Consider the following 144,179-nt stretch of genomic DNA (forward strand, 5'->3'; position numbering starts at 1 on the left):
ATGAAACCATGAGAGTCTGGAAAATAGTATCAACAAACCAATATTCTTTTTAGTTTTTATTATCTTGAGTGAGAGTGCATATAACTTTCAACACCTGACGTCACGACTTGGTGAAACAATGATGACTTTGTTTTTAATCGCCTCTTTACCTAATGCGTTAGTAATGGCAATCACCTTTGTTATGCTGAAAGTTTTACTATTGTTCATACCTTAAAAACAGCAGATGTTTTGGTTTGGTTGATTTTTGGTTTATCAGGAACAAAACATGTTGCGTTCAAATACAACGTCACATGGTGCAGGAAGGCGGACATAGAAAGGATAAAAACTGGTTTTCTTTATGTTTTGAAAGATTGATGAGAAAACCTCAGCAGTCCACATAAAATGAGATTTATTACACAATATAGTATTTAAAATGACATATGTTTGCAATAAAAAAAGAAAACAATATGATGTTGATGTTAGTAAACCATAATGTAAATTAACTTATGTTATCTTAATGTGTTTTATTTTATACTCGTTTTCTGTTGAACAAGTTATGTAATGTATTAATTTGTGGAGGACATGATAAAAGAGACAATTATTCTCAGGACTTTGAGACCAAAGCAGTGATTGAAGGAAAACCTGTCTATCCATCCAGCTTCTTTTCTGAGTGGAGTCTGTATGCAGAGGGGGGAGGGGAAGGGGGGACACAGAAGACAGAACCATTTACAAGAGGAAAACTAATGTCAAATTTTACTTCTCTGTGTCATGTTTTCACTTCTGTTCATACTCTGTATCATGTTGTAGCAGTAGCATCAGAGGACAGGCAGAGAGGGATGAAAAGTGATAACCCCCCCACCCCCAACACACACACACACACACACACGCACGCACGCACGCACGCACGCACGCACGCACGCACGCACGCACGCACGCACACACACACACACACACACACACACACACACACACACACACACATGTTTGTGTTGCTATCTTTGTGGGGACTTTCCATTGACTTCCATTCATTTCTACAGCCTAAACCTTACCTTTACCCTTTTCCTAACCCTAACCATCACATACCTAACCCTAACCAACCAAAACTCAATTCATACCTTAGCCCTAACTCTGACCCCTGACCCAAAAATAGGGTTTCCCCTTGTGGGGACCAGGCTCCGGTCCCCACAAGGAGCAATTGGTCCCCACAACGTAGTATATGTCAGGAAAATCGTCCCCACAAGGTATTACAAACAAACGCACGCACACACACACATGCGCACACACACCCACACACACACACACAGATCTCTATTTTTGTACAGATGACTGTAGCAATCGTGGTCAGAGCGCAGGCAGCGCCATGCTAACAGCAGGAACTCTCTCTGCTGATCATGTTGGGAACAAACATCACACTCCATCACCTGACTCAGTAAAATTGATCAAACATAAAGTATATCCTAAAAGTCAATAATGTTCTTGTACAATTCAAAGAAAAAAAGTGTAAAGATGTTTATGTATATATATGTATGTAGACACATTACTGCTGTCTATTTTCCTAAGACTGTGCACTGTGTGACTGTTCCTTCTGGTGGAAACTGTTTTTGCTTTCCTCACGTCAGTTCATGTTGATCAGATAAAATCACTCAGATATGTTTCATACTTTGGTTGGGTGAATATTGATAGTCATATTTAGTGAGAACTTTTACTGAATATTATTCTATTCCTGTTAATCTGCTTGATCAATGGATTTTATTGACTTGGTTTCTACTATTTCCCACAGTCCTCGAACTGTATAAGATATGTAATATATAAAATATTTATTTTCTTTTGTCACAGGTGTGGCTGCTCCTTTGCTGACATTTAATTGTATGTTTCCATTTCATTTTCTTATTTCTCTGTGTTCAGTTTAAATTGTGATCTTTTACACTGCAGAAAAGTGTCAATCAGAAACTTTGAATAAAAAAATATTTAAATCCTCCAAAACTTGTCCGGTGTCACTTTTTAAAGAGAACACTAACATATTATCTATATTTATATCTATACATGACATGTAACACACATGCTAAATAGAAATGATTTCAATTCAGTCCAGCCAATTTATTTATCATCAGTTCAGGAAATCCAGATTGAGTTACATACAGTCAGTTCTAATTAGAAAACAGTGCAGTCAAATTCAATGTATTAAATGATAAAAATTTCTTTAAATAAAGAGACTGTTGCACCGAGTAAGAGATCTGCCATCCAGCCCGTCTCCAGCTGTCACCATGTTCACTGTCTGGATCCTCCAGCAGTAAAACTAACTATGATTCAGACTAAGTTAACCATGTTAGTTATTACATCAACAACCAGAATATTTGGCACTATACACTAAAACATTTGAAGGTGGTTTAACTTGAAAATGAAAGTCCATCTTCTGGTTTGAAAATTCAATTTAAGTCAACAAGAAAATTATATTGTTTTAACACACAAGTTGATTTAACAAGTTGTCTAAACATTGTTTTTAAGTTCATTAATCTTGAATTGGGTTTTAATTTAATGCTGCAATTTAAACCAAATAATTATTTCACAATATGCAAGAAAAAACTTCCCTCACCTAGTTAAAGAGCACACACTTTATTATTTCTACTCACAATATCAACTTAAAATATCTACATATTTTACTTTAGAACAACTTAAATTCTTGTTTCAAATTGCATTAACTACATTTCAGATCTGATAACTTTAAACATTACATTGAATTCCACTTAATAACATTCAGTGTAAATAGAATATTATCCTCAAGCCTTAGTATCACACGTCCATCTCACTCACGGTACAACACAGGATACGAAAACATGCTGCTAAGCACTCTGGGAAATAATTCACACTCCTATCTTTGTTGTCTTTAAGATTTTTTTAAGTACTAACCTAAAAACTTTAGTTTATTCAACTCTTGGAGGTTTGACCAAATTAATAAAAAAGTTAACACAATTGTTGCGCAGATCTGCTCATTAGTTCAGATGTGGGTCCATGAATAGACATTTGTGTGTACACGCGCGCACACACACGCACACACGCACACACACGCATTAGTGTGCCACTCTGCAGCACTTTTCAGCAGGTGAAAGAAATCTGGCCCAATCAGCAGCACCCTCAACTCAGGTAATATAAGGAATTCACCAACCACTTTGCTGGTTTTGCAACAGAGCTGAGGAAGGCAAACACAGCCTCCAAAGCAGCATTTCATGGGAAAATACTTAGATTGAACAAGGACTACCAGTAAGCCATTAACTGGGCTCAACTTTTTGAAAGTAATTTTGCATTTGAGAAAAGAAATGCAGAATTTATTGAAGGAACAGTTTGCACTGCTAGTTTTTACAGTTTGGTTCCATTAAATGTATGTTAAGATATTTATTGTAAAAACTTATGTCCTAAGAAAAAGAAAAAAATAATAATTCTAAAATGTTTGGATTTGTTTGATTCAACCAAACATGGAATTTAATAATTTAATACTTGAATTTATGGTTAAAATTGTGAAAGAAATGTATGTGTAAGGTTAAAAATGGAATTAGTCATTAAGATAAATTATTAACTTTGAACCAAATGTCTAAAATGTATGTTAAGATATTTTGTATGTGTTTTGTAGGTTTTTCACCTGTTTGTTGATTCTCACTCATTGGTGAAAATAAAAAAAAAAGACTTGGTGAAATCCTGAAGTCTCTTCAAGTCCTCCTTTTCAAGTATGGGAAGCCATGAAATTATGGAACACTTAACAATGTACTACTGTAAGTTTATCTTCCACCATCTCACACATTTAGGTTCAAAATCTAAAACTTGCTAAATTTATTTGACTTAAGGAGCAGAAGATAGACGCAACTAATTGTGACTCAAATGTTTTACAGTGTTACTCTCATCATCTCATCTTAAATGTAAACAAAACAAAGGAGATGATTGTTGATTTTAAAAGAAATATGATCAAATGTCACTATTTCTATCACGGAGGAAGACATGGTTGGTTAAGGAGTTAGTCTGGACAACAGACTGGATTGGAGATGAAACAGTGAAGTATCTAAACCAGTGTTTCTCAACCCTGGTCCTCTCCGCCCCCCTGCTCTGCATGTTTTAGATATGCCTCTATTCCAGAACAGCTGATTCAAATGATTGCATGACCATCAAATACTGCAGAAGTCTGTTAATCACCCGGAGATACAATTCAGGTGTGTAGCAGAAGGGAAACACCCAAAACATGCAGGACAGGGAGGAGGGGCGGTGAGGACCAGGGTTGAGAAACACTGGGCTAGAAGAAGAAATAGAGCAGACTGAAGCTAAGATCTTTCAAGGTTTGCAGCAAGATGCTGCAGATCAGTCTGTTGTTGAAAGCATCGTCTCTGTTGCCATCATCTGTTGGACTTAACCTGATGAAGAAGGTTGGCTTTGTTCTGGTTTTCTTCTGGTTCTGTTCTGGGGTAACTGTGGAACCTCTAGAGATGACAAAGAAGAATTGATATAATCAATAAAATCATGGTCAGTATACTATTGGAGATCCTTCCTGCCCAACAACTCTGAGCATTTCTCCTCGGGATGAATAAGGTATTTTTGAATTTGAATACTGAATATTTAATCTGTTACAAAATTTACATTTAAACCTTTGAGATCATCTATCTTTAAAGGAGACTGGCCTTGTTGCAGAGTGAATAAGTGAACACTTCCTTAGGCTCCACTTACTTGGCTTCTGTCTAACATAAATACAACACATAACCTGCTTTCACTGATTCTGCCTTCAGTCTGGCAGAATCACGATTACTCCATCGTGTTATGGAGTAATGATTATTCCATATCACGATGAGAAAACATATTTCTGAAGCAATGACTTAAGAGACCAGATGCTACACTGCAGTCCTAATTTGTGGAACAGATTAACGCTTTTCTGATTAAATTCTGATCCGTCAGATAAGGCTTCTGCATGTTGGTGTTCCCGCTAAATCCTTAATATACCCAATTTGGGTTGTCTTGGCCCTTTTATTGCAACCTGTGGGGTTTTCCCTGACTGGGAACGAGAATACAACCTGTTGAATGAGACAGGTAGCCAATCAGAAAGCGCGGTGACGTAAGAACAGAGAGGAATCCTAAACAGCTGGCATATCGCGCAACTGAGAGTCAGGTGGATATCGGAGATGATATGTGGAAATGTTTTTTATTATATGCAAAGGTCATTATTATATATGTTTATTCAGTTAAAAATGTTAACTATGAAAAAACAGTCGCCTCCAAATCATAGTGCAGCAAATAGAGCGGCTGCTCCTGTCGTCTTTTATCCACCGCCTTTCCTTTATGTTACGTCTTTTATCTCTTAAAATGACTCCACAAACTGTCACTATTGTTTCTACATCGTCATCCATGTTTGGTTATTCTAAATTCCCGTTTGCTATGTTGGGGGTTTTACTGGATTATCCTCTGGAATCGGGATGTTTGTGACTGGAATCAGTTCGTGTGGTTTGTTGCTCCTGCCTTGTAGCTGAACACGAACCGATTGAACCTGTTGTACTTTTATCAGCTCTGTGGTCACAGAGGTTTGGAGAATCGGCCAACAATCCTTAAATCTTGCCGTCAAAACCAGACTTAAGACTCACAAGCTCTACTCATCTCCTCTCGACCACTGCCCAAACGCTCTCTGACTCTGGTCGCTATGGTAACATTTACATATCCCTTCAAAATAAGATACAGATGCTCCACAAAAATGAAAATTTTACTTTTGTGAAAATGTTAACTCACGATAATGACTAACGGGAGCCCTGAGTTTGTTTCTCTGCAACAAGACGGTTCCATCTGGGAGTGATGGGAGACAATCTCTACATGGCGAAGCAGTTTGAAGCTTCATTGCCTCATTAGCAGCCGGTCGCCGCATGTTACACAGAGCGGGTTATAATGTGGGACTCACCTACCGATCCGGGATAAATCCATTCTCCTGTCTCTTCTCTGGGCCTTTTCCCCTTTGCAAAGAAACTTTCCAAAGACATCTGATCTGTTTCTTACACATTTTGCTGCTTGTGGGCTCAATGTTGGCGCGCAAGTAACAGAGAATACGGTAAAAAAAATAAATAAATAAATAAAAGATCTAATAAATAATACATAAAACGGAAATATTTAATTATTTCCTGCGCGGCCCGGTACCAATTGGTCCACAGACCGGGAGTTGGGGACCACTGCTCTACAGGACACACTGTGCCAGCCGGGGCTCCGGAGGATAAGCAGCTCAAGTCATGCAAATTCAATTAAACTTTGAAAAGATGCTACTTCACTGCAGGCCATCTGAAATAAACAAAATGGAAAATTTTTGCTTTCATTTCTGATCTTTCTAAGCCACAGAACACGGCTTAAAACATCCTGTCATTTTCTTGCAGAAAGTGATGGCCTGCCCTGCTCTGTTTCTGACGTCATGTGAGGACTGCATCCCACGCAGAAAGCCTTCAGGCTAACACAGAGTCAGCCTGATAGAACACACGACATAATAGGACTTAATGACTGTGGCCCAGTCTGATGCTGCACTTTCACCATGTTATCTCCTCATTTTGGTTTTGTTTGCCTTCTCTGACCCTGGTTATAATGAATACGGTTCACGTCTCACTGCTGTTTGTGCAGTTTGTCCATTCAGAAGGACAAATGTAGGAAGATTCAAGTAAACGTGACGTCTATGAGGCAGAAAGTCTTTCTGTTGGACTCAAGAACATTTAGTGGCTCATTCAGGGAGTGAACAGTCAAGAGCTTCTCCACTGCTACAAATCTGAATAGACAATAAAAATGCTTTGCCTCTTCAAAGGAAAAAAGAACTACATTTAGTCATTTTAGAGCACTTCATGGAATAAAAGATCCAGGTTTGCTTTTCAGTGTTTGGGTATTTGCACTTAAATCAGTGTTTCTCAACCTATTTTGGGCCAGCGCCCCCCTAGCCATTATCCAGGTCCCTCACCGCCCCCCACCAAATAATTTGCAGGCTACTTTACACTGACTATTATTTTATTATTAATATTACTATCACTATTGTAGATGTTTTGATTTTCATGCGTGTTTCTGTATTTATCATCAGAAATAATTTCCCAGAGAACAAAAAAGCCATGGGAATAGAAATTATTTTCACAGGCGTCTATGAAAAATGCAATGAACATTCAAGTTAAAATTGGTAGGCCTAACAGCAGCCAATCAATGGAAAAAATATTCTTATTTTGTGCCATTTTCTAGTTGTTAAATATTCCACAAAATGACCAGATAAAAGATGAACAACATGCCAGTTTAAACTTTGAACTATTTGCAAAATGACTGAGCTCTGCAACATTAAAACATGGATAGAACTGTAACTACATTAATCATAGCTCTTCATGTAGGTTTCTGGTGGCGCAGCTCTGTGCTGCCTTCAGGAGAATGAGACATCAGAGTATCATCCATAAAATTTCACCCACATGGCTTTTATTGTTCAAACCAGAGCTGTCAGTGGAAAAACAAAAGTTCATTTTAATGCCATACAAATATGAGACAGAAACATGGATTATATCTTTATATAGACCTGTCTATTGATTATAGATTAATAGTTTTACTGGACAGAAATTACAAAGAACAAATCTGATTCTTCATCAAATCCTAATGAGTCAAATTGAAAGTGTCATGGAGTCATCAGCCTCATGACATTAACACTGACATGAAAAATAATATTGAAGAAATAAATATATCAAATCTAATTAAAAACATAAATAAGTGATAAGTTCTTTACTGTTATGGTCTGTAAGATATATTTATTCTCTGTAGTAGATGTGGTCTCAACAAACCCATGGCACTTCAACAATATTATTTTACCTTTTATCTGGAAATAGTGTCTGTTTATTCTTGCCATACAGTCTCTGTATTAATTATTGATCGAAAGGTCTTGCCATACCAGTTTATTCCTCTGTATTTACTTTACTTTCTTAGTTTATTCTTGCATTTTGTTCTTCATTCATTTTCATTTAGATTCCTTTGATTAGTATTATCCTCTCTTGGTTTATTGCTATGTCCACGTTAGTTTCTTTCCTGTTGCTAGATTTATTTTATCGTTTATTGACCATCATTAATCTTCACTCATCACCTGCTGCGCCGCCTAATCATCATGTTTCACATCATGTGTTGATTTTTCACTGTTCAACGTCGGATTCTCTGTTTTTATGCCATAATTCACATCTAGTTCGTAGGTCCGTTTTATGTCCCGCTTCTCCTGTTTCAGAGTGTTGCGTGATGTGCGCGTCTTTATTATTTTAACCCCCTAAAGTGCAGGGCGGTCGGGAAGCGTATCGATGGGGAAAAGGCAGACTGACATAAACCTTTTAAAACAACGGAAATAATTTCTGCAGTCTGATTATTGAAATTTAAAAGTGCTGTGTTGTTCTATCACCCCCGTTTCATACCAGACCTTACAGCACCGATGTTAATGCTATAAAATGAACGCTCTCTATCGTGGTGTCACCATGGAGGGATTTCTTTATTTAAATGAGTTAATTTTTCAGAGGGATACACAGTGAGGTGATTTTAGCTACCAGTAGCAGGAGAACAGAGCTGCGCCAAGAAGCTAACAGAAGCTAACAAACACTGAATAGAAGAAGAACTGCCATTGATACCGTTGCAGCCAAGCATGGTTTAATGTTAAACAATACAGTTTTACCAAGTTGCTCAGAGTCTAAACTGGCATTGTTGTGCATTTAAGGTGTAAAATTTACCTTGACTTAACACCCCCCTTTTGTAAAAACTTCCGCCAGCGCCCCCTGCCGTCTTCTGAACGCCCCCTGGGGGGCGGTACCGCCCACGTTGAGAACCGCTAGATTAATAGTTTTACTGGACAGTGATTACAAAAAACAAATATGGTTCTTGATCAAGTCCTAATGAGTCAAATTGAAAGTGTCATGGAGTCATCAGCCTCATGACATTAACACTGACATGAAAAATAATATTGAAGAAATAAATATATCAAATCTAATTAAAAACATAAATAAGTGACAAGTTCTTTACTGTTATGGTCTGTAAGATATATTTATTCTCTGTATTAGATGTGGTCTCAACAAACCCATGGCACTTCAACAATATTATTTTACCTTTTATCTGGAAATAGTGTCTGTTTATTCTTGCCATACAGTCTCTGTATTAATTATTGCTCGAAAGGTCTTGCCATACCAGTTTATTCCTCTGTATAGTTTCTTAGTTTATTCTTGCATTTTGTTCTTCATTCATTTCCATTTAGTTTCCTTTCATTAGTATTATCCTCTCTTGGTTTATTGCTATGTCCACGTTAGTTTCTTTCTTGTTGCTAGATTTATTTTATCGTTTACCATCGCTCAGCATCTTCACTCATCACCTGCTGCTCCGTCTAATTGTCATGATGTGTTTCACATCATGTGTTGAATTTTTCTCTGTTCAACGTCGGATTCTTTGTTTTTATGCCATAATTCACATCTAGTTCGTCGCTCCGTTTTATGTACAGGTGTTACGTCAATCCGCGTTTCCCCATCAGATACGGTTCCCCCTTCGTCTTCTTGCCGCTCCGCCCCGCCCACGCGGCAAAATAGGCGCGTGCTCGTGACGAGCACTGAGAAAGCACGCGCGTAGCAAGCACGCGCTTGTTCGGCGCGCTTGTCTGAGGAACTACGGACACCGTGAAAGCTCAAACAACATGTTTCGGCAAAGTTGTCACACTTTCTTCACGTTTTTGCGCGAAACTAATAGTAATAATACTAATAATTATAATAAATATATATGTTATACATATTATAATTATAATAAATAATATATATTTTATACATATATTATAATTATAATACATAATATATGTTATAGTTATAATTATAATATATATATGTTGTATATATTATAATTATAATATGTTGTATATATTATAATTATATGTTGTATATATTATAATTATAATATATATGTTGTATATATTATAATTATAATAGATAGATAGATAGCATAGTGCTATATGAATTAAAAACAGGGCAATGCAATTTAATGCTCAATATTACCCATCAGATACCGTTTCCCCTGTTTTAAAGTGGGGGAACGCTATCTGATGGCCATAAATCTCCCATCAGATACTGTTTCCCCTGTTTTACAGTGGGGGAACGCTATCTGATGGCCATCTTTCACCCATCAGATACCGTTTCCCCTGTTTTAAAGTGGGGGAACGCTATCTGATGGCCATAAATCTCCCATCAGATACCGTTTCCCCTGTTTTAAAGTGGGGGAAACGGTATGTGATGGGTGAAAGATGGCCATCAGATAGTGTTCCCCCACTGTAAAACAGGGGGAACGGTATCTGATGGGTGAAATATGGCCATCACATAGGGGAAACGGTATGTGATGGGAGATTTATGGCCATCAGATAGCGTTCCCCCACTTTAAAACAGGGGAAATGGTATCTGATGGGAGATTTATGGCCATCAGATAGCGTTCCCCCACTTTAAAACAGGGGAAACGGTATCTGATGGAGACATTTCACCCATCGGATAGTGTTCCCCCTGTTTTACAGTGGGGAAACGCTATCTGATGGGTGATTTTAACATAGGGGGAACGCTATCTGATGGGTGAAATGTGGCCATCAGATAGTGTTCCCCACTGTAAAACAAGGGGAACGTTATCTGATGGGTAATATTGAGCATCAAAATGCATTGCCCTGTTTTTATTATATATAAATGCTCAACATATATTTAAATTTAAAATAATTATAATATATACGTTTTGTATTATTATTATTACTCTTCTTCTTCTTATATTATTATTATTATTATTATTATTATTATTATTATTATTAGTTTCCCGCAAAACGTGAAAAAAGTGTGACAACTTTGCCGAAACATGTTGTTTGAGCTTTCACGGTGTCCGTAGTTCCTCAGACAAGCGCGCCGAACAAGCGCGTGCTTGCCACGCGCGTGCTTTCTCAGTGTTCGTCACGAGCACGCGCGTATTTTGCCGCCTGGGCGGTGCGGAGCGGCAAGAAAACTCAGGGGGAACCGTATCTGATGGGGAAACGCGGATTGACGTAACACCTGTTGTAACACCTGTTCTCCTGTTTCAGAGATGCGCGTCTTTTTTTTTTTTTTTTTTTTTTAACCCCCTAAAGTGCAGGGCGGTCGGGAAACGTGTCCATGGGGAAAGGGCAGACTGACATAAACCTTTTAAAACAACGGAAACAATTTCTGCAGTCTGATTATTGAAATTTAAAAGTGCTGTGTTGTTCTATCACCCCCGTTTCATACCAGACCTTACAGCACCGATGTTAATGCTATAAAATGAACGCTCTCTATCGTGGTGTCACCATGGAGGGATTTCTTTATTTCAACGGGTTCATTTTTCAGAGGGATACACAGTGAGGTGATTTTAGCTACCAGTAGCAGAAGAACAGAGCTGCGCCAAGAAGCTAACAGAAGCTAACAAACACTGAATAGAAGAAGAACTGCCATTGATACCGTTGCAGCCAAGCATGGTTTAATGTTAAACAATACAGTTTTACCAAGTTGCTCAAAGTCTAAACTGGCATTGTTGTGACTGTAAGGTGTAAAGCAGTGTTTCTCAACCTTATTTGGGCCAGCGCCCCCCTAGCCTTTATCCAGGTCCCTCACCGCCCCCCACCAAAAAATTTCAGGCTACTTTGCACTGACCATTATTTTATTATTAATATAACTATCACTATTGTAGATGTTTTGATTTTTATGCTTGTTTCTGTATTTATCATCAAAAATAATTTCCCAGAGAACAAAAAAGCCATGGGAATAGAAATTATTTTCACAGGCGTCTATGAAAAATGCAATGAACATTCAAGTTAAAATTAGTAGGCCTATACACTCAAAAAAAAATGAACTTAGGGGGTTATTACATTAATAAAAGAATATCATGTACTTATAACACAATAATTTCATGTTTTAAACAAAAACGTGATAAAATCATGTTGAACAAACAAGAAATTGAATCATGTTGAGATAACACGATTCATTATAGTCAGACTGATCTTGTGCTGGAGGCGACGAGCGAGATCACGGCAGATCCCGCGAGATCATGGGAAATCACACGAGGCCCCGCGAGATGATTGTTTTTTGTGCCAGGAAAACGCCAGCTGCAGTTTAGAGAATACTAAATTTTCCTGGCAGAATTGTGCACATATCAGTGTTGCTATGTTTGGTTACGTTTCTATGTAATTGATGTACTCATGTCAGTGGCTAACATGTGTTAACATCACATGAAGTGATGGTTAGCTGGTAATTAATCAACGTTTTTCTAACATTTGCACCATTTCCTGCTTGCTCCATGCTTAGGTCATTGCATTTATAAAAAATAACATGTTTAACAGAATTATTTTATGTTTCAAAGGCAAATATGACAAAATCACGTCAAATAAACATAAAATTCAACAACCTAGCGTTAATAAAATGTATTCAAGTTGAGACAACGTGATTCAATTTAGTCAGACTAATCTCCCGCCGAAGAGGGTCTAGCGAGACCCGGAGATCACGCGAGACACTGGCGAGATTACGGCAGATCACGCGAGATGCTAGCGAGGTCACGCGAGATCTTTTGTCTGGGAAAACTTCAAACGGTTCTTTCAAGTGAAGCAGGAAGATTAGTTGGTTCTGAAGTGATAAAAGAAGAGGAAGGACAGATTCCAAGATGGAAGTTAAGTAACGCTAATTGGGAGTTATTTAAAAATTTAGTTGATAGTCAATTTAATAAACTGGATGAGAATTTGTTTTGTGATGTGGAGATGTGTTATTCAAAGATTAAGTCTGTTATTATTAATGCAGCTGAAAGTTCAATTCCTAAATCAAAGGGAAGAGGAAATAAAAAGTCTACTCCATGGTGGAATGAGCAATGTAGTATTGCTATAAGGGGAAGAAATAAAGCTTTTAAATTGGTAAGAAGATGTCATACCTTTGAGGCATTAATTCAATATAAGAAAGCACAAGCTATAGTTAGGAAGACTATTAGAGAAGCTAAGAAGGCTTGTTGGAGGCAGTACTGTAATTCCATTGGAAGAGAGACCAAACTGTCAGAGGTATGGAGAGTTATTAAGAAAATGAATGGTGTTAAAAAGAGGTTTTCCTTACCTGTTTTAGAATTAAATGGGAAAATGGCGGTTAGTAATAAAGAAAAAGCTGACTTATTAGCAGTAACGTTAATTAAGGTGAATAGTTCAGAAAATTTATCTGAAGAAATGAAAAGTAATAAATTAGATTTATTGGATGGAAATCCAGGAGTTACTACTAGGAGAGAAGTCTCAAACCAGGATTTAGATATGCCTTTTTCTATGTATGAGTTAGAAAAAGCTATTAATAATGTTAAGCAATCAACTCCGGGGAAGGATGGAGTGTGTTATGTAATGCTCAAACATTTTAAATATTCATCTCTTACTGTTATATTAAAATTGTTTAATCTGATTTGGATGACTGGGAGAATTCCGGCAGAATGGAAACAGTCAGTTATAATTCCCATCTTAAAACCTGGTAAAAATGCAAAAGACCCATCAAATTATAGACCTATAGCTCTTACATCTCAATTAGGGAAAATAATGGAGAGGATTGTTACAGATAGGCTTTATTATTTTATTGAGAGTAAAAATAAATTTTGTCCATTCCAGAGTGGTTTTCGTAAAGGGAGAAATACGATGGATGCAGTTCTGTGTCTAGAGTCAGAAGTAAGAAAAGCTCAAGCGAATAGAGAGTTAGTGATAGCTGTGTTCTTTGACATTGAGAAGGCATATGATATGTTATGGAAAGAAGGATTATTGATTAAATTAGGGAAAATTGGTATAGGAGGTAAGATTTATAATTGGATTTTGGATTTTTTGTTTGGTAGAGAAATAGAAGTTCGGGTAGGAGCGAATTTCTCTTCTAGATATGCTGTTGAGAATGGTACTCCACAAGGTAGTGTGTGTAGCCCAATTCTCTTTAATATTATGATTAATGACATTTTTGATGAGATAGATAGTAGTATAGGTAAATCTTTATTTGCAGATGATGGTGCTCTATGGATTCGGGGACATAATCTGGTTTATTTACAGAAAAAGATGCAGGCTGCCATTTTGAAAGTGGAAGGTTGGGCTAATAAATGGGGTTTTAGGATGTCAATTGCAAAGACTCAAGTAATTTGCTTTTATAGAAGACATAAGGAAGTTACGTTGAATCTTTATAAACATAAACTTGAACAAGTGAAAACAGTGAAGTTTTTAGGTGTCATCTTTGATGAAAGCTTAACTTGGAAACATCAAATAGAATCAGTTCAAAATAAATGTAAAAAAGTGAATAATTTGTTAAGATGTCTCTCAGGACAGGAATGGGGAGCTTCAAGAAGTGCACTGTTGGGAGTTTATCAGGCGCTCATGAGATCTATTATGGATTATGGGAGTATAGCATATATGGCAGCTGCTGACAGTCATTTGAGAAAACTTGATAGTGAGCAAACACAAGCATTGAGGATTTGTTGTGGAGCTTTCAGAACATCGTCTTTAGCTGCTTTACAAGTAGAAACTGGTGAGCTTCCGTTAAGATTAAGAAGGTTGAAATTAATGTACATGTACTGGGTGAACCTACAAGGACATAAGGGTGATCATCCAACTAAGATGGTGCTGAAGGAATGTTGGGAACATCATAAATTAAATTGTAATAGTTTTGGATGGATTGGGGAAATAAAGGCAAAACAGCTTGGTTTAACTATGCTCCAGTATAGTGCTACAGTTCCTCAATCTGAAATTCCTCCATGGTTATTTTTAACTCCAGAAGTTGATCTTCAATTAAATGAAATTCTTAAAAAGGGAAAGACTCCAGAATGGGTTGTAGTTAATAGATATTTTGAAAGATATAAAGACAACATAATTATATATACAGATGGATCTAAAGATCCAAATAGTGGTAGAACTGGAGCAGCAGTGAATATCCCACACCATAAAGTCTTGATTAAGAGGAGAACAGCTGACCATTTAGCTGTTTTTACAGTTGAATTATCAGCCATCATATTGGCCTTAGAATGGTTGCTTGATAATGATACTAGGGAAGTAAGTACATTTATCATAGCATCAGATAGTCAAGCAGCATTATTAAGTATTAAATCTGGTAAATCTAGCAGATTAGATTTGATATTAAGAATATATCAATTATTACTTTATCTTCATAACAATAAATGCTTGGTTCAATTTGTCTGGATTCCTGCTCATGTAGGTATAGAAGGAAATGAGGAAGTAGATATTTTAGCTAAGCAGGCCTTGAGATCAGATATTGTTCATCTGAATATCCCTTTGAGTAAAAATGAGGGTAAATCTATTATTCAAAAAGAAATTATTAAGATTTGGCAGGAGATATGGGATAACCATGATAATGGGAGACAACTATATACAATTCAAAAGAGTGTGGGAGATAGTAATTATCTGAGTGGAAGGCGGAAAGAGGAAGTAGTTATGTCTCGACTTAGAATTGGACATTCTGGACTTAATAGTTCGCTCTTTAAAATAGGAAAGCATGAAAATGGGGCTTGTAATTATTGCAATCAGGTGGAAACAGTGGAGCATGTCTTGTTAGAATGTGATAAATACTCAGAGGAACGTCAGATTTTAAAGTCGTTACTAAGCAGAAAGAATATAGGATTGTCTATGATTAGTCTATTAGATAATAAATCAAGTTATGTTAGAAATCTCTTATTTAGGTTCTTAAATAACACTGGGTTAATGAGTCGTATTTAGGATATGAACAAGTATTTGTGTGTATGCCAGTGCATGCTCATGCATTAATTCAGGTATTAATGAGTGTGTTAGGATGTGAATTTGCACATCCTACACATCATTGAGGTGGATGTAATTCCCTCTGAGATCTCTGATGACCACACTCCAGTCTGGTAGGTGGCGGTAAATGCACCTTAAGTTGGATGCCAGCCGCCAATAAAAAACAAAAGAAGAAGAAGAAGCAGGAAGATTCCTGATTTGGATCTGCTTAATTTGAAAAAGGTAAGATTCAGTCTGTTTTCATCCGTCTAAATCAAAATAAAAATCGAAATAAAAAGATGCAAATTAAAATCATCAGACCTTTTGAAAAAACATTTTTTTCTATGTTTGGTCACGTTTCTATGTAATTGATGTACTCAAATCATGCTAACATCACATGAAGCAGTGTAAGGGTCACAAAGCTGCTGTCAAGACAAAAAACGGACCCCATAAATGTCAGTTTTGCTCCTCCTCAGGTTGTTAAAACTCCCTGGAAAAAAGTTGCACTGATGTAAATTCAGCATCTGGTGCCATACAAACTCTGAAGTCTGAGGTTTAGTGGATTTTAAACACTGGGGCCAAACATAAGTCTATTTAAATGTTTTTTTTATTATTATTTTATTTCAGTACTGTTATTATGTAGGTAAATGCAGAGTGGACATTGGATACACACACACTTTTGTGGCTTTCTATCGTAATACAGATTCTTAATTTATTAATAATAAAAAGTATTAAATTTGAGTCAGAGGAACCTGCGGAGACCTTTGCTGTTAGAGCTTTAAATGTGCTTGCAATGTCCACATAAATGTCCACCTTCTAACTATGGATTTCTAGTATTGTTTTCTGGCTGAAACACTCAGAGGATTGTCCATTATTCCTATTAGTCCATGAACAGGCTTTCTTTTTTTTAAATGCATATATTCCTCTGCTCTAAAGATGTATTTTGTTATTGTACTTGTTTTTCCCCAAATAATTGTAGTTCAAAAACAATTTTTAAGTTTATCGGTTTAATTTTGAAATGTTGAGGTTTTTGTTTAGATTTTTATGTTTTATATTTTTATTGCTTTCTACCATGTTCAAGTCACCACTGTTCTGCAATACATGCTTGCATGTGCCCAGTGGTTATATTCAGTTTCAGAACAGCTGAAACACTGGGTGCCTTTAAATCTCAACTTAAAACCCACCTGTTTAGAGTTGCTTATAGCTAAATTAGGCTTAGTGCGGTTTTAATGTCTTCAATGTTTTTAATGTTTTTGACTTTACTTTTTATCTGTTTCACTGTATATTAAATGTTGCATGACTCTGTGTTTCTGTTTTTAATTATGTAAAGCCCTTTGAAATGCCTTTCTGCTGAAATGTGCTGTACAAATAAAATTTGATTGATTCATGATGCATTCAAGAGACTTGTACTAAAAGTTTGAATGTTCAGATACAACTCTGCTCAGGGTGAATTACATATTTTAATGTTTGAAAATCTGATCTCTTTCAGAACATCACCTGTCTGTTATCCACCTACATAAGCACTGGTGAAGGGGGTCATCGGCCATCAAGTTTTAGATTGCAGTGGCTAATGGTAAGTTTTGCCAGATCTAAAATGACTGAATCAAGTGTTAGAGCGATCATAAGGGTTCAGCTGAACTTGTATTTGGCAAGTCTGTTTTATTTGTCTTTATTTGCGTGGGGATGTGGAACTGTAAGGAGTGTTGTCTCTCTCTGTCTATGAGCTGCTATCAGCCCTATGCTAGCTACAGAATAGTACAGAGCAAGGGGGAAGAAGGATGAGCAGCAACATGAGATTGTGATTGACAGCACTAAAACTCTCCTGCCACTGACTGGTTGTTTCTAGCACTGGGAGAAGGCAGAGGAAATAGATTTTTCACAGTATATCCCCCTATACTGTACCCTTGTTTCAGACATAAATATTTCTTAGGTGACAGCTTCAGTTAGAAGTTTAAATAAAATGTTAAACTTAATTTTAGTCATGGCATAATGAAAGGAGAATAACAATTTTAAAGATCTTTCAAATAGACTGCAAGCCACTGATCACTTTCGTTGTGACTTCCTTTGAATGTAGCTAAGTTTTCAAGTATGTGACCTTATAGTATACTGCTGGATTTTTGCGGTTCTCATTGTTTTCTGATCTGCATATTTAGGAAAACACTGCTGAAGTCAGACGAGGGTGGATCCTAAAAGGCCTGTGTGCGTACCTGGATGAAGATCCAGAGAAGCTGGAGAAAGAGTACATGGTATATTAATTTATCTTTGTGTCCACAAAAGAGGTGATGATAGTTGGAGTTAATTGGACTTCCTGTGAATTACCAACAAATTTAAAATAAGAGATGATCATTAAAACTCTTCTTTTTTTTCACTTGGGTACATTCAATTTTAATTTGACTTTTGAGATGCTTTTAGATTTCTCCAACAGAAAAGGATAATCATTAGTAAGATTGACATAATTACAGTTATTGTTAAGTGGGTTTAAAATGAGGATTTTTAGGTGAGTTAAACTCCACAAAAAGATCTTTGGCCTGTTTTATTTAGCCTTTTTTTCTAACAGCATTGTTTCATACGCAGACAAAAATATGAACTAACTTTACCTAAGATGTTAGTACTGATCTATTTGGAAATAACTACCACACATAGTCATGACATTTCCTCCATCCAGGAAATAAGACAGGTTCTTCATGTATAAGATGTTTGGTTTGTGTACAGAGTCAGGGCTTTGTTTGCACATAAGTAGGACTGGTTTAGAATGACAGTCTGTGTGGTGGATCCTCAGACTGTCATTTCAATTGAGGAGAACAGGCCATGGAATATGGGGCCTATTTGGGATTCATCCCTTCTCTTCATGTTTTTCCATATGAGACAATATACCGTATTTTCCGCACCACAAGGTGCACCGGATTATAAGACGATTTTTGTGAAAATGTAGAAAATATGGTACCTTTTCTAAATGGGAAATCTTACCACTGGACTCACAATTAACACAGACAGGTCTTTGATGGACCTTAGCTGTTGTTGAGTCAGCCAAACAAGTGTAAAGTTATTTTTTTATTTAATGAGATGTGAAATCTCTCCCCCCCAAAACCCCGTCCTTGTTCCCATCATCAAGGTGCACAAATGGCCGAGACCGTCTGTGGAATCTGTTATCCGACCGGAGAGTGCAGAGCCTGGCGATGCCATTGAGGATGTTGGGATTCTCCTGGAGGCGGTGGAAGTGATGAACAACTTGGGCAATCTATCTTTACATGTTTTTCCAAAGACCGCAATCGAAAACTAAATTTTAATTGTTACAGTTTGCAAAGTTGAGCGAATTTACTGACACTTTTTATGTTGTTAAGAATTTGATCTATGCTAAACACAGCCCAGTTTTTTTCTGGAAAAACAAAACTGACCTTTTGTTGTTTATTTCAACTTTCAACTCAGCTGTTTTTTGTGCTGTGTAAAAAGAAAATGGATAACAATTTTGAAAATACAGTTCATGTTGTACTTTTTCTCATTGTTGAGTGTTCTTTCTTTCAGTGTGGTCTTAAAACACTTCATTTAATAGCACTTAAGAAAATGTCTGAATTAACATAATTCAATCATGGAAAGATTTTCCACACGATTATGTAGCTTTCTTTCAGCATAAAGCATGTTTGTTCAGCTAACTTAATTTTCATCAACTTAAGTGGTGTGAAGTTATCACTGTTAAATAAGTTGGTTTCAACTAAATTTGCATTCATCTTAATCAAGTAAAGTCAATTATTTGGTCCAAAACATTGCAAATTAGTTGGTCTGGTTCTATTAAATTACATTGGGTCCAACTAAAGTAAATAAGTTGAATCAACCACAAAAGTTAAGTTGAGCCAACACATTTGCTTTAAATTGGAGTAACAGAATTACATAGTGCTGAAATAAAGCAAAGTAATCAGGTGGAAAATCTTTCCATGATTTTTTTATGTTAATCCAAAGAGTTATTTCTTTCAGTGTAACAGCAGCCAATCAGAGTGGAAAATATATTCTTATTTTGTGCCATTTTCTATTTGTTAAATATTCCACAAAATGACCAGATAAAAGATGAACAACATGCCAGTTTAAACTTTGAACTATTTGCAAAATGACTGAGCTCTGCAACATTAAAACATGGATAGAACTGTAACTACATTAATCATAGCTCTTCTTCTCTTCAGTGTTTGTCAGTTTCTGGTGGCGCAGCTCTGTGCTGCCTTCAGGAGAATGGGACATCAGAGTATCATCCATAAAATTTCACCCACATGGCATTTATTGTTCAAACCAGAGCTGTCAGTGGAAAACCAAAAGTTCCAGGTCCTTTTAATGCCATACAAATATGAGACAGAAACATGGATTATATCTTTATATAGATGTGTCTATTGATTTATAGATTAATAGTTTTACTGGACAGAAATTAGAAAGAACAAATTGGTTCTTAATCAAATCTAATTAAAAACATAAATAAGTGATAAGTTATTTACTGTTATGGTCTGTAATATATTTATTCTCAGTACTAGATGTGGTCTCAACAAACCCATGACATTTCAACAATATTATTTTACTTTTTATCTGGAAATAGTGTCTGTTTATTCTTGCCATACAGTCTCTGTATTAATTATTGATCGAAAGGTCTTGCCATACAAGTTTATTTCTCTGTTTTTACTTTAGTTTCTTAGTTTATTCTTGCATTTTGTTCTTCATTCATTCCCATTTAGTTTCCTTTGATTAGTATTATCCTCTCTTGGTTTATTGCTATGTCCACTTTAGTTTCTTTCCTGTTGCTAGATTTGTCATTTATTGACCATCATTAATCTTCACTCATCACCTGCTGCGCCGCCTAATCGTCATGTGTTTCACATCATGTGTTGATTTTTCACTGTTCAACGTCGGATTCTCAGTTTTTATGCCATAATTCACATCTAGTTCGTTGCTCCGTTTTATGCCCCGCTTCTCCTGTTTCAGAGTTTTGCGCAATGTGCGCGTCTTTTTTTTTTTTTTTTTAACCCCCTAAAGTGCAGGCCGGTCGGGAAACGTGTCGATGGGGAAAAGGCAGACTGACATAAACCTTTTAAAACAACGGAAACAATTTCTGCAGTCTGATTATTGAAATTTAAAAGTGCTGTGTTGTTCAATCACACCCGTTTCATACCAGATCTTACAGCACCGATGTTAACGCTATAAAATGAACGCTCTCTATCGTGGTGTCACCATGGAGGGATTTCTTTATTTCTTTATTTAAATGAGTTAATTTTTCAGAGGGATACACAGTGAGGTGATTTTAGCTACCAGTAGCAGGAGAACAGAGCTGCGCCAAGAAGCTAACAGAAGCTAACAAACACTGAATAGAAGAAGAACTGCCATTGATACCGTTGCAGCCAAGCATGGTTTAATGTTAAACAATACAGTTTTACCAAGTTGCTCAAAGTCTAAACTGGTATTGTTGTGCATTTAAGGTGTAAAGTTTACCTTCGACCAAATGCCCCCCAAAGGAATCCCAGCGCCCCCCTTTTGTAAAACTGTCCGCCAGCGCCCCCTGAACGCCCCCTGGGGGGCGGTACCCCCCACGTTGAGAACCGCTAATCTAGAACGTTGTCAGGTTGTTACATGAGGACTTCAAACCAGCCTCAAACTTAACAGGGATTTTTTTAGCCATGTTGAGAGCTGTGGATAATCCCTCTGACTGAACTACCATAATGTTTACATCCTCTGAGAGAAAGATAGCTTTTAATGAAAATACTACATTTGCTTATTTCCCTGCAACTCTTGCAGACTTCATCTGATAAAAAAGTCAACATTTGCCTCATTTAAGAGATCCCACAACGGCCTCATTGTCAGTCATATCCACCTGTTCCATCAGCCTCAACCCCTGCAGATGGCACTTTCATTGTAATTGACAGAGCAATGGAAAAAGGCTGTGGAAGTGGGGATTCACACTTCTAAACCTCCAATTTCCTATTTCCCCTACCAACCAACTCCAACAACTTGACTTTGTTTTTCTCCTTGTTATTCTCTCCGAGGGATGAAAGCAGCACACCCGGTAAGAGGCTGGCAGCCTCAGGAGGCAGATTACTGACATGGCAGCAAGTAATCAGTCTCCTATTCACCCTAACAGCTAGTGATGGGTCCAGCAACACCGACGCACCGGCGCATGTATCAAGCCCACAGACCAACACCCGTGTCGGTGTGCGTATTGGTTTCAGCAAGTCACGTGACCAATACAGGAACTGTTTCGAAATGACCCTGGATGCCAAACTGTGTATATAAGGAAGCCAATCTGTCAAAAGCATTTGCCAAACAAATTCTTGATCTTTTACATTGTCATCTATGGAGCAGTTTCAAACAAAATGTTTCCTCAGTGTGGGACTATTTTGATCTTATGTTGGAAAATAAATTTGTTTTCATTTTTGTTGTTTCATCCGATTCTTGTCAGTTTCTACTTGATCTAGCTGAACCCAAATTCAGCTGAAACTGACTTTTAGTTTACTTTCATATCATGTTCTGCAGGTTAAGTGTCGCATATGTTTGACTAAACTGTCTTATTTAAATAAATCCACATTTTCAATGCTGAGGCATTATGAGGCCAGGCATGAGAATGAAGTCCCAGATAAATTCAGATATGCAGCCATTCTACAAATTACTCAGTTGCTTTTTATAAATTATTTCATATACAGTGAACCCTTGCTGTAATGCGGTTCACTTTTCACGGTATTGCTGCTTCGCAGATTTTTTTCCTACAGTGTTCTTCGCCCTGATTGACCGCTGGTTGATTGACCATATGATTGGTAAAAACAATCTCCGCTCTACCTGAGTGCCAATAACGTTACGGTGTTTAATACAGATTGGCCACTCAGGAGATGGAAACTGAAACTTTCAATGTCTGCTGAAAAACAACAACAAAAAAAACTGTGGCCAGAGGCAGCGCAAAACCCGACCGGAGGCTCGTTTGATGAGATCCATCGTTCTGCCACAGATCCAGCTGTGAATCTCGCAGAGCAGCTTGGAGGAGACGCTTTAATGACATGACTACGGATCACATTAAGGCCCGATTGATGCACTCGCACATCTGCTGACCTGAAAACAGGTTTTGTTCTTTGGTTTCAATGTAGAGTATTTATGTATGCTGTGTAATAACTGTAAAAAAGGATTTCGCCTATCACGGGTTATTTTCGGAACGCAACCCCTAAGAAAAACAAGGGTTCGCTGTAAATGTAGTGTTTAATTTTTTTCTACAGAAGAAGTTTGGTCAAAAAAGCGTAACAGGCTTCATTTCATAAGGTTGTAAAAACTTTTTTTTTAATAAAAATGTGTGGGAAAAAACAGTCCATGCATCCTCATTCCAAACACATTCACTTAAATCTTCACTTTATGGTACATGTTCACATTCTTTGACTGTATATCAAATATATTTTAAATGTAACTGAAGATATGACATAATACAACGTATAATATTCAATAAAACAGAAAGACTTAAATCTTATTGTATAGACTAGGTCATCAAATCACTACGTTGCCTGTAGGAATTTTTAATGTCCAGCAGGTGTCAGTATTGAGTGACACAGTATCGACACAGTATCAATACAGTGTTGCTATGAGTCGAAACGCCTTATGACGCCTCATTTACCCATCACTACTAACAGCCTTTCATTTCTCCTCACTGTGGAAGGGATTCATGGGAGCAGCTATGGAGCGAAGAAACACAAGTCTGCTGATAGCTGCAGGAAGGAGACTGAAACAAGAATCACATGCAATCAATGTAAAGACGATCACAGGTACTACATTACTGTGAGACATAGCACAGTCAGATATAAATAAATGTGATGTAAGAATTGTGCTAAAGTCTGTAAGATCCCGTTCCTTTTTAAACAGCAGATACTCTGGCCTTATCGTCATTTGTCCTGAATGTGGGTGGTAAACTCCATCTAAGGCTAAATACCTCTTAACACTTGAAATAGTATCAGGTCAGCTGGTATGTTGGTACAAACAGCAGCTACAAGCAGAAAAATACCTGACATTCCCATAACTGGAATCTCAGTACTGGTAGTCACCCACTGAGAAACCAACCCACCTGCACAATATAGAATGAATCCAACTAAGGGAGTAAATTATGAAAACATCATACAAAATAGAGAGCAGAAAAATAAAATAATTAAATATGGTTTAAAATGTCTCTTTGCTGGTTAATGACTTGCTACATGTAATAACTAATTGCATTAGTAACAACTAACTAATTAGCAAGTTATTACTAATAAGTCAGAACATAACCTTATGAGCCATAAGATTATGTTGCGATTCAACATAACCCTTCTGGCTGCAGCAAGAAGATTATGTTAAGTCAATTCCTAATTATTTAGAAACAACGACCTTTCAGTCAGACATTGTTCTGACATTTTGTTCTACTGAGTGTGTGTGTGCATGAGAGTTGTCAGTGTTTAACCCTCAGTGTTTAAAGCTGCAATATGTATCTTTTATAACAAATGTTTTATAGATATTTGTTAAATCTACGCCGTCAAAGTTTGATATAAAACAGATGATATGTGACAAGATCCATCTCCTGCCTGAGCTACTGCTCCTGTCTGGAGAAATGTATCACTTCTAACCAAAAACAAGCAATCAGAGCCACGAGGAGGAGCTTATCGCTGTTATTGCTCTTCATGTACTCACTGCTGAATGTGCTAATGGTGAAGAAACTACTTACTGTTAAAGAAAAACTGGTTACCTGCTGTCACTGGTGGCTATGCTAACTAGCCTGAGCATTCTCTGCAGAATCTGCTCATGGGAAAAGCTGTAGCGGTAAAGGAGAGCAAGGGGGTACAGGGAGTAAGCAGCACCACAGAGGATTGTGATTGACAGCATTAAGACCCACCTCCTGGCTCTGATCAGATGATTCTAGTAAGAACTGGGAGAAGGCAGAGGAGCTCAACGTTTTCACAGATTATCTGTTTCAAAATAGTGACAGTTTCAACAAAAACTTATTTTTTAAAATAAAAGTTACATACTGCAGCTTTAACAGTGAGTTAACAGTAAAGGTTATTTTAGATCAGGACATTTCTTAGCCTACTTCCTGTTGTGAAGCAGGTTCATACTGGCCTAGTAATACCTGGACCAGTATGAAATGAACAATGATAAAAGTCAACTAAAAATTGGTTTATTAATGCTACTTTGAAAATTAATAAGAACTTTTTAACAAAGGACCAGGTTGGTTTTCAAAGCTTTCTTCCCCTAATGAACGGAATCATAATTTAAAACACTTTGTTTGTATTATCAAAACATGACAAAGACCTTCATTCATAGATACATTCAATGTTTCCAAAGCAGCCAAGTATTTACTCTCCTGTTTTCATGACTTCTGAAATTGATCCTGGCATGATGCAAATGAACTTCAAGTCCTGAGTAACAATGATTCATTCCTGTCTTATTAGAAATGTATTCAGTCCACCAAGCAGCAGATAGACTTGATTAAGTGGCACTGAAGTATAATTGTTGCCTTAAGCTCCATGCTTGTAAACTAGTTTAGTATTAAACCTTTAAACTGTTGAGACATGATCAATGAACTGTGTTCTTTAAGAATGTTGCATTTCACAAAAAGGTTTCCTCTGTTGAGACACAAAGCTGGTTCTTGTTATACCTGACAGCACATGAACCATTACTTTGATGGTGCAGCTTCAAGTTGGAAAATGGGCAGAAACAGCCATGAGAGCTACATCCTGTCCTGCCTCCTGCAACCTTTATGTGTTGTTGCTGTTGGAAGCAGCTGAGGAACAGTAGGATCACGGGAATGGAAACAAAACAACCTGAGAAGATATGCTGTACAGGGATCCACCATTAGTTGAACATATTGGGATAAATATGTTGTAATTTTCCTGTTGACTATAAAATGCTGTTTACATGTTTACTGTGACATATTAATGTAATAATTAGTTTGAAAATGTTTTATCTTTTGTAAAATTTTTCATTCATGAAGGTCACCATTTTTTCACCTGCACAATGCATGCTGGGTTGATGACATGTCTGGGTCCATTCTGTACTATAATCTACAGAGTAAACACAGAAGGCCAACTTCACCTGAGTTGCTTGAATCATATTGCATTTGACTGGTGTAAATTTAGACAATGCCACACTGCATTGCAGCTGTAATTAAAAGAAATAATGAGATGAATCTGCACCGCTAATTTGTGCTCTCAACATTTTCCTCCAGAAGACTTGAAGTCATTTGTTCAGCAAAATTGAAGAAGGATCGAAGAGATGGTTGTTACCCTCGCTACTGCCGCCAGTACTGAAAACACGGACCCAACACCAGACCAAAGATCCGACCTCAAAGAGGTGTTAGCAGACCAAAGACCAGACCTGACACAGAGCTACAGAATTAACTACCGGATCACACAGTCCAACCAGAGGTACGCATCATTCACTGTTTCATTTACGAAGCTGAAGGCAGCAGCAGCAGCACAAACACCAGCTTCTTCTGCCAGCTGACCTCTTCCTCTGTGTGATCCTCCTCATCCTCATGACCTCTGAGGTGATTTCTACATTTCCATCGATTTCAAATTGAAAAGACTTAATGTTACTGGTTGCCGTTTTGTCTGGACAGAGCTAGCACAATGGGACCTAGCATATGTCATCTACCCAGAATGCACTGCAGCATTCTGGGTAAATGGATGCCGCAACAACATGGTGACATCCGTGTGACAATATTTTATTTAAATTTATAAAATCAAAACAGCCTACAGTATTATTCCTGTGTTGTTTTTACATCGTAAACATTTCTCAAATATAGTCTATTGTTACAACTAATCATTGATCATGTTAAGTCGGGAAATAAATGATTTGACATCTTGGAGAAAAAGGTACTGCTGGGCAGACATGAAAGTCATGTTTTAAAAGTATCCTGAAGACAAAGCAAGGCAACTTCTCATCTTTGGTTTCTTTTTGCTGCAGGAATTTGCAAACAGAAGCCAAAACAGTTTTAATGTCAATCTTTATTATCATGGTAAAACAGCACTTTTTCATTCATTTCTCTTTAATAGTAAAATTTTCATAAGTAAAAAAAACATAAAGCTTTTTAATTAGAAATAGATTACTAATAGGTTATCTTGCTTGCAAATTTTAAATTGCAACCAGCAAAATATGGCAGACATTAGAAACCCATGGTGACAGAAGACACTGATTGATGAGAATTCCAGAAGTAATGTTTCTCAAAGTTCCAGTCTTTAAAATTACAATCTGTAGTGTTACACTCTCTTTAGGTATTGATCTAGAAAAAGAAATGCGTATACAAGAATTTAATTTTCCAGTTATTTTTAGTCAAACAAGAGCACACATTTCCATTCAGCTGATCTGGCTTTAGTGAGGCGATTAAAAAAACAGAGCAGGCCTGTGGATGACTGTCTGCTGCTACGCAGGAAGTATTGCTGCATAATTAGGAAGAATGAGTGTTTAATGTCACAACTGGACTTTTTCACTCCATTTTAATCAGAATGAAAATGATTAAAATGGGATCCCACAAAGCACTCTGGTTTGCTTTAGCTGCACATTTAGGAAAACATAAGACAGGTCATTATAGAGCAGCTGTAGGAAATGTGTCTGCACTTCATTCACAAACATCATATTACATCATGGAAAGTGATTCAACATGAAAATGCAAAGTGTTGCCTGTAGAGTGTTTAATTCTGGCTGTCTATATGTGTGGAATTAGTGTTTGGTTCTGTGGAAACATTGCTGGAATAAAGAGGAGGATGAGTTGTGTTTTTTCAAAGAGAAAGAAAATATTTCACATGAAAAGTTTGCTTGTGTAAATAACCCCTGTCTCCACCAGTGGTTCGGTCCTCAGCTTTAGGAGGCGTCCGCTCCGTTTCTCTGCTCCATTGACTCGCCTCTCTGAGAGATGAGGAAGGACTCCCAAACAGCCAGACACTGAAAGAAACAGGATCAGCACTTTAAACATGAGGCCAGTCTCATCATGGGCCCGTCCACATGATACTAACATGGAGGCACATCAGCAATGACCTCAACAGCCTGGGGACGATCGGACAAACTCATTTTCATTTTGGGCCAAACAGAGCATACCCCCCACGTGCCCCCATCAATATCATGAGTATCCTCAAAGGACTGGTTGTGTCAGAATATATTGATAAAAACAGCCTATTAAACTGTTAAAATATTAATAATTAATATTAGTGGCTGTCTCTGTGTTTTATAAGTACTTCTTAAAATACAATTGCTTGCAAAAGTATTCACAGCCCTTGAACTTTTATATATTTTGTCACATAACCACAAAGATGAATATATTGCATTGGAATTTAATGTATAAGAGAAACACAAAGTGGAATACAATTGTCAAGTAGAAAAAATGATACATAATTCAAAATAAGCTTTTCAATTTGTTTTTACAAATAAACTGAAAAGGGTGGTGTTCAAAAGTGGAACTACTTTTTGCTGCAATTCTAATTCTACTTCACCATTGTACAATTGTTAATGGACAAGGCAAACAAAAAATGTGTAGCTTCGCTTGAATTTTCATGCAATAAAGCTTTCTTCATTTCATCATTAGCAGTTTAATCAGACATGAGCTGATGTGTTTCCATTGGTGAGCAAAAGGGACAAACAGGGCAGGAAATCGCTCAAGGTCCATCTCAACACTTCTCTCACTTTTTAATTTATTCTGTTCTTACAGAACTTCTTTGCCATTTCATAAACATGGCTGCAGAGCTTTCCTTTATGTGAATGTGTGCGTGTTTGTCAAGCTTTTCACCACACACACATGCGCAAAGCAAATCACACCTTTATGACATAGAGGTAGTTATCTAGGAGGCAGGAAGCCATCCAGCCCTGGAGTGAAAATGACAAACACACACCAATAAACACAGATGGATCCAGGGCCCTTCTGAGTGGACCGGGTGCCACTGTGTCACAGCACATCAATAAAACAACCCGGTTTTTTTTTTCCAAGGTAATAGCAGTTTACCTTGTTTAGAGAGAGCAATAAGTCAGCACCGTGGCCCGCCAACTCTCCATTTAAAAGCCAATTTCTGTGCAGCAGCCAGAGGAAGAGCTCTGAAGCTGAAATCCTGAAGCGAAACAAAAAAAAACTGGCTTAAATTCTATCTGTCCAACAGAACCTTTGGTGTGTCCATAAGAAACTATGGACACACCATTTTAGATTTATTCATTTTAATTTAAAATGAATAAAATTATCTGCAGAGTTCACCAATGTTCTATCCTTGGTCCTCTCCTCTTCGATACGTTTATGTTTCCACTCATTCAAATTGTACAACAAGATAGAGTATCACAATTATGCTGATGGCACACAGCTGTACATTAGTTTATCATCCAGAGATTGCAAACAGGTTCAAATACTCCATAAATATATTGAGAATGTGCCAAAATTTTCTTCAGCTAAATAAACAAAAAACAAAAACAGCATAGGTTAAAAATCAGCACCCACCTTCAACCTGCTGGTTTAAAATGCTCTGACTAAGCCAGGAGTCTGGCAGCGATCAGGGATCATGATCTGATCCACAACAACCACATCAAAGGCACAATATTATCATCTAAAAAATATTGCCAAATTTGTTCATGTCTTTGTTTTTAGCAGTTTATTTCAGCACTATTTTCACTGTAATCCCAAAAAATCCACAAGGCAGTTTCAGCTTCTTCAGAATGCTTTACAAAAACAAAAAGAGGTCAGCATGTCAGTCCACTTCTGAGGTCCTTGCACTGATTTCCTGTTACTCAAAGAATAACATTTAAAATCTCATTAATGGCTTATAAAGCACCTACTAATAAAAGCCCAGATTACATCGCTGATCTTCTCTAAAGCTTAAAAACCATGAAGGCCTTTAAGATGATCTGAATCAAACCTACTCATTCTGAGAATGAAATGAAGCATCTTTCAGTTTTTATGCACCAAAAATCTTTAATAAGCTCCTTTAACCTCTTTGTATAAGCATTTTAAATATTCTCTGGCTGCAGGTGCTATCTAAATAAAGTTGCCTTGCCTTCACCTGGACATGGAGAGAGGATGCACCTGTAGACAGCAGCCGGATTCATTTTTGAAGTGGGGGGAGGGGGGACAAGAGGTGTTTCGTCACCTCTGTTTCACACTTTGAATGTCAGATGCATGCACTTGTTCAGTTGACACAATGGCAATCAACTCATTGGGTTGGTAGCAATTTGCCCCGAAGTAAGCTTTTACTTGGAGGTAAAAGCTGTCGGGTTCATCATGCGAAGTGGTCTAGCTACAGATTTACTGATTGCTGGCTATTAAATGTGCTGTAGTGATACAGATTTGGTGAAAAATAATCAGAAAAAAATTATTAAAAGTTGTGGGGGAACATGCACAAAGCATGCTTTACCCAGAGCATTTAGAGGAAGGAATAAAGTTTATTCCATTTTCAAAACTGGTGTCTGGAAAAATGTAAAAGGCGGATAAATGCCTGCAGCCAACCCAAGGACAGCTGAATACAGAGATCCACTGTATTAAAACACCATGTTCGTATGAAGGTTTTGTTATCATTTCATTATATTCTTTATGGTTAAATATCAATGAGTGAAGCTTGGTCAAAGTAATAACTATGTGCTGTGTCTACAAATGGGTACAGTTTGCGTACAGTTGCGGCGCGTCTCGAGCGCTTAGCGCGGGGCCATTTGAACTGTTTTGAGCATTTAAAGCTTCGAGTGCGTTCAACACGTCTGACGCTTCACAAAGACTTTGAATGTAAACCAGACGCGCGTGACGATCAAAGCGCGTTTGGTGTGAACGCACCAAAAGTGCAATGCGCCGAACTTGAAGCGTCAGAGGGGTTTTTTAACGTGTTTAGTGCAAACGCACCATTAATGGGTTAAACGGTTGTCCAAGCGGGTGACCCGTCAGGTCTTCAGTTCGCCAAACCACACACACACACACACACACGCACGCACGCACGCACGCACACACACACACACACACACACACACACACACACACACACGCACACACACACACACACACACACACAAAAACCCCCCCAAAAACTCATAAATCGGCGACCTGCCAGAACCGCACACCCGGTAAAAAGCTCAGGCGGGATCCAAACGACCTCTTAGATCTATGGGAGGGATCAAACTCCGCTCATTCAATTTTAGCTTACAGAAAAAGTGTCAAGCCGCCAAATAAACAAAAGTAAATTGACCAATAACATTTAGGCTTATGCGTGCCCACCCCCACAAACTCACACAGATGTACGCTACAAGATGTTTGACACAAAAGATATTTTTTTCTCCTCAGTATTGTTAATAGTCAAGAGAGTTAGATAATAAAGTAATCCAAAAATTACTGTTTTCTTTTTTAACTTAATGGAAAATCTCAAGGTATGCACAGTGCCTACAGCCGTACAACTGCGGGAGGCCCTGTCCTCAGCTAAATACGCACGATATAATTATGCCGAGGATGGACAAAATCACGACTGGTCAAATATTTGGAACATTGAAAAAATAATAAAATAGATGTCAAATATCCTCCAGCAATGCCAATTCAGAGAAGCGGGACAACCTAATGGTTCCAGTGCATCTTCACGTTACGGCGCAGCAGTACTATCTGGATACTGTTGGTCTGAAGCCAAAAGGCGCAGATTATATTTGCTGCATGTTCCACAAATTTTGCAGTAAAGAGATTTCTGAGTGGGACAGATAACAGCCAGACTACTAGCAATATTTTTTTCATTGAAAACAAAATTAAAAACTCCACGATTAAACTTGAATATGCTGCTTTATTTTACAAACAAAAATGAATTTCAACAGCCAGAGACCTGAAAACCATCAGTGGCCATCGATAATGATGGCTGATTGGCTTTTGGAAGAAAAAAAATAATATTCACGCAATTATTTTTCAACTTGAGCAAAAATGATCTGCTCTGGGCAAAGTGTGGGTGAGCATTTGGACCAGACCGATAACAGACTGTATCAGAGCCAGAATCTCTTTTCAGGTGTCAGACCAGTTCCTGATCCCAACCCGACCCGGAGCTGCCGCATGTGCGTAAACCTTTGGGTGACTGCTATGATCTGGAGCCTTAGATTTGGTCCAGATCTCAGTGTTGTAGGTTTTATCTGTGCTTCTGTCTGTATATAAACATAGAGAGATGTCAGTCACAGTTTGTCAGAGTTGCGCGCAGTCTGTGTAAATGTCTGGTGGGACCAGCTGAAGGGCAGAGGAGGGCTGTAAAGTGGGGGGCCAATGGTCCCCTGGCCCTCCCTATTCCAGCACCTATGCCTGTAGACCCACCAAGACCTGGACAGGAGAGAAACAGCCAAGAGGCCCATGGTGACTCTGGAGGAGCTGCAGAGATCGTTCCCCAGGCACTTCACAAATCTGGCCTTTATAAAAGAGTGGCAAGAAAAAAGGCACTGCTGAAAAAAAGGCTAAAGAAGTCCACATTTCTGATTTCTGATTGAGACAAGCCATGAAAGAGACATGAGGGGGAGGGCGCATTGGTCAGATGGCAGTCAGCATGAACTTTTAGACCTACAAGCAAAACACTAGTCAAACAGAGTGATGGCAGTATAATGCTGGAGAAGCAAAAAGCTCAAGCGGCTTTTCAGCTGATAAAAAAGCAAACAAATGCTTTTTTTGCATTTGTTTGCAAAACAAATGCAAACAAATGCATTGTTTGTTCAGCATGTTGAACACTGGTTCAACATGCTGAACCAGTGTTCAGCATGTTGATGCTGAACACTGGTACAAAGCAAATTCAAAAGTGTTAGATTTCCAGTGTAAGTGTTGTATGTTAAAAATACAGTGTTAATTCAACAACATGAGTGTTAGTGAGTGTTAGTTTCCCTAACTCTTTAGTGAGTGTTAGTTTCCCTAACACTCACTAAAGAGTTACAAAAAGTTAAACAAAAAGCAATCCAGTCCAGTGTTGATTTCTAAATTAAATCCAACAGTCTAAACCAACACTCAGTCTGGTGTTGATTTAGAAATCAACATCAGACAGTTCCTCAAACAATTGTAACATATTTGTGACATCACATCAAGGAAGAAGCAACAGATACAGGTAGGAGTTGCAACAGGCCCCCAGCCTGGACCTAGAGAGGCCCACATGGGAGGGAGAACATGCCTTCAGGAATGCTTTTTTTTCATCACATTTCATGAGACAGTAAATGAGAGCCCTCTCCTATTTAAAACTGAGTACGATACCCCAGTAGTTTATATAGTAGGGTGCCATGACTGTTGACTCATGACTCATGGTTGCTAAAAACCTTACCAGACTGACTGATTTTAGTGACATAATCGGTGTAAAATATTGAATAAAATGTTGTGCCATATGACTGGCTTTATTTTCACGCTTATATTTAACTTTATGACACACAAAACTACAAATGAATCGTCCTTATTGTCTCCAGGTGCATTCTGGGTAAAGCTCGTCACCAACGTCATCATCAGTCACTTGGCAACAAATGGCAAACTAGCTAGAGCATTTCTACGGACTACGTTAACATGTTTTGATTTTGTGTTGCATCGTTAGTGACCAGTAGCCTGATGTTTATGTTCTTCTCTTGGTTTGTTGTACTTCATGTCAGATGGACTTTAAAATGACATAGTCGCTCTCTCTGGTGATGAAACTTGCTAGCTCCGATGTTGTGGGCATGTCCATGTTGTCGAGAAAAGTCGAGCTCATCCTACTTCCCCATGCTGGAGATTTTAGTTTAATAATAACAATAAATAAAGTTATCTTTAAAACTAATTACACAGGTGACATCAAGACCCAACAGTAGAGTCAGACGGTAATAAAATTAATCTGGCTGTGTGTGTTGTTATTGTGTCCTGCAAACTTTGCTTTAATTCTACTTTTTTCTATTTAATCATAAAAAATCATAGTCAGGCAGAAAGAGAGTCATGGAACAGGAAGAGCAGGTTTCCTGAAGAAAGGGGAAGTTTCCAGTCTGGCATGTGGATAAAAAATAGTTCAGAGTGCTCATTTCAAGGCATTAAAGTTTTAAAGAATAAAATCTAAACATTTTGAGTAATTGGATAAAATCCAGAGTAAAATACTTAAATGAATAATAATAACTTATGATTAAACCAATAATTAATATTGGTTTAACCAATGGTTGATATTGGTTTGATTATAAGAATATTTACACTTACTCTTATACTTATGGAAGTACATACAGGTGAAACAAATAATTGTAACATGGTATCAAATAATTAGATTTCCATTAATGTCTGTAATAACTCACATTATGATTATAATAGGAGTAACTAATAAGTTATGGTTATAATAAAATTATAAATGAATGCTAAATCAGAGAAACTAAAAGGTTATAAATGTGATTTTAACATTGAACTTGAAATGGTGTAAAATGTGTAACTGTAATTAAAGGTCACTGATGTTGTGTTGGAGGTAGATGGTAGGTGAAAGATCAGGGGGAAAGAGGAACTGATAGGAGAGCGGAGGTGACCAAGGCCTTATTGCTGAACTGTAACTTTCCTAAGAAAAGGTTAGATGCAAGAGGACTGTTGAGCAACCCTGGGACATTAGAACAGACATCATGTCTCCAAAACGGTGATGGATATGAGATCATCGGTCCAAGTAGTCGGCCAATGAGACAGGCACAGCAACAAAGCTAGCCAATGCAAATGCACCAAAAGGGTGGATAAACCCTTTATAAGGTAGGTGCAAAAGAGGAATCTTTGGTTGGATCCTTCAAGCAGCTTCGAGCCAAGATCGAGATGGACAAAGAACTCTGCAGCTGAAGAAGAGCCGGAGCCACAGAGCCGAAGACTGTTGTGAACATGGGGACCAACCGGTTAGCCCCGCAACATGTGGCTTCAAATTGCATTTCTCTCACCAGCTGGGTTCAAGACCCCAAAGACAAAGACAACGACCAAGGCAAAACTGAAGATAAAGATGAAGATAAAGACAAAGGCAAAGAACAAAGGCAAAGATGAAGAACTAGTGTATTCCTTCCATGAGACCAGCTCGTCTACATCTCGATGGACCAGAAAGATCATGAGACAAGGAGAAAGGAGCTACAGAGCTGCAAGACAAGCGTCTTGTGTGGAGCTTATTATAACAAGGTAAGTTCCATGTTAAAATGATCATGTTTTTGACTATTTTTTTATGGAGGCATTATTTTTCCGTTCACGCAAGAGTATCGATTCATATGCATAGTTCGCTCAACGTACGCTTATTTATTTGGATATCACGGTATATACGACTGTTATCGTAACCGAACATTGAAACTGTCAGGAAAATCTGGAGGCCATTTGAGTTAACATTATTTAACTGCGGGGTTGTTTTCTTTAAGTGTTTGGCTGTAGACTACAAAATTGGGGTGTGGCTGTGCTGGACCATTGGCTTGATCTATGCCACAGGTGTCAAACTCCAGTCCTGGAGGGCCACTGCCCTGCAACATTTAGATGCGCCGCTGCTGCACAACACCTGAATACAATAATTAGGTGATTAGCAGAATTCTGGAGTATCTACACAATGAGGAGGCAATTGAGCCATTTGACTCTGGTGTTTTGTACCTGTGGCACATCTAAAAACTGCCAAAATGTTTTTTCTTTGTTAGTGTGTCATGTTGGTGACTGAAGCCTGTTATGATGACTTCAACACATTTCTTCAGACAGGTTGGCACGACTTTTAATGCTGACCAAAATTTTTTCTAAGCTGACTAATTTTTTTTAGTTATTATTTCTGACTTTTTTATGCTTTATCTTGTAAACCAGGTGGGCAAAGTAATTTGAATGAATGTGCCAGTGACACACACAGATGAGTCTGATTAATTTTGTTCACACTTCTTTTTAAAATATTTATTTATTATCCTAATGTTTCTGCTATATTTCCTGTTTTTCCATCCAGGCTGGAAGTCTTCCTCCTTCATGTTGGCGAAAACAAGAGCAGCACCAAAGACACTTCACCATCAGTGATCACAAGACCATCCATGACAGCTTCCAATGAACTTTCAAAGCACACTTCACCTTCAGTGCAAAGTACCATGAATGTATGACCTTTGTTGTATATTCCTGTCAGTGCTGTTTGATGTTTTGAAATAAAAGTAGATTACATACTGCAACTGGTGCTGGTGTTTTTGTAGCATCTAATGTCTTTTAAAATGAATTTGGGGATTATTGATGGCCAATAGTTTCTGGGGCAAAAAAAAGGTTTTAAATGCTCTAGTGGCTTTTATTTGGTAGTAAATTGACAAAAAAAAGTGAGCAATGAGAGAAGGGGAAGAAAGGGAAGCGAACCCACAACAGCCCGATTGAAAACGAGAGCCTCCCATATGGAGGCTCCCCCCCATATGTGCTTAACCCCTGCACCACCACAGCACACTCTGCCAGTAGTATTTCAAAACTCAAATTTCTATGTTAATATATACTTTACACCGTTCTGTGTTAGATTAACACATTTATAGTGTTAACTTTTGACAAAATACACTAGTGTTGAGTAAATCAATACTGATGTGTGTTTAATTTCAACTACTGTGAGTGTTGATTCAACTATATCACAAATAATACTTTCAAAAGTGTAATTTCTGAGACTTCCGGGTGGCGCCATGTTGTAGAAGGCAGGAGAAAAGACTGCTCTGTTGGACACGATTAAAACTAGCGTTTAAACAAGGTAAAAACGATAGAATATAAAGAAAACTCGCTCTTAAAGTTATATAGAACACCCATGGAAAATATGGTTAAGAAAGGGAAGAATACGGAAGAGAAAAGCGCAAAAGAAAAGAGTACCGGAATGGCGAAAGCACAGAGCCATGAAGTGGAATACTCAGATCCGCCGAACGAGGACCGTGACTCGGCCATACTTCTCGAGCTACGAGGGCTGCGGAAAGAACACGCGGAAGCGGTATCAGACAATAAGAGAGCACTAGCGAGGCTCGAAACGAGCATTGGGGAGCTCATGGTCAGGACAACGTCCCTGGAACAGAAGGTAATTGATATGGAGGAGAGATTGGGAAATAACGAAGACAAGACGACGCGGATGGAGCGGGTGGCGACATTTCTGCTTCGGGAAACGACTAAATTATCAGAGAAATGCAATGACTTGGAGTCGAGGATGAGGCGCAATAACATAAGAATCCATGGCATTCCCGAGGGAGCAGAGAAAAACGACACCGTCAGCTTCATAACACAATTTATTAAATCTCAGATTCAAATCGCAGCCGGGAGGGACTTGTGTATTGAAAGAGCTCACCGCTCACTGGTGAATAAGCCAAAGGACAGTACGGCCCCCCCGAGAGCGATCATTGTACGCTTCTTGGACTATAAAATAAAGGAACAAGTGATAAAGCAGGCCTGGAGTCAGAAGATTTGCTATGAAGGTCGGATTATTTATTTCAACCAAGACTACACAACGGAGGTCCAGAAGAAAAGGAAGCAGGCGAGAGAAGTCATCAAACAGCTGAAGGAGAGGAATGTGAAGGCGCAGTCCCCCTATCCGGCCCAAGTCAAAGTGTTTCTGGACACGGGAACAAAGATATTCAGCACAGTGGAAGAAGCGGCGCCTGTGCTGAAGGAGATGGGCATCAAGGTGAAGGAGGACAGAATGGAGAGAATCCACCACGTGATGGCGCAGACGGCAAAAGGGACCAGACACGGGGGAAAAAAGGGACAGTCCGAAATCACAGAGGCGGATCTGAGGGCACTCCTGGAGTGAAAAATCATCTGTAGCGGCATTGTGACAATGGTTAACATATGTAAGTAGATATATAAGTTTATATAAAGAGAGTAACTGTCATAATTTGCAAAGAAAGGAGTGTGATACTCATTTTAGTAAACAAACAAACAAAAACAAAACAAAAAAAAAAACTAAAGAAAACAACAACAACAAAAAAAAAAAAAATGTTAGTTGTAAAACGACGTACTAGATTACAAGATAAGCGTGTCCACTAGAGAGTAAGATTGAGGAGTTTTAGTCTTTAGGGCTTTAGACAACTACTAGAAAGTTGTTGATGCTCAAAGTGCTTGTTCATCGGAGAGAAGGCCACAGCTCTCTGATGTTGAGACTCTTGGAAGACGTTTGTTCATGTTCCAGTCATTGTTTGGGGGTTCTTGTCCCAATAAGTGTGTTTACATTATGTTTCCGTTCTTCATTTTCGGTTAAGGTTTTGTCCTGTGTAGTATTTATTTATTTATTTTTTTGTCAAAGAGGTGTCAGGTACAGTGCAGCTTCAGATATGGTTGTAATATGAATGGGCTAAATATAGTATCTTACAATGTTCATGGTCTGAACCACCCTATTAAACGGAAGAAGATTCTGACTCAATTAAAAAATCTACAGTGCTCAATAGCTTTGTTACAGAAGACACACCTAACTGAGAATGAACACAAAAAGCTGAAAAGGGAGTGGGTTGGTCAGGCATTTTATGCTTCATTTGGTAAAAGGAGGGGGGTAGCAATTTTAATCAAAAAAGGGATATTATTTGAAGTTGAGAAAGAGATCAAGGATAAAGAAGGAAGATATGTAATGATAGTAGGACGAATCGGTGATATGACAATTTCAGTAATAAATGTATACTTCCCAAATGAGGAGAAAGACAGTTTCTTGAAAGAAATAGTCGATATAATGACTAATGATGCAAATGGAATGTTATTGATGGGAGGAGACTTTAATACGGTTCAAAATAATATTCTAGATAGATATCCTTCTGATTACGGGCCACCGACAACAAAATCTAGAATGCTGAATAATATTACTAAAGAGCTTGGTCTTGTTGATGTTTGGAGAAATGCCAACCCCCAAAAAAGAGACTACACTTTTTACTCAAACCCACACAAAAGCTACTCTCGAATAGATTATCTATACATATCTCAGCCACATATACATAAGGTATCAAAATGTAACATAGAGAATATAACTATAAGTGACCATGCACCTATAAGGCTAACTTTAAATATAAATAAGGAATCCTGTTTCAGATATTGGAGAATGAATGTTTCAATCATGTCTAATGAAAATATGGTCAAAGAGATCAAGGAGTCACTTATGGAATACTTTGAAATAAATGATAATGGGGAAGTTTCACCAACAATACTATGGGAAGGAGGGAAAGCAGTGATAAGAGGGAAAATAATAGAAATATCATCCAGAATGAAAAAAGCCAGAATGAAAGAACAAAAGGAGTTGGAAAATAAGATCAAAGAATTGGAAAGGGAGCACAAACTAGGGAATAAAAACATAATGGGAGAGCTTAAAAATGCAAAAGATAAGCTAGAGGAGATACTAACTGTTAAAGCAGAAGGTTCTCTACGCTTTACAAATCAAAGATATTACGAGATGGGCAACAGGGCGAGTCGCCTCTTGGCATTTCAACTTAGGAAAGCTCAAGTAAATAGGCACGTCCCCAAAATAAAACACCCATCAACTATGCAGACTAAAACACAACCCAAAGAAATAGCTGAAGCATTTGCAGACTATTATAAGAAACTATATGATGACTCAGATAGAGATACTCAGGATGATGAAACATCCTCTTTTCTCAAAAAAATTAATCTCCCAACTTTATCAGAAGAAGAGTCGATAGAAATGACCCGACCTATAACTCCACAGGAAATTCTGAATGTTATTAAAAAACTCAAAAACAATAAATCCCCGGGGACAGACGGACTGCCAGGGGAGTTTTACAAAACATTTAAAGAAGAACTAACGCCAGTATTATGTAGGGTGTTTAACTATGCACTAAGGACAGGTGACCCCCCTAAAACATGGTCTGAAGCCATTATATCTGTAATCTATAAAGAGGGTAAAGACCCAACTATGTGCGAAGGATATAGACCCGTGAGTTTATTATGCAATGACTTAAAAATACTAACAAGTATAATGGCAGAAAGAATGCAAAAACATATAGCGAAATTGATCAACCCAGACCAAACGGGATTTATTCCAGGCAGGCAGGGAGCAAACAACATTAGAAGGACACTAAACGTGATGTCTTATACAAAATATAAATTACAACCCTCCCTCTTGATTGGTTTGGATGCCCAAAAGGCTTTTGACAGGGTAAAATTGAGTTTTCTATACCAGACATTACTAAAACTTGGATTTTCACAACAATTTGTTGAATGGGTGAAAATAATTTATAAAAATCCAAAATCCCGAATTCGAATTAATGGATATTGTTCAGAATTTTTTGATCTTAAGAAAGGAGTCAGACAGGGGGACTGCCTGAGTCCTCTATTATTTGCGGTTAATATTGAACCAATGGCAGAAGCAATAAGACAGAATAAACAAATTCAGGGAATAAAAGATGAAGGAGGGGTGGAACATAAAATATCACTGTTTGCCGATGATCTATTAGTATTCTTAACAGAACCACTCCAATCAGTGCCAGCTCTATTAGAATACCTTAAAGAGTATGGGAATATTTCTGGATATAAGATTAATGAAAGTAAGTCGGTAGCAATGATGCTATCAGGTGAATGCCCAACGCAGCTAAAAGAAAAAGTAAAGTTCAAATGGACCAATAAAGGATTTAGATACTTGGGTATAATTATTACACCTCAAACTTCACAATTATTCAAAGCAAATTATGAGAAGCTGAAGAAGGAAATTATAAAAGACCTGGAAAGATGGGAGATCCTACCACTAACCCTCGGGGGGAGAGTGGAAACAATAAGAATGAATATCTTACCAAGACTATTGTTTGTATTCCAATCACTTCCAGTTTCCATTCCCAACTCCTTTTTCAAAGAGATGGATAAAAGAATATCAAGGTTTGTATGGCAAAATAAAAAAGTAAGAATTAAACTTAAAATACTTCAGTCCTCAAAGAGTAAGGGAGGGTTGGGTTTGCCTGAATTAAAAAACTATTATTGGGCTGCTCATTTGAGAGCCATAGCTCTATGGTTAGCAAAGGATCATGAGGCAATATGGGTAGATATGGAGCAGAGAGCCTGCCCAAACCTGTCCCTAGATACACTGCCCTTTACAACAAAGATGATTCAAAGAAATCTCAAAATTAAAAACCATTGGGTTAAGGAAACAATTAATATTTGGTCAAGAATAAAAAAGAAATTTAACTTTCCTGACTCTATATCAAAAATTTTAAAAATAGCCAAGATTCCAGATTTTATCCCAGCTTCTATGGATACAGGGTTTGAGAGATGGACAAAAGGAGGACTGGTATTTATAGCACAGCTCTTTAAAGGGCCAACAATGAAATCTTTTGAACAAATTCAAAAGGAATTTAATCTACAAAAAAATGATTTTTATAGATTTCTACAACTTAGACATTATATCCAGAATCATAGTGACTGGCAGAAATTCTCAGCAGACATGACTAAAACGGAAGAAATCCTATTATCAACAGCAAAAGGTGAATCAAAAAAAGGACTCATCTCAAAAATATACAAAAGCCTGCAATATGAATCCAATGTTAACAATAAAGAAATTAAGGAGAAATGGGAATTGGAGGCTAATATAATAATAGCAGATGAGGATTGGGAAGAAACATTTAGCTCTGGACACAAACTAACTAACAGTCCGACATGGAGGGAGTTTGATTGGAGGGTTAAGATGCGTTTCTTTAACTCTCCAATCATCACATCTAAATACTGTAAAACATCCCAGCTTTGTTGGAGAAATTGTGGAAATGTGGGGGATTTTACTCATATATTTTGGGATTGCCCGAAGATGGTCGAGTTTTGGAAAAATGTCCAAACAGATATAAAGAGTATTTTGGGCATTCAATTAGATCTGGATATATCCGTCTATATTCTAGGAATAATACCCTCTGACATGATCAACAAAGATAATAAATACCTGATCAGAGTTCTGCTTCTGATTGCAAAAAAGTGCATAACATATAGTTGGTTAAGGCCACAACCTCCCAATATTGCACAGTGGCGAGATAGGATTAAAAAAGTCTATATAATGGAAAAAATAACATCAAGACTACAACTTAAGATGGGGACCTTTGAAACAAGATGGAGACCTATAACTAAATACATAATGTAACCTTGACACCTCTATTTTATTTTATTTATTTATTTATTTTTTTTTCTTTTTCTTTTTTGTTCGTGTACTTTTCAAATTTAGTTTGTATTATTCATCACTACTATGTACTCTCATCACTTGAGTTGGTATTCTCTGTATGTCTATTGTGTGTATATGTTGATGTAAAACAGTTATTGAAAATAAAAAGTTCAACAAAAAAAAAAGTGTAATTTCTACACCATCCAGAGTGGACCAATATAGACACTTTCAAAGTGTTGAATTCAACTCTGTAGGAGCTGATGGAACACTTCCAAATTTGCTGTGTAGAGATGTACAAAATATAAAAAAATAATGTATCATCTTCTTTTCACTTTAAAATTCTGTACGATTTTATATTGGCCTGTCCCATAAAACCACGATAAAATGCCTTGATGTTTGAGGTGGGAACATGAAAAAATGTGAAGAGGTTTAAGGGATCAGAGCATCTGCTTGTTACTGGAACATAAAGAAAAATGGAGCAGAGATGAGCTTTTAGAAATTCTTCCAGATCCAATGAGGTAAAATGGGACATGCAGGAGAATTTTCTTCAAAAATCATGGAAGAAACAACAAAGCAATATGGTTGGGTCAATTAAGTCCTCACTGGGAGCAGATGTCCAAGTATGTTAGCAACTCTGTCACTCAGCAGTGTGATGAGGAATTTAACCGCCAACTACATTTCATAGCTGAAGCCATGACTGGCTGATTTTGAACTGCTAGAATAAATTCAAAAACTGTAAAAAAAAACAACAACAAAAAAAACTCTATATCAGTTTCACAGTCTTTGTTAAACAAATACATTTCTATAATATTTTCTCAAGTCATTTTTGGCAACTAAGTTTCAGCCAATGCAAATTCCTCCTCTTACTAATAGAGGAGGAATTTGGAGAATTCATAGAATTAGTGGAAAGGCCTGTTCAATGTTTCATGCTACAGCATCTCAATCACATTTAAGTCCAGAGTTTGATTAGACCACTCCAAAATCTTCATTTTAGTTTTAATGAGCCATTCAGGGATAGAGACTTGCAGGTTCTCAGTGTTGTTCTTTGTAACCCTTTCCAGACTGATGGATGTCAGAGACTTTCTTTTTCATGTGATTTTCTACAGATTGGGGATTGACATGCTGGTTTCTGAGATCTTTTAGTCCATTTCATGCAGTCAGGAAAGTACTGTTGAAGGGACTCTTTGATTCTTGATCTTGACATGGAAAGCCTGGGTGGTTTGGATATATGACATCATCATTTGAAAACAGATTTTTGGATTTACTCATGTTATCTTTGATGGTTATCAATATTTGTTTGACAACCAGAAACACTGAAGTTTTTTTTTTCTTTTTCACTCACTCCAACATTCTGAACCCTTTTCTCTGTGGCTCTTATGTTGCCTCCTTGCCTAGACGGAATAAAAACCCTTCCAGATGCCAGTCTCTTAATAGATACTTCACGGTCATATCTCTCAGGTCCACAACATTAAATCATTCACAGACCACACATTAAAGCTATATTTTGACAGTGAGAGGCAGACTATCAAAAAGGAAATCTAGAAAATTAAGTAACATTTAAATTAAAATAATATTATTTCCTCCACTGTATATTTATTTACATGTTTACTGACTGTAAAACAGTGATCATCTGGTTTTTACAACAGTGCTGCAGGAACACATGGCAGATGAATGGCTCCAGAGTTACTTAAAAGTATTCTTACTCTGCTTTGGTCTCAGCTCCTTTCTGACTGGCCAGCCTCATGTAAGATATTCACTGGTCAATCCTCAAACATCAAGTCTTTTCAGTCAAGTCATATTTTGATTTTCCTATTCAGTCAGCACAAACAATATTTCAGGCTATTATTCTGCTTGACCAAACTTCACCCAAGTCCTTCCTTTATGCCTGGATTAGTTGACCCTTCACTTGTGATCATGGAGTTGTCCTCTCTACTCATTATCTCTTTCTGAAGAGGTCTTGGTGACATTAGCTCAGTGCTTCTCAATTCCAGTCCTCAGGCCCTCCTGCTCTGCATGTTTTAGATGTGCCTCTATTCCAGAACAACTGATTCAGATGATTGCATGCCCATCAAGTACTGCAGAAGCCTGTTAATCACCCACAGATTCAATCCAGATGTGTAGCAGAAGGGAAACACCTAAAATATGCAGGGCAGGGGGGCCTGAGGACCGGAATTGAGAAACACTGCATTAGCTGTTGAACAACAAGGCAGAGTTTAATCCATGTAAAATAAAGAAGTGGAACTAAGTGGTAAATCCAAAAGTGGGATTAGAGATTGGGCTTTAGTTCCAACCTTCCCCCATCCTTCTAAGTGCCATCACTTAACTCTGTTAAACACACTAAAAGTGTTGTGTTCAAGACCACCTAATCCGAGACCAAGACAAGACCAAGACCAGAGCGTATCGAGACTGAGACAAGACCAAGACTTTTAGGGTCCGAGACCGAGTCAAGACCAAGACCAGCGCCCCACGCTACATGACACTATAAAATGTGAAATATGATCAAAATTACTTCTCAAATTGATCTGAAAGATCCATATTCACATAAAAACACCTAGATATTAAATACTTAATAAAATTAATCAGTATTAATTTTGCTTCCATCTCTGTGCTACAATCCGCGGTGGTCTCGTGCCATCCTTAAAAAGATAACGCCCTGGGTGTTTGTCCATGTTGCTCATGTCAAAAACCACCACTGTCTGCACCATTAAACATAGCAATTGAGGCAATGCCCTGATGGTAAATAACGCTCCACTATGAACACTGACCAAGGAGCAACAAGCAAGAAGTAACCAACCACAAGACGCTCACCGTGACTGTTCTCACCCTCTCTCCCACCACATGAAACCAGATAGTCTGACACCATGGCAGACTACCATTACAGCTGCCACTTTGACCGAAAACAATCAAAGAGCAATGTGCATGCTCTATGTGCTCTTTCGTTCTTGTTTTATTTATTTGTTAATTAAAAAATATCAATGTGCATAAATAAAATAATGATAGCTGCTGCAGTGTACGCAGGGGATTACAATAACAAAGAAGAGTGTTCTGTCAGGTCAGCATATGCTGTCAGATCGTCATACGCTTAGCACAAACCCACGGCTATATCTGTCAGACACTTCTTTACTATACAATTTTATTTAATTAGCAACATAGAATCATGACGTAGATTATTATACACTTTATTAACAGTTGTATGGCATCTTGACTTAGCGGTTAAGTAGGTTAATGAGTTTTACACGGGCGTGTGTTGTAGCTGACTCCAGCTGCAGCCAGACCCTGCTTTAAATACAATTTGAAAAAACAATGCATACATCTACATAGTTATCATGGAAAACAATTTAATTACTTATTTTCATCATAACTTGTTGTGTATGGTGAGCTGACAACTCCTCTGACTGTCTGACTTCTTAATGCGCAGGCATGGTACTCACTGCATGTATGGTATTCTGACAGCGTATGGTAATCTAATGGGCTCTTTGCACCTATGGCGTTGACGTTACATCTCCAGGAGCTAATGCGGCTCGCTTGTTTCCGCTTTGAGTTACCATGACTGGTAGAAAAGACTAAGTTGGATTTCAGATGCAAAAAACGCAATACTATGAACGTTGTTGTCTTCCTAATATAATGAGCTTTTAAGTTTTCATTAATTTCCAAGCAATCCTGAATTAAGAAGATGGTGGCTTGTAAATATTTGTCACTACCAGTTAAAGCTAACGCTGCACAACACAAAGTTTGCAGCCGTCACTTCACTCCGGATCAGCCTAAAAATACCAGGAATACGGATGATAAATAAAGGAGCCTCCCTGAGTTATTTCCATGGAATCACTTCTGTATTCAGCCTGAAAGAGTATATGGGAACGAGAGAGCAGACCAGAGCCAGACAGCCAAGCAACTGATCCGCCTGTACATACTGCTGTAAACACCGTCCTGAGCTCTTCACAAGAAACATGCAAAAGGTAATAAAACAAAATAACACGGAGACATGAAGCAACACGGTCATATTTTTCTAAAAGCAGCAACTTTGAACCTGAACAGCTAAACCAGATCTCTGACACCAGAGCTGCGCTACTGTTAAGCTATGAGGCTTGTTGTGCTTCGGAAGTAAAAAGCCCAAACCGTAACCAAACCTCTTTAGTCTGACACTAACGACAATAAACACACAATATACTTGAAAATTAGGTAAAAACATTGTCCGTTAGAATGTTTAGATACTTAAATAGCACATTTTTACAAGAACAATGTCCGAGAATATTGCCTACTAGCATAAGCTAAGGTTAATGTTAGCCACAAAGTTTAAGTAAAACTCACATTCGTATCACTAAATGTATAACGAGACATACATCTTAAAACCTTTCTCCAGCTTACTTGTTGGGGCTTCGGATCGATGTACAAACCTTGGCCAAGCCCTGAAAGCACCTATTGTAAAAGGCCATTTTCAATAGATCGGAAACAATCGAGCCGCTTTTCCCCAAACGCGGAAGCTGAGGTTCAAAGAGTCCATAGAACGACTCTCAGTGACACTCCAGTCCTATCTAATAAGTACAGAGAGGAGCAGATGAATCGTACTGTTCCTGAATGTCACATCACTATATTGCAGACTTTTGGACACAGCGTTGTCCCATATATGCGACAAGTCAGTCAACACCTCCGCACAATAATTCAACGCAGTGAGTGACAACTTTTTTCATCACAAATGCAAATGTGTCTCTGTACAGCTAGCTTTGCTAACATCACGTCAACGGAGCTTACCTTCTTTGAGCTACTTTTCTAAGTGACGACAAAAGTAAGACGTTGTCCCCACCGTCTGTGAAACTGCCTGGATGTTGAGTTAGCTGTGGCCATCGGATTTCTTATTATTTATGCAGCGCTATTATATTACTGACGATTAAACATCTTATGCCGCCGAGAGAAAACCACTGCGCCTGTCTCAGAGCGCCGCGTGCTAGTGAAAGGTGGGGAGGGGGAGGGGAGAGAAACAGAAACACGTATTTGGCAAGTCACGTTATTGCTTGGATTTTAATCGGTGCGTTTTGCTTCCACTGAAAACAAAGATGTTAACAAATAAACTAGATAGTGTGCTGTATGTTTAGTGATATTTTAACAGTTGCGGTCTCGACTGGTCTTGAAATAAAATGCCGAGTCCTCAGTGTCCGAGACCGAGACAAGACCGAGACCAAATGCGGTCGAGTCCAAGACGAGACCGAGACCATCAATAAATGGTCTCGAGACCGGTATCGAGACCAAGACCGATCTCGAGTACTACAACACTGCACACTAATGAAGAACTTCAACGTGGTGTCTTTATGGATATTAGAATCTTAAAGGGTGAGAAAGGAACAAACAGCAAGCTATTGCTGCTGATGTTTGGAATATTGAAGGTATTAATAAAATGTGTGTTTTTGAACAGCTGTACTCTTCCTAATGACAGCTGGAATCAAGCCTGTCATTCAGGTCTGAAACCTTGTAGTTATACATTTTCATAAAAAGTACATAACACAGTCCTCTACCTTAGCTTGCACTTAGCAATATTTTATCTTTCAAAGGATTTCTCTGGAATCTTTAACTCAGCTGCTCAGAGTGACAGTCACCTCTGATCACATTTAGTGTTTTTTTAGCAGAGAGGAACTGAACCTGAGGGGGAAGCATTAAAGTGAGCTGCTGCCCTCTGCTGGCAGAGATGGAGAATCCAGGACTAAAATACACTGCAGCAGTTTTTGTCACTGAAAACATAGCAAGAAATGATCAGTACTGCATCTAATTTATTGCTGTATATTTTTGCATGCTGTACAGTTGACCGCTGTGTCTGGCATACTGTTGTTTAGTTCCTCCCTGTCCGATCTGGGAAAAGGTGTTGCCAAATTCACACACACACACACACACGTTTGTGTTGCTATCTTTGTGGGGACTTTCCATTGACTTCCATTCATTTCTACAGCCTAAACCTTACCTTTACCCTTTTCCTAACCCTAACCATCACATACCTAACCCTAACCAAAACTCAATTCATACCTTAGTCCTAACTTTGACCCCTGACCCAAAAACAGGGTTTCCCCTTGTGGGGACCAGGCTCCGGTCCCCACGAGGAGCAATTGGTCCCCACAACGTAGTATATGTCAGGAAAATCGTCCCCACAAGGTATTACAAACAAACGCACACACACACACACACACGTTTGTTTTGCTATCTTTGTGGGGACTTTCCATTGACTTCCATTCATTTCTACTAATTTCTACAGCCTAAACCTTACCTTTACCCTTTTCCTAACCCTAACCATCACATACCTAACCCTAACCCTAACCAAAACTCAATTCATACCTTAGCCCTAACTCTGACCCCTGACCCAAAAACAGGGTTTCCCCTCGTGGGGACCTGAGCCTGGTCCCCACGAGGAGCGATTGGTCCCCACAACGTAGCATATGTCAGGAAAATCGTCCCCACAAGGTATTACAAACAAACAAACGCACACACACACACACACACACAATGTATCCAACACACACACGCAAACAACGGCTGAAGATTATACGAACACAAACCTGGACTATATTTATTCCGCCATTTCAAATCTTTTCTCTGCAGCAGACTACTTCCAGGAGAAATGCCTGTTTACCTAGAGAAGATGAATGCTAAACAGCTTGTTTTACCAATCAACATGTGCACATCATTTTAACAATTACTTCCTTTAAAAACCACTGATTCTTCTTCAACACCTGTGAGGTAAAAGAGCTGCTCTAAAGAACCAACTAGCCAAAGTTCTTGAGGTCTGAAGACAAACAGCATAAAGCGATGAAGGGCAGTAAGTCAAACTCACCTTCTCATAATAATCGACGTTCTTGGCAGCAGTGGAGATGAAAGCAGATTTGAGGTCAGCTCTCATGCTGGTCCTCCAGCGGGACCAGTCTCCCCGTAAAGCATTGTTGGCCTGTTCCACTCGGTCTGCCAGGTCATCTACCTCCTCCTGAAGCTGCCATACACAGAAAAACCTCATCACTGATGAGTTTGAGGAACCCAAGCTGAATCTGGATTACGCTTATCTGCCCAAGAGTTCAGAGAAATCTGGCTCTTCACACTGATCTGGTACACTTTAAACCAGAGGTCCCCAAACTTTTTCCTGTGAGGGCCACATAACTTTTCCCTTCTCTGGTGGGGGCTGGAGTCAGTTTGTAACAGAAAAAGTGTGACAATTCCAGGAGTGCCTAAATGTAAAAATTTATTGTTTTCCAGAAAGCACAATCAAATAACCCTCTCTGGGTTCTTCACAGAAAAATTCCAGGAAATAACACTATTTATGAAATAAATACCGTATTTTCCGGACTATAAGCCGCAGATATCTCTGCCACTCCAGGTCCTCCAGAGGGGGACGGACACCCAACATTTGAGTCATAACAGGTCAATTGAATATCACATTTATTAGGGTTGAAAAAGAAAAAGTTGCCAAGTTTAGATTTAACTGAACTGATTACGGTAGTTTTCGAACGGTAACTGTAACAGTAAAAGTGCTGATCCTTCGTGTCTGCTATTAGCATGTGCTAAATGAAAATGGGCACTTTCTTTTCCTTTTGTTCTTTAGATTTCAACGGCAGCTTGCATCCATTATTGTTGCACTACTGCCATCTATTGGATTCTAATATCTTATACCTCAAATTCTCATAAAGATCCCAGTATTATTTAAAAAATAAATAAATAAATCTTCTTTTTCCCCTCAATGTGATTTAACTGATCAACAACATTCTCAAATTTCAATTCCTTATTAAAACCTAATTTCATTTTAATGGGCGATTTCTTTTTATTTCCAATTTTGACTTCCAATGATTGACTTCCTGCTAAAGAGCCCCCTGGTGGTTGAAGAAAATTCCACGCAAGGTTCAAAGCTTAGGAAAAAAGTAGCGGCTTATAGTCCGGAAAATGCGGTATATGAAAAAAAATCTAAACACTGTCTGGCATTGTTCAGGGGGCCGGACCAAATGTGGAGGCGGGCCGGATTCGGCCCGCGGGCCGTAGTTTTGGGACCACTGCTTTAAATGGACCGAAGTTGGTTTCCTCCCAGGGGTGAAAACACTCAAGTGAATCCCAGTGCAGACCAAATACCCAGACCCACTTCTTGGCCAACTTCTAAACCAACTCTGGTGCGTTTCACCTTTGGTGAGAATAAAGACAGGCCTTGATCCAAACCAACTACAGGAAATATACATCTTTTTGGACTTCATGAGCCAACTTTGCAGGCCATTAGGATAAAGATGAGTCCTTCAGTGTTGCCACCATTACCACTGCATTTACTGGTTGGACTGAACTTATACCCGATGTTCTTTTGCCGTTCATTCAGCTGCAGTAGCATTTACAGACACCATTCAGGGTTTCCCCCAGAAATCTTGCTAAGCCCAGTGGTTGGGGTGCCAAGTCAGTCCACTGGCGGTTCACCGTGTTTTTGTATTAAAAGATGTTAAGTTAACAGGAAATGTAAAAATATTACTGGGTAATTATATGTTACAGGAAAACATCACTAGTGAAATGCTATTTAAACCCACAACTAGTCTTAAATACAACAAATAAAAAAATACAATTAAAATGAATATCAATTATCTGCACTTCTGTTTAATCCAAATTAAGTCAGCAGCTCCTGATGTGTCCCTGAAGCCTTTATCGGGTTGCAGGGGCCCCATAAAGGCTAATATTTTAACACAGACCACAGATACGTAAATGTAATATTTGTTTATTGAGATCATCAATGCTGCTAAATTGGATTTAATGGTTTCAGCATACATAAATTAAAAGATTTTAAATTGTTGGCAAGTTAACTTTGTAAAAGTTCAAAGAACAATATTCATAGTTAGATTGTTTTGTTACCACAGCAGCAATCTGATGCTGTGAGTTTAATCTTTGAGTTTGAGCTCTAGTAGTGCCCCTTTTTCACCGCCTCGGCTCGGCCCGTCTCGGCTCGCTTTCTGAGCGTTTCCACCAGCTTTTTTTCGGGACTGCCAATCATCGAACAGCAGCAAAGCTTCCGTCACCCACAAAAGCAGGGCAGGTGTACCAACTATCTGTCATACCCGTAAATCCAGCATACCTTATGGCAGAGGTTCCCAAACTATGGGGCGCGCCCCCTAGGGGGGGTGCTGTGTCATTGCAGGGGGGGCGCGGGAAGCCGTCTGAATGAAAAAAAAAAAAACATGAACACTGTATGCGCTGGGTTTTTACCTTAGAATGGCCAACTCTCTGTTATTCCTATGTAAATTTGATACAGTAGAGGCTTCCACACTTCCCATATTTGTGTCCTCTGTCACTTTTATCAGCAGTTAAAACTGTTTAATCCGTTGTTAGCATGTTGTAACCTGTTTTTCCGAGCCGCCTTTAAACGCAACATGAGCACTACAGGTGTAAACCCAGCTCGTGCTGGGTTTACACCTGTGAAGGAGACCTGCTGCTGCTGTGCGGAGCTACGTAGGTTTGTGTTAGAATCACGGCAGCAAACCAGCAAAACTTTTCAGTTTTTCTCTCCAAACTAACCGACTGAGTTGAGTAAAGCTGTTGGATGCAGGTAATGTTAGCTAAAAGATGACTAGCTAATATCAATACAGAACCTTAAGCTTAACAAGCACCTTGTAGGCTACCGATGTTGGTGTCTATTTTCAGCTACGTACATTCATTTAGCCCCCCCAAAAAGTCCATGCTCCCCCCTCCCCCCCCTCACACGCGTCCTTTCAACCAGACAGCCATTTGTAGTCCATAGGGGGGGCGCAGAAAATGTTTGGAAACCACTCGGGGGGCGCAGAAGAAAAAGTTTGGGAACCACTGCCTTATGGTAATGCGCATGCACACATCAATGTTATGTCACATACTGCTTACTCAGCAGATTTCTTATAAATCCGTCATACCTGTAGAAGTTTAATTTTGTGTTTTATTTCTCAGAAGTTTACAGTAAATTTTATTTAATTAAGCTGCTATGTTACTCAAACATATTAACATAAATGAGTTTTGCTGTTTCCAATATTATTACCATACTGTAAACAAGACATTAGTCCCGTTTAGCGTCACTATTACTATAGTAGTAATACTGTTTGACTACAAATTTGATCTCCCGCGGGATATTTTGTCCCTATAGCTAATCTACCTTTTTAATATTTTAATACTTCTTTAGAAAACTGCATGGGATATGTCCTTAAAAAAAGCACATGAATAACGTTGGATGCTGACCGAAGCTGTGTTAGGCAACAAGCAGAACAACACCTCTTTCTTTACACTGCGTGGAAATAACTAGATTTTTCTCATTTTGTTATTTTTTTTATTCACCGTAAACTTCTGAGAAATAAAACACACAAAATGAAACTTCTACAGGTATGATGGATTTATAAGAAACCTAACATTGGTGTGCGCATGCGCACAGGGTCGCAACTACATATTCAGGTGGATGCGAAAACATAAATCGGCTCCCCACCCAAAGGAAAGTATGTGAGGTGAAGGAGCACACGCGCTACATTTCTCAGGTGGATGATGCGTACACAACATACGCTCGTTCTACCCCCCCAACACGAAGGTACGTGAAAGGTAAAACTCGCTACATTTACCCCGTTATGGGCGCGAGGTGAAGGAGCGTAAGGGCACTCAAGTGGATGCGAACACATCATCAGCGCGCCACTCCCTTGAGACGGGGTTTTGTCGCCCCCTCTGGTGCAGCGCCCATATGCGTTGCATGCGCTGCATGCCCACTTTTTGCACCACTGCATGTGCATTACCACAAGGTATGCTGGATTTACAAGGTATGACAGATAGTCAGAACACCTGCCCAGCAGGGCCGGCCCATGTCTATGGCCGGCCCTGCTTTCGTGGGTGACACAAGCTTCGCTGCTGTTTGATGATTGGCCGTGGGCCGTGGTCAGTCGGAGCAGCAAAGTGAGAAGAAAAACGAAGGCGCAACGTTTCAAACTCGCTACAACTAGAAAGTGATGGAACATACAAATAAGCGATGAACAAAGATGTCGGCTTTTCTTTGCATCAGATTTCAGTAGCAGCTTGATGGAGCCATGAGGAATGAGTAGTTTTTGTCAATGTAGCGGAGAGAATGGAAAGCCTCGTTTGCCACTTCGGAGCCCGAGAGCAGCTAAGAGGCGGCTCAGATGCAGCTGACGCCGCTGCTGCTCTCCGGCAGCCAGGTGAGCAGTTTGTAGATATATTTGTCTGGTTTTTACTATACAGTATTTAAGGTTGCCTACACAGTGATTCTTGAGAATAGGGACAAAACAGGTCCTATGGATAAAGCACAAAATTTGAATAAAATATACACAAAATATAATTTTTTCAAATATCTGACTAAACTAACCTGGGTCACGTGAGCACAACAATGTATATTTTTCTTTTTTTTGCTGAATATTTTTTATTTTAAACATTGTAGTCGGTGGATGATGCCTGTAAAATCCCTTGTCCTGGAGTAGAACTCAACACATTATAATAGTTTAAAACAATTAAAGAAATACTAAAATTATATATTATGACAAGTATAAGTAGTCATACAAATAATTATAAAAGTATCAATAAATTGAATTAAAAATAATTTTTATATATTTTCCAACTTCATTGAAATTTGTCCCGAGTTTTTGTCAACACCGTCAGACATGAAGAATGTAAAAAAATCAGGCATTATTGGGGGGCACCAGCACTTCTGAGGACCCTATGACCACTTCCTTTCTCTTCCTTTGCTAAGAGGGCTAGTTAGCTCTGGTTATCTTATGTTATTCTTTAGTTTTTTCTTTTTATTCCTAAGTTGCTCGTCACAACCATGATGTGTCAACACCATAACTGACAATTTTCAAAACTTTGATGAAATTTTGTGAAATAAAAGCTTAATTTTGGTAAACTGTAAAGATTTCATGGACCTGATGAGCTACAATATGGCCTCCTTCAGAATCACGTCATATAAATTGAGGTAGTTTGGCTTTTTGTCAACTCCGTCAGATGTCAACTCCGTCAGAGTTTCTGTGACTCTTTCAGTGAAATTGTTGTCAAATCTCACTTAATTGTGCAATTAATTGATTTTAATGTATTTTACATAAATTGCATTACTTCACAAGTATCAAGTTTTTCATTTTACTCACTAGTTTGTCACCACCTTCTGTGTCAACTCTGTCATGCACTGTCAACTCCATCAGATGGACTTTTTGTTGTTTTTTGTTTTAAATAATATTTCTTTTGTTTCTTGAGAAGCATTTGTCTGTAAAATGAGTAAAAATATCACTAATAGGGTATTTTAAAAATCATTTTATATTTATTTTTGTCAGATGGTGATGACAAAGTTCTGGGTAAGGTCGATTAAAAATGTAAATTTTAAAAAAATGTTGCAAGTGGGAGCCTGCACCTTAGCATCTTTACATTTCCAAAACATTATTTGTCATATACATATACATAAGGTTGAGAAATAATAATAAAAAAATATGGGAAAATTAAAACCCATTTTGTCCCTATTCTCAAGAATCACTGCTTAGACATACAGTCATGGAAGACATTTGAAACATAAAATCTGCTGTAAACACAACATTTTCTGAAGATACTCAGTTGCACATTCCTCAGTTATAAATAATTGTCAATATTGTACAGCATGTAGCCCTTCTTTTGTTTATGTTTAATCTTTGCATGAATCTACATCAGGGGTGCCCAAACTTTTTGAGAGCAAGATCTACTTTTTCTCTCACCAGCCGCCTGAGATCTACCTCATGACACAAAGACATAAAAATTGCAAATTAAACTCTATTGACTTATTTTATATGTGAATATACATCAGTTATAGCAGAAATAAGGCAAGGCAAGTTTATTTATATAGCACTTTAAAACAGTACCACTGACCAAAGTGCTGTACAATCAAAAAATTAATCAAATAAAAATCAAAATTAAAACACACTATAACCAACAATACAGTGACTTAGAACACCCTATACAATACATAAACATACCCAGATAAATACAGGAAAGCAGCAGCTCAAACTGAATCAAAGGCCAACCGAAAAAGGTAAGCTTTAAGAGCAGATTTAAAAATAAAAAAAAATAAAAATAATAAAGTGACAGAAAACCTGATGCAGTTTCTTCCTCAGTGAGATTCTGACAATGGGAGCAGGTTACTGGTTTCTCAGTCAGAAGCTGGTTGCAAACCTGAGGCCAGCAGGTGTCGGTCAGTCATGGTAGATCTGAAATTTGGTTTGATGACCTCAATATGAGAAACTAACCAAAGAGCCCAGAAAAGGTAAAGGCAAATCTTCTGAAGTCGGGATATAATTAATTTAATTTCACATAATTATTGCGGTAGAATTAGTTAAAACTTAATGAAATATATTTGTCCTATTTGATGTTTGTTGTGACGTATACTCACAAAGAATGAGGTAATTAGTCCAAGTTTGTCGTTTATTGAATGTTCAGAAACTGCAGCGGGTGTGATGAGCCACAGCAAAGGTAAACAAAGGTAAAACAACCCGAACAGACAATCAACTCAAAACCACTCCTACCTTTTTACTCTCTCTCTCTTTGTCGTTTAAGCCACCCGTTGCTGTGGCAACCGCCTGCGCCCCGTAAGCAGAGCAAAGATTACATTAAAAACACAACATTCAGTCCGTTACAATATCAGGTTTCCAGGCTTGATATTTATTCCTCGATTATTAATAAGCCTCTCATGAACATAGCGGTGGTTGAGTAGCTCATTTAAACTCCTGCTCTGCTCGTCAGTCGGACTTTGAGTCTCCTTTTTTTCCCCTTTTTTTTGTTAATGGAACCGAAATGCACTGAACTGCGCAACACCTTGTTGAAACAATAATTACTGAGATTATTAATTTTAACATGTTTTGTTGACTTTTTATACTTATTCTTTTTTAATGAAGCTACAAACGTTTAGGATCTTAGTGAATATTTTTGATAAGCCTATCAGAAGAGGAAGCGCTGGTCTCAGCGTCGTGGCGGCATTCAGTTTGTCACCTGCCGAGATTGACTCAAAACCTTTCCGCGATCGACCACCTTGATCGCGATCGACGTATTAGGCACCCCTGATATACATGCTTTGATTGTTTCTCATTTTGCTATTGTTGCACCGGAGTTTCCCCCGTTGTGAGATAATAAAATATGTTATATGATATTCTATTATTGTAAAATGGCAAGATGTCAGTTTTATAATTAAATGGTTATGAACTATTAATTGTGGAGGACATAAAAATGAACAATAAACCTGAAGAAAACGACAGTGGTATTTATCCATGGCTGTATGTCTGCATAGCACTAAAACTTACAAGAAATTATGTTTTGTCTTTAATTTACACCACTATTCCAGTTATTTATAATTGTTTATGTCAGAATGGTAAAAATATAAAGTAACTTGTGTGTTTTAAATCATTCCTTTGTAACTTCCACATCAATAATTGTTACGTATCTACATTTATGTGCTATAAGCTATAACATCTGATTACTTGCAGGGAACAGAAGAACATGGCTGACATGATGAACGATGAGGAGAACCATCAGAACAACTGCATCTCCTACAGGAGGAAGCAGCTACCAGCAGAGATGGCAGAGCTCCATGGAGAGTATTATATAAATATTTCATTGACACTTAACATTATAGATTACCAATGAAGGTATCCAAACATGAATACATTATTCAGCAAACCAAACATTTTGATGTTTTCAGGGTTGCTATTAACAAGAACCCAAAATACAAGTCATGTTTGTTAATTTCTATTTTATCCAACATCATTCTATCCACTCACTGTTTATCTGTCTTCCTGGAGAATCTTCAATGTAAGAAAGTGAGAAAATGTGTCCAAAATCTGTAACCTTAATTAGTGATAAACAAGACTGAGTTTAAACTTTTAAGCCCCCGATCAATTCTTAGTGACCAAATGTAAAAACATGGAAGGTTTGATTAAAACTAGGACCAGTCACATTAGAAGGAATACGGCTTTATTTGTTCTCAGTATAACTTGAACGTCAGATGAATCATAATTAAACGTATTGAGAAGTTAAAAACAACAGATTGTTAATGCACTTCAACTCTGTAAGAACATCAGACACATTTTTTTTTTATCAGAAATGTTTCATCAGCATATTGAGCTCATGTGATTCCTGCTCCAGACAGGTGAAGGTCTCTGGACATGCTGAAGGTAAACACTGACCAGTAGTCAGGAAGATGGACACTGATGAGACATCCTACAACTCAGAGGCTGAAGGAAGAACCTCACTGATGGTCTGCAGTGGCATTTTGCCAACATCTGAAAACACATTGGAATATATTATGAATGTGCGGCGCCAACACGCAATTCTGATGCTATTAAGTTATTTGCAACACCCTGTCTAAAATTAAAACATGCATATTCGGCACTGTATTACAAGTTTTATAGTAGTTTAATACAAAAATCATCGTTAGCTTACCTGCACCGTCTGAGCCACCTGCTTTCCTCATGGGAAGGACAGCAGAGATCAGTTGTTCTCCTGGCCATATCGCAGCATTCCTCCCACCGCACATTTTCTTGAAGTCTCAGAAAAATCACAATCACAGGCTGTAAAACAATAGTTCAGCTTTCTCTTCTTCTTTTGTTTCAGAAAAACAACACGCGGTAAGAAACAGAAGCACGGTGCCTGGAGGCGGGGCGCTATACCCCCCCCCCCCACCACCAGGAGGTGTCACTCTGCTACAGAGCCGAGACAGACGGTGGAAAGGCGGTCACTCTGAAGTAGAGTCAGGCTGCTGAAGTAGAGCCGGTGGAAAAGGGGCATATTTGTTCACAAATACAAATTAGTAAACAGCAATTATAACTGATTGCTTTTTAGGCTGGCCAATTAAACTACTCCCCCTCTCCCAGATTTAACTAAATCTAACACAGAAGCTGTTAGAGGTGCTGATGTTTTTAGCAACAAAAGGGGCCCCCAAGTCAATTTCTGCTCAATGCCTCATACAGCCTTGTACCGGCCCTGCATGATGCGCACTAAATCCGCAGCACTGCGCAGAGATGTGCAACAGTAGATTTAATTCAATGCTGCTAATGTGGCTTTAGGAGCTCTTCCATTTCATGTCTGAGTTTTTAATAAGGGGTCACAGAAACTGTTCTGGCTGCTGGAGTTAATGAGACGAGATTTTCAGATATCCACAAGGCTGCACGCGCATGAACTCTGACTGACAGCTGAATAAAAAGACAACATATTTGATACGGTTTGATGGATCGTGTAACCGGAAAAATAATACAAAACCAGCGTGATGCGTGACTACGAGGCAAGCGTGAAAGCTCTTCACCAGGCTGAACCTGCATGATGAGGTTAGCGCTGGTTCGTTAACCACTAACGCACCGGCCAACCGGGAACACATACATAAACTTTACAGCGTAGACCGACACAGAGCCACTTACTGGGCAGCATGTTGAGATGTAAACGCCGCACATAATTGTTCGTTCACAATTATAAATCATTCTCACCACTCCCTCAATGCACACCTCTGAATTTGTGACTACAAGTTATTTCTGCGGTTCATAAAGAGCTGCGCAACCAGAGCTAACACGTGGGTTTTAAACTCTTACCTTGAGTCCTCCAAAGAAACATAATTCCTCACAGGAAGTTGATGTAAATATCCATACAGGAGGTGAGCCTGTGTCCAATTTGAGTGAAAGGAGGTGCGCGCAATATGCGCTGAGGTAAAGTTCATCAAGCAGCCCCAACGCGCGAGGCAACGTGCAGAGGCGTCAACTGTGTTATTGGTCCGTGTGCTGCTGGCTTTAAATGCATAAACTATAAACCTATCTATTATAAACCTATCCTTTAGGAATAAATCTGCTCCGCTAGTGAAATGCTCTGAGCAACAGAGACGCTTGCAATCCGGCTTAAAAAAGAAAAAAAAACAACAAAAAGAAAAAGGAAAAAAGAAAAGAAATTAAGAGATATTAAAAGAAACATAAAAAAGCAATGAAACAAAGCCTGCTGGGAGAATGGGGGGGCTAGTAAAGCAGGCTTATAAGACATTGGAGGAAACCCTGCGGTTTTGTGGTGTATTGTGGTGCTAAGCTGTTCAGTGATTTATAAATTAACACTATTGTTACAGCCAGCGGCCTTGTATGTTTTTCTTTTCTTTTCCTTTTCTGTATATCTGCAGTTTTTCAGCTTCTATTCAAATTGACTCCACTTGAAAGTGGATGGAGCCCTGCCTTCCTGTGCCACTCCCTGAGGCCTACAGCAATTGGCTCACCAATTGTCACCTCCACCAATCCCTGATGAGGCCTCCTTCTTTTAAACCCAAGACTTCCTGGGAGAAGGCGTGGCTGATTCTTTGTTGAGACAGCTTGCCTCTTTGTTGGGTATCTGACTGCTGTAAACTCGCCTTGTCTTTTTGCTTTTGTAAGCTTTGATCGCTTTTGTAACTTGCTCTGTCCCTGTGAGGGGGATATTTGTATCTCTGCTAGAGTTTTGTAGTTTATTTTGTTTAATTTTGTTTAACCTGGACTTGAAGTCCATTTTTGTTTGGTTAAGTGCTTTGGTACAACATTGCTTGTTTTGTGGATTTTGTTTTATTTAGTACATTTTTGGTTGTAAGTCCCTACATTTTTATTAATTTTAATTTTACCTTTTTATTTTGTCAAACCCAAACACTAAATCTCAAACTGTTAAACCTTTAACATCCAGGTTTCTTTAATGTTACTTCCCCTCCCCCTGGCTGAGCTGGGTTGTAACAGTATTTTAAAGTCTGTTCTCTCAGTGGAAAGACTTTGGATCTGGGGTGATGTGCTCCATCTTCCTGGTTTTAGAGAGAACTCCAGCAGCACCGTTCTGGATTAGCTGATCAGATTTTCTAGACGGACCCATGAAGACATTGTTGTAGTAATCAATGCGACTAAAGACAAACGCATGGATGAGTTTCTCTAGATGTTGCTGAGACAGTAGTCCTCTTCTCCTAGAAATGTTCTTCAGGAGATAGAAGGCTGACTTTGTAACTGTCTTTATGTGGCTCTGAAGGTTCAGGTCAGAGTCTATGAACACACCCAGAATGGTACTAAAGTTGTAATAACAGCACAAACATGCACAAAAGAAATGCAGCAAGCAGGACTTCCATGTTTGTTTTTTTCATGTTTGTGTTTTGTCCCGCCCCTGCTGACCATCTATCCAATGGGAGCAGTGATCATCACTTTTGTGGCTTTGTTTACAAATTACAGTCTACTTGGAAAAAAAGTCGCACCAAACAGAAAAGCCTGAATTGCAGATTCCCCTGATCACAAGATTTTGAACCAGCAAACAACGACTAAACCAGTGGTTCTCAACCTTTTTTTGAGGTACCGAACCCACCAGTTTCATATGCACATTCACTGAACCCTTCTGTAGTAATAAATAAAATTAAAATCAGATTTTTGTCACCCCCCATCCCCCAAATTCAAGACATAGGGGTGACCCACTAAGTCTTCTTAAAAGGTAGAGTCTCTGAGAACAGTTCTTTAAAATATAGTCAGTGTTTCAGCAAAGTTGAGTCGACTGTCCAGGAACGACCCAAGGTATTTAAAATTTTCCACAGTTTCAACAGGTTGGCCACTGAGAGAAACTGGAACCACTTTAAGGTTTTGTTTAGATCATTTAATTAGCTCTACATTCTTAAGATAATGAAAAATTAATAATAAATAATAAAGACTTTGTCGTATTCTGATTTAGTAATGTAATTATCTTAGTTGTGTTACCACCCCCACACCACTAGAGGTAGTAGCAACCCTGAAAAGATGCGACGGAGCAGATTTAGAAGTACACCGAAAGCTACGGTGAGTTTTGCTGAAGTAATTAAAGACACAAGTTCAAATCCACGCTGAGAGTGGAGCTCCTCCAATCAGTGCTCCTCCGCAGCTCTGATTGGCTCAGCAACGTAACGTGATCCTCTGCAGCAAGTGATGGCAAAGCGGGGCGTCATCACGACTTTACACAAGTGTGTCTTTACCTCCGCGGCAGAGGCTCTGCCGAACCCCTGAGACCGACTCATCGAACCCAGGTTTAGAACCACTGGACTAAGCAGAGAACCTCATTCAGAATGAGGTAAGAAGTGAGCTGAACGCTCATCCAATCTATACTGAGATCCTCCAGGGAACAATAACTGAAGGTGTCCAAGTGACATTTCACTTCTTATTACAGTGGATCAGCTGAAGGCCCACACTGGCTTACAATGCATTAGGAGCCTGAGGACTGAATTAGAGCTGCTCCACTCTCAGCAGCCACACACACCTGTGGGCTGAGGTGTGGGCGGCAGGGTCTCACACTGAACTTCTAATTAAAATCTAGCAGATGGATTTAATGTTTGCTGTCAGAGAGGAGAGACACACCTGCACATCTACACAAGTACAAGCTGAGCATGCAGACCGATGGAAACGGCTCAGCTGTAGCCTTGGTGGTGACTGTCACTGTGTTACAGTACATCAGCAGCTCCATTTTCTACTGGACAAATGAGTGGCAGCCTGGCTTACTGAGATAATCCTCTGTGGGAGCTCTTGTCCCTCCATAATATGAACTGAGGTTGGTCCAGAGAGAGAGAGAGCTCACTCATTTTTTTTCTTTATGAAATCTAACTGCAGAGAAGTACAACATAGTAGAGCTATTCATGTTGATGTGTGTATGATGAACAGAGAGGGGAATGTAAATCATGCTTACCATTTCTTTGTCAGTTGTTCTTGAGGCCAGGGCCTCATTCTTTGCTTCAAACTCAGCCTGGATGTTGTCTCTCCGTCTCATCACAGCCTGGAAGAAACGCAAACATTTATTGGACTTGAATGTTGACCCACAGAAAGCCACCTACTGGCTAACTAGTGTAAGCAAAGTGTAAGCATTGGAAAATATTTTGAAACCCAAGTCAGATCAAATTTATTTATCAAGCACACTTCAAACTGGAGTAAGTAACTTTTACAAAAATGATTTTTACATATTTATTTAAACTATTACCATGTCCTGACAGCATTACATGAGACAGATGATCTGTGAACAAATCAATCTCCTCTCAGTGTAGTTTGCAGAAATGCAAATACAAGACAACTGTAATGGAACATTTTATAATGTGCTCCTCACCCCTCTTGTGCTTTAGATTGTGTCTACATAATCTTATCATGAGATTGGTCAAACTGCTCTCCTATAGACTTCTACAGTGCCATATAACAGCAGGAGTTCTTTGATCCTGCAGACTAAGTGTTACTCCCCCAACGTAGAAGTCATCTGCCCTCTTTAGCATCAGAGAACAATCTCCTTTCCTTAACAATAGACAAATGGCCAGACCATCCATGTGGGGCTCCACATAATTGTTGGTACATAACAATCAAGGATTCAACCCTCTAGTCCAATCAAGTCTCTCTTCTCTGACCAGAACCTATAAAAGGAAGCCAGATCCACTGTTGGTCAGAGCAGACTTGACAGACTCCGTATTTCTGTTCTCATCTTGCAAGGTTTTAATAAATTTCATATTTCTTCTCATCCAGACTCTTGTTAAAGTAATTTTTCCATGACAACCAAATAACCAATCAGAGCAAGGGGGAGGGTCTTGGAGCAACCTAGTTAACTCAAGCTTGTAAGAATTGGTTGGCATAAAATTATGACCATATGATGACCTTAGGTAAAAATAACACGGTAAGGGGACATGTCAGATGAAGCCTCGCTTTGATGCTCATGTTGTCTGGCTGAAAACCACGTGACCAACAACAAACCATGCCTCGCATTAAATTGGGTATGTCACTACTTCATTTTGCATGTCGATTTTCAAAATAAAAGCACAATGAGCCGTGCTGCTTTGTGGGTGGTAGGTCATTAGGTTGTGCAGCAGCAGAGATAGTAGCATCTGAGGAGAGTATTTGTCGTCAGCAGTAGCTGAAGTGAAGCCAACGATAAGGAGGAAAACCTCTCCCATCTGGGAATACTTTGAAATGACTGCTCACAATAAGGTTCTATTTAAATAAAAATGATTAACTTTCATATTTTTATAGAATTTTTTTTAATTCTTGTTTGATCAAATAAAGAAACATTAATCTTACACATCAGAAACAGCCTGAAAGTAATTGGAAGGTTCAAATTCTCTAACTATGAGGGATCACAACCAGAACTCCCAGAAAAATAAAGTTAAAAACATTGTTTCAGGAAGTCACAAATACCATGTCTGCCTCAACAAGCAAAACTGAAATAAATATATCTTTATTGTCAAATAAGTTAATGGCATACAAGAAAACACAATCTTAGATGACGACTAAGAACAGGATTACTTTGAGTACAAATCACGACAAAGTTAAATTGGGTTCAATAGACCTCACATGGGTTTGATAAAACAGTATCGTTGCACATTCAAACACTACTATCTTCTAATATTTTTGAAGTATGACTTGCTTGAGTGACAAGGCTGTCACAGTCTTAGTGCAGCAGCAGATGCTACCTGTGATTAAAGCATGGAGTAATGAACCTTTGGCCAAAGCAAAAGGCTAGAAACCTTCATTGCTTCATGAGGCTTCATTTGGCCTTCACTACAATCAGTTCACTACAACACCAACACCCTCAATAAAAGAATGGAAATCTCACCCTGCAGCAAGGGAAGAGGTGCACACCAAGAACACCAACTGCCATTAAACCACCAAAAAGCTGCAACACACATGCTGCTGATTGGCCAAGAGGCCCTGAGATCAGGTGCAACCTGAAAGGGAGAAGCATGCATGCAGATACCAGTCCATGCAGCATCAGCTCTAAAATGTGTTGTTTAGCATTTTATGTAAGCAAGTAAGAGTTCAGTCTGGGCACAGATCAAATAAGCAAAGCTAAAACAATTTAAAGATTATTCTTTTGTTTTTGAATTGTTGATGCTTAAACTGTTCCCAGCTGGAGCGGTCTAGAGCCACCCAGAGCTGAGGCCATTAGTGATTCAAATTTGATTGCAGTCAGTGGTTTGAGCACTTCTCTTCTATTCTCACCTTCAGAGTGTCGGCACAGAGGACATACTCGTGCAGGGTAGGGACAAGAACCTCAGACAGGTGTTGGATCTGCTCCTCTGTCTCCTTACTGCACCTCTCCACACAGCTACCAACACCCTTCAGTGGTTCTGCCAGGAGTTCCTCTGACTCCGCCCACTGGAAGTAGGTAGGACCATACTGCTTCAGCTCATCCATGTATTCTGAAAGCACAAAGAAGAGAGAGAAGCTTTGAATATTTTAGACATGGTCTCCAATACATCCACAAATTTGCAAATTTCAAGCAAATAATTGAGAATTACGTTTCACATAAAAAACTGCAAATCCTAAACCACGATTAGGCAGGGGCCTACTGTACCTACATCCAAAAACAATTAGAATTCTAACCTGCATTCAGGTGGGGCTTATTTGTCAGGTTAAAGTACTTTTAGAAAATAAACTTTAAGCAAGTATTAAACATTCTTCTCATTAAGCCAATTCTTTTGCATTGTAATGTTTTTCATGGGTCTGATGAAATATTCTAAGCTTAACCTGTTATCTGGCAGTACCAAAATCACCAAAAATGTCAGAAAAGGTATACCCAAATTAAATCAGTTGCTGTTCCTGAACAATTTAGAGTACATGCAAAAGCTTGGTCTCTTTATGAAGATGTCAAGCTAATTTTTTTTATACAGTCAAAAATGTTTTAACTTTAAGTAGTATGTAGCTATTATGTTTGGATAATAAATGTATAATAAAATTGATTCTACGATCTTTATTGATTTTTTTCCCCCCTCGGCTTATATCCGTAGTTTTTACATGTCTGATTTGTGACGGTGTAGCAGCAAGACTCCGCCTCCCCCAGTCTCACTTTCCACTTGTGCTTAAAGTAATCATTATAAACTACACACCAGTTTTTAAATTCTGTTAAAAGGCCAAATAAAACCAGAGTTATGCTAAGATAAGCAAATCATATTTTTCCAAATGTCAGAGAAATGTCAAAAACCGGCTTTTCTGGGAATGTGAAATGGAATGAGGTTCCAAACGTAAAAAATGAAACGCACAATTACATTCCTTTGTTTTTGGAAATCTCAAATTTTCAATAAATAACGATGGGCTGTATTTGTTGTTAAGAAACGAAGTAAAGTTGGGCAAGTAACCATGAAAGAGAAGCAGTAATGGAGAAGCGGCACGAATGGAGCAGCGGCAAATATAGATAGATCGCAAAACTAATGCAACGTTTGGATATTGGGACAATCAGTGGCATCAATTTCGTGATTTGTTTTTAGCTTAGTGGTTTCTGATATGTATATAATGGATTATGTGAATAATGAACGTGTAGCCGGCAGTGGCGCTCTGTTTTGAGTCGGAAGATGAAGAGGGGAAACATGATGACGATGGCAGATAGATCATTCTTATTAGCAACTGACAGAGTATCAGAGACTGAGAGTACAATGAGATCATGGCAGTCTGAGAGGCAGCTACTCAGAGATCCAAAGAGGGGAATGGCAGTGCTGCGCAGCTGCAAGGAGTTAATCACTACAGGGTGAGGCAGAGCCACTCCCCCAGCAGCTACTAGTAAATAGCTTACAGCCATGGCTAACTCTGGGAGCCAAGGAAAAAAAGCCTTTTTCAAATAGTCCAAAAGACTTTTTTTTTTTTACTTCTTTTTTTTATAATGTTATAAAACTGTGTTGCTTGCAATATTTTTAAACCAGTTTAAGAAGTGTACAGTATATATTGTCATTCTAAATAATAAAAACCATTTGTTATAAATATTTGAGGATTTCACAGTGAAAGAATTTACTTTTTTCCCCAAATCGGATTTTGTTCTTCTGTGACTCAAGGTTCAAAATGGAAGCACAGTATGTCCAACAGTAAAAAAATAATAAGCGCAATCATTTGCATATTGAGAGTCTACAGAGGCTGAAAATCTCCCCACTCAGTTTCCAGGTCACTGTTCAAACTTTGAGCTTCATTCTCACCACATCTTTGATTAATTTTGTCTAACTGTAGACTCTAAGTCTCTGTCCAATCAGAGCCAGGTATTGTGTAGTTGATGTTTTTAATCAGTTTTCAGTTAATTAAATCCAAGTCTATGGAACAGTCACAAAATGTCACCAAAATCACTCTGTCCCTCTAAAATTTTTCAGAAAATCAAAAAAGTGTATTGAATTGTATCATTTGCCGAACATTGTGATATATATCGTATCATAAACAGAATATCATATATCGTATCGTAAGATTATTATATCGCTACAGCCCTAGTTTAGAACACAAAAGAAATTCAAATATTGTGCTTCACCCAGATTTTTCATTTTTATTTCTATGTAAATGCACATTGAGTGCTGAATGTATGGACTGGAAAATACAATAAAACTGTCGAATAAAGTATTCTGCTCATGGATTTCAAGATTGATCAAAATAGCACAAAAAGAAATGTCATTTTGAACATGTTTATTTATGAGGATGTACAGATGTTGTCCAAGTGTGCCATTTGGAGTCTCCATTTGGAGTCTCCAAATGGCACACTTGGACAACACCTGATATACAGACTTCTAATGACTGTAACTTCTCAGTGCTTCAACATACAGTCATCAATGAGAGAAAGAAAGATGATGACCAGAGGACACAACATTACCGTTAGTGGAAATTACTTAGAATTATATAAATAAAATAGCATACGCTACCCCCCTTCTCCCCAGTTCGCCCCCAACCTTCTCTCATTCTTCTTCAAACCCCCCTCCCTTTATTACCCCACCCCACGCTCTAACGGTACGCTAACCCCCCCACCTTCTCTCATTCTTCTTCGACTCCCCCTTCCCCCCCCCAGCGGTACAATAACCCTCCCTCTCCTTCGCACTCTGATGGGGGATGTTTCTGTAGCCAGAAACATCCACCCCCACCCCACCCTGTCGCGGACTCTTACGGTACGCTCCACCCCCTTGGCTCTGACTGTAGCAGCGGAGGACTAAAAGTTTCCAGTATTCTCAAATTCAAAACTTAGGAGCACTCTTACAGCCATAATTGTCCACTCCCGTGAGTTGTGTTGAAGTTCTGTTGAAGAAATACATCCAGTTTTGACACATTCTGACAACGTGTCTTGGTAAACACCTTTGCGCATGAGGGCGCACAGAGCCTGAGTTTCCCCTCAGCATGATGCAGCAAAGGCACACAGATTGCGCATGGTTACTCATACAGCTGGTGGATTCATGTCAAAACAAATCCCAAGGTGCCATACATCCTTGTGACAGAACGCGTGTTGGGTACACATCTGTGGCTTTAGATTTAGTCTCCGAGTTGACCAGTCAGAAATATTCCAGAAAGAATACAGGCATGTCAAAATGAGCTCAAGTCGCTCTCTGGAAATTATTGGCTTGGGAAAAGCCATTTCATAACATTACTGGTCGAATGCGGTGTCAATCAAAAGGGGGGGCTCTAGGCTACCACATAAAAGCGTCATAATGGACACCGGCAGAGTTTAAAGAGGAGAAGAAGGCAGAGAATTCAGACAAACTAGATTTGTCCCATCGATGGGACAAAACGGTTAAGAAGTTAAAAGTCTTAAATTCATTAACTGTAGCCATAAAATCATAATTAACAGAAAAGAAAGTTTTGGTCTGTGTGGCAATAATCTAATGTAATGCGTTTGTCTCAGAGACAAAAGATGAACTTTTAATACTATTCTCACTTATTGGATATGACAAATTGATTTATCAAACTTGTCTCGTTCACTTTCTGGATACACGTAACATTAATACTGGATAAACTTACCATAACTTGCTAAATGACGTCTATAAAACTGAAGTAAACATGACTTTTGGCCATCTCTCACATAGGTGATGCTTTTAGTGAACAATAAATCAGGATTAAAGCAGGATGAAGAAAAACAGAAAAAGGACATTCATGGAGGCACAGGAAGAGAAATATTTTCCATGACATCTGCTTTAAAGCTGGAACTGTACCTCTATGTTCCTTGATGATCCTGTGGGTGACTTTGTCCACAGAGCACATCTTGTTGCTGAAGTCGTCCACATACGCCTGCATGACGGCAAACTCCTCCAGCTTGCTCCTGAGGCCTCGCACAGAGTTGGCCATGGCCCTCATGGTCTCGCTCATCCTGCTCAGAAAACCTGGACCAAGTTTCCTGTGAGGAGCCAGCTCCTGCAACACACACACATCAAGACTTTTAAAGAGACGGAATCATAAAGAGTTTCTATACACTTCTCCTCCGAGCTTATTCAGATCAAGAAACTTATTCCATCCCCTTTTCAGACAATGAAGGAACCTGAAGTACTTAAAAAAACAACTCAGATTTCTAAAATACTTTAATGCAGTGGTTCCCAAACTTTTTCTCCTGGGCCTCCTCAGTGGTTTCCAAACATTTTCTGGGCCCCCCCTATGGATTACAAAAAGCTTTTAGGTTGAATGATGTTTGTTAGCGGTGGGGGGGGGAGGGGGGCATTGACTTTTTGGAGGGCAAAATGAATCATAGCTCAACATAGAAAACAACACCAGTAGCCTACAGGCTACTTGTTAGCAAGCTTAAGGTGCTGTATTGACAGGGGCGCGGTATAGGGGGGAAAAGTGATGACAATTTTAGGGGCCCTGACCAGCAGGGGGCCCTCCACAATTTAATTATTTATTAGCAAAACACAAAGAACTTTTCACAGTTTTTCCCCCAAACTAACTGACTGTTGAGTAAAGCTGTTGGATGCAGGTAAAGTTAGCTAAAAGATGACTAGCTAGCTAATATCAATACAGCACCTAAGCTTGTTAACAAGTAGCTTAGGCTACTGGTGTTGTTGTCTACGTTCAGCTACAATTCATTTTGCCCCCAAAAAAGTTGATCCCCCGCCCCTTGTTCGTCTGGAGCCAGAGCTGAGTATAACAGGGAGTCTCCAAGAATCCATCCCCCACCCCCTTCGCTTACACACATCGTTCAACCAGACAGCTATTTGTAAGCCATAGGGGGCAGAGGCAGAGCCAAAGGGGGGGACAGGGGGGCCAGTGCCCCCCCTGTCATCTGATTGGCCCCCCCAGTGGCCCTCCCTGATGACTGACATGTAACAGCACCAGGTCATTCCTGTACATTATTTGGAATCATTCTAAGCCAATATTAATCTAAAGAAGAAAAACAATAATAAATATATGAAAAGAAAATGTACAAAACTTTATATAAGTCCATGTGATGACATAAATAAATAGCTTTATATCAGGCGCGATACCAGCCTCCTTTATACTTGTACTCATAATAACGAGCTGACATTGATCTCCTGGATGTTTCAAATGTGCTGTGCTGTGGTGCAACTCAAAGGCTAAAGCCCTTCATACCTGGTGGTTGTAAAACACCAAGAAGTTATTTACTGAACTTCCACAAAAAAAAAAAAAAAAACGAAGAGGGGACGACAACGTTCGTAGTTTGGAGCAGAGGTGGCGCTAGAGTTTTTTCGTTGTCCGTCAAAGAAAAAAATATTTTTATTTCCAATTTGTAGTCATCAAACGAAACATTTAGTATTTCTCTGTGAGAACGTTTTTGCAATCAGGTAACATTTCACGAAATGACGTGATTAGAAGAGGCAGAACTCTGATCGTTTCCTGATCCCGCATCTCTTCCCTCGGCCTGCGGGAGAAAAACCCCGCAGAAGCGGATCAGCTGCGCTGGTCGCTCCAAAGCCTCTGGTCCGTTAAAGCGTCCAGATCAGAGATGATTCTCTGACAGATATTGTTCTTAGTATGATTAATAATTAGCTCCGCGATGTTCTCTGTTCTCTGTGCGTAAAGTTGAAACTGCCTGCGCACCAAGTGTCAGCTGCGCTTGATCACAGTCTGGACAGAAAGGAAATTAAGTGACTCCACTTAAATTACCATAAATTCACCCACTGCGGTCTGAACGCTCAGCTTCACAAATTCTTCCTGGTTGCATCTGCGGAGAAATCTGCGCTGGTTCATCGACATTTGGATCTGTATGAACCAAACCGAAGAATTGAACTCTGCGAGATTTTTTTTCCTTTTTTCTTTCTTTTTTTTTTTACCCTGTGCGCGGTTCGGGCGTTTTTACCAGGATTTTTTATTTTTATTTTTTGCATGGTTTCGCTTCTCCAAAACGGACAGATGTTACGTCTGCTGAGCTCCTTCTGAGCATCGCTCTCCTTCTGGGTGCGGGAGGGTAACATCTTCACGTCCATTTGTTAAAACTACAGGGCGAGTTAAGTTTAATTCTTCGCATTGGTTGAGCGGCGCACTGCGCATGGATCTAATTAACTTCTGCACCTTTTTTTATTTCCTCAAAATAAATTGATGGCTCCTCTGTTTAGACTATAAATGGATTAAAACAACGTTGCATTGTCTTTAGTTTTCTCTGTTCTGTACTGGAGACTGGAGTTAAAGGCACCATTTCAACTAAAGGTTTGCAATGATCTTCCTAACCAAGGTGTCCTGACCATAACTCTTCAACACGCTGTCAGCTCTCGGTCTGAAAGACGCATTTAGTTCAGTGTCCATGAGATGATATTCAGAAAGGATATTTTTATTGAATGATTTTAGTTGCCTCTGCAGTGAAATCTTTGCGTAAAGTCTGTCATGTCTCCATGTGAACCAGTCAAAGGTGTTTATATATATATATACAGTATATACACACTAGATAGATATATAGATGTGCGCAAGTAAATTTTGCCTTTTGCCCCCCCAGAGGTAGTCTTGGCCCCCCCTTGCCCCCCCCAACTTTAAAAGTCTGGCTCCGCCACTGATAGGGGGGGCCCAGAAATAGTTTGGAAACCACTGGGGGGGCCCAGGAGAAAAAGTTTGGGAACCACTGATTTAATCACCTAGATCGTTTAAAATCAATGTCAGAGTTTTGAAGCTATTGATCTTGAGAAGATGCTGTTATCAGCTGTAGACTATGATGCTGTCCCTCAACAGGCTTCAGTTGGTCCAAAATGTGGTTTTATCCTCAGTCTCTCAGCTGGCTGTCTGGTCGTTTTAGAATAGCTTTGAAACGTTTCTTCTTCATTTTTAACGCTCCTAATGGTTTCGCCCCAGCTGGTATGCCTGACATCACTGCGTCATGTTTTTCTAAATGTTCCAAGAACTAAGACTTTGGGTAGATCACAGCAGTCTACCCAAGATCTGCCTGGTGTAGATCCAACTTCCACTGGATCTACACCAGGCCACGGTCCTGGACCTTTAAATCAAAGCTCAGGACCTTTTCATTTTTGAAAAGCTTTTCATAATTATGTGACATTTCATTTCAAATTTCTAACTTGTATTCTTTCTTTGCACTAGAGTCGTTTTTTTGAAGCTCTTTAGCTGTGTGGCTCCCTGGCTGTTATATGAATGAATAAATTATTCCCCACCCCTCCCACTGTGCGTGTACGTCTATGAGAGAAACCTCTTCAGTGAGGAAGACTTTGAAGTGGTGGCTGCAGGACAGGATGGGGTGCTCGGTGATCCGGTTGAGGAAGCGGTGTAGTGCTTTCCTCCTGGTCTCTATGAAGTCGTCATTGAAGCGCTCCACCATGCTCTTCATCACAAACTTCTCTGGGAGAGGCTGCAAACATGCCAACATAGAAACTTAAATTTCTCCCAAGAAACCAATGTGATGAGGATGATGAGGATGAAGCATTTGGGGGCAGCAGCTCATGTAGCGTAGTACAAAGCTCTCAGGCGATCACCGTGTTTTCTGTCATGTCTGACACGTGGGGCTGGCTCTCAGTGCAGTGCTTACTTGGCTCTGTGTTGGCCTTCACTGCCAAGATAAATGGCCTGCCTAAAGAGCTTCAACCAGTAGATATCTGTGAGATCTGCCAAACACTGACCTGGCTGCTCTGACTAGGAGGATGTGACTGACCCAGTTCTCCTACAGCAGTGTCAAGAGCCTGTAACGAGCTCAGAATCGGTTGCTGAATGTAAAGACTTTCATTCTTTCTCAGCAAAACTCATCAAATTTACAAAGCATAAATGCTTGAAATATTGAACTCCACATGTAATTAATCTATAGCTGTGTTCGAATTCAGGGTCTGCATCCTTCGAAGGATGGATTTGTAGGCCGATTACGTCATAGCGTGGCGACAAGGCCTGTCCGAATTCAAAGACTCCTTCAAATGCATCCTTCTTTTCCTCAGATTTGAAGGATGGGTCCGGTGTATCCTTCACGGCCCACAATATCCCATTCACTTATCCCAACACCCACGGTTCCAACTGGGTGTTCAGGCAGAGCGTCATTGGCGGTGAATAGCGACAAATGATTTAGCTATAATACACTTTAAATGACACAACGTGATTTGGTACGTTTTTAGGCAAGAATGTAAGTGTGTAAATCTCAAATATCTGCTCGGTTCATCAATACATCATCTAATTACAATATTGCTCTGACATTTTCGGACCTGTCTGCTACGCTGCGTTAACAGCCAGCTCCCCTCCAGCTGTCAGCCGGCCAGGCGCTCCAGGTTCGGTACACCGAGACAAAACGCCTAACTTCTGGAACATTGTTAAAAAACTCCTACTAGCTTTCCCCAATGAGTGGGAGTTAAACACCGATATTATTCAGACAGGTCTGGTTGAAAATGTTTGTTTTATAAAGTATTTTATTTTTAGCAAAGCAGAGCACATCAGTTTGATTGATTAATTAAAGTTAAGCCTTCAAACATAATAGGTTTATTTAACTGTAATGTCCTATCTGCGATGTGGAGAGTATTATATTTGTAAATGAATAATTTGTATTCCTTGTAGAAAAGTGCAGTACACATTTGAACATTTTAGAATCAAACTAAGAGATTTCCTTTTTACTATGGAACATCCTTTACTATAAAAGGTGAAGAATAATATAGAAATAAGTAATACAAACTTTGGCTCCGTTGTTCTTTTTCTTTTCCGCTCTCTGCTTCACGCTGTCACGATTGCTTGGCAACATGAGCTACCCTGAGGTGGGGGCGGGGACCCCCCCCCCACCTCAGGGTGGGGGGGGTCCTTCAGGGTGGGGGGGTGTAGCCTTCCGAATCTGTGGATTCGGAAGGCTACACCTGTCCGAATCCACAGATATTTTTCTTCTGGTCTTAGTTTATTCCCAGCCTTCGAAGGACCCGTCCTACATAGACCAGTCCTTCGAAGGATGCAGACCCTAAATTCGGACACAGCTTATATGTTGCACTTTCTGTTGTGAGGGACAAAACATGTTGATATTCAAACTGAGCTCCAGTTGCTAACACTACAAACTGTGACTCAGTCCAACTGCTCACTGGTTTCTCCTGAGGGTCAAGAGTATTGTTGCCATGACACAGAGCATCTTCTGACTAACATGCTCAGGAAGACCCACAGTGTGGAGATCAAACACTGACGAGGAACCTGCTGCATCCATGACATGCATATTCTCAGATATCCATTCAATAAGACGTAAGCTGTCACTTCAGATCTAAATCATTTAAATATGCACAGATTTATGGTGAGGAAAGAAGCCATTATGAAATTAGAAAGAAAGAACAACAACAAAAGAAGGTAACGGATCTGGCTCAGAGAACTTAACAGAAACCTCAGCATTTCCTATCTCTTATCGGTGAGGCTGAAAAGTTGATGCTGTGATACATACATGGATGATCAGAGTTGGGTAGTTCTCCTCCAATCTGCTTTTGAGCCACAGGAAGTCCTGGTAGCGTCGCCGTACTTCATACTCGCTGGAGTCGAACTCGCTGCAGGTGGTCTGGAGAAAAGATCCAGATGACAACTTCCATCATTTTTTCTTTTATTTCCTTTATTTAACCAGGTAAACCCCGTTGAGATCCAGATCTCATTTTCCAGAGGGACCATCGTGAAGCTCCACCTCAAACTGGGACTTTAATGTGTTCATTTTGATTCAAAACATATAGGAAAAAGTCATCACCATTCTGCTGGTAATTGTTCATATTTCTGACTGAAATCTGCTTTGTTACACTGCAAATGTTTGTGGAAATCAATTTTAGTCTTAGTCAGAAAAAAAACTAGATTTATTTCAATTCAACAATACTTAATTTATCCCAAAAAGAGAAATTTAATGTTGTCCTAACTGATGTTATCCTAGTACAGTGGTTCTTAACCTGGGTTCGACTGAACCCCAGGGGTTCGATGAGTCGGTCTCAGGGGTTCGGTGGAGGTAAAGACACACTTGTGTAAAGTCATGATGACGCCCCGCTTTGCCATCACTTGCTGCAGAGGATCATGTTACATTGCTGAGCCAATCAGAGCTGCGGAGGAGCACTGATTGGAGGAGCTCCACTCTCAGCATGGATTTGAACTTGTGTCTTTAATTACGTCAGCAAAACTCACCGTTTTTACCAAATAGACCCTTTTCACAGTGACGTCAGACAATGGCCGCCATAACTCAAACCTGGGTATCTTTACTTCCGGTGTGATTTTGCCTTGGGAACCAAGCTGAAAAATTCCCGCATTCTCATAATCTTAAGGATATAATAAAAGGTAAGTTTAATAATAACAGCATTTAAGTGTTAGATAGCTGTTATTAATCATTGTAAATTCACCATTCTCTAACTGTGTATAAAATAAACAGCCTCCGATCGGAGAGTAAACCAGCTAGCAGCAGCTTTAACCACATTTAGGAAAAAATATACTCTCTGTCAGCGCTGTGACGTTTAGAGGTTCACTTTCTGTATTTTATAAAGCAGTGTTTACGTGTTAGATAACAGTTATTAGTCATTGTCAATTTACCATTCTCCAACCAGCCTCCGATCATGAGTAAACCAGCTAGCAGCAGCTTTAGCCACAGTTAGGAAACATATACACCGCCGCCTGTCAGTGATGTAACGTTTAGAGGTTCATTTTCTGTATTAATGGAAAATAAAGGACATAAAAATAACTTTAATCTGATTACTGGATTTGAAATACGAGCTCGTTAGATTATTCGTTACAGGAAAAGTGGTCCGATTAGAGGAAGGCATTACAAAGCAGCGGCGGCACCGGACATCTCTGCTTATAACAAACAAACCCCTATTTTATGGGATGAGTGGCAACTCCAGTCTATAATTTAAGAATCTGATCAAGATTAGAGCCTAAAACGTTATAGTTCAAAAACAGTAAAAAGTTCTGGTTAAGGAACAGTTATGTCACGTAGTTAGCTAGCTAACAAAATTCACTAATGCTAAGCTAACGGTTACGCAAAACAAAAATACCTACCTTCATAGTCAAACAGGTATTGTTCGGTAAAGAATTTCTAGCCTTTGTCTAATTTAGATTTTGTTGTCAGAGAAAATTGGTTTGCAAATCGTGATATATCTTCAAATCTTATTTTAGGCAAATGTTTTAGAGACTGTGTAAACTCCATGCTCTGGTGTTCTGTCTGATCAACATATGCTGTCAGATATATACATATATATAAATATCTAAATCTCTCTTTCTACATATATGTCTTTATATAGATATATATAGATATATATTTGTCCATTTTACATATATATATATATGAAATGGACAACTTTATCGTTACTTACTATGTACACCGGAACTAAGGATACACAGCTTCGAGCCAAAACGGAGGTTGTGTGACGTCATGTGAAAAGGGTCTATTCTGTAGCTTTCGGTGTACTTCTAAATCTGCTTTTTAGTCGCATCTTTTCGGGATTGGTACTGCCTCTAGTGCCGTGGGGGTGGTAACACAACTAATATAATTACATTACTAAATCAAAGTAAAGATTTACTTTACATCGAGAGATGTCATAAACAAGACTTTCTCTCAATGGCCAACCTGTTGAAACTGTGGCAAATTTTAAATACCTTGGGTCGTTCCTGGACAGTCAGCTCAACTTTACTGAAAACACTGACTATATTTTGAAGAACTGATCTCAGAGACTGTACCTTTTAAGAAGACATAGTGATCTTGGGGTGACCCAACTAATGTCTTGAATTTGGGGGAAAAAAATCATATTTTATTTATCACTACAAAGGGTTCAATGAATGCGCATATGAAACTGGTGGGTTCGGTACCTCAAAAAAAGGTTAAGAACCACTGTCCTAGTATCTTCACAGATACGTCACTTGAATGGTGATGATGTGAAGAGGAAGGATCTCCAGCAGCAGTCAGGCTTGCAAGTAATCTGAAGAGGCCTTGGTTTGAACATCCTCCTCTGAATCCATATGCCAGCAGAAAATATCACGTCAGATTATTTAATCAGTGATTTTGCAGGTAATTAAAGCTCTGCTAACACTGAATTTTGTCACTGCATGTTGCCAAACCTAAAATACTGGATGGATGGATGGATGGATGGATGGATGGATGGATGGATGGATGGATGGATGGATGGATGGATGGATGGATGGATGGATGGATGGATGGATGGATGGATGGATGGACGGACGGATGGCAGAAAAGGAAGGAAGGAAAACTGAATTCAGTTCAATTCAACAATACTTAATTTGTCCCAGAAGAGAAGACAGAAAGAAAAGAAGGAAGGCCATTAGAGGATTAATGTCCCAGGATTAAGGGACCGAGACAGAGGCTGAACATTTAAGTTTCTCACTTAAAGAAACATTTCATTTGAACATTTAAATGGATTCAGATTAAATATTTACATTTAATCTGAACCTGTTCACCAGTAACTATAGAACAATCAATATGTTACTTTGTGTCTGGACAAAAGTAACATTAGCAACTCACCCTGGTTACAACTCTGTACGTAATGAAGGTCTCAATAGCAGAAATGTGGCTCTCTGGGTTGTCAACGGTAACAAAGATGTCTTTATTAATGGCACCTTGTTGCTCCTCTTCATTCTCTTCATCCAGTCGGAACTGGTTGACCATGGAGTCAGGAGAGTTGGGCATGGGGTTGCCATCAGCCAGGGACGTATTCTGGATCAACAGACAGTATGGCTGCTGTTAGCTTAGCGCAATGCTTTCATAAGGAAGGGCTGATCCAGACAAATGTTTAAAGCAACCTGAATGTTTAACCATGATTAGTAGGTGGAACAATACACACCTTCTGAAGGAGAAAACAATAAGAGATGACAAAATGACCCTCAATTTGTCCAGTCCTCACAACATTGTATTGCAACATAACATTTCCTGTTAACTGAGCTGACAGCAGCAGTGCAGCGGCGCAGCAGCAACACGTTAGAAACTGAAATGTTTACAGGTTCCACACAGGTCCTCTCATTCAAATCACTCTGTTTATCTATATATCAGTGAACCATGGTGTGCTGCCTGTAGGTCTGCTCAGAACCTGCTGAGGTCAGCAGGAAAACTCAGACATCTGCAGCAGACAGAGGTCTCACTCTGAGCCTTTATTTAACTGACAACATTAAGTTAATTCAAGACAATTCCTGAATTTTACTCTGACCATGAGATCCTTTTAAACAGGGGTCCCCAAACTTTTTCCTGTGAGGGCCACATAACTTTTTCTTTCTCTGGTGAGGGGCCAAAGTCATTTTGTAACAGAAAAAGTGTGACGTTTGCAGGAGTGCCTAAATGTAAAAATATATTGTTTTCCAGAAAGCACAATCAAATAACATTCTCTGGGTTCTTCACAAAAAAATCCAGTAAGGATTATAGTCCGTATTTTCCGAACTATGAGCGGCACTGACCTATAAACCACAACCCAAACGTTTATTTTGATTTTTTTAAAACTAGTAAACATGCACATATAAGCCGCAAATATCTCTGCTGCTCCAGGTTTTCCACAACGATGCAGCAGCAGAGGAGGGCAGACACCCAAAATTTGAGTAATAACAAGTCAATTGAATATCACATTTATTATGGTTGAAAAAGAAAAAGTTGCCAAGTTTAGATTTAACAGAACTGATTACGGTAGTTTCTGAACGGTAACTGTAACAGTAAAAGTGCTGATCCTTCGTGTCTGCTACTATACTAGTATGTGCTAAATCAGTGGTCCCCAACCTTTTTATTACTTGGAAATTTTGTTGCGGCCCGGGGGTGGGGGTGGTGGGGGGATGAGAATAGGGGATGAACAGTCAGATAAGGCTTCTGCATGTTGGTGTTCCCACTAAATCCTGAATATGCCCTATTTGGGTTGTCTTGGCCCTTTTATCGCAGTGACTGCGATAAAAGGGCAGTCACTGCCCTTTTATCTGAAAAAAACTGGAAAAGTCAGTTTTTCCTGACTTTTTCCAAGTCCTGACTTGGAACGAGAATACGACCTGTTTGTTGAATGTGACAGGTAGCCAATCAGAAAGCGTGGTGATGTAAGAACAGAGGGGAATCCCAAACAGCTGACATATCGCGCAACTGAGAGTCAGGTGGATATCGGAGATGATATGTGGAAATGTTTATTATATGTAAAGGTCATTATTATGTTTATTAAGTTAAAAATGTTAACTATGAAAAAACAGTCACTGCCAAATCATAGTGCAGCAAATAGAGCGGCTGCTACCGTCGTCTTTTATCCACCGCCTTTTCTTTTTGTTACGTGTTTTATCTCTTAAAATGACTCCACAAACTATCACTATTGCTTCTACTTCATCATCCGTGTTTGGTTATTCTAAATTCCCGTTTGCTATGTTGGGGGTTTTACTGGATTATCCTCTGGAATCGGTTCGTGTTGCTCCTGCCTTGGATACACGAACCTATTGTACTTTTATCAGCTCTGTGAAGTTTGGAGAATCGGTCGACATTTCTTAAATCATGCCGTCTAAACCAGACTTAAGACTCACAAGCTCTACTCATCTCCTCTCGACCACTGCCCAAACACTCTGACTCTGGTCGCTATGGTAACGTTTACATATCCCTTCAAAATAAGATAAAGATGCACCACAAAAACGAACATTTTACTTTCTTGAAAATTTTAACTCACGATAATGACTAACGGGAGCCCTGAGCTTGTTTCTTTGCAACGAGACGGTCCCATCTGGGAGTGATGAGAGACAATGACACCCGAGCTGTGTTGCTTGAGCACAGCGTGCTTGGTCTCTACGTTGCAAAGCAGCTTGAAGCTTCATCGCCGCATGTTACGCAGCGCGGCTTATAATGTGGGACTCACCTACCGGTCCGGGATAAATCCATCCTCCTGTTTCTTCTCTGGGCCTTTTCCCCTTTGCAAAGAAACTTTCCAAAGACATCTGATCTGTTTCTTACTCATTTTGCTGCATGTGGGCTCAGTGTTGGCGCGCAAGTAACCAATGATTCACTTCCTGCTAAAGAGCCCCCTAGTGGTTGAATAAAAATCCACATATAAATGGCTTATAGTCCGGAAAATACGGTAAATGAAAAAAGAAAAAATATCTCAATGCTCTCTGGTATTGTTCAGGGGGCCGGACCAAATGTGGAGACGGGCCGGATCCGGCCCGCGGGCCGTAGTTTGGGGACCACTGCTTTTAAAAAACTAGTTGTTATGGTTACAGACTGAGGGAAGAAGGGAGCAGCCATCAATTTAGGAGGAAGAAATTAAAGATATGCAACAGGAGATCTTTAATGTATTGTGGTGCTAAGCCGTTAAGTGATTTATAGACTAACACAGTGATTCCCAAACTTTTTCTCCTAGGCCCCCTCAGTGGTTTCCAAACTATTTCTGGGCCTCCCCTATGGCTTACAAATAGCTGTCTGGTTGAACGATGTGTGTGAGAGAAGGGGGTGGGGGGTGGATTCTTGGAGACTCCCTGTTATACTCAGTCCCGGCTCCAGACTAACAAGGGGGGGAATCAACTCTTTTGGGGGCAAAAATGAATCGTAGCTGAACACAGACAACAACACCAGTAGCCTACAAGCTACTTGTTAACAAGCTGAAGGTGCTGTATTGATATTAGCTAGCTGTCTGGGTGAATGATGTGTGTGAGCAAAGGGGGTGGGGGGTGGATTCCCCCCATCCCCCACCATGCCATCTTTTAGCTAACTTTACCTGCATCCAACAGCTTTACTCAACAGTCTGTTAGTTTGGGGGAAAAACTGTGAAAAGTTATTTGCTATTTGCTGGTTTGCTGCCATAATCCTAACACACCTGCGTAGCTCTGCACAGCAGCAGCAGGTCCACTAGCGGAACAAGTCAGCGTTGGGCCGGGGGGCGGGGCCAATGACCGGGCCCCTCACGTGTATCACTTGCACTGCTAAAAACTGTTGAGCACGTTTTTCGTTTGATTTTTACCAAGGAAGCAGATTGGCTAAACCGTGAGTGAAAGAGTCACTGGGATTGACTACTATATATTCCATTGAGGGACAGTAAGTTTAACATTAAACCTTTCTGAACAGGTAGGGCGCACTTTCTCCTTCTATAATCAGACATTTAAGCAACTTGAAACCATTTCTCCCTCCCTGGCTCCTGCAGACCCAGGCACCCATCCGGGCCCGGGCCGGGGCGGCTGCCCCCCGGTACTCCCTATAGCTCTGCGCCTGAGCAGGTCTCCTTCACAGCCGCACAGGTGTAAACCCAGTACGGGCGTCGTAGCGCTCATGTTGCGTTTAAAGGTATCTCGGAAAAACAGTTTACGACATGTTAACAACGGATTAAACAGTTTTAACTGCTGATAAAAGTGACAGAGGACACAGATATGGGAAGTGTGGAAGCCTCTACTGAATCAAATTGACAGAGGAATAACAGAGAGTTGGCCATTCTAAGGTAAAAACCCAGCGCATACTGCGTTCATGTTTTTTTTTTTTTTTTTCCATCCAGACGGCTTCCCGCGCCCCCCTGCAATGACACGGCGTCCTCCCCAGGGGGCGTGCCCTACAGTTTGGGAACCTCTGGACTAACGACAATTTTAAAGTCTATCCACCTTATTCCTGTGAGGCTTACCGGGGAAACGATTATGGGTCTTACTTCCGGCACCCACCGGAAGTAGCAGTATTTCACTGTAATTTGTAGGGTTTTTTGCTAATCTATATTCATGATAGAAGTTAAATCTCTCTTTTCGGTTATAATACAATATTTAGTTAAACCTGTTCACGGACACACCGTCTGCTATCAGAGAGCTGCTCAGTACAGAGAATCGTAAATTGTGAGTTTAATCACGGGGAGCGACAGGAACACAGCGTTAAGTTTTGTAACGGAATGACCGTGACTTAGCAGCGCCGCTAACAGCTCGTTTCTCTGAAGAACTGATGACATAAAACACCAGAACTACATAACATTAGCTTGGTGTGATGTGAATTTTATTTTTCGTTTGTATTTTAAAAATAAAGTTCATGAGTTGTGTCTTTATCATTATATTTGGGGCAGGAACATTTTTTATAAGACAAAATAAAATATCTGGCTTCATTTAGTCCATCACAACCAGAATATCAAGGTTCTCTGTTGCTGAGTGTCGCTGCAAATCAGCGGAGATTTATAAATAATCGTAATACGGATAATCTCTCCCCACTGAACTAGATCCGAATCGAATCACACATTAACCTGTTATGGAGAGCAACTTGCCACTGGAAAGTGTCTGCCCTTGTGAAGCTCGGGTAACTGTTATGCTGTTCGTAGCTGTACTCTAATAATCAGACCAAGTTTAATTTGTGGCTGCAGCAAGAGTGTTTTGAACATGCGCCCAAAACAAAGGCAGTAGTTTTCATCGCCTACCAACAGATAAGGAAACAAAAAGAATATGGCTAAAAATTCTAAACTTAAACAGAGAACCCAAAATGCTTTATGTGTGCGCATTTCATTGTGTGGATAGAAAGCCAAGGGAAGAAAACCCGCATCTGCATCCGAAGCAAGTGAGTCAGTGAAATAGCTAAATATTCTAGTGTGGGTTATTTGCGGCCATTTCTGCAAGTAGTGGTAAAACAATATTGTCACATTTAAGCTGTGATAGCTGGTGTTCCCACATATTTTATAGCCTAAAACCTCTGTGGAAAACCAGTTTATGAGTTGCTAACATGTAAACAAATGGCGGTTCCGGTTAGCAGCGGAAGTCGCGCCCATAAATCACCCACCTTATTCCTAGCCCCCTGGGGGCTAGGAATAAGGTGGATTCTCTGAGCTACAGTGAGCCAATCATAGACATAATATAAGAATAGACCCAGCACTGGCTGCTCCGTCGCAGGAAATACGGCGTCCATCTTGGAAGGGTCATCCCTCCTACTTTGCTCAATCAAAACTCCAGAAGATGCCCCAGCACTACGGGATATTGTTGTTCTGATTGATGGACTATTGATGCGAGGGCTCCACAGACAACATTTTACAAGTAAGATGGACATATTATTGTGTATTTTGTGATTAGAATATTACTTTACTGTATTTATGTCCACCGGCGAAATACCAGCTAATATTAGCTACAGTGCTTGGTGTAATACGGGTTCAGCCCCGCTATGAAGGCTAACTGAGATTCCTTAAATCTAAAAAATTAATTATTTTCTAACATTGACTTAGATTATCTGACACAAGAGCCTACATTAGAAATGTGACAGTGTAACATATATTACAACAATTATATTACTTCAAAATTAAGATGCATCCCAAATCTTCTGTTTTGTTTTGAAGGTTTCATTAAGACACGATGTGAGGAAGAAGAGGGAGATATCTTTAAAGAGAGACAAATTCACTGCAGCACGGATGAATCTCGCATCGGATTTTGGACTCAATCTCAGCTGCTGAATCTCTCTGAAGCTAGAAATCCTCGGCTGGAAAACAGCCGACAGATAAATTAGGCTGATATATATATCTATAGATATATATATCTAATATATATTATTCAGTATTAATCATTATTTATTTGTGTTTGTATATTTATATAAATATGTATTGATATTACTAAATAATGTATTAAATAAATTATGATCGGCTGTGTGGTTTATAAAATGCTCATCGTACATCAATATCAGAATATTCCATTCCTATTATACTGTTATAGCCACTAAGCATATTTAAATATGCTGAACTATGTATCAATACAATAAAAAAAATACTTAAAAAATACAATTGTTTATAAATGTAGCTTTGATAGATGTTTGAATATGGTTTTAAGTAACAAAAAAGCGTGTAATAATCGATTAAATGCACCGATATGTCATTGTGCCTGCCAAACATATAACGCTGAGTGGAGCAGTCAACCCTTCCAAGATGGCAGCCCTAAATCTCGTCAGCAAGAGTGGTCCATGAGGCGTCTATTCTTATATTATGTCTATAGAGCCAATTCTACAGGGATGATGTGCTCCATCTTCCTGGTTTTAGAGAGAACTCCGGCAGCAACGTTCTGGATTAGCTGATCAGATTTTTTTCGACAGACCTGTAAAGACACTGTTGCAGAATAAATGTGACTAAAGATAAACACATGGATGAGTTTCTCTAGATGCTGCTGAGACATCAGTCCTCTAATCCTGGAAATGTTCTTCAGGTGATAGAAGGTCGACTTTGTAACCGTTTTTATGTGGCTCTGAAGATTCAGGTCAGAGTTCATCACCACACCCAGATTTCAGCCTGATCTCTGGTTCTAGCTGTAATAACTGAAGCTCTGTGTTGACTCCAGATCAGTGTTTCTCAAACTGTGGTCCCTGAACCACTGGTAGGCCACGAGCGCCGCCTAGTGGTCAGCAAGGTCATGCAAGTAAACCACCATTTATTTGCCATGGCTTGAGCTCAAAGTATGATGCATAGAGTTAGCTTACCAAATGATTGTGTTTAAAAATAATAATGATTAAGTGACTTAAAACCAAGACACTCAAAGGAAAAGCTGAAGATAGAGATTGAAAGAAAACAACTCCAGGATTACTTATATAATCGGAGGAAACCAAGTTACACCTGCTGGGAGTATTGTGCCAAGCGATCACGAGTGATTTGATTCTTTTGAACAAGTCTATGGTAGGCAGAGGTGCTGCCAGGAATCTTGGGTCCCTTGACAAAAAATTAAATGTCTCTCCACGAGTAACAGTCATAGGCAACATGCAAAATATACATGAAACAATCCAGACTTCTCAAAAAATGCTATGTAGTTGCATTTTATTCAAGCTGCAGTATGTTTTCTTCATGTTTGTTAAAGCTGTCAACATGTTGTGACAGTTTATTATGAGACAGTTAATCTGTGAAAACAATCAATCTCCTTCCTGAACTACTATTGCTAGCTAAGGTACTGCATCGTTCTGACCAAAACAACTAATCAGAACCAGTAGGAGGGTCTTAGTGTTGTCAATCAACCTCATTCACTCACTGCTAAATGTGCTAATGGTGGAGAAACAATTTATCATTACAGGAATATCGTTAATCTGTCATAACTGGTAGCTATGCTAATTAGACTGAGCATTCACAACAGGCTATGCTAGCTGCAGCATAGCACAGAGAGAGGCGGAGGAAGGATGAGCCACATGAGATTGTGACTGACGGCACTAAAACTCTCCTGCCACTGATTGGTTGTTTCTAGAGAGTACTGGGAGAAGGCAGAGGAAATAGATTTTTCACAGATTACCTCTCATTACCACATCGTAATGTGGAGCTGTGCATCATCTGCCATCATCTGCCTAGTTATGGTAGCTAAACAGTTAAAACTGTCACAACATAATGACAGTTTTAACAAATATGTGGAAAAAAATATTTTTATAAAAGTTACATACTGCAGCTTTAAATTCACTCAGGTAGGATGGTAGGACTCAAGTCTCAGTAAGTGAAGAACTGTTCTTTGTTTTTTATACTTTGCTTGCTTATGATGCTGTGATCACACCCCAACAACCATTGTTATTTTTATTTAATAAAAAAATATTAAATTCATTACAATAGATGGGTGTATATTTTTTTAGATTTAATGGTGAAGAATATGATTTTTGTTTCTCCCAAAGCAACTCAAAAGTTTATTTTTCTTTAACTGTGCTTCTAAATTACAAATAGGCCTAAACATTATTAATGTATAGAACTTTTGCAATAAAGAACAACTTCTTTTTTATTTCTGTGTATTTGACATGATTGGAATGATTAGAAACCACAATTTCACAAAATAACTCCAAATACTCCAAGAATAATTACTAATGACAATAAATGTATTAAGAGACTAATATTTTCATTTCAGGTTGTATATATTAAGATGTTGTGTCAAGTTACATGGTCTATGAGTGTTTGTTAAATGGGTTAACAAATGGGCCTTTTTCAGGTCCTCAGCCTGAAAAAGTTTGAGACACTGCTCTAGATCGTTCTTATTTTATGTCCAGAGATAATAACTTCAGTTTTGTTTCGGTTCTGCTGTAGAAAGTTATGGCACAAACACATTTATCTCTTCCAAGCATCTGTTCCGTTCTTTTATGGGTTCAGAGTCACCTGGTGGCATCGTAATGTGGAGCTGTGCATCATCTGCCTAGTTATGGTAGCTAATTTTATTTTACTTAATGTTATAACCTGAGCTTGTGAGAGCATATAGATACTGAATAATGGTTTTACTCATGATTTCCACAAAGAATGTTTCCCTTGCATGTTTTAGTGTAGTGGTCCACTACTATAGGTGAACCAGTTTTTTGGCTAATTTTGCAATGATTGGTTCGGACCAATGATTAAATCAATCTGTTGTTTACCCCAATTAATTAAATATATTAGACACAATGAACTCACAACATCATTGATATTAACACTAAAAGGGGCAGTACTGTGTGTTTTCCAAGCACATAGTGCTATAAAATGGCACTAACAACTGCTATAAAATGTTAACTTAATTAATTAACATAGTTAACTGAAGTTAACTGTCCTAAAAGCATGATGACGACTTCAGTTGTTATAAAAATGCTGTATCTCAAATATGACTTAAAGAAATTTGACTTAGTAGTTTAACACCTTGAAATTGTTCCTCTGTTTAAAATCTCCACCTTCAGGAAGTCTGAAGGTGTAGTGACTGCCATGGAAGATTAAAGGATTTCTCAGAATCAAGGAAACATTCCTGGTAGGTTTTTGGTGAGGGAATAAAATTATAACTTGATGTAAAGCTCAAAAAAGTTGATTTTTACATAATACTGCCCCTAGAGAGTGTGGAGCATTTTTTGTCATATTTATATTCATATTTAATGTCAGATACATTTCATTACAAAGAGGGTTAGGCCCAAACTGAGCTTAAAGCCAGAATATGTTTACATGTTGCCCTAATAAAGTCTTCAGGTCAGAGACCTATGCTTTGCTCATCTGGATAAATGAGGATAAGGTTTTAAATTCCTTCATTTTCCTGTTGGATTCAAAATTAACATTCCTATCAAAAAATCAGTCAGAGCACAGGAAATAAAAAAAAATGTCAGGTGAGAACTGGTGTTGGCCAGGACGTCGATCGATGTGATACCAGGCGAAAATAAGGTCAGCTTCACACTCCAAAACCTACAGAAATTAATGTCAGCAAAATTTCTTTAAACAGACAAAAAAAAATCTTTTAAAAAATAAAGTACTTTTAAAACAGCAGCAGTTTAATAAAAGACTGTTTGGCGTTAGGAACAACTTAGAAGCCTAGTACAACAGGCAGCTGACGGGAGACTCGGTTCTGTTCAACTCTTCCTGGTGTCAGCGGAACACCACTCAGTCGGTCAGTCCACAACACCAGAAAGCCACAGCAAAGCAAAGCTGACTCAAGGCCAACTTTATTTTACCTTACTGAACACCTCCAGGTCTTCGTCCTCATCAAGGTCCAACATGTGTCCTGAAATGTCCGCCGGGACTGTAGCTCCACTCATTACAATGCCCGACTTTTTAAATGAAATAACTTCAATAGGAAGAATTGAGAAAAACTTCCATTCCAACTTCTGAGTTGGAATGGAAGCCACAGCTCCCGAAACCACTTCCACTGAGCGTTTTCAAAATAAAAGCATGATAACGACTTTGGCCATAGTTTATTTATAATTCGTCAATTAACAATACTTGTCTCACAACATATTATAACATATTATGAGACCAACAGATGTAGGTTACTGACATATAAAACGGGAGCAATCAATTGATTCAAAATCAGGTACAGTCAATCTTGTTTTACATAATAATGTTTAACAGTTATTGGCATTAACTATGGCGCTAATTGGGTGAAAAATACAGTTGTGTTCAGTTTGGAATCAGAATCAGCTTTATTCACCAAGTTTGTGCACAAAAACAAGGACTTTTAAGTCTAAATGTTATGGGGGAGGGAATAAAATAATAGGATTTAGGTCAGAAACACCCAACCAGAGACCGGAGGATGGTCCTAGTGCTGTCTATCAGCTAGTGTACACTCTGCTCACAGCCTCCCCCTTGCTCTATGTTATGCTATAGCTTCTCCCCGTTACTATGCTCAGGCTAGTTAGGATGGCCACCGATGCTAACTTGTTAGGCCATCAATCTGTGGCCACCGATGATGGCAGATAGTTTCTGTAAGGACATTTAGCACATTTAGCAGCACACACATTTTGAGTGACACTGCTAAAAAATGTCAGGCAAGAAGATTTTTTAGCGGAGAGTCTTCCTGACTCTGATTGGTTGCTTATGACAGGGAGAGGGTGCAAGCATTTTTCACAGACTCAAGAAAGGTGAGTGATGACAGATAAAACAGGATGAATGTGACATTATGACAGAAATAATTAATTTCTGAGAGATTAGATTAATTTAACACTATTAGAAAAGTAACAGATCCCCATGATCGTTTAATTAGGAAATTAATACTGGTGCTTTTATTTTGGTAAACAGCTAACGTACTTCCAGTATAATCATTTTCTCTTTTCTATGACTGGAATCTACAGTACGCAGATGCGGAAGACACGTCAGGTCACAATCAGTTCCTAAGAATCAACAGAGCCACAGAACTGAAAGCGACGGACTGTAACTTATTACTGCCGCTAGTAGACATGATGGTGATTCACATCTGTTTCAAGAATGCTGCAAGACAAACTTTTGTAAAAGATATTCCTTATCTCCAGTGATGGTACACAAAGCTGGAATGGCTGTTATCCCATTGTTTCTGTTGAGTGTAAAACAGTAGATGTGGGTTGCAGCAAGTTTACTTGGCACTGCCTTTTATTCCTGGCGAGACTCTTGGAAAAACCTTTCAGAAATCACAAAGTAACTGCAACTTTCAGGAGTGGTTTTATTAGTAAAAGCAGTGAGAAAATTGAACTTAACATTTAACAAAACCATTTGTGAGCCTGCTGCTTTATTATTAAATTTTAGATAATTTCTGATTTTTGTATTTTTTTGTTGTTGTCCAGGTTAACTTAAAATTTTAGCTATTGTTACAGGTTAATTTTCTAAACTACAGTAAAGTAATTGTTAGAGGTACACAAAAATTAAAATATTAATGCTGCTATTAGGACAGTATTTACCAATATTTTGCTTTATCACATTTTTTTCAATTACTTGATTAATGAGGTCTGTTCTTTCAATCAGTCAACTGAATCTGGCAACTGGAAGAAAGTAAATTAACAGTGTTTTATACAATATTTTGTTAATTCAAACATAGAAATTAGCAATGTTTGCTAACGCATTTATTGCATTCTGATTCAGAATGTTTCACCATAATGTATAGAAGGGTTTTGAACTTAAAAGGGATTTAGTTTCTAAAGTTATCTGTGAACAGGGACACCATATAGGAGGGGGGGGGGGGAATTGATGACAATTCTAGGATTCCTGACCAACAGGGGGCCTTCCACAATTTATTTATTTGTTTTGTTCATAGAAATAAAAAAAAAATGGGGCCCTGTCAATTATGAAATTAGTCATATTGTATTTTAGAAGATTGGTTTTAGCAGTAAAAAAATTAATGTTCCCACTTCCAGATCAAAAATCACACATCCATATTTGCCCTGAACCCCCCTGGATCTGCATGAAATGGTTCATTCCTGCTTGGAGCGCTTGATGCCTAGGGAAAGACCTAGACCTAGGGGAATCTGGTGCCAGTATCAAGTGGTGCATAGGCAGATGAATCCTGTGCAACCAGATCTGTGGATCACAGAGGAAGCCAGTCGTAACAGTGTATCTCCGGCAAGAGCACGTTTATTCTGATTACAAAAAACAAATAAACTGATAAATAAAATACAATTACAATACAATTCAAATTCAATCGACATCCAGAGTGTCCACAAAGAAATAAAATAAAACAAAATTCACAAATAAAACAACATAGCAAAAAATGAAGAAAATCTAATCCTAAATTAACATAACCAAACTGAAAAAACCGCTCCTCCTAACACACAGTAAACACCAACGTCCGTCAGTTATAACGGTTCCTAAGCATTAACGTCGGGCTGTTATAACCGTTACAGAGGTTAAAAAGATCAAGCCCACCACAAATAAGTACATCCTCAAGAGAAACAAAAACACCAAAACACTACGAAATACAAACATTGACATATCATCATATACCCACAGAACATCTCAAATGGCCCATAAAAAGTTGCCGTTTATACTACCTGTTGATCACAGAGGACAGTGTATCTCTGGCAAGAGCTCGTTTATTCTGAGCCGCGCATGCCCAGAGCCAGGAGACTCGTTCTTCCTGTTAGACCCACAGCGGCACGAGAGCGCCCCCACTGGGAAGACACATGCACATGATAAATACGTCTATGAACAATAAAAATAATTTTAAAAAAAGAAAACAAAAGACAAGACCAATTCTGTTTGAAAAAATAGGGGTGTATTCATCTTTTATTTAACTGTTTCTCAACACACTACACTCTCCCCCATTTTAAAAGATGTCTCCAGACATCTAGAGTAGAACTAACAAATATAACTATAAAAAGTCAGGTTTGTTGCTTGAAATGTCTGTCATTTGTCAAAGTGTCATTGCCCTAAAATGTCCATATTGGCATACAGTCAGAGGTAGCAGGGTAAGACCGTATGGGGCAAGGAAGACATGCGATCATCAGATTTACTCCAGATTGCAATGGGTGATAGGATGGTTGACCCAGGTGGTCATATGTGAAGAGCTCTCTAGGTTTTACAGTTCTGGCTGACCTCCTTACTGGCAGGACTTCTTCCTCTGGTGTGTCCATGCCAGGTTCGGAACCATCCCCTCCATTTTCCACCTCATTCTCCATTGATGGTTTTTCAGTTAGTGGTGCCACTGGAGGTACTAATTCAGGGACAACCACCAACTATGTTGAACTTTGCTGTTGCACTTCAGCATTCTGCGTTAAATGTCCTGCAGGCTGGAACTCTGAAGCTACTGCTCTGAGATTACTGCGGACATTTGGCTCAGAAACATGAGGGATTACTTTACTCCTTTCATAAACAGGAATAGTTCTGAGGACATAGTTGTATTCTTCCTCGTCAGAATTTTCATATTCCTGCTCAACTGTCAGACTGTCATGATTCTGGCATTCATTCTGTTTTCGTGTTTGGTTTGAGGATTTAATCTGTTCATCTTGTTCAAAAGGCAATTCATTAACAGGTAGCAGTAGATTCCGATGCAAAACACGGAATGTTTTGTTTCCAGTTTCTGGTTGTACACGGTAGATGGGCCCATCACCGATCCTGTCAACAACTCGATGAATATTTTTCTCCCAAAAAGCACGGAGTTTCCCTGGACCACCTCTCTCAGATAGATTTCTCACAAGAACCCGATCTCCTAGTTGTAATGCAACCCCTGTAACATGTCGATCATAATATTGTTTCCCTTTTGCGGAGGATTTTGCACTTATCTGAGGCAATTTTATATGCCTCCTGCATCTGTGAAGCCCACTTTTGTGCATACTCATGTCTAGAATGTTGCTTCTCTTTAGATTTCATATCAAAAAGCAAATCAATTGGCAAACGGGGATCTCTGCCATACAGAAGAAAGAAAGGTGAGTAACCTGTGGACTCGTGTTTAGTACAATTGTATGCATGAACTATGTGGGGCAGGTGGTCTTTCCATTCATATTTTTTTTCCTCATGCAGGGTGCAGAGCATTTGAAGAAGAGTTTGGTTTAGACCAGTGTTTCTCAACCTTTTTTGGGCCAGCGCCCCCCTAGCCTTTATCCAGGTCCCTCACCGCCCCCCACCAAAGAATTTGTAGGCTACTTTGCACTGACTATTATTTTATCATTAATATTACTATCACTATTGTAGATGTTTTAATTTTTATGCTTGTTTCTGTATTTATCATCAAAAATAATTTCCCAGAGAACAAAAAACTCATGGGAATAGAAATTATTTTCACAGGCGTCTATGAAAAATGCAATGAACATTCAAGTTAAAATTAGTAGGCCTAACAGCAGCCAATCAATGGAAAAAATATTCTTATTTTGTGCCATTTTCTAGTTGTTAAATCTTGCACAAAATGATAAAAGATGTACAACATGCCAGTTTAAACTTTGAACTATTTGCAAAACGACTGAGCTCTGCAACATTAAAACATGGATAGAACTGTAACTACATTAATCATAGCTCTTCATGTAGGTTTCTGGTGGTGCAGCTCTGTGCTGCCTTCAGGAGAATGGGACATCAGAGTATCATCCATAAAATTAACCCACATGGCTTTTATTGTTCAAACCAGAGCTTTCAGTGGAAAAACAAAAGTTCCTTTTAATGCCATACAAATATGAGACAGAAACATGGATTATATCTTTATATAGACCTGTCTATTGATTATAGATTAATAGTTTTACTGGACAGAAATTACAAAGAACAAATATGGCTCTTGATCAAATCCTAATGAGTCAAATTGAAAGTGTCATGGAGTCATCAGCCTCATGACATTAACACTGACATGAAAAATAATATTGAAGAAATAAATATATCACATCTAATTAAAGCTCCGCGGAGCCTCAAGCGGCCCTCGCAGCTAAGCGCCCCTCAGGCCTATAGCCACTGCGGGGGTTCCAGCACCGCCTCCCGCGCGCCGTCCTCCATGCGATCCGCTTCGATGCCTTCGGCAGCGCTCCCTGGCGATGCACCCAAAATCTGGAGCAGATTGGGCCATGTGGCAAGAAGATACAGCTGTTTCATTAACCTAGGGGGCGCAGTGGAGTCAAATTGCAATTAAACTCTATTGAGCTCCTTAGAGGTTCACAAGTGTCACTCATAAAAAGTCTGGTGTAAATCGGATGATGCGTTTGTGAATAAGAGACGATCGTATGCATATGGCGAGGGACAGCCATTTGGCCACGCCCCCACGGGTCAGTAGGCATTGACAAAGTTCATCATCATTTCATGTTATGTCAGTCTGCACAGGATTAAACCCATATGAATTAGAGAGTAAAATTAAGACATACAGTCGAAAAAACAGGTGACTTCCTACAATAGGCCTTCGCAGCGCTTAGCTGCTCGGGCCTAATAATAATTTACAGCACAATAACAATAGGCCTTCGCAGCGTTTAGCTGCTCGGGCATAATAATAATTTACAGCACAATAACAATAGGCCTTCGCAGCGCTTAGCTGCTCGGGCCTAATTAAAAACATAAATAAGTGATAAGTTCTTTACTGTTATGGTCTGAAAGATATATTTATTCTCAGTATTAGATGTGGTCTCAACAAACCCATGGCACTTCAACAATATTATTTTACCTTTTATCTGGAAATAGTGTCTGTTTATTCTTGCCATACAGTCTCTGTATTAATTATTGCTCGAAAGGTCTTGCCATACCAGTTTATTCCTCTGTATAGTTTCTTAGTTTATTCTTGCATTTTGTTCTTCATTCATTTCCATTTAGTTTCCTTTCATTAGTATTATCCTCTCTTGGTTTATTGCTATGTCCACGTTAGTTTCTTTCCTGTTGCTAAATTTATTTTATCGTTTACCATCGCTCACCATCTTCACTCATCACCTGCTGCTCCTTCTAATTGTCATGATGTGTTTCACATCATGTGTTGATTTTTCACTGTTCAACGTCGGATTCTTTGTTTTTATGCCATAATTCACATCTAGTTCGTTGCTCCGTTTTATGTCCCGGTTCTCCTGTTTCAGAGTTTTGCGTAATGTGCGCGTCTTTTTTTTTTAACCCCCTAAAGTGCAGGGCGGTCGGGAAACGTGTCGATGGGGAAAAGGCAGACTGACATAAACCTTTTAAAACAACGGAAACAATTTCTGCAGTCTGATTATTGAAATTTAAAAGTGCTGTGTTGTTCTATCACCCCCGTTTCATACCAGACCTTACAGCACCGATGTTAATGATATATAATGAACGCTCTCTATCGTGGCGTCACCATGGAGATATTTCTTTATTTAAATAGGTTCATTTTTCAGAGGGATACACAGTGAGGTGATTTTAGCTACCAGTAGCAGAAGAACAGAGCTGCGCCAAGAAGCTAACAGAAGCTAACAAACACTGAATAGAAGAAGAGCTGCCATGCATATTGTTGCAGCCAAGCATGGTTTAATGTTAAACAATACAGTTTTACCAAGTTGCTCAAAGTCTAAACAGGTATTGTTGTGCATTTAAGGTGTAAAGTTTACCTTCGACCAAACGCCCCTCAAAGGAATCCCAGCGCCCCCCCTTTTGTAAAAATGTCTGCCAGCGCCCCCTGCCGTCCTCTGAACGCCCCCTGGGGGGCGGTACCGCCCACGTTGAGAACCGCTAGTTTAGACGCTCAACTGGGTTCCCCTGTGGATGATATGGAGTTGTTCGAGAATGGGTTATTCCTGCTAGTTGTTGGAGTCGGTGGAACAGGTTGTTCTCAAACTCTTTTCCCTGGTCATGATGTAACTTTTCAGGGTAGCCAAAGCGAGGAATAAAATCATAAAAAATCTTCTCTTTGCCTGATTTGTTCTTAGTTGCATAGGCTTGTGCAAAGCGAGTAAAATGATCAACCAGAACCAGAATGTACTCATAACCACCTCTGCTTGGTTCAAGGTGAAAATAATCTATAGAAATGAGCTCAAAAGGGCTGCTGGTTGTTATTGAGCCCATTGGTGCTTTCTGAAGCTTGTTTGGTTGTTTCTGCTTGATACAACTGCACTGAAGGATGACATAATCTTCAATGTCATTTTGCATAAAAGACCAATAAAACCTCTCTCTGGCAAGCTGGATGACTTTGTCAACAAAGTCATCCAGCAAACAGTGTTTTAACACCGTTTGCTTCAGTTTACTGGGTAAAACTAGCTGTTTTCTGTGTTCAGTCTGTCTGTACAACACTTCTCTGTCCAATGTTAGTCTTTTCCACTCATTTACCAGACTGTGTGTCTCTCGACCCATCTGACTCTTATCTTTATTGTTTGGCTTACACCTCTTCATTTTCAGGTTTATCACCTCACAGATGACAGCATCATCCCTCTGTGCTGCACTAATATTATCTGGGGTGACAACTGGGGTGCCTTCACTGTTTGTGTCATCATCAATGTGGTGCCAATTTCATGCAGCCATGACTTATGTATATTCAGTCAGATGTTTCTCTAGAGCACATGTGTCAAACCCAAGGCCCGCCGGCCACATGTGGCCCGCTATGTCATTTTATGTGCCCCCCAGCGTTTTATAGGCCCATGATTGACTTAAAATAGGTTTTGAGCACGAATTAACTACAAACTACATCTCCCATAATGCATTCTGATTGTTACTAGCCCACATTACGGCTTCTCGCCACTAGAGAGCAGCAGTCACCTTAAGCTGCGTATTGATTTTCAGAGCGAATAAAACTGAGACGTCAACAAGCTAACATCAAAATGTCCAAGAAAAGAAAAATCGATTTACAAGTAAGACTGTGAATGAAGATGTGTGTGAGTTGGTGTCAGGGCGGAAGGTCGCGCTAGACTTTTTTTGTTATCCGTTATCTTGACCGACAACATAAAAAAAAAAAATCGGTCATGTACTATTTTTACCAGTGAAATTACAATCATATTAACATCGGACATCGGCTATTTAGCCGCATTTTATGCGGTTTAGTTAATATTCACTGTGAATCCAGATCCCATCACAAATTAAGAAGAAAAATGTATCTACATTTTTCTCGTAGTGACAAAAACCACTGACTGAGGCCCCAATAACTTTTAATAAATTAAATTAAGCGACTTCACTTAAATTAGCATCACTTCACCCGCTGGGGTCTGAACGCACTTCCTCCTGGTTCCCATCTGCAGAAAAATCTGCACTAATTCATCAGTCAGTTGGATCTGTCTGATCCAAACAGATCAACTGAACTCTGTGAGTGTTTTACCCTGAGCGGTCCGGTGTGCGCTTTTACCAGGATTTTTTATTTATTCATTTATTTGCGTGGTTTCTCTTCTCCGAAACGGACAGATGTTACGTCTGCAGCGCTCCTCCAGAATGCCGCTCTCCTGGGTAACGTGCACCAAGGCTCCATTTCTTAAATCTTCTAGATGAGTTACTTCCAGCGGTTTTTAATTCTTCGCAGCGGCGTAGCCGCTTCCGCAGTGGTTGAGCAGCGGACTGCGCATGTTACAGTCTAATTAACTTTTGCATCGTCATTTATTTCCTCAAGGTAAACTACCAGCTCCTCAAATGGATTAACACAGTGTTGCATTCTCTTTAGTTTTCTCTGGTCTGTAATGGAGACTTGAATTTAACGCATCATTTCAACCAAAGGTTTTGAATGTGCTTCCTAACCAGAAGCTCCAAAGCGTTATTTAACAATATGAGGTGTTTAATTTATTTTTAACATTGTATGCTAGGAGTGCCCAAGTCTAGTTTTCCAGAGCTACCATCTGCAACTTTAGATGCGTTCCTTCTCTAACACACCAGGATCATTTACTCATTATAAGGCTCTACAGAACTGAGTTGCTGCTAATGAGGGAAGTCAACCTTTTGTCTGGGGTGTGTTTTAGCAGGGATGCATCTAAAAGTTGCAGTCTAGAGGACTGCACCTGGTCACTCCTGATTTGTACCGTCAATGTGGCCCGTTGAGGGTGGCCAATATGCTGAAGTGGCCCTTGGTGAAATTGAGTTTGAGACCTCGCTCTAGAGGGACTGGGTAACGTGAGAGGGTATCAGCATCAGCATTAGTTTTTCCAGGTCTATACTTTATGGTGAAATGAAAGTCAGCTAACTCCCCAACCCAGCGATGTCCGGTGGGATTTAACCTAGCTGTGCTCAGGACATAAGTAAGGGGATTATTATCAGTGTACAGTGAAGGTGGGTGCATAGTACAGATAATCCCGAAATTTATCACAAATAGCCCACTTCAAAGCAAGAAATTCTAGCTTGCCGGAATGAAGATGGTAATTTTTCTCAGCAGGTGTGAGTGTCCTGGAGCCATATGGAATAACACAGAGCTTGTTTTCCTGTTGTTGATAAAGTACTGCACCCAGACCTTCATTTGATGCATCAGTGTGGAGGACAAAGGGTAAATTAAAATCTGGGTAGGGCAATATGGGTGGACTTGTTAGCATGTCAACAAGCTGGGACACTACATTGCTGTGTGTTCCTGTCCACTTTACTGGGGTTTTGGATGGTAACTGTCCAGTATTCTCAGACTTCGGCTGAGTTTTGGAATTAGCTGAATCTGGTTTCTGATTACACTCTCTGGAGTTTTCTATGAGTTTAAACAGTGGTCTAGCTACCCTGGAAAAGTCCTGAATGAAAGTGCGGTAATAGCCTAGGAACCCTAGTAGGGCCCTAACCTCTCCCACACTTTTTGGTTCTCTGTCTTTAAGTTGGTTCACCGCCTCAAGATCTTGTGGATCAATCTGAACACCTTCACCAGTCACTAATCGGCCAACATATCTGATCTGACGTTTAAAAATCTCACATTTTTTTGGTCGCAGTTTGACACCATGTTCTTGCAGGAGGCGAAGCACAAGCCTCAAATCATCAATGTGATCCTGGAAAGTTCTGGAAAAACAAAGCACATCATCCAAATATGGAGAGCAGCACTCATCCCTCAGACCATCAAGGACCCCTTCCATGCACCTTTGGAAAGCAGCTGGGGCATTCGTAAGGCCAAATAGGAGGCGGACCCACTCATACAAGCCCCAAGGTGTGCTGAATGCAGTCATGTGCCTTGAACTCTCATCAACAAAGCCTTGATGGTATGCACTGCCTTGGTCAAGTAGTGAAAACCAAGAGTAACCCCCCAGATTGTCCAACAGATCTTGGATACGTGGAAGTGGGTGGTGGTCAGCAATAGTTTTTTGGTTCAGTTTTCTAAAATCAATACAGTCGTAAACTCTGATCTTTCTTTCTGACACAGAAGACAGGGGATGAATATGGTGAGGTGGATTTCCTAATCCAATCACGGTCAAGAGGATTTTGGACATATTCTTTCACCTCCTTGTATAGGGGTTTAGGAATTGCATTAGGACATCTGGACAGGTGTTTCGTCCTTAATGTGAATTTTCAACTGCAAATTTGGAATGCAGTCAATGTCAGAGTCATGCCTAGCAAAGACTTCCGACTCCTCATACAACATATCCCTGACTAATTTCTGTTCATTCTTCCCCAAGTGAGACAAATCAACAGGAGGATGCCACTTCAAACATGTCTCATCTTGTGTCTCACTGCTTTCTGGTATTAACTGTGCTGTGCATGAGTTTACAGGAAGATGAGGGGTTGTCCATGAATCATTTTGGTTGTACTGAACTGGATTCACCTCTGTGACCTCCTCTAAATTTCCTATAACCGTTCTCTTACCAAGGTGGAGTATTAAATGGGTATTTTAACAACAGCTGTTAACCCACTGGAAACCTCAACAAGAGCTGGAAAAAGTTCTAGATCTTCAGGGCAGTTATTCAGGTTACGCCGAAGGTTGCCTTGTCCTGAAAGTCTACTCATTTCTAGATTTCTACTTCGTCCTTGAACGTCCAGAAAATAAAGAAAAATGCGTGAGTGTATTTCCTTCCATATTGGTCAGGCTGGAGTCCAGATTGGCATTGCCTGCTGGGAGCTGTATTGCCTGGAACATGGCATCCAGCCGGACGGTCTGATGCTGAATGACAAGACCGCAGGAAGAGGAGACGACTCCTTCAACACCTTCTTCAGTGAGACCGGTTCTGGAAAGCATGTTCCCAGGGCCGTGTATGTGGACCTGGAGCCCCCTGTCATTGATGAGGTGCGCACTGGGACCTACCACCAGCTATTCCACCCTGAGCAGCTGATCAGTGGTAAAGAGGACGCTGCCAACAATTACGCTCGTGGGCACTACACCATTGGAAAGGAGATCATTGATCCTGTTTTGGATAGGATTCACAAACTGGCTGACCAGTGTAATGGTCTTCAGGGTTTCCTGGTTTTCCACAGCTTCGGTGGAGGCACTGACTCTGGTTTCACCTCCCTGCTGATGGAGCGCCTGTCTGTCGACTATGGCAAGAAATCCAAGGTGGGCAGACTGTGTGAGATTATCAACCATTTAGCATAGTTAGCGTAGCTACAGACTACTGTTTGCCTCCATTTCATTAGCATTTAATGAATTAAGGAAAAAAATTACCAACATATTCATATATTGAACTGGTCCCTTGTACCATCCTCTCCTGAGTGAAATTAAAGCTGCAGTATGTAACTTTTATACAAATATTTTTTTCCACATATTTATTAAAACTGTCATTATGTTGTGACAGTATGATACAAGAGGTAATCTGTGAAAAATCTATTTCCTCTGCTTTCTCCCAGTGCTCTCTAGAAACAACCAATCAGTGGCAGGAGAGTTTTAGTGCTGCCAGTCACAATCTCGTGTGGCTCATCCTTCCTCTGCTTCACTCTGTGCTATGCTGCAGCTACCATAGCCTATTGTGAATGCTCAGTCTAATTAGCATAGCTACCAAGTGATGGCAGATAAATGATTTTCCTGTAATGATAAGTTGTTTCTCCACCATTAGCACATTTAGCAGTGAGTGAATGAGGTTGATTGACAGTGCTAAGAGCGTCCTACTGGTTCTGATTGGTTGTTTTGGTCAGAACGATGCAGTACCTTAGCTAGCAATAGTAGTTCAGGAAGGAGATTGACTGTTTTCATAGATTATCTGTCTCATAATAAACTGTCACAACATGTTGACAGCTTTAACAAATATGGAGAAAACATACTGCAGCTTGAATAAAATGTAACTACAGAGCATTTTTTGAGAAGTCTGGATTGTTTCATGTATATTTTGCATGTTGCCTATGACTGTTGCTCGTGGGGAGAGACATTTCAGTATCTAAAACTAATAGAAAAAATGTAAGCAACCTACTTGCATACTGTATGCATACTGAATTTTACTCTTGCATGTAAAATTCATGAGCAGTAAATATTGTACTTGTTATCAGTATTGGAGTAAAGAAAGCAAGGCAGTTGCAAGCTGTTGTGACGCTTTTAATGGGTCAGATAGACTCAAGAAATTGTAACAGCTGCGTGGGGGGAAGGGGCCCAATGACATTTTTTTTCAGGGACCCAAGATTCCTGGCAGCGCCCCTGTTAGTGAATATTAAATCATTATGAAAACACATGAAACTATAGCACCCAAAAAACCCAATAAAAGTAAAAAATACATTAATTAGGTTTGTTTAGATTTGATCAGTTTTATTTGTCACATGCACAGTTACACACAGTAATTGTGTATGTGACAGTAAAATGTGTTGTAGTACCTGCAGTCAAAGGAGAAAAAAAAAAAGAAAAACACACAAAAAACAGGTGTTTCCCACAGCACATAACATAAAAAGATTAGAACTTAAAAAGAGAACTTAATGCAAGGCTCAGAATTGAGCAAACAAATGCCGACATTTACCATTTCAGTTCTTTCTGTAATCCGGCTGGAGTCCAAAGACGCGGAGTCCTGACTCTGATTGGTTGTTTCTGACCGGGAGCGATGCATTTCTCCAGGTGGCTGCAGGAGCACTGTGAGGAGGAAGAGTTCAATTCTTCACAGATTTTCTGTCTCATACTATATTATACTGCAGCTTTAAGGGTAAATTCTCCTTCACATCAAATTTTCATTTTTTAATTTGATCCTTCTTTTACATTGTTATATTTTTCTATGAGGAAACTGTCTCATTACCTATCAGAAACAATTTTTGTTGAATGAGGATAATTTTACATCAAAATCTTGAAGAATAAGCATTGGTGAATTGTATGAAAAAAAATCCATAAACTATTTGATCAATCTGTTTCTTTCCTTACTTAATAAACATCTGGACAGAGTTCTAGTTTTTTTTACTTTGGGGAATCATCAATTTTGTCGATGTATGTCTGCATACTCTCTGTCTTTTTAGGACACAAATAACTGTCCAGATATGAAAACGGAGATGTAGTGTGAACAGATGAAGCAGTCACTTGCATAATGTGATCATAATCTTTATTTACTGTGGTGTAGTTGGCTCTTATGCTGCAGTGACTCAAGTCTCACCTCTTTTACAGAGGAGTTGGCCAAAAGATGTCAGTGTTACACAAGCCATGCTACACGTCACCCATTTCTGCTTCCTCTGGTGATTGAGCGTTTGACTCCATCACAAGCTGAGTTTAGCATCACAGCTACTACTTCAGATGTCCACCTTCATTCCATGCTGTTGCGGCTAAAAGAGCAAAATATGTTATTGATGTAGGGGGAAAGACAGATGTGTGCAATTGACTAAAGGAACTGGGAGATTCTCAGTTACAGTGACAAGCAAAAAAGTGTCAAACCACCAAGTTTTACCTTGTCTTTCAAGAAGACAAAGTATTTGAATCTTCCTGAGTGGTCTTGCTCAATATCAATCAATCCCTAGCCTTTTTAAGGTTTCATGAGTTTTTCGTTGGGCTTTGACTGCTTTTTATTCATTTTAATTTTTTGTGGAATGCTTTTGCCTGGCTATTTTTTGGTATTATGCCACTTAATTCTTATGCATGAACCCCTTGGGTAAAGTAAGTAAAATCTATTGTCATTTCATGTGTATCAAAACTATACTGTAGCAAACCGTCTGTTTTCCTTTTGCAGGAGACCAGTTGCACCAGTTGCAGTATATAATCTTTTATTTCAAAACATCAAACAGCACTGACAGCAATATACTATACAACAAAGGTCATACATTCATGGTACTTTGCACTGAAGGTGAAGTGTGCTTTGAAAGTTCATTGGAAGCGGCCATGGATGGTCTTGTGATCACTGATGGTGAAGTGTCTTTGGTGCTGCTCTTGTTTTTGCCAACATAGAGGAGGAAGACTTCCAGCCTGGAAGGAAAAATAGTAGAAACATTAGGATAATAAAATATTTTAAAAAGTAGTGTGAGCAAAACTAATCAGACTCACCTGTGTGTGTCACCATCATATTCATTCAAATTACTCTGCTCACCTGGTTTACAAGATAAAGCATAAAAAAGTCAGAAATAATAACTAAAAAAAATTAGTCAGCTTAGAAAAAATTTTGGTCAGCATTAAAAGTCGTGCCAACCTGTCTGAAGAAATGTGTTGAAGTCATCATAACAGGCTTCAGTCACCAACATGACACACTAACAAAGAAAAAACATTTTGGCAGTTTTTAGATGTGCCACAGGTACAAAACACCAGAGTCAAATGGCTCAATTGCCTCCTCATTGCATAGGTATGTTCTCCAGAGTCCTGCTAATCACCTAATTATTGTATTCAGGTGTGGTGCAGCAGCGGCACATCTAAATGTTGCAGGGCAGTGGCCCTCCAGGACTGGAGTTAGACACCTGTGGCATAGATCAAGCCAATGGTCCAGCACAGCCACACCCCAATTTTGCAGTCTACAGCCAAACAATTAAAAAAAACGACCCCGCAACTAAATAATGTTAACTCAAATGGCCTCTAGATTTTCCTGACAGTTTCAATGTTCGGTTAAGATAATAAACAATCGTGCATACCATGATATCCAAACAAATAAGCGTACGTTGAGCGAACTATGTATATGAATCGATACTCTTGCGTGAACGGAAAAATAATGCCTCCATAAAAAATAGTCAAAAACATTATCATTTTAACATGGAACTTACCTTGTTATAATAAGCTCCACAGAAGATGCCATACTGCTGCCTCCGCTCCTCAGGCAAACATGTGACGCAGTAGCGTCGGCCGGGGGGGCGGGGCTAATGTCCGGGCCCAAATAATAAAGCTCATGATAATTTAACTTTACAACATGGACATGCCCGCAACATCGGAGCTAACAAGTTTCATCACCAGAGAGAGCGACTATGTCATTTTAAAGTCCATCTGACATGAAGTATAACAAACCAAGAGAACAGAAACATAAGTAATTTCATCACTAATGATGAAACACAAATTCAAAACATGTTAACGTAGTCCGTAGAAATGCTCTAGCTGGTTTGCCATTTGTTGCCAAGTGACTGATGATGATGTTGGTGACAAGCTTTACCCAGAATGCACCTGGAGACAATAAGGACGATTAATTTGTAGTTTTGTGTGTCATAAAGTTAAATATAAGAGTGAAAATAAAGCCAGTCATGCGACACAACATTTTATTCAATATTTTACACTCATTATGTCTCTAAAATCGGTCAGTCTGGTAAGGTTTTTAGCAACCATGAGTCAACAATGGGGCACCCTACTATATAACCTACTGGGGTATCATATTCGTTTTTAACAGGAGAGGGCTCTACTTTACAGTTCTCATAAGATGTTATAAAGAAAATTTGGATTCCTGAAGGCATTTTCTGCCTTACAATTGTGTGAAGAACTGTCTGATTTTGATTTCTAAATCAACACCACACTGAGTGTTGATTTAGACTGTTGGGAATAATTTAGAAAACACTGGACTGTATTGCTTTTTGTTTAACTCTTTGGAACTCTTTCATGAGTGTTAGTTTCCCTAACACTCACTAACACTCATGTTGTTGAATTAACACTGTATTTTTAACATACAACACGTGCACTGGAAATCTGACACTTCCGAATTTGCTGTATGCCACCTTATCATGATGGAGGAGTGTGAGTGTCCCAATGATCCCAGGAGCTATGCTGTCTGGGGCTTTAAGCCTCCGGTAGGGTCACCCAAGGCAGACAGGTCCTAGGTGAGGGTCCAGACAAAGCGCAGCCTGAATACCCCGATGATGAGAAATAATGTTGGACTTAGTGTTCCTTTGCCCGGACGCGGGTCACCGGGGCCCCACTCTGGAGCCAGGCCTGGAGGTGGGGCACGATGGCGAGTGCCTGGTGGCCAGGCTTTTACCCATGGAGCCTGGTCGGGCTCAGCTCGAAGAGGAGACGTGGATCCCCATTCCAATTGGCTCACCACCTGTCGAAGGGGCCAAAGGGGTCAGGTGCAGTGTGTGATGGACGGTGGCCGAGGGAGGGGACCCTGGTGGTCCGATCTTCGGCTGCTGAAACTGGCTCTTTGGACGTGGAATGTCACCTCTCTGGTGGGGAAGGAGCCGGAGCTAGAGTGTGAGGCTGAGAGGTTCCGGCTAGAAATAGTCGGCCTCACCTCGACGCATGGCTCTGGTTCTGGAACCAGTCTCCTTGAGAGGGGCTGGACATACTTCCACTCTGGAGTTGCCCACGGTGAGAGGTGCCGGGCAGGAGTGGGCATACTTGTTGCCCCCTATCTCGGCACCTGTACGTTGGGGTTTACCCCGGTGAACGAGAGGGTAGCCTCCCTCCGCGTACGGGTGGGGGGACGGGTTCTGACTGTTGTTTGTGCTTACGGGCCGAACAGCAGTTCGGATTACCCACCCTTCTTGGAGTCCTTAGAGGGGGTATTGGAGAGTGCCCCTCCTGGGGACTCCCTTGTTCTGCTGGGGGACTTCAACGCTCATGTGAGCAATGACAGTGAGACCTGGAGGGGCGTGGTTGGGAGGAACGGCTCCCTCCCATCAGAACTCGAGTGGTGTCTTGTTGTTGGACTTCTGTCCATAACGTCCAGGACACCCTAGGCCGCAGTTCGATGATTGACTTTGTCATCGTTTCATCGGATCTGTGGCCATATGTCTTGGACAATGGTGAGAGGTGCGGAGCTGTCCACTGACCACTACCTGGTGGTGAGTTGGCTCCAGTGGTGGGGGAGGAAGCCGGTCAGACCTGGCAGGCCCAAACGTGTAATTTGGGTCTGCTGGGAATGTCTGGCGGAGTCCCCTGTGAGGAGGAGCTTTAACTCCCATCTCCGGCAGAACTTCGAACACGTTCCGGGGGAGGTGGGGGACATTGAGTCTGAGTGGACCATGTTCCGTGCCTCCATTGCCAAGGCGGCTTATCAGAGCTGCGGAATTGAGGAAGCTGAGCCTGGGGACTCTGGGTCGGGCCCTCCAATCTCTGGGGACGAGGTTGCCGAGGTGGTTAAGAAGCTCCTTGGTAGCAGAGCCCTGGGGGTGGATGAGATCCGCCCGGAGTTCCTTAAGGCTCTGGATGTTGCGAGGTTGTGTTGGCTGACGCGACTCTGCAATATCGCATTGACATCGGGGGTAGTTCCCTTGGATTGGCAGACTGTGGTGGTGGTCCCCCTGTTCAAAAAGGGGGACCGGAGGGTGTGCTCCAATTACAGGGGGGGTCACACTCTTAAGCCTCCCTGGTAAGATCTATTCAGGGGTCCTGGAGAGGAGGGTTTGTCGGATAGTCGAACCTCAGATTCAAGAGCAGTGTGGTTTTCGTCCTGGTCGTGGAACACTGGACCAGTTCTACACCCTCAGCAGGGTCCTGGAGGGTGCATGGGAGTTCGCCCAACCGGTCTACATGTGTAGACCGTGTCCCTTGGGAAGCCCTGTGGGGGGTGCTCCGGGAGTATGGGGTACCGGGCCCTTTAATATGGGCTGTCAGGTCCCTGTATGACCGGTGTCAGAGTCTGGTCCGCATTGACGGCAGTAAGTTGGGCTCATTTTCGGTGAGAGCTGGACTCCGCCAAGGCTGCCCTTTGTCACTGATTCTGTTCATTACTTTCATGGACAGAATTTCTAGGCACAGCTGAGGTGTTGAGGGGATCCATTTTGGTGGCCTTAGGATCGCATCTCTGTTTTTTGCGGATGATGTGGTCCTATTGGCTTCATCAAGTCGTGATCTGCACCTCCCACTGGAGCAGTTTGCAGCCAAGTGTGAAGCGGCAGGGATGAGGATCAGTGCCTCCAAATCCAAGGCCATAATCTTGATACAAAAAAGGGTAGAGTGCCTTCTCCGGGTCATGGGGGATTATCCTGCCCCAAGTGGAGGAATTTAAGTATCTGGGGATCTTCCCACCGTCATCTATGGTCATGAGCTTTGGTTCATGACCGAAAGAATGAGGTCCTGGATACAAGCAGCCGAAATGTGCTTCCTCCGCAGGGTGTCTGGACTCTCCCTTAGAGATAGGGTGAGAAGCTCGGTCATCCGGGAGGGACTCAGAGTAGAGCCGCTGCTACTCCACGTCGAGAGGAGCAAGTTGAGGTGGCTCGGGCATCTGGTCAGGATGTCTCCTGGACACCTCCCTGGTGAGGTGTTCCGGGCACGTCCCGCCGGGAGGAGGCCCCGGGGAAGACCGAGGACACGCTGGAGGGACTATGTCTCTCAACTGGCCTGGGAACGCCTTGGGGTTCCCCCGGAGGAGCTGGAAGAAGTGGCTGGGGAGAGGGAAGTCTGGGCCTCCCTTGTGAAGCTGCTGCCCCCGTGACCCAACCCCGGATAAGCGGCAGAAAATGGATGGATGGATAGTTTTCTATCTGAAAGTATTGGAAGTAGCTGTGAAAGAATAAAAAGTTTTAAACAGAATTCTTTAGGAATTATGGGATGTTTCATTCAAGATTATCAGAAAAATAACTGAATATTTCAAAAATCGTAGAAGATATCAATACCAAAAGACAAAGCCTTAATGTCTGGAATGAGCAGAATATGGTAAAAGTTGAATGGTTGAAATAGCACAAAGTGTGCACAAGTACACATAAGTGCAGAAAAGTGTATAGAAAACAGTGGAAGACCTCAAAAGTGTGAATGCCTACAGCACTGAGACTAATTAGCTCTGTCAGATCGGTTCACACCTCAATGGGCTCAGGAAAGGTCAGGCTAGAGTTTTTAGGCCTGATCTAAACTCTAGTCTGCTTTGCTTGATAAAAACTCAAATCTCAATTAGTTTGTAAATTTACTATCGGGATAAGTAAAAGTAAATTTTAAGTCTGACATTTTATAGTATGCGAAAAGAATAAAATATTTTTGTATTTAAATGGCCTTGAAATTTCAGATAATTGCCATTCATCTTGTTTTAAACCGACTGATCCTAAAGCAAACCATTTCTGACTTGAAACTATATTTTTGGAAATTAATTATTTTTCTAATGTGATGAAACTGTGTCATCACATCACCCATTCAAACATCACCTATTATTCTAAGTAGGCAGAAGATAATCAATGCATATTGATCTTTTCTCTCTACCACAGCCATAATTACTACCAGTTCTCTTTTTGTTTAATGAGATTGTTGAATCTACCCTCTCACATCTGAATACTCACAACATTGAACATAATTATTCTATTGCAGCACTCCACAGGACATCTTTGTGTATTTTTTTTCCAAACACACACTTCCAATTGCATTACAAACAATGCAGCCTTCTGCTTTCGGCATTTTGCAATTCAAAACGATTCAAGCTCTCCCTGACAGGAATACTGAGGAGAAAAGAAAGGGACTCCACCAACCAGCATTAACATAGAGGAAGCTATTACCACATTTGGCCTTTGCAGCCAACAGGAAGGTTACAGTGTTGTTTGCATGCACACAGGTCACATGTCTCATATTTGTTTGTTTCTGTGTATACATGTCTATGTAACACTCTGAATTATCTTCTAGGTCTATATGCTTTTAGTGGCACATATCATGAAGGAGATATAAACTATATTTGATGTCAGTGTGTGTGTCTGAGTGGTTTACGTGTGCACATGTGTGCCTACTGGACACCCCCCCTACCCCTCCCTCCCTGGCTTTCAGATTGGAATCTTCTGTAATGGTACTACAAAGGTCAGGCTTTTTCAGTGCTTGGGATGTAGCAGTGGCTGTGTTTAAAGGTCACCTCGCCACACCATCACATTATCTCCATGCCATTTCATAGTAGTTTGTCTGTCTGATTGATTTTAAAAATAGAGCTGCACCTTCTGCAGCTTTAGCAGTGAAAGCTGTACAAATGTAGAAAATGAATGAAGAATGGGGGCAGAGGCAGAGCTGTTGGATTTTTTTTTTAAACCAAAGGATGTGTGTCTGGTGTTCATGCTGTGTCGGTGGCTGCCTTTTTTTGAGGTTCACTGTTGTGTTTTATATTTGCAGGTACTGAGGCCTCACATCTCATTGGTGAACAGTTTAGGTTGTTCTGCCCTCTAGACTAAAGGAACAAGATATTTTACCAATTTTTTCTATAATTCATGTTACATCAAAAAAATGAGAGGGGCAGAGACTAAAACAGGCAGAATCAGAATTCAGCTGGTTGGACTTTTGCCAGGCTAGAGTCAGGGAAACAGGGAAGGTAGAGAGGCAATTTTACATTGAGATGAGGGATAAAAGGTTCAAGAGGGATGGCAAAAGTTCAGGATCCAGGAGACAATGTCTGAGGATGATATAAATGCTGGCAGAAACAGCATGACAACGTGCAGCTGAGTTGCATGACTGATCATGAAATATGACAGTGCTCCCTCCACAAAGTGACAATCATCCAGGTTGATCATGATGATCCCGATGGAAGGCCTCAACCATCACCTGATCTGACAGGTAGGAATGTGGGAACACTCCTCCCAGTCAACCAGATGATGGACACCACAGCCTGAATGCCCAGAACAAAGGAAATGCTGAATGTTGTGAGGAGCCATCAGTGATCCGGGCGGACCATCCCTAAAGTGTAAATGGTAATCACTGCAGTATAACCAGTTAATTTATAAAATTACCCCGACTCGTTTTTATTTTATTTTCAGTTGTTTGTTTTTATTTTCGTTTTGTCTTACTGGTAAGAGTATATTTTTCTTTATGCAGAAATCTGTTAAATATATATGTTTTATATATGCTTGTGTATTATTTCTGTAAGTTGTATTTTGAAAAAATGTTTTTTTATACATGTATATGTTAGAGGTGTGCCGATCAGGTTTTTTCCTGCCGATACCGATACCGATCACCCATGAGGGCCGATCACCGATACCGATCACCGATACCGATCACATAATTAGTATTTATTTATTTATTTTTATCATAAACACTACCGGTTACATTATGTGGAAAAAGGAACCATGAGTTCACCTTAATTTAGACAAAAACTTGTTTTTAATAACTTTTTCCAAGAAGAAAACTAAACAAAACAGGCATTGTGCAAATTGTACTGCTATTGATAATACTATCTTTAACAGACTGATAACATGAAGGCTCTGAAGAGGCTAAATAACGCAAAGAGCCAAAATAAAACCTCTCAACATTGCCAAGAAGTTCAAGTATAAAACTTAACATTCAAAGGCAAAAACAGGTTCCATTACAATAAACAATCCAGAGTTACTGAATGAAAACTTCCTGATAGCATGGCGGCTAGCTGATTACTGCTAGCTCTGATTGGCTGTTTCTGACTGAGTGGAGTAATTATGCAGATCAGGGAGGAGATCGATTATTTTTTTAGAGATTATCTGCCTCATGTTAGGACAGCGAAAGTTTTAATACGTATGTAAAATGTATTTTTTTAAGTTAGATGCTGCAGCTTTAAGCAGGTTCGGTGTGAGAGTCACTACCAGGTGGAGCAGAAGCGAAGCTCCGTCTGTGAAATATTACTACCTGTAGCGTAGCAGCGGTTCAACAGTGAGAGCAGAACCAGCGTCTGACATCGCAGCTCGAAGACTTAAATAATTTTCCAGGTTATTTGTTTAGCTTTCTGACCGTCATGCTAATCTGGGTGAGTGTTTGTAGCTGTGCGCTGCTTTACCTGCTATCTGATCCTCCGTATGTCTTTTTTACTGCAGTGAGCCTCGATGTAGCCAAACTCCGTCAAGTATGGCATTGTTTTTATGCCATATTAGATTCGTTGTGTTGATGCATTTTGACCTGCTTCAATTTTCCGCCGCAACACGCAAACTTCCCCATTCACTCAGTGCGTTATAGTTCCACATCGCTTAGGATTTGTTGCTGCGCGTTTGCGCAGAGTGAAGGAAAGAGGAGACCAGCTGCACAGGCAGGCTGCGAAATGAGAAGCAGGTGATCGGTATCGGCAAGAAGAGCCAATGATCACCGATCATGCACTTTTTCACGGAAATCGGCCCGATTATGATCGGTGACCGATCGATCGGCACACCTCTAGTATATGTATATATTTGTATATACACTCTAAGAAATAATACTGTAAATTTACAGTCAAATACTGGCAGCTATAGACCCCAGAAGTTTACTGTAAATGCACAGTAGCTGTACCGTAATTAATCCTGACAGTAGATTACAATCAAAGCAAGTACGGCATAGATACTGTGAAAGAACGGTAAACTTCTGGCTTCTATAGCTGCCAGTAGATTACCGTTCTTTCAAAAGAACAGTAATCTACCGTTTTTCTGAAAGAACGATTAAAAAAAAATACTGGTAGCTACAGACGCCAGTTTTTTTTTTTTTTTTTTTACTGTTCTTTCCAAAAAAACGGTAAAAAAAAAAAAAAAAAAGCTGGCGTCTGTAGAAACCACATTCCACATTTACCTTTTCAATCCTGTACCTTTTAAAGTGGTGTAGTACTGTAAGTAAATACTGTAATGACGCCAACACACTGCAGATGTAGTACCGCCAACAGGGTTTATTAGAAATAAGAGCGAGCTGCTATTCCTTAGGCTGCAGCTGCGCCTCTAACAAACCGTTAGACTCAACTGAATAGCTTCGCTGCTAACACACACTGAACTCTCCGCTCTTCCGGTGTTCTGTCAGATCAGCATCGGTCCTGGTCCTCTCGCTCCCCTGATCCCCCGTCCATCACATGTGAGTGGAAGTCAGCAGAGTCACACAGGGGAACCCCATAACACTCTACACATAACAGTGATCACAATGCAACTTATAACAAATACATATGGACCCCAGCAGAACTAAAATACAGAATCGTTAAAATACTACGGTGGTCGACAGGTGCAAATGCGCAGCAAACAAGAGAAAAACAAATACATCAAAGACGCAAACAAAAAAAGAGATGCAAAATATATATATATAAAAACAAGTGTTCCAGACCACTAGAGCTTTGTATCCGAGTTCAGGGTCTTTCATCCTTTCAAGCTTATTCTGTCATGGGCTTGAGAAACGACCCGGTCTACGGAAGAGGGGTCCTGCGAAGGCAGAGAGCATTGCAGAGAGAAGCTGTAGCCTTCAGGTAGCTGCCTAGCCTCCACCTCGGCGTTATGTTGCATAGCAACTGTGACACATGATTTAAACAATGTTTGTAGGCGAGAATATAGATGTACAAATCTCACATTTCTGCTCGGTTCATCAGTGCATCACCTAATTGCAATATTGCTCCGACGTTTTCGGAGATGTCTGCTCCTGCTGTACCAACACCCAGCTCCCCTCGCCAGCTGGTCCAGGTTTAGTACACCACGGGAGAACACCTGACTCATTTGGGCTTTCCCAAATGACAGTTAAACACAGATATTAAGTCAGGTAACATCTAGTTGTAATATTTTGGTTCAGTAAAATATTTCATTTATTCCTGAGCAAATCGGTTTGACTTTTTAAAGTTAAGCCTAAAAATACAATAGTTTAATTAAACTGTATTGTCTTACCCAGGCATGTGCAGAGAGGGGGTCTGGGGGTGCTTGAGCACCTGCCCTTTTTGCTCCTTGCCCCAAAGTGCCCTTTTGGTCAATTTTTTTTTTTTTGTTGCTATTATTTTCAAATAATAGCAACACATAATAACATGTACTAAAATTATTTTTTTTATTTATTTTTTTTGTACAGCATAATACGCCTTCCGGTCACCTTGTTACCTTTGACCTTTTGCCAGTGACGCATGACGCAGTTGCCTCTCGCGCAGTGAGATGGCTAACTGGAGCTCAGCATAGCGAACGTTCCAGATTACAGAACAGTTTTTGGTGAATAAAGTGAAGTAGACGGAAAACGTTGTAGTATCGTTTCTGCTTCAGCACGGAGTAGCGGTTTAAGCAGAGAGGTAATGAAATACAACAGACACTGACAAGGCCTCTGTCTGCCTTTCTCTGAAGAACTACTGAGGGGAGGAGACACTCAGGTGAGGAAAAACTGTTCTTATCTATCGATACAGTATTTTTATCATACAGACATTAGGCTGTTGTTGTTGTGCTATTAGCTAGCTGCTAGCTACGACTTTGCTAGCAAAGCTAATAATGTTAAATAATGCTAAATAATGTTAACTCAAAACAGCAAAGCTAGATAACTAAAAAGCTTCTTCCCTGTGTACGAGGCACATCGCCCGTCCAAAACTTATCATCTCCATAATGGATAAATGTCCTATCTTCTACTTTCCTTTGCTGCTTAATGTACATTGCGTTTATTCTGGCGTTAGGTAAATGTGTCTTGAAAGAGAATAGCAGTTGAATAATAGTCCAACAAGAATATTCATTTAGAATTAAAAATAACTCACCCTGAATTACCATGACAGATATAATGTATGTCATTAATGAAGAGGAAAAAACTCAACCCAGACTTGGGTGAAGTGTGCTTTGAAAGTTCATCAAAAGCTACCTTGGATGATCTTGTGATCACTGATGGTGAAGTGTCTTTGGTGCTGCTCTTGTTTTCACCAACATGCAGGAGGAAGGGCTGTCCTGGTTGCACGGCAATGAGGAAGGCTTCAACACTGGCTTGCATCTTTGACATAATGATAAGAAGACAAATAATAAAAATTATTAAATACATTTAGCAGCACAGATAGATTCAGATAGCAAACAAAGCCAGTGAGAAAATGCTTCTACAAAGAAGTAGGATCATTAGAATAACCACATACCTGCACATACCTGAAAACATGGTCCACAGTTTGACATGAGCTGTTTTGGATTCTTCTTGTGGCCTTTGGATGTAGGATGAAGCACGTGAACCAACAGAAGAATGCCTGGTTTTCCCAGCCTGGAGGAACAACAGGATAAATAGCAGACACATTAGGATATTAAATAAACATTTTAAAGAGAAGTGTGAGCAAAACTAACCAGACCCACCTGTGTGTATGTCACTATCACAGTCATTCAAAATACTTTGTTCACCCCCTTTACCCTGGAGAGCATTTTTCACCACCTACAACATAAAGAATAAAAATGTCAGAAATAATTACCATGAACACAACTCAGACATTAGGCATTATAGAAATTAGCTTATAGAAACATGGAGAGGATTTCTTCTGCCAACCTGTCACAAGAAATGTGTTGAAGTCATCATGCTATTAAAGAATAATCTAGTCCATGTTTGAAGAGTCTATGAGTTGTAGTTTTTTAATTAGAGCAGTTTTAGTAATGGAAGAGGTGCCAAAAATGGTGAAAATCGAACTTTATTGAGTTTTCACAAATCAGAAAAAGGTTTCACAAATCCCAAACATGGTTTTAAATATTCTGCTATTAGAGCAGAATAATCTTGTCCAAGTTTGAAGAGTCTAGGTGTTGTAGTTTTTTTATTGGAGCTATTGGAAGCTCGAATTGGAAACCAACTTCAGCTTCGTATTTCACAGAACAGAATTGAAATTCTTAAAACTACCTGTTCAATCTTCAAATTACTGTGTCACTTCTGCACATCAAAAAATGAGTTTCTCATTCTTTTTGCAAGTTTTGCTTACATCATGTAACTGATTATGTGCACTTCTCTGCTTTTCCCCCGTTGCAATTTGCTTTAATCGTGTTGATCAAAATATGTTAAACGTGTCTGTGTTGAACTCTCAACTTCCAAAACAGCATAAGTTCATTGTGTAAGTCTTTACATGCATAAGTCTTAAAGTTGTCATAATGTCAATCATATTTTAATTAATTTATAATTGATTCTTTTCTAAATCTGTCCTGAATTGGTAAATTGGTCCCAAGTGAGTCCTGAGTTTCTCTAACAGGTCAATGTATGAACCATTAGCTCAACCAACGATCAACCAGTTTTCTGGTTGATCGTTTTATTTAATTAGTCCAGTTTTCACAGGACTAATTAAATAATGATTTATTCCTAACTCACTTATCTCATTATTTATAATCCATCCAAAACTATTGATTCTCTTTTTTTTATTTTTTCCCGACATGGTTGTAACACAACATTTGGAGGAAAGTTTTCCTTATGCCCTTTTACATTTGCCCAATAATTTATGGCTAGTTGTTTTCTTCTAAGTTCTAGTGGCATCTCACCCATTTCAACTTGTAAAGCTGATACTGGGGTTGTTTTCATTGCTCCACAACAAGTTCTTAAAGCCTGATATTGTATTCTATCTATTTCTTTTAGTAAACTATTAGAAGCTGAATTATATACAATACATCCGTAATCAATTACTGATCTAATTAGTCCTATATATATTGTTTTTAATACCTTCCTATCAGCTCCCCAATCTTTACCTCTTAAACATCTCATTATATTTAGGATTTTTTTACTTTTCTCAATTATTTTTTTTATATGTATTTTCCACGTAAGTTTTTTGTCAAACCAAATTCCTAAATATTTAATCTGATCTATGCTTTCTACATCATTCTCATATAATTTAAGATTTACATTTGTATTTATTTTCCTATTAGTAAAAGTAATGAACTTAGATTTAGATATTGAAACTCTAAAACCCCATTCTAAAGCCCAATCTTCTACATTATGTATTGCCTCTTGCATTTTCTTATTTATAAATTTTAAATTTTTTCCCCTTTTCCAGATAAGGCCATCATCTGCAAATAACGATACTCCAAAATATTTATCTATTTTACTAAAAATATCATCAATCATTATAACAAATAACATAGGACTTATTATACTTCCTTGAGGAGTACCGTTTTCAATTTGATGTTTTGAACTTACTTCACTACCTATTTTAACTTTTATATTTCTTCCAGTTAAAATTTTTTTTATCCATCTATATATTTTACCCCTTAAGCCTATTTGTTTTATTTTAATCAATAATCCTTCTTTCCACAACATATCATATGCTTTTTCTATATCCAAAAAGATTGCTATTAAGACCTCTTTATTCACCTGTGCCCTCCTAATTTCATGTTCCAAATATAGTATAGGATCTATTGTACTTCTTCCTTTCCTAAACCCAAACTGATATGGTTTAATCTTCTCCTTAGATTCCAGAAAATATATTAATCTGTTATTCACCATCTTTTCCATCACCTTACCAATACATGATGTTAATGCTATCGGCCTGTAACTTTCAGCTAAATGTGGATCTTTGCCAGGTTTACAAATGGGAATAATTATAGCTTCTTTCCATTTATCCGGTAAAATTCCTTCCTCCCATATCTTATTATACATTTCTAGTAATATCTTCTTACTTTTTTCACTAAGATTATTCAACATAATATAATTAACTTGATCCTCCCCAGGTGTTGATTTATTAGAATTTTTTAATGCTCTATTTAATTCCATTAAAGAAAATTTCATATTCATAATATTCTCATCATCTTCATCATTACACAGCAACTCACTGTGATTTTTTAATGTTGTTTCCCGTCCTTTTTTTCAGTATTACTAAGATTCTCCATACTATGTATCTTAGTAAACACTCTTGCTAACAATTCAGCTTTATTCTTATTATCTATTATAGTGTTACCATTTTCTTTTATTACTGGAAAAAAGTACTCTTTTGATTTACCTGACATTTTTTTAATGGTATTAAATCCCTCTTAGCATTTCTTATGATCTTCCTGACTTCTGCTTGTTTTCTCTTATAATTTATTAGATTTTGGGAGCAAATATATTTTTTCAGATTTTTATAGGCCTTGTTCCTTGATTTAATTGCTATTGTACATTCTAGAGTCCACCAAGGAACTATCTTCTTCTTTTTAACCCCTTTACTTCTAGGAATGAGTTTTTGCTGCATGAACAATACTATTACTAATTTCTAAATTTAAATCATTTATTGGTTTATTTACATCTATATTTACCATACCCCCTTCACTTATTCTTTTATAATTTTCCCAATTTGTATCCCCAAATCTCAATTTCCCTTGACTTACTACCTGTTCTTCTTCTATATCCATTTCTACTTCAACAAAAATTGGATAATGATCACTTCCTATAGTGCTATTTTTATATACTTTCCAGCTACAACTATCTGCCAAAGATTGTGATACCAGTGTCAGATCAATGGCTGATTTTTACCTCTTATCAAATCTACCCTAGTGCCTACACCATTATTTAACACTACCATTTCTATTTCTTCAATCAATTCTTCTAAGATTCCACCATTATAATCATCTTGTTCTCCCCATAAAGTACTATGTGCATTAAAATCCCCACACCAAATTATTTTCCCTCTCCAGTGTCTAAGGATCGTTTCAAGTTTTGCTTTCTCTATTTTCTTACAAGGATTATAATAGTTTATTATTTTAATGACTTCATTATTTGTCCAAACTTTAACCGCATTAAGTTCTAGATCCGTATTTATTTGCATTTGAATAAATTTTATGTTTTCCTTTATAAATATGGCACATCCTCCTCCACTTCCATTTATTCTATCTTTACGTAAAACTGCATAACCATGAATTCTGAATTGCAATGTTGATTTAAGCCATGTTTCTTGAATACATATTATGTCTGGTTTTATACTTAATATGTTAATGAATCCTTTAAATTCCTGTCCGTTAGCTATTAAACTTCGAGCGTTCCATTGTAGTATTAGAATTATGTAGTGATTTGAGGGCCTTCATTTTCAGACGGTCCTTCTCCACATCTAAGTTCATCCTGAATTTTTTCCCATGACAGATCTTTGACATTAAATAATTTTGTTGCTGCCTTTACTATAATTTTTATTTTTTCAGTTTTAGTTCTTGCTTGTTCTGAACAATTAATGATATATGCTAGAAATGGAATCAGTTTTTCTAACGTGACATTATTTTGAGTATCTTCCGTCTCCTTTCTCCTTTCTGACTTTGTTTTATTAGCATTTTCCGTACTTTTCAACTCTTTCACTGCTTCAGCATAAGTAATTTTTTTATCAGTTTTAATTTTCTGAATTTCAGTTGCTTCTTTCCTCACCACACAACCTGCATAAGCTGCAGTATGATTACCTCCACAGTTACAACATTTAACTGGATTCTCTCCACATTCCCCATAAGGGTGATCACCTCCACATCTACCACATCTTTGTTTTCCTCTACATACATTTGCAATGTGACCATATCTTTGGCACTTATAGCACCTGAGAGGTGGTGGAATATAAGTTCTTACACTGAAACTCATGTATCCAATCATCACTTTATCAGGTTTAACTTCATCTTTGAATTCCAGTAACACAGATGTACTGTCCAATCTTTCCCCATTTCTAAAAGCCTGTAATCGTTTTATGTCTGAAATCTCTCCTCCTTTTATTATTTTCTTTAGTTCTTCCAAGTTTTCTCCAATTGGGATCCCTGATATTACTCCTTTTGTTCCTCTTTCTTCCCCCACTACCTTCCTTTCCACCACTTCTTTTTTACATACTACTTGGAGTTTTAATGCCTTATTCTTTTGTTCTGCATTCTTACAGATGATAAGAAGGCTCCCATCCCTTAAGACTTTAGCCATTTTCACATCTCCGACAACTTTCTTTAGTCCATTTGATAAATTGATCGGACTCACCCCAATCATATCTTGTCCTGTTTTAAATTTTAATATAACTTTGAATTCTTCCATCATTTTTTTCTTCCTCATCTCAACATTTTCTTCCTCATCTTCCAAAGATCTTTTGCCTATATTTAGTCCTTTTTCACTCTTGTCTCTCCCTCCTCCCCCTTTTCTATTTTCTACTAACGCCCAACCTGTATCCATAGTTTCATCTTCTGAACATCCCCCACTACAACTAGCCATCTTAATCTACTCACAGTCCAGATTATGCCAAAACCGCCTTAGAAATCAACTTATTACTCGCCAGAAATCGCTTAAACTCTTCCACTCTTAGAAATCCGCGTTCTCCAATCTCGCACACCTTCCGCCGGCCCGCTGCCCTGCTGCCCATGCCTGGTCAGAAGAACAAATGCTCCCCAAAACTCTCACGCTCATACTCAACTCTTCTTCTGTTCTTTTTTTCCCTCCCTTCACCTGTGCTACCTTCACAGACCGCACTCCCGTAGGAAAATACAATTTTCGCTGGCAATTCCCCACAAAGTAAAGATAGCTTATTTAAAACAGTGTAAACACATTTTTAATACCTCTATATGAACTTTGAAATGTTACTTGAAATAAAAGGATATCATAAATGAACTTAACCTTGCTATTTATTATCGTAGACTTCTCTTATGTTTTTACTATCCGGGTTACATTAGCAAACAATGTTTCCATGTAATTTGTAAAGACTTCAGTGTCAGATGCTGCTGCTCTGTGCACATAGCTGACTATGATATTTTTCTGCTTCTCAGACTGGATTTCAATAGTAATGCATTCCATTACATCATCAACTGACACTGACATATTTTCTACAACCTTGTATTTTAGTTCATTATTAATGTACAAAGCTACACCTCCCCCTTTTTTTTCTTTCGGTTTATATAATTGAACTCATACCCCCTCAGTGGGAAGCCTGCTCCCTTCTCAGAGATGAGCCACGTTTTAGATATTGCTATGACACTGAAGGACTTTTTTAGTTGATATAAATACTCTTAGATATTTTCATAGTTAGTATAAAGGCTACGGCTGTTGAAGTGAATAATTGACATTTCTTGATCAGAATTAAAGCTTTGGAAATAGTTATCATCAGTGTAGTAATGGCAGTTGTCATTCAAATAATCAAGGGAATTGTTGTCTGGATCAATATCTGTGTCTACATTCATGTGTATATTTTCAATTTATTACTGGATTTCAGAAAGCTGAGCAGAAGTTGCCTGGTTGTCTTGTTTCACTGATATTTATTTAGCTCTTCAATTTGTCTGATGATCAGTACCTTGGCTTCCTCTGGTGAACCATTTATTTTGATATAAACCTTGCAGTTTGAGGTCCATGTTGACTGTATGTTCTTTTGTTTTCTGAGACAACGTACTCGTCTTGCTATATCTGCATTAATTTTTGTAAGATGTTAATTTACATAAACATTGGATCCTTTTAATTTCCTCCCTTGTTTTAGGAGTGCATTTTTATGTCTCCTGTTTGTAAACCGCATTAGAATGGCCGGTTTAACTCCTTTGTTTTTTTGTGGAAAAGGATGACAAGCTTCGATGCCATTATTATCAACGATGATGCCCTTTTTACTGAAGTATGTTATTACCTGTTTTTCAAGAGATCATTGATCTTCATCCCTTTCTTCAGTAGTGTTTGCCTCTGTCACGGCCCGGGCATATGATCGTGGCTCGGATTCCAACCCATTAATTACAACATAATTTGTTCTAAGTCAGCCACACGGTGTTCCGGGAGAGCTTAGTTGCTTGTCTTTCTTTACATTCTGTCTCTTCAATTCTGTAACCTCCCCCATTAAGTCCATTATAAGTATTTGTTGCTGAGATTTTTGCTATCTCATCAGACATAAAATCCAAGGATTTATTTATCTCCTCAACTCTTCCTCTGTCAGATCGGCTTTGCTTCATATTTCTTTTTGACATATATAATAGTTATATATGTCAATAATTATATATGTCAATAGTTATATATGTAATAATAACTATATATTTTATTTAAAATGTGCTTTCAGCACACATAAGGTCACCTCACAAAAATAAAAATAATACATTTTAAATAAAAAAAAAATCCAAATAAAATAAATAAATAAATAAATAAACAAATAAATAAATAAATAAAGAGATTGTTCAAATGCCTGAACATTGAGTGTTAATGGTGTAGTAGGACAATACCTTTTCTCTGAGTGCAATCATGAGCAGACCTTTTTTAATTATTTTTTTTCTCATGGGGGATATTCATTTCTCTTTGTCATCAAGCCCTCTGTCTGTCTTTTGAACAGTGACTCGTTTGTCCACAAACAAACTAAACAAGTCACATGTTGGCTTCATTATGGGAAATGTTGACCCATGACCTTTTTTTATTTAATTCTTAATAAATCATCCACATCTTTTGCCACGTCTCTTACCATTGCAGTCATTAATTATGATTCTGCAAAAACTTTTCTTTTTCATGAACAGTCTAATAAGATTAAAGATCTAAATATGTGTCAAAACATTCAAACATTCTAGTTTTGTCATTTATTTGATTCAATGCATCAATAAACATGACAAGTTCCCGTCAACCAGATGAGTGAAATGGAAATGAAAATAGATAACACTTTTCTATTCATATTGCTCATTTCTGGGGCTTTTAACTGTCACAGTCTCACACACACTCATACGGAGTAATGGAACTTTTAAATTGCAAAAACATGAGCTATAACTACTGCAGCATCAAAATCAAACAGAAAACAGTGCCTTCCACAGTGTCCCCCACACCGTCTTTCATCATTTTTAGGGTTTTTGAAGCATTTAAATATTTCAGATGATCAAGCAAACTTTAATATCAGAGAAAGAAAGATAAGATCTCATTCTCAGGGTGCCAGAAGAGGAACTATATCAAGCCAGTCAGACAAGCTACCAGTGTTGTGGTACTCGAGATCGGTATTGGTCTCGAGTCCGGTCTTAAGACCGTTTTCTGATGGTCTCGGTCTCGTCTCGGACTCGACCACATTTGGTCTCGGTCTTGTCTCGGTCTCGGGCTCTGAGGACTCGGCATTTTATTTCAAGACCAGTCGAGACCGCAACTGTGAAAATATCACTAAACGTGCAGCATACTGTCCAGTTTATTTGTTAACATCTTTGTTTTCAGTGGATGCAAAACTCACCGATTAAAATCCAAGCAACTACGCGTTTCTCCCCCTCCCCCTCCCCTCCCCACCTTTCACTCGCACGCGGCGCTCCAGGACATGCGCAGTGGTTTTCTCTCAGCGGCAGAAAATGTTTGTCTAATCGTCAGTAATATAATAGCGCTGCATAAATAGTAAGAAATCCGATGGCCACAGCTAACTCAGCAGCGCTTCGTTTTCAGAGACGATGGGGACAACGTCTAACTATTTTCGTCACTTAGAAAAGTAGCTCAAAGAAGGTAAGCTCCGTTAACGTGATGTTAGCAAAGCTAGCTGTACAGAGACACATAAGAATTTGTGATGAAAAATGTTATCACTCACTGTGCTGAATTATTGTGCGGAGATGTTGACTGACTTGTCGCATATATAGGACAATGCTATGTCCAAAAGTCTGCAATATAGTGAGGTGACATTCAGAAACAGTCGATTCTTCTCCACGGCTCTTTACTTATTAGATAGGACTGGAGTGTCACTCACTGAGAGCCGTTGTTCTATCAGATTACCATACACTGTCAGAATAGCATACGTGCAGTGAGTACCATGCCTGCGCATGCGCATTAAGAAGTCCGACCGTCAGAGGAGTTGTCAGTTCACCATATGCAACAAGTTATGACGAAAATAAGTCATTAAATTGTTTTCAATTATAACTATATAGATATACATGTGTTGTCATGGTTGCAAAGTGTATTTAAAGCAGGGTCTGGCTGCAGCTGGAGTCAGCTACAACACACGCCCGTGTAAAACTCACTTAACCGCTAAGTCAGGATGCCATACAACTGTTAATAACAGATCTACGTCATGATTCTATGTTCCTAACATACATGCAGTGAGTACCATGCCAGCGCATGCGCCTTAAGAAGTCCGACCGTCAGTGGAGTTGTCAGTTCAGCATATGCAACAAGTTATGACGAAAATAAGTCATTAAATTGTTTATAATATGACATAATATGATAACTAGATAGATATACATGCGTTGTCGTGGTTTCAAAGTGTATTTAAAGTAGGTCTGGCTGCAGCTGGATGCCATACAACTGTTAATAACTGTTAATAATGATCTACGTCATGATTCTATGTTGCTGATTAAATAAAATCATATGGTAATGACAGCGTATGCATGTCTGAGCTAAGCGTACGACTATCTGACAACGTATGCTGATCTGACAGAACACCGTGAGTCTGTGCTAAGCGTATGACGATCTGACCTGACAGAACACCCGTTCTTTGTTCTAGTAATGCTCTGAGTACACTGCATCATTATTTAATTATGTACGTTGATATTTAAATTAACAAATAACTAAAACACAAGAACGAAAGAGCACGCAGAGCATGCACATTGCTCTTTGTTTTTGTTCAAAGTGGCAGCTGTAATGTCTGCCATGGTGTCAGACTACCTGGCTTCATGTACTGGGATAGAGAGTGAAAACAGTCATGATGAGCGCCTTCTGTTTGGTTACTTCTTGCTTGTTGCTCCTTGGTCAGTGTTCATAGTTGAGTGTTATTTACCGTCAGGGCATTGCCTCAATTGCTATGTTTAATGGTGCAACAGTGGTGGATTCTTTATATGAGCAGTATGGGCAAATTCCCAAGGTGTTATGTTTTTAGGGATGGCACGAGACCATCACATATTGTAACACAGAAATGGAATATTTAATATTGGTAAAATGTATTAAGTATTTAATATCTAGGTGTTTTTATGGGAATATGGATCTTTCAGATTATTCTGAGAAGCAATTTCGATCATATTTTACATTTTATTGTGTCATGTAGCGTGGGGCGCTGGTCTTGGTCTTGACTTGGTCTCGGACCCTAAAAGTCTTGGTCTTGTCTCGGTCTCGATACGCTCTGGTCTTGGTCTTGTCTTGGTCTCGGGTTAGGTGGTCTTGAACACAACACTGCAAGCTACACTCTTTTACTGTCTTACAATGGACTGAACTGAGCTGTTTTCTAGCTGTGTATATTTTTTTAATCACAGCAGAACAATGAACTGCAAAATGTTTGGAAATTGTTCTAAAGAAGTTCTGCAGATTTACTTGTAACAACAATTGCTCTTCCAAGGTTTCCTGGATGTCATGTTAACTTGCCTGTTTGCTCTGGAGTACCTAGCTGTAAAAGCTCTGCACTTTATGGAGGTCTTCACACCTTCTGCTCATCCATTAACCTAGTGCCTGGCTGCTGTGTTCCTCTTCTTTACCATGGAAACATCAGAGATGACCTTAATTTGTCACACATCTTTCCATTTATCTTTTTGTTGTTTGGTAAATCAAATCTAACCATGCAGTCAGACAGAGATTTAATAGGGATGGGAAAAGCAAATCAGGTGGATTAGCAAAGTTCCCCGTTTTAAGGTTGACAGCTGCAGGAGATCCTTCCAGCCCACAGCATCACCATCCACAATGACTCTGAACACATTTGGATGATGTCAGTTAATTTCACTTTGGGATAAAGCATTTTTGAAGTAAACCGAGTTAACATTACACTTATTTAATACAAGCACAATTCAACATTCAGCATTGTATCTAGTTTACCTTCAGTAGTTTTCCTTAATTTCTGCTCTCTGTGTCTTCAGCTTTGAAACACTTTCCTGTCTTTGTGAACCTCTCTGAGCCTCAGTGTGATGTTCATGCACCAAAAAGCCAGCGTGAATTGCATTCTTTGGTAGAATCATGGTAAACCTTGTATGACTTGAATGCAACATAAGTGGATGCCGAAGCTTTTCATCTGCTTGCATTAGCATATCACATTCAGTTTCTGGACTCCATTGATTGCCAGACATCAAAATGAGGGTTCAAACACTTAGCTAAAAAGCCATGTGATGCTACCTACAACCATACTCAATGCAAAACAGAGCCGTAGCAGCCAGGCTGAGAGCTCATCAAGAGGTAAAGGAAGCCTTTGGACATCATTAGTCTGGAGTTCAATGCACTGAAAGACAGCAGCTAAGTGTGTTCAAATTAATGTGTAGATGTGTTACTGTCTAAAAGCTTGCAGACTGTTGATCCCTGTGATGCAGGCACCTCATATGACAGTAGAAAGAGGAAAAAGACTTTTAATTATTTTTAGTTCATTGTGCGTAAGGTGACTCACTGACATATAAACACTGCTAGAGCGATAGGATCTTTTTCTGACGTGTCGACAGACTGACCAAAGCTTTCATATATAGAAGGTGTGGGGTTAACAGCAGTCCTCCTATGAGTAGAAGGGCCAGTATTACGAAGCACCTTATGATGAATATTTTCCTGTTATACAAACTCGGTGACGGTTTCAAGCTGATTGGTGTGGGGTAACAGGTTGTGGGGTTAGTTTGTTTTCCTTTTCAGCATCACCAACTCTCCAGCAGAGGGAGGGTGCCAGCGGTTCGAGTTTGTCAGGAGGTCGTGCTAACAGGTTCCAACAGGACGCACCTGTTTGAGATCATTATTACCCAGGAGGAGTATATGAGCAGCGGGCTTCAAGTACTTCTCTGCCAGAGTGTTTGCCTTTTGTGGTACACCAGCCCCCTGAGTCAAATTTATTTCTTGAGAATTATTTCATGCTCTCCGTGTTTTTTTTGACCAGTCTCTTTGTACATCTCTTTTTAGGATGCCTTCAAGTGCCTCTGGGAAAGCCTCTCGAGTCCACTAAACTCTGGATTACTCTTTTCGTGACGCCGTGAGTTTTACTCATCGGATGCCCGAGTTCCACTGCCATCTCCTCTGTGAACTTGCTTCCAACAAGTCTCTGGCTGGAAGTTTGCCTCGTTGGTCCTCAGTGCCCTCACTCTGACTTACCTGTCCGCCCTCCAACGCCACGTCTGTCCTCAACCAACCAACACCCTCATCACAATCTCTACAACCAGGTACCAAGTCCCCTCCGCAGATCCAAACCTTCAACAACAAGTAAGCCATTAAGCAATATTTCAAGGTGTATGTCGTTTCCCACCGTCATTGAACTCACCATCTCCCTTTTGTGTGCAGCCGCTCCGGGGTTCCTGAACGCAGTCATCATTTCTGTTTCTCTGTCGAGTCACTTGTAAATAAACTATTTGCATTTACTTATCCTCTCCGTGAGTGTTTCTGCATATGGGCTCGAAATATTAAACCCAACATGACTATTGGTCTAAAAAAGACCAGATCTGTGGAATCCACGATTGTTTGCTTTTAAATCCTTTTTCACATGCAAATAATTCACTATGTAAAGCAGAACTGCAATGATTTGGTATAATACATGCCAGTACAGAACATTTTGACTTGTTTACTTCCAACTTCGGCATAACTGAACTTAGACTATAAAAAATGGCAGATTCACTAAACTGATTAGTCGGAAGTCATGATCTTGTTTAGCAGTACCACAGCAAATGTGTTGATGTCATAGCCAAGTAAAGATTTTACCGAACAGAGCCTTAAAAATTGAACCCAAAAAGAATTTAAAAATATCTATGCAGCACTGGGAGAGAATGCATTTAAATTTTTTGCACTCCTAGACACAAAATTCACAAAACTTATGGGCTACAAAAGTGGCTAAAAGTCTCATGTGTGTCCTTTCCAATCTCATTTTGCTCTTTTACTCTGACATGTCCTCTTTGTGTGTGTTCCTTGATTTCCTTTGAACATTTCCCGACTTCTTCCTTTGTCCTCTTATTGCCCCTAATGAGGCTGTGGCAGCCTAATTAGGAGTGTTGTGCCTGTTGCAGGACTCAAACGCCACTTGTGTTTACTGCAATTAGCACAGCCATTAACAAATCCTTCACAACTTCAGGGCAGCTTTGCATGGTGTATTTATAAAGCCAAAAGAAGGGGCAGCAGAATGCAACTTCACTTGTACTTCATCTGTTTCAAACACTTCTTTCCACACCCAACACCTTTTTCTCCTTCTTTGTGTCATTTTTTCAGACATGAAATCAACCATCAGATTAATTAAACTCAGTGGCGCAAAAAGTGGGCATGGAGCGCATGCCAGAGGGGGCGTCAAAATCCCGTCTGGAGGGGGCAGTGTGCCGATGTGTTTGCATACACTTGAGCGCCCTTACGCTCTTTCACCTCGCTCCCATAACGGGGTAAATGTAGCGAGGTTTACCTTTCACGTATCTTTGTTCCAGGGGGAGGGTATACGCATCCACCTGAGAAATGTAGCGCGTGTGCTGCTTCACCAAAGCCTCGTCTTTGGAGTCAGCCTCCAACAGACACACAGGAGCTCTGAACCTTGTTCTTCTAACCTGATGACAAGGAACAAGATTTGTTTCAAAACCTTCAAAGCATTCACTGGTGAACTTCTAGAAAGCGTTCTGCAAACCCCACATTTCTGCATTCCCATAGAGACATGAAAGTCTTTACAGGCTCAGCATATCTGTGGAGGCCTGCCGTGACAACCTCTCCATCCCTTGAAGGATACGTTTCTTGTTTGACCCAACTCAGCAGAACCTAAGGGTTCTGCTGAGAATCTAGCTAGGATGCAAACTTTGATTTTTGCCTGAAGAGAACGGGTTTTTCTGCTTGCACCAATTTTTGGATCTTTGGACATTTGCTTTGACCCAATTGACCATTGACTCACAGTGAGACCGTTCCATTATTTGGGTTGAATTATGCTTTTTATCTAAGGTTAATGGTAAATTGCTTTTCTGTTGCATGCTTACTTAATGTTTTGCTAATTATATGCTGTAATATTCTTATGTTGTTACTTTGCTGTTTTGAGTCTGCCACATGTCAGACTGCCTGGATCCAGAATAATTGAATTTGTTCCTGCTAGTACTTACTGGCTCCTTTCCCCTTAAATCTTTTCTTCTCACCTCATGCTTCTCACCACTTCTTAACTTCTTTGCCTTTTTAAAATTTCCTTATTAATAAACACATATTTACTTTGCGGTCGTCATACAAGGCCTAAAACCATGCTTCCTTTGTCTAGTGAAACTCATGGTTGAGTGGAGTTTTAGGACTCTTCGTTTGAAAGTGGTGGACAGGTCTGAGTCTGCAATGACATCTTACTTCTCCGTCACCAGAGGAAGTTACTTTGTTGTATGACACTGTATGCTGTATTTGTGGTTCTGTAAATCTGATTTTTCTTTTGTTTTCTTGTTTTGATGTTAATTATTCATTATTCCACTTTTATTTTGTCATAGTTCATTCATTAACCTGAAATGTTTACTATTTTATCTTTCAGTATATTCCTTTTGTCTTGTCAGTACGTAGTTAGACTGTATGCAAGTAGTTAAAGAAAAATATTGTGGAATAATTCAGCTGTAAAGTTTAGCTATTTTGTTAATAAATTTTCAGATTTGATTAGAAATCAGCGTGTCAGTGATCATTCTTTGCTGTGTGAATAATTTATTCTGAATTCATTCTTTAAAAGAGACTGAGTTTGGCTTATGACTCCATAGTTGCTGGAGTTGGTGCCCTGATTAAACTAAAGAATTTAATTTTTTATTAATAATTTGATCAATGATACCTTATTGATTGCAATTATTAATCAAAAAAGCCAAGCATTGATGTGCATTCTGATTCCCAACTATTTTGATGCCATTAATTTTCTGTTTTTTTCTGTTTTCTGACTGGAGCATGTGTTGCCTAATTTTAACTACTTCAGTTAATTTCATTTCCTTTGGTTTGTTATTTTGTTTGTATTTTCTTTTAATTCCTATAAAACACTTTGTATTGCCTTCTTGCTGAAAATGTGCTATTTAAATTACCTTTCAGCTAACTAACTGCTAATCTTGATCAAAGAGTGATTTCTTAAGAATAGAACAACATTTTAAGACTTATCAATTTAATAATAAATATTGATTACAATTATTAATAATTACATAAGCCAAACATTGATGCAACTTCTACAAAACGAATGAGGACCGCTACAAGCCAGAACTACAGTGTAATAGTTTAGATCAAAGGTTCTTTATATTGGAATGGCCCAGTTAAAACCCAGATCCAAATGTTATTTAAGTTCTTTAGTAAGACCTGAAATGCCTGCAAATAAAAAACATCTTTTGTTCTTCCACACTACAGTAAAATACATTAAAGATTGTGGTTGCAAAATGAAAAGATTCAATGGGGGTTTATCAGACTTAACACACAAAGGACAAATAATTGCTCACATGCATTCACATCAGTCAGCCTGTGTTCAGGTTGGTGGAATAAATACAGCATCACACAGGTTTTGAGGAAAAAGTGAGAGTTCTTAGCAATCCCACCTGGAAAATGTGTGCCTCAAATTGCCCACAGGGATAATTTGAGGATTTAAACTTTATTTGTATTGTCAGTAAAAAAATACATTCAAATTGTACTTTTGTCCCGCTGTCACTCATTTTCTATCTTAATATTTATTCTCTCTTTCCAAGACTTTCTCTCTCAGCTGACTACAGAGATGAAAGTGGCTAGAAGAGGCATTACAGTGATGCAAAGCTCAAAACTATGGAAAAATAAGTTATTTTAATATTTTAGAAATGTTACAAATATTATCTAAACTTTGTCGAGAAAAGTCGAGCTCATCCCACTTCCCCATGCTGGAGATTTTAGTTTAATAATAACAATAAATAAAGTTATCTTTAAAACTGATTACACAGGTGACATCAAGACCCAACAGTAGAGTCAGACGGTAATAAAATTAATCTGGTTGTGTGTGTTGTTATTGTGTCCTGCTTTAATTCTACTTTTTTCTATTTAATCATAAAAAATCATAATCAGACAGAAAGAGAGTTATGGAACAGGAAGAGCAGGTTTCCTGGAGAAAGAGGAAGTTTCCAGCCTGCAGTGATTAAAAATAGCTCAGATTGCTCATTTCAGGGCATTAAAGGTTTAAAGAATAAAATCTAAACATTTTGAGTAATTGGATAACACCCAGAGTAAAATACTTAAATTAATAATGATAACTTATGATTAAACCAATAATTAATATTGGTTTAACCAGTGGTTAATGTTGGTTTGATTATAAGAATATTTACACTTACTCTTATACTTATGGAAGTACTTAAAGGTGAAAGAAGTAACTGTAACATGGTGTCAAATAATTAGAATAATGGATTATTCTTGGTTTCTTTTCAGAAATGTCTGTAATAACTCACATCAGGATTATGATAAGAGTAACTAATAAGTTATGGTTATTATAAAATTATAAATGAATGCTAAATCAGAGAAACTAAAAGGTTATAAATGTGATTTTGACATTGAACTTGAAATGGTGTAAAATGTGTAACTAACTAAAGGTCACTGATGTTGTGTTGGAGGTAGATGGTAGTTGATAGGTCAGGGGAAAAGAGGAACCGAAAGGAGAGCAGAGGTGACCAAGGCATTAGGTCATTAGAACAGACATCATGTCTCCAAGATGGGGATGGATATGAGATCATCTGTCTAAGCAGAAACAGGAAGTGAAATTTTTGAGATGCATGAAGGAAACAGGTGCAGAGGGCAAACAGAGAACTTCAGAAAGTTCAGTTCTAAAAAACAAGGGAGTTCATCTGAAGGTTGAGGCCAACCAAAAGGCAGTTGACGTCAAGGAAAAACGCACGTGAGGAAAGAAAGTGTGTGGCTGCTGATAAGAATAAAAAGACACCAGACAGAAGGATCGGGGTTCTTTGTTCCGCAGCGTTCGAGTCGAGCACACATGGAGATGCAGAATCAACGGAGGGCTGCTTGCTGACACCCTGGGACGACTACGCGCTCCACAAGAAAGGAACAAGATCCGTTTACCCACAACCCGGGACTCTGATTCGACTGCGGCCCCACGCTCAACCCAAAAGATTCCAACGATGCTGCAGTGGACATGGGGAATAGACAAAGATTGTATTTGGATAAAGAACTGAGTTCGTTGAGGATTCTCACCAGTTCAACTTTGGATCTATTCTAAAAGGATTCTGCCAAGACAAAGACAGGACTCCATCCATGGACGTTAAAGTTCTCTGCTGCCAAAGGTCAACTCTGCATCTGGGTTCGAGTAAAACTGCCTCCCCAAAGTTTCTATTTAGATCAGGACACAGTGTAGGGTTAGAAGTAGGAGTAATTTCTAAAAATTCTTAAAAATATCAATTTCTTAATATTTTATTGATAAGCTGTATGTCTTTTTCCCTTGCTAAAGCTTGCTAATAAAATACTAAAGTCTAATTTGATGTTGTGGACAGTTAAATTATTTGAGTCAACTAAATTTAATTCTTCTGATTATTGTAAAACCAGTGTTTGTGGTCCTAGTAAATTAGGGTGGCTTCATATGTTCTTTAGTTCAGGTAAATAATGACCCTGTGACTTATTCCTAGTCGCTAAACTTATCTAAGCTGTAAGAAGTGCACGTTAATAAATAGAGGAAGAGCTGCCGTGAACAGACGTGGTTTATGAGCTCGGACACCGGCGGGGCTACTCCGATGTCTGAATCATAGACTGAAGCGGGTCATAACGTCTGGATGAAGGTAGTTAGAGCTTAGAGGAATCTTTCTCGCGCCCAGCGTAAACAAAAGTTCTCTATATTCTTATTTGCGGTAATACCCAGGAATTAGAGGCTTTTCGGACCCGTGAGACGGAGAGCTGGTCAGTAGTCAGTCCGCTGGAGTTTGGGAGGAGATAGGGGCGTGGCTGAGTGCTGTGCATTAACAACTTGTATTATATGTCCAGACAGAAATGTGCTTTCTGGTGAAAAAATGCTTAAACTGGCTGGTTCACCTACAAATTCAGCATTTATAAAACATAAAATGTCCAATTCAAAGATGTTAAAGGATTATTCAAAACAAAAACCTGTTTGTCACACAATGTGCTGAAAGAAATCCTAAAAAGAAAAAAGATGGTGTTGAATTGTTCTGAAGACCATGGAGTCACAGCTGTGACTAGTTTTCTTAAGTGAGGAAAATGAGTTAATTGTAGTTTCTTGGTGTCTTTTTAAGTTCATGATTGTAGTGACTATTTGTCCAAAACTCAAATTCAAAAATAAAAAAACTTAAGACTTAATGGCGATCAAAGCAGAAGGTGAATTCGACTCAAATAGCCACTTGATGCTCCGTGGGTTTCTGGCTTACGCAGTCCAAAAAGATAAAAAAAATCAAAATGCAGTTCTTTGTTTTATTCGACTGTTCAGACAAAACAAGTTACAGGCTAGTAGACTGACTGGATTAAGTAACTGACTGGACTGAGAACTGAGAACTGACTGACTGATGGCTGAAGTGACTAACTGGCTGACTGGTAAAAAGCCATATGGCCACCCAATGAGCAACCTAAAACCTACGTACTTATACTGTGAAACACCCATATCCCAACTGAAATTAATTAACTAATTAAGTAAATTACTAACCAAAGAACTTATTCTAAATAACACATTAAATAAAAATAAACTAAACAATCTAAATTCTAAGATTTAACTGAATATGGAGAAATAGCTCCTACAATGATCTTGAAACAGATTTTGTGAAGGTAAATCAGTTAAAGTATAAGTGATGTACAGTTAACTTGATTACATCAGCCCAGTTTGCCCAAAATTGTTATGGTGTAAAGCCCAAAGGACAAGAACCAGAGAAATCAAAATGATTTAAAGCTCATTTATTCTTATTTATAGTTTACCTCTGGGGATGGAAAAAATATCCATTTAGCGGTATAGCTTTGTCCCTAAGGTCAGAGAGACTATTTTAAAATTATTGAATCTCTTTTCAATATTGGTTTATAGAGAAAGTGAAAAGTAAATGTGGTTCCTTGTTGATAGTAGCCATAGTTGATCAAGGCACACATAAGATAAAGCAGGGTTTGACACCCAGCTGGAATTTTAATGTTTGGCATAATGAGTTGAAGTAAGGTTTATCAGCCAGCTCTGATGGACTCAGGGTTCCACTTCACTGTTTTTTATGAGCTCAGAGGCACTGGAGCAACTACAAGGACTTATCCACAGAAACTCCAGGGAGAGTGTGCCAGCCAATAATGAGCTGTAGCAAGACCCAGCCGAACAGAAAACCCTAAAAATCTTTCCTGCTTCCCATTTCACTAGCCCTGATAACAGGGACTCTATGATAAAAAAAAATGTCCAATTGAAAGCAATAGTGGTTGATATGCTAAATATCAACCACTATTGGATCTGTCTTAACTGCAATGCTGTCATCAGGTTTTCTGGCCTAAATGTTTGTAATCACTTCAGAAATCAGAGGGAAAGTGTTTTGCAAGAATTTTTATTCTGTTTTTAATTGTAGCTAACTGGGAAAAGATAGCAGCAGGTCAATGGTAGTGAGCTCAGAAGACTCTTGAAGGAGTGCTGGTGTAGAGGTGGTGGGCAGGCAGAGAGGGGAGAAGGAGCAGAGCTGCAGACATCCATGGAGCTGACTTGATTCCAGGTTTGATGTATTTGCAAGTGACTGAGCGATCTGAGGTCTGAGGAGGAAGTTCATTTTAATGTTTTCTGAGCAGCGAGAATCAGTGAAAACTAGCATGCTATTGAGACTGAACTACTAAAGTATACTGAAGGTGTACTAAAACATGGGTTTATTTTTTCAGTAAGGCTGACCATCGAGCTTTAACCCTTGGAAGATCTTAACATTCTGTTTACTTCCCTTGTCCTAAGGGTCAAAAATGACAAGCCCAACAAAAGCCACAAAATAAAGCAGCTTTTTTGAATTTGAAATCCAAAATATATTTTACAGGATGGAACAGTCTATTATTTATCAATTCAACTCAATTCAATTATAAATTTTTTATCATGTATTTTTTGTTACACATTACAAAAAGACGATCAACAGGATTACACTTTTCTTTTCTTTTTACCACAAAGCAGAACAGTTTTCTTTTACACACAGCAGAGGTTTATTATTGTAAAATGTGAAGAAATGACTTCTGAATTAACTATACTAAAAGAGAAAAAGTCAACAATTTGTAACTTTTTTTGTCAGCAGTTCTTTCTTTTATACTTTTTTGTAAGTGAATATTTCTCTCAGCACAAAATGTGCCTGATTTTGAGAATACACTTTTGATTCTAGTGTACACTTTTGAGAGTGCACTCTCAAAAGTGTGTTTGTGTTGTAGTTCATGTTATGGACTTATTTTACATTAAACTTACTTAATTCTAGTTAAGTCAAGTCAAGTGTACTTTATTGTCAAAGATATATGTAACAGCGTTAACACAGAAGTTTGAAATTGCGCTTCACCGGTCTCCCCAATGTGCAGTTAAACTAAACATATAAATAAGACATTGACAGTAACGCCCCCCCCCCCCCCACACACACACACACACATACATGCACACACTGTGCAATAAGAAGACAATAAGGCAATAAGAAGAATATATAGATGGACAATAAACACACAATCACACACAGTGCAATAAGAAAACTAACATACTGATGGACAATAATATACACAAATATACATATACATAGCAGCAGAAGTGCAATCAGTGGGCATACAGGTAATGTGAGGTAATGCAGATGCTATATGCAAGGTGCAAAGAGTAAAGTGCAAGTGGTGTGGTGAAAGAAATGTTTATTGTTTAAATGTTTAATGTTTACCCAAATTCTCAAAAGTGTATACTTTTTATAGCGCACTCTAAATTGGATAAAGTGTGGTTTTTCACGATGGATGAAATGTTGCTACCAAAATACCAAATACACTTTTTAGAGTGCACTTTTTAGTGGGTGTGTAGGTGTGTATAAGAGATAGTTTGTGTGTGACCTTTGAACTTTTTTCTGGTATTTAAATGGTTTTATAATTCATTTTATAATTGTCTTATGGATCAGAATGACCCATAAGACAATCTTCGTATCCTAGTGGTGAACAGCCCACATGGAAACATAAGCAAAAACAAAGTATCACGTTTTCTAATGATGGGGTCAGTTAAAGGAAAAATGATAAAGTTTTAAGTTGGAAAAAGATAGTTTAAGGTATTTTTTCTAGTGGGTCACCTTCGACCCGCAAAACAACGAAAGGAAAGTGCAGTCCTTGACGGCCAGATTTCTGCAACTTTTTTGTCCTACAAGCTTGAATTAAATGGTGAAACTGCAGTCCAGCTCTACAGAGCTCTGCTAATGAGCTAATATTGGAGCCAGATGTTCCACCCTTGTGTCCTTCAAATGAGCATTCATATTGAAGGGTTTAAATGTGTAGTGTGTCCCAGTTCTGTTAATATCAGTCTTTAGCCCCGCCCCTTTTGGGTCCTATTTCCGCACTTCTGCTAAGTTCACATCCACTTGGACTTTGGTGAAAAATGTTACCCACAGTTCATCACTGCATGTCACATTTTGAGTTAAAAGGCAGAATTATGGCATATTTTTGTATTTACTGAAAATATAAAGTAAATAGTATGACAAGGCATACTCTCAGTAACAAAAAAGCTTGACAGAAAAAGGACTAAATAAATAAAACTAACAGCGCGAGGAAAGTAAAACAGAAAATGTTACGAATGTGTTACACAGCAGAAAATGATGGGCCTGGTCACTTCTGGTGTAGCATATTTATTTATTTATGAGGCCCCAGAGCTTTCCAAATCAGGGGCCTCATGCATAAAAGACTGCGAAGTTTTCACACTAAAACTTGGCGTACGGAACATTTTAGAAAAGTGCGGCACACAAAAACCTGGGATGCATAAAGCCGTGCGCACACACGTAGCCTTTCCTTTATAAATACTAATTTGCAGGAAATAGAACGCAGCTGCTGGTCCACCCTGTCGCCACCCATAAATACATTTTAATGTAAATTAGTATAAATACCCAGAAGTCTGCCACCACATGAAGCAATAACCATGGCAACATCCTTGTTTGTAGCAGTATAAGTATTTATAATAATAATAATTATATATTTTATTTAAAAGGTGCTTTGAGGGCACATAATGTTACCTCACAAAAATAAAAATACATTTTAAAGAAAACAAAATCCAAATTAAAAAATAAATAAATAAAGAGATGGTACAAATGCCTATCTGAACAGTAGCGCGTTCAGCCGGGATTTAAAGACAGAGAGTCAGAGAGTCCTCTGAGTGGGGAAAGTGGACGTTTATTCTAAATAGTAGAATCATGTGCATAAGTTGTACATTTACAGAATAAAGATGCTTTCTGTCCATAAGGCACATTCACAAAGCGGGCGGCTCAACTGAAGGATGGCTGCAGGTGTACCGGTACCCCACTGCTCCTTCTTTAAGTTTTACTCAGAGATCCAGGATGATCAGTCTGGATTAATCTAAACGCTAACAAACCATCATCAACATTTCCCAGGAGATCAATATAATCTCTTATCTATCGCTCCCTCTGAATTCTTCTATTGGGGATGTTCTTCATCAGAGCCCACTCTTGATGAAAGGAGATGCTTTTTTCCTCTGCTCCCTCCCTGCCCATGCCTGCCCTGCTTGCTCCGTTTTTGTCCTGTTTTTTTCTCTATTTTTGGAGCCTTTCTTTGCACATCATCCAAATCTACAAATTATGGATCTGATCAACCGACCTCTCAATGCAATTGATCAAATTTTCTCAACAAGAAGTCTGGGCACAGGAGAGCCCTCTTGTCCTGCGGGAACACACCCGGCGGGATTCACCCTGGATTTATTCATGATACCAGGATTTCTGCTGTTTGGAGCTTGTGGATTCCTGGCTTATTAAATTTGTGACGGACCTGGCTGAACTAGTGAACACTCAGACTGTTGGTGTGGACAGAGATGCAAGTTGGATGTGAGTCTTGATGAGACTCGCAGCCCAGCTGAGGACTCTAAAACTCACTAACAGGATGGAATCGATCTTGGAGAAGTTGCTAGTTTCAGTTCACTGGAATGACCAAACTAATTTGGATAATTGGGAACTGAGATGTATCAGAGAGACTTTAGGGAAGATTGAAATTTATAATCTTCCCAACCTAAGACAATCTATATCTGAATTGGGTTTCCCCATGTTGCCTTGGAAGGGCTGCATATTTCCAATCTCCTTGAAGATATGTAAACACAACGCTCTTCCCTCCTCACCCCCTCCTGTTATCCATGCAGCTGTGGAGCTGAGCGCTCCCAACGACGTTCCTTGATAAACAACACCTCTATCAGACTTTGCCAGGAGCCTCAACAACCTAGTTTCATGGCCCTTTGACGTCACCGCCTTCACTCGTCTCTGTTTTGCTCTTTGTTTTGTCTGAATTGTTGCTGTTTGCCCTAATGTGTCCTTATCTCTTTTTTTGTTTTAGTTTGTTAGAAACTGTCCAGTACTCCCTATTTAACCCAGAAAAGTATTATTTTAATTTATTAGTAATATCAGAAATTGTGGAGTACGCACTATTTAGATCAATATTATACAGCCCAGAAGTGGAATCAGAATCAGAATTAGAATTAGAATAACTACGAACTTGGAATCCAGAAATACTTAACAGGAACAGTCACTGCTTAGTTTATATCACTTTAACCCAGAAAAGGATTTAGATCAATCACTCTTTACCTTATTTTATCAGAAACTGTAGAGTACTCACTATTTAGAAATAGAATTAGATACTTAGCAACCCTGAACAGGAGCACAGAGTTTACATACTTTAGAACAACATTAGATTAGTTTTCTTTCCTCTTTTTTCTTTCCTTTGGTTTGTTATTTTGTTTGTATGTCCTTTTAACTCATGTAAAGTACTTTGAATTGCCTTGTTGCTGAAAATGTGCTATATAAATAAAAGTACCTTACCTCCACAATTATGCTACTCACCCTTGCGCAGCTACTTATATACGTGTGATTATACACACCTTGATCACCATAAAAATAATCAAACCTGTTGATTATCCTTAATCACCAGGTTTGATTTAATCTGCTGATCCAACCCTTTTTTAGTGAAAATGAAATTACCCTGCAGATGCATTTCGTGCACTCCGGCACACAGACTGACGCGTTACATCTTTATAAGACAAAAACTGAGGAAAAGTACTATTTACAATAAGAGTGAGGTTTTCACATACTTTTATTTTCTTTATTTTGTGTGCATGTTAGCTTATTGTCTGAGGATTAATGCAGTTCAGTTTCATCATTTACGTTTAAACAATGAAATATTAAAATCATGAAAAACATCGGGTTTGATGCTTCTTGGTCTAAATAACTGAATGCAGTCAGATTTCAGTGTATTTATGTGAGTTTTGATGCTTTGTGGTTTGACATTGCCCACAGAAAAAGTTTGCATGGCTGCAGCACATTTTCACGCAAGTGAAAAACTGCGTATTTACGCAAACTTTGACGCAAAGTTAATTTTTATACATGCCGACTTTTGCGTAAAATTTAGGACCGCACATTTTTTGTGCGCATGGACGCTTTATGAATGAGGCCCCTGGTGACAAGGTTTGAAAAAATACACACACGCACGCACACGCCACACACATGCACGTGCACACAGTAACAAGCTATCTGATCAGCCTCTTGTGGCAACTTACACTTCCTTGTTGGAAATTAGAGCATGGGCAGCAGGCTAATGATCAATAGGCATACCTACTGGAGAGTCACCACTGGGGCTCATTAAAAGCTACATGTGGCCTCACTGTCACACACAGATAATAATACACATACACACACGCACACCCACCCTTCCCAAGAGAATTGTGATAAAGACCGCAGCAACACAGACTCCTCCCTCAGTAACCTGAGAACCAAAATAGAAGGCTGAGGCATTTACCAATCAGCATCTCTTGATAAAAACCAAAGGAGAAAGTAAATACTGACTGCACTCTTAACTTGATTAAAATTTACACAGTGGGCACAAGTTTTATTAGATATAGACCACAATATGTACTTATGCATCTAAATGAATGTCTACAGTTATGCAACATAAAAAAAACATCCAAAGGAGAAAATTGAGTATTTTGGGTATAAAAGCTTATTTTATTGTTATAGGAGCCTTGCCATAAAATTTTGCTCAATATGTACATTTAAAATGGACAGTTTAAATGGACAATAAAATCTGTAAATGTCTAGATTGTTCCCAGCAGCTTCCATCTGCATTGCAAGCGTTATTGCTTTCTGTAAAGTCAGCCCTAGCACAAGAAGCAGACGTCCTCTGAGACCATCTTGTGGGTCATCTTGATTTGGTAGAGTATAAAACGGTCTCTGTTCCTCGACTCAGCCAGTGAAGAAGGAGAGCTTGTTTCTGATGATCTGCCCTTCCACTGGAATTAGTGACCACTTGAAGATAGTTTTGGAAGTTCTTCAATCACATGTCGAAGTGCAGAGTAGGTTCACCAGGACATTGATGAAACCATGCAGAGAAAGGAATTTTAGCAGCCATTGTACAGTCACGAATTGGTGAATATGTGTTGTAAGTTAGCAGTTGAATAATCAACTCAGTAGTACTTATTATAGTGTAACTGTAGTAAAATCACACCAGCCACTAACTTGTTTCTTCTCTTCTTTATTCTTTTGTTCACTGTGCATATCACTGTGCAACTCTTTACTCGCGCCACCTGGAGGCAACATAGTGAACATAACAGTTTGTCAATCTGTCAACTGTTGGTGTGGATTTTTCTTCAACCACCAGGGGGCTCTTTAGCAGGAAGTCAATCATTGGAAGTCAAAATTGGAAATAAAAGAAGAAATCGCCCATTAAAATGGAATAAGGAATTGAAATTTGAGAATGTTGTTGATATATTTAAATATTTAGCACACAACTAAATATTTAATTGTGTGCTAACTATTGCTAGCAATTTACATATTTAGTTTGGAACTAAGTATTTAGTCTATAAACTAAATATTAAGCTGATACTTTAACATTTAGTTACTATGTATTTATCTTCTTAACTAAATGTTTAATTGGAAAGCAAAATATTTAGCTTTTAAACTTAACATTTAACTTGTGGATTAAATATTTCGTTTGGAACTCTGACATTTATAAATGTAGGAATAGCATGATGAAAATGTGACAGATAAATGAATACCAACTGTGTAACTTTAGAAATGGCACTTCATATGCTTAGCTATATTGAAGAAAATGATTTGGTGGTTTCCGATTACTTAACAAATAACATTCCCTATTCAAGTCAACAGATAGGTTTTCAATGACAGCTCGCATGACAAAAGGTCAGCAGCAGGCTCAGTACTGCTAATTAAGTCCAATTGGTGAATGTCAGATCCACAAAGGGCAACATTAATCCCTTGTCCTGACTAAATAGGAATCTCTAATGGGTGTACATCCCTTTGTGTGCACACATGTATGATTGGTTGGGTAGGATAAATCTCAGAATTCTGGAGAAATATAAAACTCTGACACTTAAAGATGTCTGTTATGTCTATGAAATCTAAGAGAAGAAAAATAAACCAATACTTTGTAGAACTTCAGTGTAAATGAATTCTATTTGTCCTTTTGTTGAGTGGATCTGGTGTTAACCTCTGTCTTATTTTTCTACTTCCAATAAGTAACTAACTATACTCTCAGATTAATACAGTGGACTCCTGGTTTTCTTTGGGGTTAGCTGCCCACAAATACAAAGGCCCCTCTAAACACTATTACAAGTGCCTATTGCAATAGTTAAAACATCTAAGATTTCTTAATATGCATCAATTTGCAGAGAGGAAACCATCTTAGCAATACAAGAGAAAATAACATATGCAGTCTTCCTAATCTCCACTCTTTGGGGTACAGCCAATCAGCACCAAGGGAAATTAAAGCTGCTCAGTGCCACTATGGCCTCTTGGTGACTGCAGGAGGTCTGGTCCCACTGCCCCATCTCCATTCCTCTTACACAGTTCCCAAACCTGCCCACTAGGTGGCAGATTTGGCAAATCTACCAAATACTCTTCAGTCCAGTTCAATGTCCAGCAGCTTTTCTAAACGTTTGCCCCAGATCTGACCTTCCAGAAAGGAGTTATTGTCACTATCTGTTTTGTGGCAAAGGATTAGTGAGGAGTTCTTGTAGAGTTTGATACATGTCATGTGTGGTTATGAACAGTTAGTGGATATAGTTTCAATCTCACGTCACAGACAGGGTGAAGGAGGATGAGTGATCTCCAGTATTTTCTAAGTGGGCGAGGCTTTAGTGATGTTGTTAATGTGCCACACCAATGTTTGAAGTTGTGCTCCCTGATGATCTGGATCAGATCGGGTAATATATCGGGGATATGCAACTTTAGGAGTAATCTAGGGGGTGGATCAATATAATCCTCTGAGCCTCTTTAGATGTCATGCATATCCAGTTTGGTGCAAATTGGATGATGCTTGTGTGATTTAGAGCCAACCATATGCAAACGGCATGGGATTGAAATTCGCCAATTCTACCACGCCCACATGGTCCAGCTACCAGCCAGTGTTAAGAGGACTCATCACTGTGTTAATTTATGTTAGTTGGCACAGGTTTAAACCAATATGAGTCAAAGAGTAAATGTAACGCATCCAGCAGAAAAAACAGGTGACTCCTTGTTGGAAAGGGGCGGGACTAAAGTGATGTCACCAATTGACCATGTGAATGTGATCAGTGCTGGTCTGTAATGAGACATAGAAAGTCTGATGCAGCTGTGACCTTGTAAGTGGAAATTATTGCACCATAATGTTACATGGTTACATGGCGAACGGTCAGATTTTGAAGATTGGCCACACATACATGCTTTTATGTACAAACAGAAAAGAGTGAAAAACAAGTTTTCAAGTGTTTCAATGAGTGAAGATATCACGGTCAATCATAATGACTGCATTATGGAGAAGGTCCACGTCTTACCATTAGTAGCTATGGAGAAAATGACGAGCCAACTTGTAGCATTGCATGTATAAAAAAAATGGGACAAGGAACTGGTGGCCTTGTTCCTTGGGAGAATGAACTGTTTGTTCAAGGAACAACAAAAGTAGTTCCAAGGAAAGGTGGCTCATCTACTTTCAGCTCTCTCTCAAGCCTTGTTTATAGCTGGTGTATTGAACAGCACACGCCAAGCCACGTGCTTACTCAGCTTGCGCAAGCTCATTGCGAACTTTAAAAAGTGCCAACTCCACAGTTCACAAAAGATGAATGAAAACGCTTCTGTCACTGACACTTATACATTCTGAGTCAAGCATCTGTGAACACGTGATTTTGAGGTGTTGGTTTAAGTGTCATCATTTAACACTTTTTTCCCCAAAAACTTCTTTATTGGTTTTTCAACAATTTTTCCAATAATATACAGAACATAAGTGTGCTCTCACATCAAAGGAAAGGTCCAGGGTAGTTAAATTATTGTCAAACATTCAACTTGTCTTTCCTTGAAAGCCAGGTAGTTATGAGATATTTTAGAGCAGCAGTCATTACATACAGAGTGTATGAGAAAAGAAAAACAATGCCTCCAATCCCAAACCCCCCTGAGAAGAAACAACAATCACAACAATAATGGTTTCTATATTTTCCGAGAATTAGCTCAAATTATTTTAGCATTGTACAAGGTTCAGAAAATACAAACTCAAATGTATAATTCAAAGTAAGGTAGTCAAGTATACAAATAAAGAAGATTATCTTAGAACACTGCAGGGGACCAACCGCAACTATAACTCAACCTCGACACCCCTCTTATCCATGTTTTCTATATATTCCATAAAAGGACTCCAAATAGGACTCCAAATATTTTGAAATAGCGATTGTTTCCCTATTATAATGAAAGTAATCTTTTCCATTGGTCATGTTGTGGACATTTCATTAATCCAGTTAATGAATTTTGGTTTACTGGTACTCTTCCAGTGTGTGCATGCCTGGTTGTTTGTCCTGTTTGTCTCCGTGTTGCCCTGCGACAGACTGGCGACCTGTCCAGGGTGACCCTGTCTCTTGCCCGGAACGTTAGCTGGAGATAGGCACCAGCACCCCACTAAGGGACAAGGGTGTAAAGAAAATGGACGGATGGATGGACGGAACTCTTCCATGAGAGTGTTATGACTCTTTTTGCAAGTAGTAAACATAAATCCATGGCAGTAATAATCTTTCTGGACATATGATGTCTGTCAGGATATAAACCTAGAATGAACAATTTGGGGTCAAAAACTAGTTTTATAGCTAGTATAGTCTCTAGAGTTTGTTTAATCTCCCTTCAGAATTGTTTAACTTTCTTACATTTCCAGACACAGTGGAAGAATGTTCCCTTCTCTTCTCCACATCTAATACACAGGTCTGGGATGGCACCATTGTACTTATTAAGCTTAAAATATTTAAAACCAAGTGTGAGATTTATGAAACCTTTGTCTGATTTGTGAAACTTCAATAAAGAGCAGTTGTAGTGTTATCCAAAAGTCTAAAAATTGTAAAATCAACTTTTATTGAAGTTTCACAAATAACAAACTTGGTTTTAAATATTATGCTATCAGTTGAGAATAATCTGGAGAGTTTTTCATTTTGTTATTGTGTTAAACAGCAGGGTTTACAGTTAATGGAGTTACTGTTATTTGACATGTAAACAAAGAATGATCTAGTTTGAATTTCTGCTTGATCCTTCTGCGTCAGCAGCAAGATTCTTTTAACTCTGTTCCTGTTGTTGAGCGTGGCTCAGGATACTGTGGTGTCCTGAACTCACCACAGTATAGTCCCGGTGCACTAGCTAAGGCTGCTAACCAGCAGGTGCTAGCTCATGGTGCTGAGAGCCCAGTAGGCCTGGTCCTTAGGATGTGGCTACTGAATTGAGATAGTCTTTGAAATCAAGTTTCTGCTATTTCTGTGCGTTCAGGAGAAGAAGTAGAACATTTCTGCATCACATGTGAGCCCCTTTCGCAGTTTTAACTGAAGTTAGCTAACTTTATCCAACTGATAAAGAAATGTTTTCCTGTAGTTTGAGCCATGCTGTTTATGTATTGCAGCTAGATATTTTTGCGATATGGAACATTTAATACTAATTTTCCCAGACGCAACACTTCCTTTAAAGTTTCTGCAGGAATTATGGTATGAATATATTTAGATGCTTCAAATATTTCAGGTCTACTTCAGACTGTGTATGCTTAAAGTTATTATTAATGGCAGAAGCAATATTTTCAAGTTTGTTTCAATAATTCATATGAATTACTGTCTGTCTTGTGTCATTTATGCTGAATGACAGGTCAAAAAGTACAAATTTGTAAAGAGAATCAGTTTTTCTAAAGGGGAGAATGGAAGGATGGGGAAAGAAAATTCCCTGAAACAACAGTTCAATCTGGAGAGTCTCGGATAGAGAAAGAAATAAAATAAAAAGTTTAATGACAAATAAACATTAAAGTCCTTTGGCATTCAGGCCTTGGCCGAGGACGTCGAGCTGGACCTTCGATAAGCTTGATAAACATTCCTGATGCTGCATAGGAATGTAATCCCCTGGGGTCCTATTCTGGTGGCGGAGGTTGAAGAAGGATGTGTGCCTGAAAAGCCAGCATCTGAAGGTGGAGATGGGGCAGAGGTGGGTTGATCGCAGCTGGTAAGCAGAGGAGGCCATGGATGAAGGTCCTTATCAATTGGAGCTTGATCGATGATTGGCCATGGCGTGGCTTGATCCAGTGCCGATAGGTCCAGGGTGATGAGAGGGAGGTGCTGAATGATGAGGCAGGTGAGGCTTGAGAGTCTTCCAGATTGAATTTGTGCTGAAGTTTCATGTCTTTATCTGATGTTTTTTTGTCTGTTTTTTTTTTGTCTGGTTGCAGAGGGGTCACACCTGTTTAAACAAAGGTTTAAGAACTTTTGAATTTTCAGTCAGAAATGACCACACTGCCTGGTTAAAGTTCCAGACTCCATGTATGCAAATCAACTAGGCGAAACAAACATTTAAACGAATGCTGAGTTTATATTATGTTCATGCAGTGTATCATTCTAACTTTTGCTTTGTTTCTGTTTTCCAACTGCAGAGAGGATCTTGCAGTAAACACTTGATTGACAACATGTGAGTCTCAATCTCAACCTGTGACTGGGAAGACCATATCCATGTTGCACACCCTTCTGAGCAAAGTCTGGACTCAGTGGTTAATTATTCTCAACCCAGAGCAAGAATCCTTCTATGGACTCATGCTGTTTTTTCAGATCTCACTAATACTGTGAGGAAACTGGACAGGAAACAATTTTTTAGCTGATTTTTGTTAACTGAATTTTAAATAGAAATAGTTTATTTAAGTGGAGTACTCATAGTTTCAACTTTGCTTAATTTGGACTTATATTCTTTATAACTTTCCATATTGAAATGCTGATAAACTACGTTTCTTTGTGTGTTGTACAGTAACTTTTATGGTAAAATTCTGGTAACAACAACTACCAGTAATTTACCATAAAGTTGATTTTTTTTCTCTTTTACAATAAAATGTCAATATATCACAATGTAATGCCATGTTTTTCACTTATCTAGTATGTTTTGTTTTTATAGTAAGTTGCATAAAAAATTTACAGTTCTGAATTGCTAAAGTCAGGGTTGTCAAAATATTATACCGTAATGCCACAGGCAGTATGGCCGATTTTACTAAGGGAAAACCACAACTGCTTGTACTTTACCATATAATAGGAAGTATGGTAAAATACCAGCAGCTGTGGTTGACAGACATTTACCATATTTTAGCAAATATAGTAAAATACTGGCAGTTTTGGTTGACAGAACTTTACCATATTTTCTAAAATACGGTAAAATACTGGTAGCCAGTACTTTTTACTAGGGCTGAAACGATTCCTCGAATGATTCGAGTACCTCGATTACTAAAATTCCTCGAGGAAAATTTACCTGCCTCGAAGCTTCGTTAATTTATGTTTTATTAGTTAGCGCACCGTGTTCCGGCCGGGACTTCATTTGCGTTGCGCGGAGCTCTCACTTCCGCCTCTGAGTTGTTGACAAAAGCTAAGTCTCAGCGGCATAAAGTCCAATCTTCAAGATTGGCCCGTGGGGATTTTATTGATTGATGATAATGCCCGACTTTTTATCGTTTTTGGGGAACCAATAAGCATCCTTAAAATGACTGGGGGAATGCCTGGAGTACGGCAGCATTTCTCCTCCGGGGCTGCTGGTTGAAAGCGAACGGCGGGAAGAGCGCTGAGGTGAGCGGATAGACTGAACAGGGCGGGCGGCTGAGTAGCTGATGCTTACCGTGTAAATGTAGCTTTACCAACGAACCGCACAATAAATTTCATATCCCGGTCTGAAGAAACAGGTGGCGGAGCGCATCGTACATGGCTGGTAGATGAGTTTCTGAGTGTGACCAGTGAAGGTGTCGTAAATATCCCGTATTGCTTCCCCCCGTGTTCGTCCCCCGGTCTAACGGTTCGTCAGTCCGCTGGTCTATTTCCTCCCCTCCACCCCATCTTATGTTCGTTCATTCGCCCTCTCCTCCCATTCCAGACGGCATTTCCCGTATTTTCAAACCCAAAGCGTGACAGGTTAGGTGGCAAGGTGAGTTTAATTAATCTATTAAACTCACTGAAGACGAATACATAAACTAAAAGCTGGATTGTAGACATTTTTTATAAGCATATTTGTGAGCCTGCCTCTTTGTTATTAAATTCAATATAATTTCAGATTTTTCTATAACTTTTCTTCTGGTTAACTTAGAAAGTGAGCTATTATTGTTACAGGTTAGTTTTCTAAACTACAAAAAAGCAACTGTTAGGGATGCTCAAATATGAAAAATTGGACTGATATTGATATCTGATAGTAACACCGGTATTATGCCAGATTTACCAATATTTCATTTTAGAATTTTTTTTTTTATCCGATTACTCGATTAATCGTAAGAATAATCGATAGATTACTCGATTACTAAAATATTCGTTTACAACAGCCCTACTTTTTACCTGTAATTTTACACTGGAATTATGGCAACCCCACACTGTAAAAAAATATCTAAAAAAACGGGTAAAAGTACAGCAGAAATTTAAAGGAATTTTCAGTTTTTGTTTGTAATAGGTATTTGTACTGTATTTTCAATTTTACGCATTGCATCATGGGAACAAGAACGACATTTCAAGGTCTCACTAACTGGACCCTGGAACATCTGTCTTTTGGACTTAGGTTGGATTAAAAGTTGGAGTTACCTTTCTGGCACCTCCCTGGTAATGTAAAATAAATCAGAACACATTATTTTCTGTGTACAATGTTTTGAAATATTTGTAGTTAGTTGACCTTTGACTTTGTGAAACTCCCGGCACACTATGTAATAGCAAACTATTTTGCAGTAATTTTTTTACCCAAAAACAAATTTTATATTATTTTTTAAATGATGTGTTTACTTGTGGATTATAAAAGTAAAACATGGTGACCGCTGTATTATTATTATTTATTTTACCGAACTCAAAGTACCGTCCATTTTTTCAAATCAAATGGATTTTTCAAATGGATTTGAAAATCCATGTGCCCAATTCAAACTGAATTGGGCATGTGAAAGCTAACAGTTCATGGCGTCATGGTACTTATGCTG

General features: G+C 39.1%; 1 protein-coding gene, 1 long non-coding RNA gene and 2 pseudogenes across 8 annotated transcripts; 2 read left to right on the top strand and 2 right to left on the bottom strand.

The window, feature by feature from the left end:
* Positions 1–15,606: 15,606 nt before the first annotated feature.
* On the top strand, positions 15,607–19,206 carry LOC148153509 (uncharacterized). Of its 2 annotated transcripts, XR_015761620.1 has the most exons (4): positions 15,607–15,955; positions 17,202–17,285; positions 17,866–17,958; positions 18,825–19,206. It is a non-coding gene; the product is annotated as an uncharacterized LOC148153509 (long non-coding RNA). The 2 variants fall into 2 exon arrangements; XR_015761619.1 differs by lacking the exon at positions 15,607–15,955 and having other exon boundaries at positions 16,847–17,285.
* Positions 19,207–26,664: 7,458 nt separating this feature from the next.
* snx7 (sorting nexin 7) lies at positions 26,665–86,185 on the bottom strand. 6 transcript variants are annotated; one of them, XM_088001160.1, is made up of 10 exons: positions 85,999–86,185; positions 76,189–76,380; positions 73,135–73,245; positions 70,942–71,100; positions 67,517–67,715; positions 63,576–63,775; positions 61,291–61,377; positions 48,479–48,631; positions 28,668–28,770; positions 26,665–27,616 (listed from the first exon to the last, which is right to left on the bottom strand). In XM_088001160.1, the coding sequence occupies exons 1-9, from the start codon at positions 86,080–86,082 to the stop codon at positions 28,690–28,692; spliced, it is 1,266 nt and encodes a 421-aa protein (XP_087857286.1). In that variant the 5' UTR covers positions 86,083–86,185; the 3' UTR covers positions 26,665–27,616; positions 28,668–28,689. The 6 variants fall into 6 exon arrangements, with proteins under 6 accessions (XP_087857286.1, XP_087857285.1, XP_087857287.1 ...); XM_088001159.1 differs by lacking the exon at positions 28,668–28,770 and having other exon boundaries at positions 85,999–86,182; XM_088001163.1 differs by lacking the exons at positions 26,665–27,616; positions 28,668–28,770; positions 48,479–48,631 and adding exons at positions 56,576–56,900; positions 57,061–57,165 and having other exon boundaries at positions 85,999–86,184.
* Positions 86,186–96,972: 10,787 nt separating this feature from the next.
* On the top strand, positions 96,973–106,380 carry LOC106912381 (tubulin alpha chain pseudogene; annotated as a pseudogene).
* A 10,369-nt stretch (positions 106,381–116,749) lies between these two features.
* LOC148153510 (uncharacterized) lies at positions 116,750–122,970 on the bottom strand (annotated as a pseudogene).
* Between the last annotated feature and the right edge of the window lie 21,209 nt (positions 122,971–144,179).

This window comes from Poecilia mexicana, unplaced genomic scaffold (genome assembly GCF_051168715.1).
Source record: "Poecilia mexicana isolate PSO_F unplaced genomic scaffold, ASM5116871v1 scaffold_20, whole genome shotgun sequence".
NCBI classification, from domain to species: domain Eukaryota; kingdom Metazoa; phylum Chordata; class Actinopteri; order Cyprinodontiformes; family Poeciliidae; genus Poecilia; species Poecilia mexicana.

What these genes read in the sequence shown, in the direction of transcription:
- snx7 (XM_088001158.1), bottom strand. Translation starts at nt 86,082, where the DNA reads ATGAGTGGAGCTACAGTCCCGGCGGACATTTCAGGACACATGTTGGAC. An exon ending in ACCTGGAGGTGTTCAGTAAG is followed by an intron (nt 76,381 to 85,998) that starts GTAAAATAAAGT and finishes CTGTTGATCCAG; the next exon opens with AATACGTCCCTGGCTGATGG. An exon ending in GAACAACTGACAAAGAAATG is followed by an intron (nt 48,632 to 61,290) that starts GTAAGCATGATT and finishes TGTGTATGGCAG; the next exon opens with CTTCAGGAGGAGGTAGATGA.